This window comes from Nyctibius grandis, chromosome 11 (genome assembly GCF_013368605.1).
Source record: "Nyctibius grandis isolate bNycGra1 chromosome 11, bNycGra1.pri, whole genome shotgun sequence".
Taxonomy (NCBI): domain Eukaryota; kingdom Metazoa; phylum Chordata; class Aves; order Nyctibiiformes; family Nyctibiidae; genus Nyctibius; species Nyctibius grandis.
Window position 1 is genome coordinate 1,182,988 of NC_090668.1, and position 139,031 is coordinate 1,322,018.

The following is a 139,031-nucleotide window of genomic DNA, read 5'->3' on the forward strand; positions in this document are numbered from 1 at the left end:
GTTTGTCAGCACCTAAAGAAGACGACCGAAGAAGATGAGTAACAGGCAATACTAATTTGGCATGTTCCACCCCTCCCAAGCTAAGATAATTTACTTCTGCAATGATGTTTTGAGCTCTGCACTCCAAGAAGAGGCAGTAAATACAGTTTTATGGCTTTTGACACTGTTCCATATGGTACGTGAACTGAGCCTGGATTACTCCTCTCCCAAACAGAGATGGAACCTGGATATTTCTGCAGGCAAATCTCCACCGTATTGTCTGTTCCTGAAAAATCCCTCTTTCCTCAAATGTTGTGTTTCTCTTGGGACTTCGCTCTCTCAAATGTCAGCATTTGGGGACACAACTCAGTACAACCATGGTGGACACGGGCTTTGTATCTACTGTCTAGGGCTTGGCCAAAGTCTTTGGGGTCACGTGGCACCCAGGTGGCCCACAAAGACTTTTTTGTTCTTGTGTTGTTTTCCTTTTTCAGTTCAAAGTACCTGAAGCCCTGAGAAGGCTGTCAGAGCCTCCCCGAGTGGTTTATTTTTAGCACAGCATCAAGAGCACACTCTGTGCCCTCGGGCATGCCGTTAGGTGATGCGACGACACTTGAAAATATAAAACTCCCCCTTTTCAACAGCTCTTAAACCTGCCCAGACTTTCTAGTGGCTTAATTCAGTCCTTGTGATCGTATTTCATTTGATGGGATTTTATTTGATGTTTCATTTTCGAGACGTTGCTCCCCATGTAAGTATTTATCGAGTCCCTCAACCCCCCCTCTCTAAAGAGCTGAAGTCCTGCAAGCTCTTGCCCTAAAGGCTTTGATCGAGTCCCGTGGCGCTCGGATGATCCCAGCGGCGACTTTGGCTCCGCAATCGCTGACCGCGTGAAACGAGAGCCCCTGATTATTTTCCCAGCCGGCGTTCCCGAGGAGCGCTCTCGCAGCATCGCAGCCCCTCGCTTATGAAACTCTCTGCGTGTGCAGGCGGGAGGCGTTTCATCCGGAGCTGGAACACATCAGCCAAGCAGAATTTCCTTTGCGCTGCAGATAAGCAGATTCTGGCGATAGAGAGGCCCTGCTCACACAGACACCGGCCTTCCAGCTTTCAGCGCAGCCTCCGGGGCCGACGGGGAAGGAAGTATTTAATATTGTGAACACAGGACATATAGAGAAAACCAATGCTTCAAGATGCATCACCCTCAAACACACGCCCTGAGCTGTTAACCCGCTGCTGCCGAGGGTGAGCATCCCCAAAGGAGCCTCGGACACGCGCAGCGAGGCTGAAGGTTTTCTGAGCCCGCGCAGTATTTGGTAAAAATTCCTCAGGAATCGGCAACAAAGAGTCAACTCATTGTTCAGGAAACCTTGATCAGCCGTGGAGAAAGCTGATCACGGGCTTGAGCGTATTGAAAAATCGAGTCGTCTTTGTGAACAACCTGAATGGTCAGATTACAGAAAGTAAATTCCTGCAAAAAAACCAATTCCAGCCTCTTCACTGAACGCTGCAGAACTCAGCTTGCTTGGCGTTGAGTTGTGAAACATGTCAGGGCATGCACAAGAACACTGCTTAGAAATTGCAGCTCTTTTCAGCATCAGCAGAATTAAAAAATATAAGAGTCTCCACTTTCAGAGAGGAAACAGAAGCAGCACGCTGCGATGTCCAAATACTATCAAAAAGAATAGTGGGATAACAAAGATGTGGACAAAACTAGTAGAAGTTCTTAGGCAGACTGAAGGAAAATCTTAGAAAAATTGATAACAAATCAAGCACAGTAATAACAAACCAAGTATTTCTGGAAAAGCAACGGAGAAGCATTTCCTAATTTCATGGAGACCCACCTGTGCTCCAGTGACGAGCACCAATGAAGAGCAGAGGAACCGAGGCACAATGTTACACCCTGGTCACAGATGACATAAACGCACGGATTAGAGTCAGCAGAGGAAAAAAAGTGTGAGTCAGGGGACGCCCTCCTGGTTTCTAGGGAATGACTGTGAAAAAGCCTCGTCTCAGGGCCACCTGCCAGATTAGCTGGTGACACGGCAGAGTGTCCAGTCACAGAGACTTGGTCCAAGGGTACCCGGCCAAAGAGAGGAAGAGCAGGACAATGACCTGCTCTTCAAAGGCCTTGAATCGCAAGGTCATGCTGCGTCCAGGAGTTACTGGTGGGACAGGAGCTCTTCAGCCCGGCTGGCTCCTGCCGCAGCCCGGAGGCTGCGCAGAGCCTCCCCGATGGCGTGTCCGTGTCACCCCAAGCAGTGCTCACAGAGGGACACCCGCATCTTCATCCCCTGCCAGCCCAGTGGAAGGTGGCACAGGAGATGGTCTGCCCAGAGCTTCCAGGAGCTGCCTCCAGATGGTGCTCCAGCCAGTTGGCTGGGTCTTTAAAAGCCTTGGCATGCATTACAGATGGCTTTTCTGTGCAGATCTTTGCTGAATAGTAACAAACGAGGATGGACCAGGCTTGGTCCTTGCAGGGAGCCCTCAGCTGCCCCTGCCACGCCGTTCCTCCCTTTGAAAGGCTCATCGCTTCCAGCTCATGGACTGGAAGCCCCCGAGCGGCTGCCGGGAACGAGTCACAAAGAAAGTCCCATAGGAAAGGAGAACTATGGATTCGTAACCTTGACCACTCTGGGTAGGAAAAGTTTGTTTGTCCAGCTTGCTTTATAAATAACCCAGAAAGCAGCAGCTTTGCTTTTTTTTAATGCCTCACAGCATGCAAAATACCCCAACGCGATAAGACCAAGGAGCAGGAGTTGTGACTCTGACATGGGAGTGCTGTGGGCACGGCACTGAGGACCTTCCTGTTCCCTCTGGCCCCTGGATCTTGCCAAAGTAGATCCTCCATCCATTCTGTGTTTTGCAGTACTGCAGAGAGAAACATCAGCAGCGTCCTCGTGCTGCGCCTCGATATTGCTGTGCTGCATCTTGGGTGACAAAAAGGGTTAAAAAGGAACTGGAGCAATTTTGTGGAGAATGGGAAGAGTTGAGGTCAAAGAGCAAAATGTTAATGGAAGGGTTCACGCAGGGGAACTTCGGAGACGCCACACAGGTAACTCCAAGGAGAAACTGAAACCCTGAGAGGAAAATTAACTCTATGTGGGCAAGGTTCACACTCGGCTAGCAAGCATCGCAACCCTGCGAGCCTTAGTCACGAGAGAAGCATTGAACACAGAGAACTTCGCAAAGTACGTGGAAAAAGAGAAAAAGTGGAGGGCAAATAGAAACCCTGTGCTTAGCACTTCAGGGATGTTAAGCCTGTTTCTCCCATTGCAAGCAGCTCTCTCCTGGGTAGCTTTGCCTCCCCTAAATCTGATTTGCAGAATACTAAGGACTCAAATCTTTAAAACTAGATACTTCCCTTACCCAACCCACTCTTCCTTCAGCCCTTATCTGCCCTTACCTGTCTCCACTAGGTCACTTTAAAAGTCCCAGACACTTCCTTCCTTTGTTTGTCTTGGCCAGAAAGGGAAATGTCTTGTGTGTCAAAGGTTTAGTGCAAATTCCTGTCCCAGCTCTTTAGTACCTCTGGCCTCAGTAAATAAAACTTCTTCTCCTGACTGAGGATTTGCATGATCAATCAGACGCTCTCTCCCCATTCTCCTTCTCCTACTTGCACACAGGATTGAGATGGAAGCGACACAACAACAAGGGGTTAAATCCCTACTGGCTGGTGTAAACTGGAGACTGGAAGAGAAGTTCTGTATTTCAGACGCATTTGCACAGAGCTGGAGTTTCTCAAGGTCTGTGCCACTGTCCCGGCTCTCCAAGGGCCTGGCTGAGATGGATGAAGAGCAGCTGGCAGTAAATGAGCCCTGAAGAAGTGGTGGTTGATAGGGAAAATATGAGCTATTCATGGTCAGATTTCAACCTGTGAATAATCAAAATCGGTCCCTCTCAGGGAGCATTGGGTCCACCAGGACCTCACAGAGACCTCTCCCAAGAGCCTTCCCTTCTGGACTTAGAGACTCAAAGCAGGACACGGGGGTCCTGGCTGGAGATGTGGGCAGGAGGCACAGCCTTTGTGAGCTCTGCCTGGGCTGCAGCACCCTTTCCTAGGGCCCATGGGAGGGACTGACAGTTCTGTCATCCTGGAAGAGCGGAAAATGTGGTGAGCCTGAGGCGTGTTCTGAAGAGAGATGCTGGTCTCCCATTTTCATCCCAGACCTTTGCCTGGGTTTCGCTGAAAAGAAGAAGAGACCCCTCCCTGGGGTGAGCAGTTAAGTGGTGGCAGGTGCAGAACAAGAGCATCAGGTCGAGTTTGAAGCTCTCCAAGCCTTGGCAGGGAGGGGTGAGTTGGCTAGCCACAAGCCCATCGCGCAGGCAGCACTTCGGTTGGAAGCTCCTTCCTTTGCAGATGAAGACCTTGATCTCAGCTCCCCCCTCTTCTCCTTCTCACCGAATCAGCCCTGTGCGGTCGCTCGAGAGCAGCGCACCTGAACTGCGGCGTGCCCGGTGTCAGCAGCTGCTGAAACCACAGCTCGAATGAAGCCAGCCTTCCTCTCCCTTGCTCAAGAGAAGGCTGTGCTGCGTGAAAACAAAACCGAATTGGGCTGTTCTCACCCTAAACTCTCTTGGCAAACAGGAAGCTATGAGCAAGGGTGGAAGAGCAAGTCTACGGGCTCTTGGGTAGCACCAGGAACATACCCCAGACACCTCCGGCAGTGAAGTGGAAGAAATGCTTTCCAGGTACACACAAACACACATCTGGGTTTACCTGGCCAGCTGATACACTGACATCTGTACCCAAAACAGGGGACAAGTTGAGCACTTGCATTCCCCTCCCTGAGCTTTGCCTTCAGACGAGACGTTAAACTGATGCACCATCTGCCAGAGCAACAGTTCAGGTGCAAGCGGCTGCTGCCAGAGCTGCCGTTACAGCCAGGGAGAAACGCTGATGAAGAGCCAAGAGATTAGTGGCCAGCAATGAGGCTCCTCCATGCCAGCACCACACTAGCTGCTGTCTTCAGAGCAAGTCGTCCTCCCTTGGAGAGGGAAGGTCTTTCCTCCCCCACAATGCTCTTTCCACCTCTGAACTCCTCCAGGAAAGTGGAATAAGCCCATCTAGGAGGGATGGCCCCCTTGTCATGCCTTGGGCTAAGGTGGTTCAGGCTTAAGCCTGTGAGGCTCCCTTATTGCTTGCCACAGGAGACAGGGATTGTCTGTCTGTACGTGGATGGAAAGACGACAGGAGCATGTGCCCTGGGAAACGTGTCCCAGTCAGATAAAAGCTGGTTTGCAGTGAGGTACACTTGACTGTGGAAGTACCTGCCCAGGGAAGGTCTAGAGGGGAAAACAATCGGTTTAAATAAATTGATATTAAGTAGTACAAATGCCTAAGGAAACGCACCCAGCAAAAGCCAGGCAGGTTACGCTTCTGTAAAAATGCCAGCCCTGATTTAAGAGCAGGATCTGTCCAAACTAAATACACCTACAGCTCCCGCAGGCTTCTCTGCACGTGTGCACCGAGAAGCAACTTTCCTATGCCTGAGTCTGGAAATTCAGAGCCCTGGATGCCATTACAAGCATTTCTTTTTAATCGTTAGGTGTTTCTCAGGCTGATGCAGAGGCCAAAGGGAAGCTTCTGTGTGCAGACCTCTCATGCAGCATCATCTTGCCTGGTGTACACCTCTGGCAGCTCCGGGATGAACCACGATGAGGAACAGCAGCATCTTCTGCTGATCTATTCCAAGAGGCCGCTGGCTCGTGGGAGTGCAGGAAGAGGACAGCGGTCTCAGCAAGGCACCTCCACATTCCTCCGCCTCTGCTTTTTCATCCTGGTCCTCTCCTTAGCGCCTGGGTTCCCCCTTAGGTACGTGTATGTGCACAGCTTTTCATTAGAGGTATGCAGGGAATCAATAGTGGAGCCCCCTTGATTCAGCACCTGCCTGTTCTTGACATTTCATCTGTCTGCAGCGATGAGGATCTCTCAGGAAGGCACAGCAAGAGATCGTTGATGGCAATATGAGAGCAAAGAGCCATTTTTGTAGGTCTTCCTGCTGAGTCCACCCTGGAGATGCTCCTGCCACCAGAGCCAGGGGCCACCACGGGACACGGGGGGGATGATGGATTAGAAAAGTGGCTGTGAAATTTCTCATACATTTCCTGCAAGTTTTGAAGTCAGGCCTCCCTGTATGACATCTCATCCCTCCTCTTCACAGCTGCTTCTCATTTCCCAGCCATAGTCTTCCTGTTTTGCTGGGTTTTTTGGGTTTTTTTTTTTTCCTTAATTTTTTTGGAAGGTGGGGGGCTGTGCTTAGCAGCTGCACACAATTCTCCCCTGGCCATGCCTGCTCCCATCACTATATATAGCCTCAGACAGGCCAAACAAATGGAGCAGGGCTGGGGTTAATAATCACAAAATGGAGTTCAGCTGTCTCTGAACTGTGATTTACTGGGCCTGAGGCCAGGCGAGTTCCTCCTCACGCCTTTGCTGTGGAGTCGTCCACAAGGGACCAGCCTTTTCAAAAGGGGAAAAATTATTTGAAAAGCCTTTTTGCTAGCTGAAACTTGAGAAGATGTGAAAGGATGCAGGCAGGTCTGCTGTTGGATGATGTCTCCAGGGAGATGCTGGTATGACGTGGAGGGGCATCACGCGTGCTGATGTGCAACCATCTCCATCCTTAGAAGCTTGGAGCTAGGAGAATGGGTGAGTTTAACCTGGCCCTTGTTCTTCACTGGGGCTTGTGGTGGCTCAGCAGTTGCTAATGGAGGCACAGTGTGAGGAACACTGTTGGTAGAGTTGCTCTCAGTCAATAAGTGCATCTTAGTGGGAAGGTCTGCCCTGGGGTTAGAGGTGTGAGGGTCTATCAGAGTGTGTCCCCTGCCCATTTCATGTCAGGTGTCCAGAATGTTCTTGGTGTTGGATATCTTGCCTGTTTGCCACATGGACAGAGACTGGGTACAGCCGTCCCCTTTCCTGAGGGGTTTTAGCCCCACTGGTGTCCCCTGTGGTGCTCTGTGCTGTGCAGGGGTACCGAGACCCCCGGGGTGACCTGCCTGGGGGGCTCCTCTCTGTTCCCTGCACAACCACAATATTGATGTGAAGAACCTGCAGGGCGTAGCTGGGCTCAGATGACTTTGTGTGCTAATTGTTAGCAAACAGGTTGAGCCAGGCTGCTGTGCTCATTTCAGAGCCTAAAATGAGGGCCAGAGTATGCGGGCAGGATTCAGGGAGCATCCTGTGGGTCTCAGACACCCCAATCCTGCCCCTTGGCTCTGCTGAGCATCCCCCCAGGGTCTCCCCTGCGGAGGCTGTAGGGAGGCCAGAGTGCCACACGTGTGGCATCGCCACCTTCCCTCCAGACAGGGGGCACCCAGCACCCTGTGCCATGCTCTCCCAAGCGACCGCTCTCGTACACCCTGGTCCTCAACAGCTCGGAGTATTTTTAGCCTCTGTGCCTTGCAGACATAACTCTTCTCCTCCTGAAGAAACAAACCTGCTCGTTCCCTGCCTTCTATGGAGAGACGCGGCTCCAGGCAGCTCTCCTCCCCCTACCACCACGCAGGGCTCAGGAAGGGGACTGCCAATGTCAGGTACAGCCTGGGAGGAGGCATCCCAGGCTTAACCAGGACCATCATCCGCAGAAAAGAGGGATAGCACAGAACAGGCCAAAGTAGCTCCTCCAGAGCTATTTCATTCCTGTTCGTTCACGTTTGCAGAAAGCTTGAGGCTGCCTGTGCATGGGCACAGCATCTTCTGGCCGTGTCCTGGAACACCATTCCCACATGGTGTGAGCATTCTCCCTGTACATCTTTACGTTCCTCTGTGCTAGCCTACAGTTCCCCTGAAATTTTGACTTTCTTCCTCTCCATGTGCACCCTTAAATGCAGCCGGGTGTACCCACAAGGCAGCTCTATGAATAGCAAATAAGTGCTTGTGGACTACGTGAAGGTTTCCCTTTGAGAGAGCTGTGTACATAGCTAGGGATTTCAGGAGCCCACTGGAATGCAGGGAGGGTTGTTTTTTTCACGATAAAGCCTTGAAGAAGTGCTGTTGGAAAATGCCAGCACAGATCAGAGAGCTGGGGCTTAGCATTTGCACAACTGTGGAAGTTCAAAGGAGCTAGGCACATGCTTTCCTTCAGGAGATGGGTCATGGCATGGTTTCTGAAAGCCCTGCTCCATCCCTGCTCTGCATTCCCACCTCCAAGTCTACTGGGTGCCACTTTCCAGCTCCTACATCATGAACGCATCACCCATATTCACAGTAAGCGGGTGTCTATGTGTGCTCACAGCCCCCATGCATGCACACGTACCACAGCTAGTCTACCCCAAAAGTTCTGTATGGCCCCTGTTTCCTCCTGCTCTCCTTGACTGCCCATGTTCTTCTTTCAGGGCAGGACTGACCCTTCCAGGAGACTCCAGCTGCTCCAGTGCCAAAGCAGCCATGTGCACCTCAGGTCCTCAGACAAGGGTCCTTCCAACCAGAAGCTGTGGGAAATGCTCCCTCTGACTGCTGGGGTGCAGACGTGCACAAAATCCTTCTCTCTTGCCCAGCTGACTGTCTGTCTGGTCTGCAGGGTAGTGCTCAGTGTTTGCCTTTGGCCTCAGGTGCCTCTGACAGAGACAGAAGTTATTGTGGATGGCCATCCCAAACCCTTCAGACACACCTCCCACCATGAAAACCTTCAGGAACCTCCTTAGATCCGCCATCATAACCACTTCTAGTGCTTTAGCTGCCACACAACGTCTTTTTGGATTCTCCAGTTGGTACAACATGAGCTTTCCTGGCTGGTCTCCTCCACCTTTGAAACACAAAGATTTTAATCTTTCACCCTCTTCGTTCCTCCTGGGAGACTTTGGTCAGTCGTCTTAATTAGACAGGATTGCCTCACTTCCTTAGATATGGAAATGTCCCTTTGTTAAACAAGGCAGTATCTCTTATCTCTGCCTGGCCTTTAAACAACTCTGCTTTTGGCAACTCATTCTGTGTCCTTACATCTAACATGCAAATGATGCAAATATCCAACTAGGTAAAAGTTTGTAACTCATTATAAACTTGGCTCAGACCAGGAGTGACCCTGTTTGAGGGCACTTAATTCTGCAGGGCTGATTGCCAGGCTCTCTCCTAAGCGTACCTTTGCCACAACCATTTCCTTTCCCCTCAGATCTTTCCCCATGATCTTTATTTTTCCTTTTTTTCCTCTTTCAGGACATCAGGTTCTTTTATGTGAGAACAGAGTCAGAAAAACCCCAAGAACAGTTTTTTACCTGTGGGGCTTCTCCAGGACAGGAGTGCCTGGGACACCCCAGGATGTGACTTGTCATTTGGGGGAGAAAGCAGCCCTCGATCACGCCTTTCTGCAGCCTGATGGATCCCTCCCAGCCCCCTTTTAGAGGTGAGAGAAGGACCAAGGACCACCATGCTCCCTCTTTTCTACTGACACTGTTCCAGTTGGCATTAAAGGATAATTTGTGCTTGGGCTGGAAACAGTCAGGACAGGTTGACTACGATTCCCCAGTCCAGGAGTGGGGCAGGGAGCCCTAACTCCACTCTTGGGGGAATTTATGTGCTCTCTGCACAAAGCAGGGCAACTTCAGCAGAAGAGGTGAAGTCCATCCCTTTGCAAGGCTCCTGGGAGGATTCTCCTGGCTGATGGAGATTTTCCTTCCCTCAGACAGAGGCAAAACCTGAAGCCAGGCCTCTTGCATTAGGCCAACTGCTGTTATTGAAAGGGACACTTGGGGTGGCAGCGGGTGAGGCAGGAAGAGTGTCACTGTCTTCCTCCTGGAGCCGAACCCTGAAGACAAGGTCCTTCAGAAGGGTGAAGGCTACAAGCCTTGGAAATGGTTTGGGGCTGGGAATCCCAGGTGGAAGGAGCCACCTCCTGGAAAGACTAAGGCTTGCAAGCACTGAAGAACACTCCCTTAGCTTCTCCCCTGCTTTCCTTCTTGCACTCATCATCCTTGAAACAATTTCCAGGAGTTAAAGCCAGGCGCAGTCAAACAAGACAAGACACTGGTTTTGGTGGTGATTTAATGTAATTTAAAAAGTGTTCCTTGTTAGGCTGTGAAATTATTGAGGTAAAAAATGAGAAGCTTGATGTGTACAAATCCAGAGCAGATGCTTCTGGAAAACACTATAGACATTAAGCCCAGGAGCTGGTTGTCTTGATGAAAGTTCCTATCTTGGGACAAACCTGAGGACTCTCAGGTGAGGAAATGGTGCTTTTTCTGACACCAAAATCTCAAAGCCTGTGTCTGAAGTCGTGCTTCAGCAGCTGAGGTCTATCCCTAGCTGTGCCCTCGGATGTCTGTACCATTTAATTTCCCTCCAGCCCTCCGTTTCCCACCTGCTCTATCAGACTGACTGTTTCCCTTGGTCTCTCCTTAACAGTGCAATTTCCCTTTCCATTCCGGACAGGGAGCGCTGGGTCGATGCCACCCTCGCAGCGGGGCAGCAGTGCCCAACCACGTAACCCTGAGTGAGGCATAGATGGGAAAACCCAAAGGAAGAAGAGCCGATTTCTCTGCCGGTGACACTTTCTCCCAGCCAACAAACCAAAGTTTTATTAGCTAAACCCTCTTGGATGCCGCATTCCAGCTCGCTAACATTTCGGTAACACATTGCAAACGTTTGACTCATAGAAACTTGGAAGGCTGGAGCCGGGGGAGGGGGAAGAGCGTCACATTCCCATTCCCGGGCAGGGTTTGGTTGTTGGATATTTTTTTTTTTTAAAAAAGAACTGAAACTTCTCTCTGTTTAACGAAAAAAATAGTGTTTGAGCCTGACGGCTTTCACCGGCTCGCATTGTGTTTGGGAGCGAGGGGCTGGGGGAGGAGGGCTTGTGCTGCCAAGGGAGGAACCGGGGCAGCTGAACTCGCTTTTCTTCTGCAAGGTTTTTTTTTTTTTTCTTTCTCCCTCTGTGTTCCCAGGACAGGGTTGGCTTTCTAGGTTTGATAAAGCATTTCCTTCCATTGTCATTCTATACGGCCTCTGGGCCCTTCTCTCAGTCCCTCCCCTTTCGCCGTCCCCTCTCTTTCTCTCTCTCTCTTCCTGAACTTTAGTGAATCTTGAGATATAAAGAAAGCAGCTGCCTCCCTTAAGCACATCTTGAACAATGAGACCTCATCTCCAAGGGCTTTAACTCCTCTGGATGCAAGGACAAAGCCAGGGTGAGTAGCCTGCTAGTAACTCTGCGGGTCACCGCATCCGCAAGCGCGGCCGTTCCCGGTGGGTGCTCGGTCCGTCCCACAGCGCCGGGGTCCCCTCTCTGCTCTCGGGCTGTGGAAGTATCATCTGGCACAGGAGCAGATGCTGGAAGCGTTAAAACTCTCAAGACCCAACCAGCACCGCCTGAGACAGCACTGATGCTGTCCCCACCAGCCACACGCGCTGGAGAAGGCTTTGCCACCCAGCTCTGTGCCTGGATTTGGGTCACCCGCTGGCTCCCTTCCTTGTGAGACGGGGCAAAACCCAACTCTCAGCAAGGCGGGAGGAATCCTGATGTTTTCAGGCAAAGAAAAACAAATATGATGCAATCGAGCGTGACTCGGAGCAGGGCTGCGGGAGGGAGAGCTTCCCTGCAGCTTTGGGGCTGTGCGATCTGGGGTGATGCTGGAAGAGGAGCTTGGAAAAGCAGCGGGTGGGAGACACGTCTGCGCCCCCGGGGCGCTGGTTTCGGAGGCGAGGGCTGCGTCGTGCGGACGCTGCAGACCTTCCTGCCGGTGTCTGTGGCGTTTCTGCTCTCTGCCTTCAGCAGCCTCGCAGGAATTTTCCAGTCTGTTTTAAATGGCGAAGTAAGGGATGGGCTGGAGCGCAGGGGAACTTCTGCTCCGTGCAGGGGATCGGCGACTCGTAGGGAGCGTGGCCGGCGGGGCTCGCTGCGGTCTGTGCTGGGGACTGCGGAGAGCAGGCAGAGGCGCAGCGTGTGGTGGTGTTGTAAAGAGCATTAAACTGGAGTCTAGTTTTGCCCGAGTGATCAGCTTAAATTGTTTCATGCACAAAAAGCAGGCGGCCAAATACAGGACGTCTCAGCAGCGTGTGATATAGGTTAATTAAGGGAATTAGGGACAAGTGACGAAGCTGCTGCCTAAGATGCAGCTTCTAACATGGGGTCCCAGCCTTACCCTCCCAGGGAACTGCAACTGATTCCCATGGGAAACGGTGATGGACAGGAAGGCCCATCCCAGATAAATCTTTAAATCTTCCCAGGGGATCACGTGCCGCAAAAAAGCACATTGTGAACCTGCCAGCTCCTCCTCCAGAGCAGCTTCCCAGGACACTTGCTCGGCTTAATGTGCACCAAACCAGCTCTGCGCTCCCGGCGCTTCCCTACTGCTCCTGGCAGCCCTTTGCAAACAGCCAAACTACCCTCATCTCGTGAACCCTCCTTCCAAGGTGTTTGCATTCCCTGAGCTCTCGCGTGCTCGGATGTGCTCCCTGGTGTAGCAGTCCCTCTCTCTGCCTCCGCTGTTGACGCAAACTTATTTTGCTTGCAGTGCCTCGGTGACAGTGGGAACAAAGGAGCAGGGGCTGTGACTCTGAAGGGTGTCTGAGGTCAAAAAAGTCCCCTCACACTTGTGTCGACTCTCTATTTGCTGAATAACTTGCAACATGTTCCCTACCTTCATGTTACTCAGGGTAATTGAGGGGAAAATGATGTGCAGAGTAAGTAGAGGTGATGCCTGTGGGCTGCGTAGCGGTGCGGGAACCTGTGGTAAAATATGGGCTGAGGACAGTGGTACCAGATGGACTTTGGCAAATGGGAAATGCCACGTGCTTAAGAGAAATGTTGCTGCGTTGTGGCGTGTTGCTCGGCAGGCTGGTAACCACCGGAGCTTGAAAAAGCAGAGGGGAAACTGGTGAGACGCAGCAGTAGCTGCTTCTGGGAAGGAAGGTGCTCCAGCAGTCCCACCACTTTTCTCATCTCTCAGCTGCCCCTTTGCTTCTGCCCTTGAACTTGTGTGATTACAGCGTGGTTAAACCGGGCCCTAAGGGTTTATTTTTAACCTCCGTTGCTCGACGTGAGCTCAGTGATCTGGTGAACGATACGACGCCACAAGCGATAGTAGCGCTGCCGCCGAGAGGGGCCGTGAACTGCGACGTGCTGGGGGGATCGAATGGCCTTGGTGGGATGTCCTTAAGGTGTCGCTGCCAAAGACACTGTGAAGTGGAATGGAATGACTCCTGGGTTGAGGAGTTGATTGCATGCAACTAAATACTCCAGGGAGGATCAGAGCCCATTAGCGTAAGGGAAGTGGTCACAAGTCACGTTCACCTTAAATCCCATTGACGGAGTTGAAGGAGTTGGTTAAATTGGGCTTTACGGTAGCAGAATGAGGGAAGCGAAATGAGCATCTTCAGACTTGATGTTGAGCAGATCTCAGGTCTGTGGCAGGAGGAAACCTCCAAAGCCGTTGTGCTACTGCCTGGGACCGGCGTTTTTCCAGCAGGAGCTGACATGTGTTAATATAAATGTAGATGAAACCTTCAGATTTAATGGAGCTTTTCAGAACCATAATTGTGTTCCCTTGATTTTCAGGCAGAGATGAGAACTTTACTGCTGTTTCTGCCTCTGAAAGTCTTCCCCACCTCTGTGCCCACAGTCCCCTCCATAGCAGCCTCCAGGAGCTCATCTGTGCTCTTGGCACTTACACAATGAGGAAATTGGCCGCTGTTTCCATATTAGTGATCAACTTTCCAGGGATGTTGCATGTATTTTCCAGCAAGGGATGGAACAGCATCAGCAACCCTTTCATCCACCCGGCCAGGGCTGCAATTCTGCAGTAGGAAGGATCAGACTTTGTTTAAAAAGACTTGGACGAGAGCGTTCAGAGTGCCCCAGTGTCACACCAGCAGGCAAGTGGGCAGACTGGGCAAAGGTGGGAGGGACTGGTGGGATGTCGGTGCTGCTCTGTAGGCACTTGTCCCACTTGATGGAGCTCTTTGTGTCTTGATGGACTATCAGAGATTTTGGTATTCACTGTCCTGGTTTTATGGCCCCATTCCTTTGGTGAGGCTGAGCCTGGGGTCACTTAGTGGGGGCTGTCGCACAGGGAAGGGAAAATGGGACAAAGCGCCTGGAAATGGCCCCCTGGAACTGTTGGTAAACTGGGATTGAGGCGATGCGATGTGTATGACCACCCTCATGGTGCACAGGGGTAGGAAGTGACGGGTACCCAGCTGTGACCTTATTTCCAGTGACTCTTCCCCTCGGTATCTCTCCTGGGCAGACGCAGCCATGCGTTGCTTGCGTCATCAGGAAGATGCACTTTAAATATGTATTAATTGGGCTTGGTTAATTCACCAGGAAGTTTACTTTAAAAGCCAATAAAACCAGTGAGCAGCTGGAATGCCAGGAAACAAGTAAACTTTTTTTTCCCCCCTTGAACGAATCAGGCAGGTGAGGCAAAAAAATCTTGCCTGAGCTGCAAGCATTTAGCAACCTTGTGGTGGCTGCACCTGAGGGTTATAATATCACCAGACAAACTGCTAGATAATAAGGTTTTGTGTGGTGGCCACACAGGACGACCCTTGTGGCCACACACATTCCCCCATCCTTGAAATTTGCTGTCCAAGCCCATTGCGTGGCTATCGGTGGCTCTGGAATAGTTATTCCATCAGCCCGTAGTCAGATTATTTTGCTGCTGCCTTGGCGTCCTTTGAATGCAAAATGCACTAAAGAAAAAAAAACCCTTGTGCTTTGCTTTGTGCCGTGTCTGGCAGATGCGTGTGGGTCTGTAAAACCCATCCCGAGCTTTGGAGGAGGGTGGGATAGGAGGAGATGGAGCCTCTCTCCAGGTCACCAGTGATGCTGCAACCCTGGGCTACCCGTCTGTGGCTTGGGCTGGTCCCCGGCAGGCTGGCAGACAGGTAACGCTGCGGTTCAGCCTCCTGTAGCCCTTTTTTCACGCCAGCCTGCTCCTCCCTGGTAACTGCTCGCCGTCCTTTGTTCTTGAACCATATTTCTCACCATGTCGTCCAGCGCGCTCAGCGAGACGGAGCAAAGCGCTCCCTTTCAAACCCAAAGTCCCAGGACAACCCCGGCCTTTTTGTTTCTTTTTTTTCCGTGCTCGCTTTCATGCTGGGAGAGCAGTTTTTCCAGCCAGCCTGGCTTTGGCAAAGCCCAGAGCGCTGGACATGTGCAGAATGAGCAATGCCGGAGCTTTGGGGCTCAGCCTGGAAGACCCTGGGCTGGCTGGGTGGACACCAGGCTGGAGGACCCGTAAGCAGGCAGGTGGTCTCACAGGGGAGGAAAGGGCTCGTTTTGGGAACAGAGATGGCTTTGAAGGGAATATGGGCTTTCCAGAGATGGATTTTTGGGTTGGAGGCATCCTGAGGCTCTGGGTTTGAAGCAAAACTGTCATCTCCTCTGTGTCTTTGTGCCTGTGCTTTGAATCTGGTAAACGGGATGTGTTCGGTGTTGGTCATTGATTTGGTGAGACCCAGACCCTATAACTCGCTTGATAAATACTGCAGCAGCGTCTGCTTCTCCCGGCACAGAGGCTGACCTGGGTGCTGCCAGGACAGGGAGGACTTGGCTGTTGGATCCTGCTGACCTTTCAGATCAATCTATTCCCTGGGATTTATGCAGACAAAAGGTTTTCAGTAAGATGGAAAAACATTGCGAGATTCCTGGGCACTTCACAGCCCTCAGCATCCTCTGGCCCCTTTATGGAGGTGAAACCCTGAAATTATGAGAGGCTCAAGATCATATTGCTGTGCGACTCCTAGGAATGAGTTATGGTCCAGGGACTACAAACCCTGCTCTGCTCAGAGGTAGTAAGAAAGGATCCCTCTTCCCATTTCCTGAATTCAAGGTATTTAAGGCAAGTGAATCTGCATTAGAACAACAACAAAACCTCTTGGTAGCAGATCAGAAAGGAAACGTTCCTATACATGAAACTAAATCTCAAACCAAAACCGAGACAAGCAAAGTAGAGACCAGACACAGGGACCTGGCTCAAAGCCATACGAAGTCACGGGTGGCTGAGATGCGGCTGGGGCAGGATGAAGGTGCTGTCTGCCAGCGTAGGGATTTAAACAGCCCCGAGGCTGTGGGAGGTGAGGTTGGCTCCCATCTCCTGCCGAGGGTCAGAAGGCACCAAGCCACCACTGCTGTCCTTGTGCAAACGCTTCTCAAACTCTTCTTCAGAGCCATAAGGCTGGAGCAGAAGTTGGTATTTTGCTGAAGTTGGGATTCCTGCCCCACCTGCAGCACCGGGCGCTGGGGACGCGTGGGGCCGAGCTCGGACATGGCTCTGACTGTCAGCAGTGGTCCCTCACCAAACCCAATGGTTGGGGACGTTGCTGGAGGCCACCTCTTCCACTTCCCGGGGGCGGCTGGGTCCTGGGCTGGCAGCACCCACCCAGGGACCCAGGTTGCCTGATCCCTCCTGCACACGCAGCGCGAGCAGCGTCGCTGCGCGGGGAAGAGGACGAGGGCGCTTTTCAAGGTTACAAGCCTCTTATTTTTGGACACGTTTCCCTCCTGCTGGAGCCGACCCAGGCTGTGAGCTGTTGAAGTTTTAGGTCCTTTGTTTGTTTAATCGAAGCGCTGTTTGTTTTTGATCGCGGGCGTTAGATAGGCGCTTCCTCCGCGGGCAGGAAGCAGTGATTTCCTGTGCCTGCGCTGGCCAGCTCTCCCCGCGCAGGAAACCTCGCTCTGCTGAGCGCTCACTTTTCGTGCAACTTTTTGGGAAGGTCTTTCGTGGTGGTGGTTTGTTTTCTCTTCTCTTTTTTTTCCCCCTCCCTCTGCAAGTGGTGCTGGGTCTCCATAGGAAGGATGCACAGAGACAGCCCGAAGTCAACGCGCGCTGGGCTGGGCACGTGGCATGATGCTGTTTGTTGAAAATGGTTCCATTTAGGCTGAAATCTTCTGGTGAGGTCCAAAACGCAGGGAAGGCGGTCGCTGGGCTGTGTTCCCACTGCCGCCAAGCCTCCTGCTAGTGCACATGTTTGGTGCATTGTCCTCGCGCTTTTGTGGACCCCGCTCAGTGCAGATCCGCATCCCCAAGCACCCGACTTCTTGGCAAGTCTTGCCCGTCTCTAACTGCTCTTTCATTGATGTGTGACTTGTAGAGAAATGTGTTTATTTGGGTTTTTTTGGTTTTGTTTTTGTTTTTTTTTTACGGGACACTATTTCATTTACTGTTGAGGAAGGTGTATTTGTAACGGGTCATTTAAATGACTTGCCCAGGATCATAAAGACTCAGCACATGAGCAAGAAGTTAAAACCAAGACCTGGATCAAATCTGCCAGGTTTGCCGGCTTACTTACTTGCTGTGCTAGAAGGACCTTTAGGCAGATGAATACTCTGAGGGTGCAGCAGGTGAAAACTTTATTACCAATTAAATGTGTGATAGATCGCTGTCCTCAGCCTCTGCCCACCGTGACTGCGATGGTTGGTGTTTCCCAGCTGCTCTGTAAGTGCCGGCAGCTCATTTCTTATCTCTGCAATACCCCGCCGGCCTCGTTCCCTCCTTGGCTACAACCATGTGTCCAGGTCAGTCCCATGAAGCATCAGAGAGGAGCCAGGGATGGGGTTAGAGCCGACTCTTCACACCTGCACAGGTGTTGCTGGGGTGGAAAAGTGATGCTGAGGCTTCAGCAGGTGGAACAGCGGTTCCTTGGCAGCTCCGCACACATGGGGAGGTTTTTACTCCGTGTGTTTATCCTCGTAGCATCTAGGAGCTATCCCAGACAGGGCTTCGCTGCAGCGCAGTGCCCAGAGGTGAAGATGTCAGATGTCAGATGCGGTGTCAGATGGCTCCAGCCACGGGAAGCCCGGACAGACAGACGGACACCGCTGCACGAGAGCTTTCCCACTGCCCCACGGCGACAGATGCCGACCGTCAGCGCCGCGCGCACTCGTCTGGCCAAGCTTTTAATTATTTTGCTGTCGTAAAGGGGCTCCCCTGCAGGGAGGGAATTTGTGATGGGAAGGAGAGCGGCTGTAGAAACAAAGCGGGGAGAGAAATTTCAGGGGAAGGGGGAGCAGGGCAGCTCAAAGCCTCGGCGGTGAAGGGTGGGGGGGATTAATCCTGCAAATTCCCTTGCATGGGAGAGAAGAGGGTTGGATGTTTTAGCCAGTGTTGTGCAAGAGCGGCTGGCCACGGCCGTTTGGCTGCAGGGGGAGGAAGGCTGGGGGGATGCACAGAGGGATGGGGGCTGGAGGGAGGAGAGGGCAGGATGGGCTCTGCTGCAGCCACTGAGCCGGCTCCAGCCTCCGTGCGCTTCGGCCACGGCTTGTGCTTGCGGCCATCCAAGGAAAACATCTCCCGAGCCACTCTCATGCAGCCCCAGCCCTCGGCGAGCGCATCCCCGCCATCGCAGCCTCCTCTCCTGCCCCGTTCCTGGAGAGCTCGCCATTCCCCAGGCCCCTTCCCATCATCGCAGGGCGGTGACATCACTGCCCGTTGCCATGGAAAAGCCAGGTTGTCCAAAACACGACCCCTTGGCCTCATCCCATGCGTGTCAGGAAATTAAGGGTTTATGGCACATCTCTGCAGTGGAGCAGAAACAGCCGGAGCAGGAACTGCAGCCGGGGACGGGCTCACAACCCACCCTCACCGTGGGCTGCCTGGTGGGTGACTCTCCGAGGGGGAATGGGGACCTATTTCATGGGGTTGTGGGGCTGATTTATGTCTCCTGAGTTATTTCTGGGCTGCTGAGCTTTCTGTCTTGGTCTGAAACACCGCGGAGGAGAGGTGACCTGAAGCATTTAAGCCAGTGCCTGGGGAGAGGGCAGCAAGTCTGTGTGAGGCTCCAAGCAGAGGCAGAAAATGAGAGCAAATGGTCCAGGGGGGCTCCTGGGTGGGTGGAGTGGTCGGAGGGGACCGAGCGCATCGCCCACCTGAGCTGCAGGCTCATGCTGTCATTGGAGGGGAGAAGAACAGAGGTGTTTGGGAGTCTTGGCCACAGAAATTTTCCTAAAGCCAGAAAAAACCTGTCCCAGAATTGATGATTACCAAAGACCTTGCAGACAGTGTGGGGGCTTTGGGAAGGAAACATCAGGGTTTGTCCCGCGGTAGGGACGGGACGCCGCTGCTCAAGGCAGCCTTTGTTCAGGCAGGAATTACAACCAGATTCTCTTCTCTCCTGCAACGGTTGGGAGTGGAGGTGTTTCCCCGAGGGAGAGCTGGAATTGTTACCCCTGGATCCTCCGAAACCTGGCCAGAGAAAGCACGAGGTGTCCTGCCCTGACCGCAAAGCCAGGCTGGATCCGCTCCCTCTGCGCAGAAGCAGCATAAAAAGCTCCCGTGAACACCTGAAGCAGCCGGTGGCTTTGCCAACCCCAGCTACAACTTCCCTTCCAACTTCACGGCAGGGCCAGCCTCCAGATCGTCACCGGGGCTCGGACGTGCGTCACCTCGGATGCAACAGCTCTGCAGAAGCTTGGGCTTTGACACACTTTGTCTTGCCCCTGCCCTTCCTGCTCTCGGTTTGGCTGGGAAACGAAAATGCTGCTTCTCTTGCTGTTTCCAGACAGAGCGGCTGAGCGTCTCCGGGCAGATGAGCTGTAACGTGGGAGTCCGGGACCCAAAGGGCCTCGAGGTTTTGCCATTTTGTGTTGCCGCATCCCAGCGGTGCGCACAGGCAGGCGTGTGTCTGCACACACAGGATGGAAAAAGCTGCGGCGTACACGGGCGCACGCCGTAAGTATATGGGAGTGAGTAACAAGAAGAAAATGACCCTCAAGCAGCAGCGTGGCCTGAATCTGGTTTCCACTCCCTAGCGCAAGCTCATCTCGAGCCTGGAGGCTTTTTCCAGCTCGCTTGCCCCTCTGCCGTGCTGCCCTCTTGAACTAGTCATAGAATGATAGAATGGTTTGGGTTGAAAGGACTTTAAATCCCATCTCGTTCCAACCCCCTGCCACGGGCAGGGACACCTTCCACCAGCCCAGGTTGCTCCAAGCCCCATCCAACCTGGCCTTGAACACTGCCAGGGAGGGGGCAGCCACAGCCTCTCTGGGCAACCTGGGCCAGGGTCTCACCACCCTCACAGCAAAGAATTTCTTCCTCATATCTCATCTCAATCTCCCTTCTTTCAGTTTAAAACCCTTCCCCCTCATCCCATCACTCCATGCCCTTGTCAAAAGCCCCTCTCCAGCTTTCCTGTAGCCCCTTCAGGTGCTGGAAGGTGCTAGAAGGTCTCCCTGGAGCCTTCTCTTCTCCAGGCTGAGCAGCCCCAGCTCTCTCAGCCTGTCTCCAGAGCAGAGGGGCTCCAGCCCTAGAAAACAGCAGGGCTGAGCTGGTTAAACAGCACGCTCACTCGGGGCATGCGCTGGAAAATAGAAAAATTGGAGTCTTTTGGTTTTGCATACCCCATCCGGGGGCACAGTGCCGGCACCGAGCATGGAAAGTGCCCGAGTGACTTGTTTTGGTCTCACTTCGCTTGGTAACTTGCCAATGCCACAGTCAAATTACCCCAGTAAACAACGGCACGAGCCAGCTCAGACTCAGAAACGGGGCTGGTGGTGACACAGCCCCGACCCGCCGGTGCCGGCTGACCCGTGCTGCAGGCTCCCCCCGACTCGCCGTGGGTGTTGCGGGGTTAAAAATAGACTCCAGATTTCGGTTGGTGAATGCGGAGGCAGGGAGCAGAGAGCTGTTTATCAATGCCAGGGTTTCCCCCGAGATGCTGAAATGAGTCAGATAAGAGACGGGCACAACCGTGCACATGCCCCGCTTCTGCGGTGCCGGCAACGCTGCTCCGCGCACGGGCCGTGCCGGGGAACTTTTTCCCCGTGCTGAGGTGCCCTGGCAGCCGCCGTCCCTGGGGGTGCTCGGTATGACTCACGTTCCTGCCACATTTAGACACTTTACAGCATCCTGCCCTCGGCCCCTTGAGAAAACGTCATTCTCTGCCTTTAATCCATCGCGCCGCAGCCATGAAAGAGTTATTTGCTAACCTGGCTCAATTCCTCCTCGTGTTTTGAGCTGGCCGAAGGGGTGGCAGGGCAGGAGGGAGCGGTGAGGATGGCAGCGAAGCTCGGGTGTCCTGAGTGGACCCACGTGGCTGCAAGGCACCAGCCTCCGCTGGCATCCCAACCGCCTGGGATGCAGCTGCACCTCGCAGGGCTGCGCAGGCGTCACCCCAACTTTTCTATCCCATGTTAAAATATCGCTTCTGATGTGGGGGTTGCATGAGATAAGCTCCATAATCTTGGATTTGAGAGAAGCGTGAGCGAGGATTTCGCTGTCCTGGAGGATCTCACTGTCCCTGTTCTCCAGGCAGCTGGGGTCCCACGTGCAGGGAGGTTTGCAGGGAGCAAAGTCCGTGGTCTGGAAATGCTGGGAGGGAGTCCCAGGTTCTTTCAGCTGAGCAAGCACGGGTAAGGTCTGGTTGTATGAACAAAACTACTGTTGCGAGGTGTTCTTGGGGTCCCAAATGTAAGAGGGTGGAAAATGGGGATAAACTGCTAACGGGATAGACAGAGCGCTTGGGACTGCTGTTGTATCGCCAATGTTTGGGAGGTTTACAGCAGCTGTAAAGGGAGGAGAGTGGGAGTGACCCAGGGCCATCACTGCTGTTTGAACCCATCCAACCCAGGTGCTTGGAGCCCGCTGGCACTACGTGGTGGGGAGGACGGACCGGCACCGCTGGGAACAGAAATGGTCCCTTTTCGGTGCCGCTTTTAGGATCTCTGTTGATGTGCATCATCCAGTGATGCCTGAATGTAAGGACATGGGACACCACCTTTGTGTCCCTTGCCTTTCCACCGTATCTTGATAGTTGTCAAGGCACCAGCCCATGGAGGTTTCTGGTGCTCCGGAGCCCTTTTCCCACGGTGACATTTTCAAAACCGGCAGCTGGGGGCCTCAAATTTACCCAAACCTCATTTTTCAGAGGGGGTGGCACAGGCAGCACGGAGCCTCTGAATAAACCTCGCCATGGAGGAGGTGCAGAGCCAAAACCCAGCGTGGGCAGCATCCCATGGGCAGCGTCCCAGGGGCAGCATCCCATGGGCAGCATCCCAAATGCCCCAGCCTCGTGCCAGCCGGGTCAATAGGCTTGGTAAGGGGTGGGCTGTGGGGACAGGTCCCTCGAGTTAATCAAGGGCACTTTTTCCTCGCTAATACCTCGCTCGCCTGCGCAGCAGCGGCTTCCTGTTTGACTCACACCTGACAGCCTCGCCGCATAACTCGGGGCCTCTCGCGCTTGCGAGCAACTGAATGGGGCTGTTTACAATTAGAGAACATGGGATTCCCAGAAAGAGCCTCAGACCGGACATCCTGAAGCGAAATACCCCAGGCGTCACCGGCTAAAAATAACCGTAGCAGAACAGTCACCAAACAAACAGCGCGTTAGCACGAGCCCCAGCGCCGGGCTCGCACGTATCCCATGGCACGGGGGGGAGCGGCAGGCGGAGGGGCACCCAAAGCACCACCTTCCCCTACCCCTGCAGGGTTTTTCTGCCATAACGTGGTGCTGCAAAGGCTGGTGGCTGCTACTTGCAGTGATTTCTCTTTGTTTCTGTTTTATTTAGTGGGAAGAGGGAGTAAGGCAAGGGTTAAAATAGAAATACAACAAGTTTCAGCCAGAAATGGCTGGTGGAAATCGGTTTAGCCCGCTGGTGGGCTGGGGGAAGCCCTGGAAGATGGGAAGAAGAGCAGGAACAGCCTCTGTGAGGATGGAGGCTTTGCTGGCTGGTGCTGGACCTGGGGCTGGTTTCCAGCGGCTGGGCTGGCACGTGTCACCGCGCCTGGCTCCTGGGGATGCTGAGCAGCCTCGAGGAGTGGGTGAGCTGCTGCTTTGCATCCGATGGCTGTACTGGGATCCCATCTCCCACTGGGACTCCCTGCTCAGGCTCACGGGGGTTTTTATAGCAAATGCTCCCAGCAGCCAGGGGGGACCAGCCCCGCGGCTCCACTCAGCTCGCTGTGGCTGGAGAAAATGGGGATGTGATGGTGGTGGGACCAACCGCAGCTTGCGCTGAGCTGCACGTCGTGGTGGCCCCAGCATGAAGCAGGGAGCTGCTGGCCTTGCACCTCTTCCCGGCTTGAGGAAGAGACAATGAGATGGATCAGAGCAAAAGGGATCACAAAGTCCCAACCCAACAGCCCTAGAGTCCACTCCACCTCTTTCTAACAGAGATTTCAGGAGATAGGAGCTCCTGTTAGAAGGCACTTACGCAATAGGTTGCTATGAGAGGAAGTTTCTCTTTAACCCCAGGCAGTTGGTGGTTGATTTATGTCCTACAGCTTTAGATTTTATAAGTTGCAGGGGTGTTGCATAAGAAGGTAATTTGACCTTATATTTCTTACAAACTTTTTCTGTTGGGGAACATCTATTCTTTTATCTGCCTCTCGCATGCCTGATACTGTGACGATATAAAGGGAAGGAAAAATATATGGCTCAGGTTATCTTACTCCTGAGAGTGAATCCTGAGTTTTCTCAGAGGAAGTGTTGGATTTGGGTCTTCCTGAGCTTTACCCAGGGGACTGGCCACTTTTCCTTGCTAGTTGTATCCCCCCCCAAAAATAACAGAGGCTCTGTTGTTGTGTGTGCTCTCAATGTCTCCTGCTCTTGTCATGTACCAAGTTATAGTTGGTGGCTTTTGCTCTTAAGCAATAAATACTGCAGTGGGGAATACTCCAGGAGCGGGGACGTGGGGAGTGGACTGCTGTGGACAATCTTGCACCATTGGACTCAATGATCTGAAAGGTCCTTTCCAACCAAAACGATTCTATGATTCTATGTTACTTAGTTCATGTAAATGTTGTCCCTGGACTTAATGGCCCTGGGGACCATTTGCAGTCCCACAGTCTTTCCTAGGTATGAGTTATCACTTAGTGGGAGTCAATTAATTTCAAGGCAGGGGAGACAGACGAGTTTTCTGCCTCATGGAAACTACACTTGGGCTCTCTCCTGATTTGCCATTTGCCTTTAACCTAAAATAAAAGTTATTTTGACTAAAAGCACACATTAGCAATTTGCGAACAGAAGGACAATTACAGGGAGAAAACTAATTTCCACCAGCATGGTGGGGGAAAGACACTGCAGCATTGTCTGAGCCGTGGTGTCCTTCCCAGGAGAAGAGCCCGGCCAGGTTCTCTGCCTCCAGCTCTTTCAAATGACGATTGTTTGTGAACTCGCCCTCTTGTTCTTTGCCTCCTTCTTGGAGGCTACGGCAGCAGCGATACCTCCAGGCCTTCCCATCGTCAGCCGCCCATGTCAAGAGCTTCATGTGCTCAGCAGAGGACCAGGCTCCTCCATCTGTTCTACGGGCTGCCCAGGGAGGTGGGGGAGTTACCATCCCTGGAGGTGTTCAAAAAACATCTAGATGTGGCGCTTCAGGACATGGTTTAGCGGGCATGGTGGCATTGGGTCGGTGGTTGGACTTGATTATCTTTTAGGTCTTTTCCAACCTTAACAATTCTATGATTCTGGGGGGCAATTCCTGCTACTGTTATAGACTCCCCGGTGCCCTTGAGCAAGCCCATCACGCTGGGGCATCGTCTCACCCTTCTTGCAGAGCCAGGGGGACAGCATCTCCTCTCTCATCCCATCTGTCTTAATTGGGACCGGCCCTTCGTTCGCGTGGGCGTCTGCTGCCATTGGGAAATCGGAGCTTTCGGTTGTAAATTCTCGAAGGGAGGGATTTTTTCCCTTCCTGGGTGAGTGTGGGTGGCTCCGAAGCTGCTCCAGTTTTAGTCTCCCTGCACCACCCAGATATAAAACTGAGCATCTTGCTGCATCTGCTCCCGGGATATTCATTGTCCGTGAATCCCCGGGTGACCGATTATGCCAGCAGGAGCGTTCATGGAAACAGGCCACTTTCTGCGACAACTCAAAGTGTTTGCAAAAGGCTGGTAAAGTCCCAAGAGCTTCTGGCAGCTTCATTTTATTTTGAAACCGGTTGGCCCCCAGCTGGGTGTGAGAGTAAAATGAAAGGATGCGAGATAAACCCACTTGTGCGAGAGAGCGAGCCGCTGCCCGAGGCAGCGCAGCATCAGCGGTCGTCATTCTGAAACCGAGCATGGAAACTGCGCCGAGAAGAAAGCTAGAGAGCAGGGCTCGGGCTCCTCGCCACACACGGTGCAGACCACACTAAAGAGCTGCTCTGCCTGGGGACCGTCACATGCGCTGGGGCAAAAGAGACGGAAACCTAAAGGGCAGGAGGCAGCTCTGACCGGGCAGATGAGCGCTGACAACAAAGGTACTCTCGTCCTCTCCGGGCTACTCTCGCCCAACCCATCTTTTGTGTTTAAATGTTTCTTTGGGCTTTCTTCGTCCTCTGCTCTCTGCTGAACGTCTCTGGCGTGTTGCTGTGTGGCTGCACGGGTGGTTTTAGGCATCCCTTGGCCTGAGCGGCTGGGGAGGATGAGGAGACGTGGAGGTGGAGGAGGCACGGAGAAGAGGAGGCTCCGATCGGTGTTAAAGCGTGTGGCTGCATCTTGTTTAGCACTGAGCGAGCTGCCAGCCTGCCCAGGAGCCTGGGTAGCGTTTGTCAGGAAACACAGTCAGTGTGTGCTGCGTTCGTAGCTCTGGCGCCTTGTGACCCAGAGCATACCCAAGAGCACGCAGGGGCTCAGGGATTTTTAGTCCAGTTGACCCATTTTTGCGTACTGTGTTATTCCTGGGTGCTCTTGCCTGGACAGCCCCAGGTCAGCACCTCCATCCCCTCAGCTGGTTCAGCCTCTTGTGTTTTAAGTAGCTGAGAGATGCTCTGATGGACAGGCCGTAGTAAAGTGCTTAATACAGAGGATCTCCTGGTGGACATCAGCCAGGAAGGGAGTGGCCAACAGGGCAGGTAGTTCTTGGTCATGTTCACCATCAGTTGCTCACCACCCAGCACGTGACAGTCTCCTAGCAGGTGGGGATAGCTCCCCTCCTTCAGGTGAGGAAGGCATCGCGTTGGGTGTAGCATGGTAGAAAGCAGCACTGGCTCTTGCGGGACACCAGAGCTCTCCAACTTCCAGGCTGGATGCTCGGTTACAGGTTTTCACTTTCAAAGCATGAAGTTCTCCTTGCTGCTCCTCAACACCCTCCTTGTGCACTGCGCTGTGGACGCCGTGTTGCTGTGTGACCCATGGCATGGATGGCTTTATCGGACATGAGCTAACCTGAGACTCTGGTTCTGTGGTGCTAAACCACGACGATAACACAATAGCTGCTGCATTTGCTTCCATTACATGAATGGATTATTCTCCATGCACCAGCAATCGCCTTGCAGAGCCCTGGCCTGGACCAAGTGACTGGAGCCAGGACATGGGGAGCATCTCTCTACTTTCTTCATCCCAAGACAAATATTACAGCTCTTCTCTTGCCACCCCCTGGTACTTCCTTGCTCTTTTTCTGTGTTTAGGTCGGGAAATTGCATCAAGGTAGAAATGTGCAGGTCGTGACACCATGGTTAGGAGGAGGGAAGCTGTGATGGAAGAACTTCTTGAGTTTCGTCCTACCTCAAAAGTGCTGAAACTGGTGTAACGCTGGGAATTTCCAGCTAAAACCAAGTGGTTTTGGTTCTCTGGGCTGTACAGAAAGCTGAGCACATGCTCAGGGTGCCCTAGATGTTTCAGAAACCAGGACACAAATTGCAAGAGCTGATGCTTTTAAAGTATCAGGACCCTTAAAGCTAAATCTCATGTTATATATGGCATCTGGTGTGTCTTTTGGATGGTTGACCTTGGCAGCACAGCAAGTGTGTTCCAAGCACCCTGTCTCCTGGCTTTGAGGGGGATAATGAGGAAGGAAGGAGAGGGAGAGGACACAGCAGTAAGGAAAATTGAGCCCTACACATGATGGGGTGTTGTTGAGAAGTGGGGAAGAAAGTGGAGGAACCTTGTAGACCTCATGCAGCAGGAGGGGTTTCAGTCCCAGGGTTCCTACAACCACTTCCAGGCCAAGAAAGCACCTTCAGGGCTGTTCTTCACAGCTGGAGATGGCACCACCTGACTGTGGTCAACAATTAGTGCAAATGAGAGTTAATTAGAGTCAGTTAACAAGGAGCAGGAGAGAGATGCAGCAGACCCTCTCCTCTTTCACCCACTCTTTCCTCTGTTGTTTTTCTCTTGTATTAAAGCTTCATCAGTTATGAGCTCTGGTTTGGGGTTGTCTTTGTTCCCCGCCTACAGCAGTGGGGCCGAATGTTCTTTGGAAGAGAGAGGGAAGGAGCTTGGTGAGAAAAGCAGCTAAAGATGCTTGCAAGGCAGGTGGCAAAGTGCCCCAAGGCACTGAGGATGCTCCAGGGTAATTGAAGACTTCAAGGAAAGCTGTGGGGACAAAATAAGCAGAAGAGAGCTGCTTAAAAATCCTTCTGTATCAGAGGCCATAAGCTTTTTTAACAGGCTGCATGTGAGTTATCAGACACCGGTGCAAACCCTTGGATAACAGCGCAGCCCTAGAAGGGCTGAAACTTTGGAAGGATATCAGTTTCAGGTAAGAACTCAAAAAAAGAGGCTCTTCTGTGGCATTTATAACAGTTTTGATTGTGCTGAGTCCAATGGGCAGTTCTGGAGGCCTCATGGACTCTGTAGTTCATGGCCAGGCTGTCAGAGCCAGGGTCCATCCTTGTGCCTTCAGGGGTGTGTTAGGCTTTGGAGGAGCCAAGCACGTGGATTTGATAGTGGGACTTCCCTGAAGGCGTGAATTCATCTCTCCTACCTTCAGGTATCTTCACCTGAGCATCACTTTAAAGTCACCAGAGGGGACCAGCTTTTCTAGGGGCTATTTTGGAGATGAACCATACCTGCTCTGCCCAGGGATTTCGCGTGTGGTTTTTCACCTGTGTGACTGATGTGGTGCCCACCTAAAGTTGCCCTCTGAGGTCAGTTTGGTTGTGTTTTCTATCAGCCTACCTCCAGCAAGCTGCTGGCTTCACATCAACATTTCCTTTTTCTAACTGGCTTGATGAGAAAATCACAACTGCCTGGGCCAGGTTGAGAAACTGCCATTTCTTTTTCAGCCATCGCTGCCAAGTTTAAGTAAACTCAGGTGGTTTCTGTGCCCAGGGTGGCTCTGAAGAGCTTTAAGTTGAGGTGCAACTGTCGCGTTTGCGCCCTGATAGTTAAAGATCTGCTTTATTTATCTGGAAGTTTTGGAGAGGAAAAGCCACTTGCAGAGCCCTGTGAGCCACCCCAACCCCTCTCTGCTGGGGGAACCCCTGGCCCCAGCCTTTCGCAGGGGGCACGTGGGTGACAGGGGCCAGGGGAGGGCAAGACCCGCAGCGGTGGCACCCCAAACCCTTCCCCGCTGGCTTTAACCACCGAGCAAGTCCGTACTTTAACCTCCAGAGCGCAGGATGCTCGGGTGGTCCCCAAAGCCACCCTGAGGGTAGGAGAAGAGCCACTGCTTTGCTGTAGGTGCAGGGCAGGCTGGCAGCGGGGACCCAGGGTGGGCTCTGGACCGGTGCCCGAGGCGGTCGTGCCATAACAGGGGGTTACAGCCCCTGATGCCCAGAGCGTGCCAGAGCCTTTTGTTCATTCTCCTGGTGTTTAGGAAAACACAGTTTTGCCGGCTATTATTTCTTTATCTGGATACAAACCCGCTGGGTATTTTAAAGGGAAATAAACAATTTCCAGTCACTCAGGTGGCGACATTTGCAAACTGCCATAAACTTATACAGCCCCTTTCTGTGAAAATGTTTGGCCTGAGCTTCTCTAATGAAAAGGGCAAGGAAGAGCAGGTAGCGGGCGACGTGTACATGTGATGGGCTATCGTGTGATTGCCACGTTGGAGTTGCTTTTAAGGATATATCAAAAAGGCAGAGGTCTGGAGAAACTCCCGTATAAGTCGGGCTGTGCTTTGCTTCACAGGGAACGTGCAGCGAGGAACCCACCAGGCTGTCCCTGTGCCTGCAAATCCCATCGGAGAGGCTTGAAATCAGAGGTGCAGGTTTGGCACCCGGCTATAACGGAGCTGACAAAGCCACTGAGTTATTGCATTTGCTGCCGGAGTCAGGAGAGGGCGCGTGGCGTGGGGCTGCGGACAGGGTTTGCTACAGAAACATTTAGTCAACTCGCAGGCTGTTTCAAAAGCTAAATTCGGAGCTGCTCCGGCTCCTTCCCCAGCCCATTGTTGTGGTTTTACAATCACATTTTCCTGTTTTTAAAACAAATGTTTTTCTCTCCCCCGGGGCTGTACGAAAGCCCCATGAGCGGCAGGGGAAGGTGCCACGGGGCTGCGCTGTGCCCGGGGGCTGCAGACCTGGAGCAAACCCACCCACCCACCACCATCGCACCCACCACCACCGCCCCTTCCCTCTCTCATTGCCATTCGCTTTGCGCAACACATGGCAGCGCTAACAGCAACGGGAGGGTCAAACAGGCAGGCAGAAGTGTGATTATTTCTTATTTTTAATTGTTTTCTTAAAGTCGACGGTTCCTCTTCGCTGCGCTGTGGTTTCACGCTCAGCAGCGGGACGGTGAAGGTATTTCTGTAGGTGTTATTCAAGGAGTGTCTATTTAAAACAGACCTCTGGGCTGCCAAGCAAATGTTATTGTTCAGTTAAAAGCACGGGCAGAGGATGGGGTTCGTGGGGAATCAGGTCGACTGGTGGCAGCCCCTGGAGGGCTTCTGCCCCTTTGGCTGTCTGATGGGTGCTGTGAGGTCTCTGAGGGTCCTCAGAGCCTGAGTCCCAGCTGAATCCGTACGAAGGGTGGACCCACCACGGCGTATGCAGAGGCGGGGCAAGACAAGGGCCTGGGGAGGAGAAAAAAATATTTATTGTATGAGTTCCTGTATGCAGAGAGTCTGCACGCTGCCAGCATTCTGCATTTAAATGTGAACAGTTTTACATTCACTGAATGGAAGTCAAGAAGTTTAAATGCTGAGCAGTAGCTCTGCCGAGCTGCTCCAGCCATGCCCAGTGTTTCCAGGCAGGATGCAACTGGGGCCAGAATTCATAGAATCATAGAACCACAGACTGGTTTGGGTTGGGAGGGACCTTAAAGCCCATCTCGTTCCAACCCCCCTGCCATGGGCAGGGACACCTTCCACCAGCCCAGGTTGCTCCAAGCCCCATCCAACTTGGCCTTGAACACTGCCAGGGAGGGGGCAGCCACAGCTTCTCTGGGCAACCTGGGCCAGGGTCTCACCACCCTCCCAGCAAAGAATTTCTCCCCAATATCTAAGAAATTCTTTATCTTTATTCTTTAGATATAGAAATATCTAAGAAATTGCGCTGGGAGTGGGCTAACGCTTGCCCAGTGTGGCCAGGACCTGCTCAGCCTCTGGTCTTGTGTGCCCAGGACACATCCTGAAGACCCAACCGATCGCCCACCGCTCGGTGTCTGTTCACTCAAAGCGCAGCTTGGCATCGCCTTTCCAGCCCAGCCGCGCGTTGCCCAACGCAGGGTGTGAGCTGCCGCTCTCGTATCGTACATCAGCAAATAAAAAAGGCATTAAGAGCGCTTGTGCCCGAGTCAGCAACTCGCCCACCTGCTTGCTGGGTCAGCCGGTCCCGCTGCTGCTGGCAGGCTTGACAGGTTGGCCTCAAAGCCTCCCAAGCATCCCGAATTCAATCCCCAGCGGGGAAGGAACGTGGAGGAAAAAAAGGAGAAAGTCTGTGATGGCAAGATCGGGGTTGGGAGGGATGCTTCAGTCCCTGCTTGTGCACCATGCAGGCTCCTCGCTGTGGCCAAGAGGTTTGCAGAGGGATGCCAGGTAGGGCCATGGAGAGCTCGCTGGTGTCACCGGCGCAAGGCTGGAGTTGGGACCAGCAAGAGGGAGGTTTTGAGAGAGGATCTGAGGCAAGGGAGCAGGTTTCCCTTCCAGTCACATCCCCAAACCTGCCAGTGCTGAGACGTGATGCTTCGGGTGCCGTGTTAGCTGTGGCCCCGCTCTGGTGTGATGGGGTTTGTGTGGATGCGGGGAGCATTCCCTCCCACGCAGCTCAGTGGGGTAGGTGATGTCTTGGTCTCTAGGTGGGAGATCAGGGCATGCTCGGAGAAGACGCTGTGTGCTGGAGCGTTGGCAGGAGATCTGCTGCTACTGAGTGAGAGTAAACAGTGATTTCCAGCATCTTATAATGAGGTTAAAGCATCCTACTGCCAGGCTGTGAGTTCCTGCTGCAGCCCAGGGAGGCCAAAATATATCTGAAATGAGCACAACCCCATTTCCCCCTGGAAAGCAGGAGAAACCTTCATTTTGTCATATTTTGTGAGGCCCACAGGTGACGTGGGAGGTCCAGACCATGCGCAGCCCGGGACCAGCCCTAAAGAGAGCGGAGCTTTGTGACTGCAGGACAGGCCGGTGGAGGAGCTGTGTTGGGAATGGAGAGTGTGCAGGTGGAGGGAGGAGGACACAGCTCAGCACAAAGCCAGGGCAGAGGGTGCTGGGCTGTCCCCGAGGCTGTGGGTCCCACCTGCGGCTCCGTGCACTCCCTGATGCTCACGCAGCCCGTGTTTTGCTCAGGTAATTACAGAGCCATGGCAATCAGTCCCAGCAGGGTGCTGCTGGCTGCTGGTCCCTAATTTTACCAGGTGATTTTTTTACCCTGTGATCGGCAGGATCCCCATGGTCGAACGCAGCCCTCCCGATGCCGGCAGCAGCCCAGTCACTGCCGCGCACCACCGTGGAGATCCCGGGCAGCTTTCTGTTCCCAGGGCTCCACTTAGGACAGCCCCGTGCCAGGAGAAAGCTGGCTGCAGCCCAGGTTCCCAGCGTGGCCCCATAAACCAGGGCGGGCCGGGGAGCTGAGCGAGCGTCACAGGACGCGCTCCTCCGGGGAGCATCGCTGAGCGAAACCGCAGTCACTCCTCACCTGCCACCACCTACGTGGCCTCTCGCTGTTCCAGACAGTCCCGCTCGCAGCAGGCGTGGGAAGGGTGGCACGGCAGCCCTGAGCTCGGGCAGGCAGGAGCTGGCGGCCGGCGCTCTCCGAGATGCCCCTGGGTGGGGGACGGAGGCTGGGAGAGCTGCTGGGAGCAGGGCTGCCCGTGCCCCCCGTGCCCAGGGGAGTACGCCCAGCCTCGTGGCTCCTGCAACTTGTGGGGCCAGGAGCGCACCCCCAGCCCTGGGGATGTTCCCAAGCTTATCCTCACTGGTTTGCTGCGTGACTTGGGAGCATGGTGTGATGGGTGGGAGCTAGAAAAGCACGCCCGGCTGCTCAGCAAAGGCTTTGGTTGGGAACCGCCAGCGTTGCCCACCCTCCGTCCCCCTCCCAGGCAGACCAAGACCTTCTTCTGGCTCTCCTCCACGCGGAGCATCAGGGCCGAGCCCGAGCGGGGATGCTGTGGGAAGCCTCCTTGCTTGCCCTGAGCCGGGCGCTGGGGAGCTCGGACGAGCCCGGGCAGCCTTGAGCGTCTTTGTCTCCTTCGCCGGCAGCCCGAGGGTTGCACAACGCGTGGGGGTGAAGCACCTTCATCTCCGCCGATCAAAACAGCACGTTTCTTTCCCAACCGGCCGCGGGTTCTGCACGTGTCCCCGCGCCCGGCCGCAGCGGAGCCCCAGCCTCGCTGGCGATGGTCTGTGAGGGAGGGGAGACTCGAGAAAGGGAAGCGGTGCCTTGCTTTCCAGGCTAAAAATACTGTTTGAGCTTCCAAAATAATCTTGATTGAATGATTCCAGGCTGCCGGCTCATTCGATTCCCTGATAACATCAGTCTGAGCTTGGGCCATGTGGATGGAGGGAGGTCTTGGGGGGGATCTTTTTGCTGTTGGAGGTGGGTTTTGTGCTTCGTGTGCAGGTAATTTCTGAATGGGGTTGTAACAGGAGAAGTGAGGCTTCTCCTTCTCCTTCTTTTTCAAAATGTGAACGTGAAAAAAATTCACAAATTTCAATGCTGAACACAAAGACCAGAAAAACTCTGGTTTTCCAGCCCGCCCTAAATCTGACCTTTTATTTGAGCTGTTATTTTGTAAGAGAAAAACACCAGCTTCCTCCAGGATGCCCTGGAGTAGGTTCCCATGGGTTGTACTGGAACGGGGAGCAGTGGGCAGGAATGAGGGGGCTGGCTGAGCTCAGGGGGCCCGACCCCTGCTTGCCCTTCCCAGTGTGTCTGAGCTTCTATGAAGGATGAACGTGAGGGAGTTTAGGGCACTGAAGAGGAGAAAGAGCTATATGGGGAGGATGAAACCCTTTTTCCATAAAAAAGCATAGAGCACGGTCCCCACCAATCACACCTTTGCCTGGCTCCACTGAGTAATATGCAAATTTATGCAGAGTGGTGCCTGCTGGGACTTAACGTTGTGAAGTTACTGACTGTTCTCGGAATGAGCTGTTAGTCATAAAAACATTGTCATGGCAATTTTGGTGTTGCTGAGGCTCTGGGAAGACGTCAGCGTCCCACCCCATGAGGCCGCCTGGGGCGAGGACAGAGCTGGTTGAAGTGCAGACCCCGGCCAGGCGGGTGATGCTCAGACGAGCCCTCGCAGCCCTGGCACGGCCGTGGGTCCACTTGGTGCCCACCAGTGGGGTCCCGGCTGCTCACCCACCCCGTATTCCTGCTTTCCCATTGCTTGTGCAGCCAGAGAGGCTTTGCACCTCGTTGCGTCCCTCTTGTCACCGCTTTGCTTTGCAGCGTGGTCCTCCCGCGGCCCCAAAGCACAGCTCAGGCGCACACGGACCCCCTTCCCGGGGTGGGTCTGAGCCTCCAGCAGCCCCCAGCCACACGCTGGCTTCTTCACCAGCCTGGGGAACAGCCAGCGCTTTTGCAGCTCATGAAATCAAGGACGTCAATGCTGCTTCCTCCGCTGGTCAGCTTCCTCCCCTGACACAGACGCTGAGGTTTCCCCATTATCTCCCCAGGCTTCAGTCTGGGATTCAATTGCAACCATCTTAAACGAGTAGCACTCCTGCTCCGGTGTTGTTTTCCAAACCAGAGAGGCGTTAAGCCTTAACCTCCGTGATTAGGAGTTAGTAAAAAAGCCTTTGTCCCCTCCCTCTGTCTTTGCTACGGACTGAACCTCTACCAGGTGCTGTTTGAGGCTCGTGCATCTCCTCAGATGAGCTTTTGCCAAGGGTTTCCAAGATGAAACTGTGGATAAATGAGCTTTTGAGGGTTTGGAAATGAAAGGGAAATCCAGGGCATAAATGAAAGGGAAAGAGAAAGCCCCAAAGGTGAGATTCACAGTGAGCGGCTGCTTTGAGCCTCCCAGCTTCAGAAAGCGCCGAAAATAACCGCTTGGTTACTGGGGCTTACAACTGGGTGCCAGCCTGTGTGCACGCATGCATGCTTGATATGTAACTTCCCATATTCTCTTCTGGTATGGTAAGAGCGAGCAAAATAGCTCAGCAAAAACACAGCCCCTGCCCACCCGTGTTTCGGTGTTTATCTCGCTGCATCTGCACCGATTGACCTCTGGAGATGCGGGATGCTGCAGCTGAGCGGCAGCTCCTCCAGCTCTCCTCACTCTGGGACGAGGCAGGGCTTTGCTCTGCATCTGAAGTGATTTCTTCTTTGGAAAAGAGAAGTGTAATTCAGTGGCCAGAGAATCCCCCGCACTTTGGATTTCCTGGAAGTGCAGCTGTCCTCTCGCAGAGGAGCTGCGGCCAAATAAGCGCCGTCGCAGGCTGCTCACCCCGCCGTCAGCGAGGAAATCCCGGGTGATACCGCCCTGCCTTTGAACGGGATTTGAAGTCCCTGACGCCACCTCCTTTACTCTGAATTTGGCTCCTTTTCTTTCTGTGAGGTGCTGGGTCCCCACCGTGCACCGCATGGGGATGCTACCGCTGTCCTGCCCCCAGCTCGTCCCCTCCTCACCCCGCTGTGTCCAGCTGCAACGGGAACTGGACAAGTTTGGCTTCTATTTGACAAATATTTGAACTATATTCCCACCTGCCCTGGGTCTTTCTAACCAGTCGGCTGAGGGATTGCTGGAACAAGCTGCTCACGGTCCCTCCTGTCAAAGTGAGTCTGCTCTATATAAAATAATACCGTGTTTATTGGGTATGAGACAATGCGTCTCCCTTCCCACCAGCACTCCAAGACACCTGCCTGTCCCAGGGTGGCTGTAGGACTGGTGCTTTAAAAAGAAAACACCACCCAGTCCCAAGGGGACGCAGAGGTGGGAGGTACCAAAGCCTGACCAGAGTGTCAAAACCCCGGGATGCCACATGTTGGGTGCTTGAAAGACAATCTAAGTATTCATGTGGATTTTAGAGCACCTGAAAATACTGCTCTGAAAAGGAGCGTTTGGCTCCACTTCAATTAAAAACCTGCTATGCTCTTTAAATTTAAGGCTGACTGTGATCTGCGTAATATTCTGGATTAACAGTATTTAATTTTCAAAGAGAATACACTTAAGACTAATATAAATAGCAGCAGAAAAGGGTGGCAAGCTCCATGGCTCCTCCCTGCTTGCACATCCCGTATCTTTCTGGAGCCACCCTTATTTTTACCAGCCGGATGCATCAAATCCAAACGATGTGGCCACTTGAAAGGACTTGTCGTTGGTGACCGAGTCCCAAGGAAATGGGCAGGAAACGGCACCAATCTGCCCAAGACAGCCCCGTGTTCTCAGCTCTGCGTCCTCTGCGCTGCCACACAGCTCTCGCTGCAGACTTTGCTGGATTTCAGATTTTGTAAGTAAATCCGCAGCGGGAGAGTCTTTTCCACAACTTAATTAAGTAAGTCTGGGCTCAGGGTCCAGCAGCGAGAGATTTTAAATGTGCAGTTCCGAGTTTTTCCTCTCTAAATGTGTCTATGACTGTAGCAAAGAGCAGCGTCCTGCCCGAGCCAGCAGGTTTGGGAAGCGAGATAAAAAGCTGCAGTAACGGCAGAGCTTCTTACCGAAGAGCTCTTGCTGCAAGAGGCGAGTTTCTTAAGTTCCTGCATGTAACCAACCTGGCCCTTATATTTTCTGTATCGGGGATTTATAGGCTGTAGCAAAGCTTCTCCTGCGGCTCACTGATCTCAGTGGGATCGGTTTGGTAGGACTGAACACGGTATGGTTGGTGAGGAGGAGATGTTGACCCTGCAGAGGTTAAATTCAGCGAGCACCTTACTGTGTGACTTTTCTATGATGTTAAAAAAAATAAGATGTTAAGGTTGAACCGAAATAGGCTGTATTTGAAGCAAGCATGTAAACTGTGGGTGCATCAGGCATCGCAGGAGGGGCACCGGGAAGGCAGTGGGTGCATCAGGCACCGCAGAAGGGGCACCGGGAAGGCGGTGGGTGCCTGGATGGCCATGGGAACAGCAGCAGCCGGGCACCACAGAGCACCCCACAGCAATGTGATGAGTGGCAGTGCCCGGACCCGGTGTAAGGCCAAGGCCACGGGGATCTCAGTGCACGGGAGGTGCTTTCTCAGCCCAGCTGTGCCACGGGCCCGGCCGAGGGGCTCTGCACGCCCAACCCAGGTTGTGGAGGACAGCTCAGGGAGCCTTTTTCTGGCTCAAGCTGGTGAATCCCGGGTCTGTCCAGAAGTGCAGGATCCCCAGGGTGGTCCCGGGTGCAGGATCCCCAGGGGTGTCCCGGGTGCAGGAGCCGCAGGGGGGTCCCGGGTGCAGGAGCCCCGGGCTGGTTCAAGAGATCGAGTGCCCGGGCTGGCTCTAAGCATTTGAACCCCGGCAGCTCCCGGGTGCCCGCACCCCGCGTTGCCCCACGCGTGCTCCCCGGATCCCCGCTGTGTGGACCCGTTCCGGCCCCGGGGGGCGATGCCGCCGGCGGGCGCGGTTCGCCCCGGCCCGGCCCGGGGGGGGGCGGTGGCGGCGGCGCCATTGGCCGCGGCGGCGGGGCGGTGCCGCCCGTAGACAACGCGCCGTAGGCCGGGCCGGGCCGGGCCGCTCCGCTCCTCTCCTCCCGCCCGGTTCCGGTGCGGCGGCGGCGCAGGTGGAGCCGAGCCGGCAGCCGAGCCCCGCGCCCGCCGCCCAGCGCGGCCCGGCCCGGCCGGGGGCCGCCCCCCCCGCTCCACCGCCGCCTCCTGAGCCCGCGGACGCTCCGGCCTCGCCTTTGTCCCCGCCTGGCCCCGCCGCCGGCCTCGGCCCGGCCCCTGCCCGAGGTAGGCACCGGAGCGGCGGCGGGGACCTTCCCACCGCGGGCTGGGGCGGGCGCGGGGCTGTCACCCCCGGGGTGGGTCAGAGGCCTCCCCCGGGCCGAACCCACCATCCCCGGGAGGGGTTCGAGGCCTCCCCCGGGCCGGATCCCCCATCCCCGGGGGGTTCAGGGCCTTCCCCTGGCCGAACTCCTCATCCCCACGCCGGAGGGGCCTCCCCTGGGCCAGGCCTGGCCCCATTGCCCCCCACACTCCCAGAGGGGAGATGCCTCCCCCTGGGGCAGCCCTGGCCGAGCCCCCTGAAGGCCTCTGCTCGCCCCCCTCCCCAGGCCTTGCACCCCCGGCTCCTCAAAGCCCCCTAGGGCTGGCGGGCTCCTGTGAAGGGGTGCCCTGAAGCGGGGCCCTGCGTTGCATGGGGGGCGATGAGCCCCCTCCGCAGCAGGGAGGCGGCTGGTCTGGATCAGGAGGGTCTCACTCCCCGGGGGTGCTGGAGCCCTGTGGTGCCCGCCTTGGGGTGCACAGCCTTCAGCCAGGGCTGGGCTGGGGGGGGGGGTGGTGGACCCCTCATTGATGGAGAGATGGGACGAGGCACCATGCGATGGCCTGGCACGCAGGTGGCCCCGGCCATGGTGGAGAGTCTGGGCTGGTGCCTGGGGAAGCATCAGGTGATGGTGGCTTGGGGAGCAGCTGATCCACCCCAGGAGGAGACAAGGAGATGGTGTCCCATGTGAATGTGTGCTGTAAGCCTGGACGAGCTGCCAGAGCCAAGGGAGAGACTTCAGGCTCATGAGTCCCCAACTCATTGGGTCGAACGAGGTCCGCAGACCAGCGGCTGCCTTCAAGAGCGGGTGTTTAGATATAGTAAACCTGAGCCTGTTGTTTGCTGGAGAGTTTTTGTTCCAGTCCTGTCTCCTTTCCCTTCTGAAGGCCAGCTGGCGCTTGCAGGAAGCGAGGCTTTAAGGGCAAAGGAGCGACGGCACTAACAGCTCTGCTGGGTTGTGTCCTCCTTGGGTGTATTTACTGAAATGGCATCTCTCTTTCTCTCTGAATACTTTGTTGAGAAAGGATGTGAGCAGCTGCCCTGGGAAAAGGGCTGTCGATACGCCGAGTAGCCCGGATCTGTCTGGAGACTGAGCATATGAGCCAATGCAGCCCACAGATCTGCGAGTCATCCAAGATTTACCCTTTGCTGGCAATCCCTGGGCTCCCAAAAAGCAGATCTTCCCACACCTTTTTCCATGGTAAAGGTATTATCCGGGGTTTGGGCACGTTACGAGGCTCTGCTGAGTAATGGGATGTCAGGAGGTTCCTGCAGAGGCGGTGGTGAGATGTGTGCGGGGCTGGACTTGGCTCAGTGGCGGGTGTGCAGGAGAGACGAGGTGTCACTTGTGGGAGAGGAAGGGAAGCAAATGGCCCGAGGATTTGGACTGTGCAGTAGTTTTTGCCCGACTGGATGATCTGTAAGTGGTTTCTGCCCTGTGTTTGTTCTAGCAGACGGTCAAAGTAGCACGCTCGGGGAGGATGGGGAGGGTGGGCCCCGCTCTCTGAGGGTCCGGATGCGATACCTCTGACCAGATGTTTGCAGAGCATTCGCAGCCTGGAAATCACAGCCTTTCTCAGGAGATCTCCAGCGTTTCCTGGTTTACAGCGAGGATCGGAGGATTTCAGCACTTCCTACTCGGCTGCCCGATGCGAGCAGGAAGTGGGAGCATGAAAATGGCAGCAAAAGTGCTTGCAGCGAGGCTGGGAGCTCAGCAGGCGTAAGCGCGTGGGATGGTAATGAGGTTAGACCTGTCCTGAACAGGGTCCTAAACCTTTTGGACGTGTCATTTGGGAACGGGCAAGTCACAATGTTGGGGCTGGTCTTTGCAGGCACATACCTTGTCCTGGGACAGCAGGAAGACAGAGGTGCTGCGCGAGCGCGTGTGGATGTGTCTTTTCCTGCAGTTTATTAAACGGCTTCGTTGAATCCTACTGGGGCTCAGCTGGGAACGTCCCCAGGGTGGGGTGAGGTTTGTGCTGGGTGCTGTCCGGTGCAGCTCTGATCTGGTCGAGGTGTTTCAATGTGACACAGTGTTATACCTGGAGTAGCAAAGTGATAAAACTTTGTGTCCTCATGAGATTGTGGGTCTGGATTTGTGTTGTGCCTCTGGCAGAGATGGGGAATCCAAGCCTGTGGTGCATGTCACGGCTCTGGCCCTGGTTGCTGTGCTCACGCTTCACTGGGCTGTGGATTGGAGTAAAGACCCAGGTTATATCTGGTGTTGGGAACAGAGGCGGGTTGCTTGAAGTCTTTTGAGGCAGGTGGCTCTAGGGGTGTGGGTGGCCACACCGATGGCTTTGGGATACATGGCGTAAGCCAAACAGTTCTCCTGCCGTGGGGCACTGGGATAGGAACAGCTCTTGGGAAGCTGAAAGCCAGTGCTGCAAAACTCGAACAGTTTAGAAACTGTTGAAGGAAAAATGAGGTTTGAAAATGTCAGTAGTAAGGAGACGTTGTGTATTTAGTCTGTGGCTCAGATTTTCAGGCTTTTTCCTGTTCAAATAGTGGGACGCAATGGGATACGTGCTTTTTAAGAGCGTCTGGGAGATCCTGCAATCATGTATTTAACAGCTGGGACCTCGGGGAGGGGAAAAAACCACACTCATGTGGTGGCAATGCTCCGAAACAAGGCAGCTCCTTCTGCCCCGTTGCCTGCCTCTCGCAGGGGAAGTGTGCGAGTCTCCTCTGCCGTCCCGGGTTCAAACAGCAAGACCTTAGTTTTTCTGATCTGATTTATTACCTTTTGATCTCCATCCAGCTACGGAGGGACAGCACAGCACAGGGTGGGTAGGTGAGTCAGTCCTGCGAGCTGCTGAGTCCTTCCCCATGTCTGTGTCTCATTACCTCGCTATGCTCCCCGAAGGCAGGAATGCATCCTTCCCCGGTTCAGGCTTTGCCGGCTCCCTCTGAGCAGCTTCTTTGCTGACTTTTGTGTCGTTGGTAAAATGGGGGAGATGACAGACGGCCAGAGAAGCGTGTCCTGGTCTTGCAGAGTTTGAACAGTCTGGTTGCAGCTGGGTGGGCTTGTGTCGGGCTTGAGCAGCCCTGTGTGACGGAGGCTGTGAGAGCCCCGCGCGGTTCAGCTCCCGGCTGGCACGGCTGGGCTCTCGTCTGCTGCTCTGACTGCGAGACTGCCCTAAAAATACTGCAGAAACCCCGGCTGCTTGCAGCCTGGCAGCCTCGCTGAACGGCTGGGATGTTTTCCTGCCTTTGTTGGTGCCTTGATGTATGTGGTTTGCTTCTGGCCACCCCGCTCCCACCTCTTCGGACATATACGTCTGCGGAATTGCTGTCCCTCGAAGAGTGGGGCTGGCTCTGAAGTGTCTTAGGGACAATTTTGTCACTGAAAGAAGGTCTGAGTTGGTACGTTTGATGTATGATGTGATGGTGTCGTGAAGCTTTCATGGGGATGTACAGCGTTCAGGAGGTGTGCGGGGGCTGGGGGGTGCGCTGTGAGTTGCTGATGCTGTTAACGTTTAGCAGAAAAACTTGGGTCTTGTTAAACCGAGCCGAGGAAGTTTAGGAGAGCAGTGCTGCCCTGCAGAATGTATGCGAAGGATTTGTTTTCTTTCTCTGCCTTGGAGAGCTCCGTCTTCCCTTGAAACTGTCTTCCAGATATAGCAGCAGTTGCTAACACTGAATGAATGCGTGCTGAATTTAGGCGGCTCTGAGGCCGCTGTGCGTCGTGCAGGATTCCATCGTTTGGGTTTGAGTTTAGCCAGAGCAAGCGAAGCTGGTATGCTTGGGTGGCATTGTCCCAGTTGTCAAACTATAAATAGCAAGCGGAGCCCAAGCGCTTGTTGAACTGACTTTGGAAATTTCCCAGACTCACCTTGGGGGAGGAATCCATGCCAAGGCACATCAGCCCTTGGCAGAGCAGGGCTGAAGGTGGTGAATGCTCAACATGATGCAGAAGTACCCGTAAGCGAGTCGATGAGGTGGCAGAGTTGGTGTGAGTGCCGTATATGTGTCACTGTGGTCCCTGTTGGGCAATGTCTGAGGATGCTGAGGAAAGAGCCTTGAGTCAGTGCTGTGCTGGCACCCAGAGAGGTCTTCAGCAGGGAGGGAATGTCCTCCGTGAGGATCTCCACGGAGGTGCTGACCCCAAGGAGGGGATGGAGCGAGATAGCGGCTATCTGTTATGCTTCAACACCTTAGCACATCCATCACGTGTATCTCTCTGTCTTCCTTCATCCTAAAAGTTTAGTCCATCCACGTTCAAGGCTAAGTGTGGTGGCTGGTGCTCTCTGTTGTCAGTGCAAGAATTATGAAGGTGTCTCTAAGGATGGAGTCTTCCTCGGTGGCTGGCTGGCTTGCCTTTTGCACTTCAGCACAATAACAAACCCCACGCTCGCTCCCAGGCGGATACGTTGGGCTTCATCCCGTGAGGTGTTGGTATCCAGGAGCAGGAACGCGTGCCAGCAGGAGAATTAGCTCTTCCACGGGGCTGCATTGCACAGTTGGATCAAAATACTGCTCACATCAGTGCAAAACAAACACTGCTGCTGGTCTGGCATGTGGTCACGCTCGCCCCGCAGCCTCTCTGCGCCGCAGTAAATGACGGTGTGTGCTTCAGGGGGCTGGAGGCTCTGTGCCGGGATGGTGGGTGCTAACGGTAGGGGACAGGAGGAAGGAGATACAGTAGTTGGGGGAAGAGCTGGAAACTGAGAGTATCTCGTGCTAGCTTCCACAAGAGACTCATTTCTTTTGATGGAGGAATTTTTTACACGTGCAGGGTGTCCCCATGCCTGGAGCATCCTCCCAGCGTTTACCTGGCGAGTGGGAGTCGCCGCGGGCCTTGCATGGCTCCCAGCTTTTGGCACTGTTACCCCATTGCCCTTCTGGGCTGTTTGTGCATCATGGTGTGTCACTTAGGATCAAAAAAGCTCGACTGGTTTACTGTAGCTATCCTAAAGCAATACCTCAAAACCGAGACCCAAACGTTTGCTTATTTTAGAAATGACTCAATTGATGTTATAAGGCATGAAATAAGCAGGTAGGGCTGCCCGGTGCGTTTGGGCTTCTTGACAAGATTGCTCTCGCCTGTACTGATTCACTGGGTCATGTTAGGTGATCCTGGGCTCTTTGTCCATCTGCTCACCCACCTCCTACTTTGCCTCTTTTATTCCCTCTCTCCACCTTCCCTTTTACTTGAGTACCCCCAGTTCTACCTCAGCTCCCTCTCTGCCTTCTTGGCCAGGACTGTGGTAGGCATTTACAGAAATAAAATAGGAAGGTGTCCTGATCCCGTTTGTGTTCAAGGATATCAGCCTATCACTTGGGTCATCTGCTTCTCCAAAAGCCAGCAGCGCATCCAAGGAGCATCTGGAGCATCCTGTGGTCCTGCAAGTGTCTTGGAGTTCAGCTCCACGGAGGGTGGAAGCCAGGCACCGGGGAGGAGTGGACTCCCTAATGCTGCAGGAAGGAGTTGGGACATGGTGCTGGGAGCGGTTCTCCGGGGGGTGTTCTTGAGATTTCACGGAAGGAGAATCTCTTACGCAAGGGAGGGGAAAACAGTGTCGGTGCTGAGGCTGGTTTTTCAAAAGCCGCCGTTGCGTAAGAGCGAAGCCTTGGGCAGCACAGCAAATGGGGAGAACGTCACTTCCTAGCAATCGCTCCAGACAAAGCGAGGATTGCTCTCTGAATTTCCTCCTTTATGCATATCCTAAACTTCAAGGCTTATGTAAATCCTCCAGGTTTGCTCATGGCTCGATGCACTTATGTTGCAGAGGATGCGTTTCCATACGTAGCCTGGGGGTGCAACTACCAAGTGAAAATAGTCTCTTCTGTTCCTGCTGTAGACGCTTTTCTTCATCTAGTTGCCTTTAGCAACACTTAAGAGGCTGGTGAAAGCACCTGCTTTCCAGTAGTATCTTCTAGTGGCTGTAGGGTGGGAGTATTCACAGCAGAGAGGCTGTCTTGGAGGGGGGAATGTGCCCCTGCTCCCTCCCTCCCCTTGACAGCCCAGAGCAGAGGAGAAGCACCGTCTCCCACTTCTCTTGCCTTGCTCAGACACAGGTTTTGCCATGTCCTTTCTGCCATCCGTGGGCTGACCCATGGTCCTCTGGCCTCACTGTCCTTGTCCCAGGGCTGAGGCAGGGACTGGCACAGGGCTCCTTGCTGTCCTAGGGATGTTGAGGATGGAGGGTTGACTATTTCTGCAGACACTCCAGACCACCTGGATGCAGGAGCTTCTGCTTCTCTTGGGGATCATCTCCTGGCTTCTGCTGAGCTCAGGATCATGCCTGCCTCCTTCTTTTCCTTCTTCCAAGACTGCACCAACACCTCGCTGTGGCAGTAGAAGGGTCCCCAAGTGAGGGTGTGGAGGTGCTGGTGGGCAGACTTGCGGTATGGTCCGTTTGCCTTGAAAATTGCTCCCACAGAGACCGAGCCTGAGAGCGGACGCGGTTCTCCATGGCTCAGGGATGCACTGAAGCCTGATGAAACTACCAGGCACTCGTCATCTGCCTGTGCTCTGCCCTCCTTCGTGGCCTCGCTGCTCCCCTCTGCGCTGGGGCCGAGACAGGCTGGATCCTCCTCGCCCTTGTTGGTAGCACTTCTGTCTCCGCAGCACAGTTGCAGAACGGAGCTGCCACCAGCCGGAGGTGGTGATGTCCCAGAAGAAGGGTTCCCCACGCAGGGGGACAGTCCCTGCCCCAGGGCCAGGGCGGTTGGGTTTTGTCTGGGTCCCTGCAGCCACGTGGCTGTCACCTGCTGGCACGGGGCGGGCAGAGAGGACAGCAGCGCTGGCTCACGCCACTGTAATAATTGAACTGCAGCGTTAAGCAGATCTGCGGCTTGTGATCTTTATTCAGAGCTCTCGGCCTCTTTGAAACCGTGGTTTAATACAGGCGGTTGGGCAGAGGCCTTAATAAGCAGTTGCTGTCTGGATGACGACTGGAATTGGAGGTGCCGCGTTCCCTCGGATGCCCTGTGTAAGTTTTGGAGGATGTTTTTATAACAGACTAAGCTGGTGGGTTTGGGGAATTCAATTATTTAGCACTGTGGACTCTGTCAGTCCCTGCTTCTGACTTACTCCTGTCCAAGAGACAGTAGAAAATATTATATTTAGGGTTTGAGTAAGCTGGCGTAGTATACTGGCATCACGAGTGTTTAAATACACATGCTGACGAGGTGGATGCTCTGTGAACTCTGCTGCAGGGACCAGTTTCAGTGAGTTTTGATTTCCAGAAACCGAAGCTTGTATGTTTGTTTTCCCAGTATCTAAGGGTTGAAATTAAATACGCTCTGAGTATTGCCATTTAAATTGCCTTACATTAATCTTAATGTTGGTTGCTAACCGAGACCAGATCTTTCCTAAACACATCTGGTGACTGGGCACGATCGCAACCCTTTCTTCTAAGGGTGTGCTACGCTGAAGAGCTGCGAAGGTCTGCTTGAGGTTAGAAAGCAAGACAAGGTTTGGGGTTTGTGTGTGCTCTGTCTGGTCACTTTGGTCGTGTCGGCTCCCGTTGAGGCTCGGCTTGGCTGTGGGCGCTTGGCCGCAGCAGGATCCCTGGCAGCCCGGCTCCGCGAAGGTGCCTGGGCAGGCTGGACCTGTGGCAACACGCTCTGCTCGATGTGGGCTGCGCGGCGGTGGTGTGGGCAGCGCGGGAGGCGGTTTGCTGGGGTTTTGCTGGATCCCAGGTGGAGAGAAGTGATGGCCACACTGGGCTGCTGCCCCTTGGGGTCTGACTGTGCAGTTCTTGGTGGGCTCAGCCGGTCCTGGGGATGCTCAGGGCACCGCGGGGCTGGTGCTGCGCCAGGGGACAACCCGCTTGGTGTCACGCTGCTGCCAACACAGACGCTGAAGCTTGGGTTTTGAGGAATGCGCTGGCAAAGCGGCGTGGGGATGGTCTTGGGGATTCGTCACAGCGTTTGCTTTGCCTCAAAAGCACACGCGGTGGCTCTACCTTCTGTTACCCAAAGCCTTCTCGGTGAGGTGAGAGTTGTTGTGCAGAGTTTCCTCTTTATATCCTCTTATGTCACGCTGCCCCGCCGGCTGAGCGCGCTCAAAATAGCTGCCAATCCCAGTAGGTTTCACTTCAAGGTCTCTATTCTTAGCTTGCTGGTTAGCTGAGCAAGCCGCGTTACTCAGTAGTCATGAGTTCAAGGACCGTAGGGTAAAGACGAGCAAACTTATGCCATGCCGGAGTTTTGTTTGCGTTTCATGGCAGCTTTGAAGGCACGGCTTGGGCAGAGCCCTACCCAGCAGCCTCCGACGTGCGCGCTCAGAAAGAGCCCCGTGTATGTGAGCATGAAATAAGGGTTGCCAGAGCTGGTGCGTACTCCGGAGGAGGCAGACGGCTCAGACGGGATGACTCAGTACACGAGAGTCTGTTAAGTGGCCTGTTGCATCCGACCCATCGACGAGCAGCCTTATCAGGTGCGTCTGACTGCTGCACTGGAGACCAGATACACGCGTGGCAGGAGTGAAGCAGAAGTGAATGTGGGATGCGGAGCGGTGGCTTCCCGGGAGCGGAACTAGCTGGATGTTCTCAAGAGATCTTCAGCCTCGGTGCAACAATCTGCCACGCTGGTGATGTTCAGCCCGTCCTGTAAGTGCTTTTCCCATCCTGGGGGGGATTTTTTCCTTCCATGCATGGCTGTGAGTCCTGACTAGTCGGGTGGTCTGGCTAAAGCTGTACACGGGAGCATCCTGCTGTGCGATACGTGGAGAATGGCTCACACGTGGGCTCGAACTGAAGCTCTGATCTGCATCTGATGGACGCAGCCATCGCTGGGGCAGGTTAAGGGCTTTGAGGTTTTGGTTGCCCTTGAGCAGGGTCCCAGCTCGGTGCCTACGTGGGAGCTTTCTGCAGCCTCGTAGCCACAGGAGGGGAGCAGGCAGCATCAGTCCCAGTTGTACCAGCAAGCACAGGACAGGCTCATCTGTTACCTGCTCGGCCGTTTCTGGCCGTTCCGTTGGGAACTCACCATTTACCTGCCAGCTCTTGCTCAGATCTGATGAAGGTGCTGCCGAGATGGCTGCAGAGGGACCCCTCGCTAGTCCTGCAGCAGCACTTAGCTATTTTTGAGAGTGTGTTTTGGAAGAGATCTTGTTTTCCAGACTTCATTTAAATTCCTTTAACTTTTTCAAACTGTTGTTGAAGCTGTCTGATGCCAGCTCTGCTGGGCTTAGGTGGTTTTCCACCCAGGAGTGGATCAGGCGCAGCGTGCTGGGGTTAGGGCACGGGCAGGAGCAGCATCCTGCACCCCAGGGATTTATGGCACAGGAGAAATGAGCCCATCCTGAGGGCAAAAGGTGCTGGCCATGGCTTTGTGTGCTGTGAGGAGGCTGAGGCTCTACGTGGGGTTGCTGGGGAGTGAGCGTTGTGTACTGAGCTCGCATCCTGCCTACGCTGCGGGTAACAGTCACGTGCAGATGAGGCCTTTGTCCTGGGCCTGACTGCTTTTTTTAAAATTTATTTTTAGGTGCTCTCTGGCTTCCTCTTCCTCCTGCGCTGCGCTGCACTCCCTCTTTCTAACTCCCTCTTCTAGGATTGCTTTTTGAACAACCAGTTCCTCCTTAAACCCGTTTTTGCAGGCCTTTGAGCTTGGGAGCTGGCCCAGTTTAGCATTAGCAGCTGCTGGCTCCTTCTGGGTAAGCAAGAACAAATAAAGGTTTACACTGAATGAATCATTTGAGCCTTATCTGTCATTCCGATTCGGGACAGCTGTACAACTGCTGCGTGGAGGCTGCCCGGAGGGCACAGAGGCTCCTCGGCGAAGAACTTCTCCTGACAGTGGCCGGAGCTTAATGGGTTTGTGCTGCTGATCCGTGCACTGCCTCAGTGAACTCTTCTGTGTGCCTCTTTGAGCTTTATCCCACGCTTGGTTACGAAGCACAACTCTGGACTAACTCCCTTTCCTTGAAGACCTGCTCCACGCTGGCTTTGCTGGAGGCTCCTGTGGAAATTCAGCCTTCGGGATGCTTTGAGTGGTTTGGTCACCACGTGAAAATGCAGACGCTGGCTGCAGAGCGTCGTGGTGGGACCCACATCGTGGTGGGACCCACATCGTGGTGGGACCCATGTAGTGGATAAGCTTTGAAGGCAGATGGTGCGTGGTTGGTGGGGAGCGAGCTGTTGGCATCCCCTCGGGCTCCCCACTTAAGCAAAGGGCCACGCTGGAGTGTCAACACGGCAGGAACCGTGGTGTGGCTTTGCTGGTTTAAGAGGCAGGATTTGTAGATAAGTAGCGTTAGTTGGTTTAATAACAGAAATGTGGGAGAAGGGCGGGGAGCAGCAGATAAGCCTTGGGCTCGTGCCTGAGAAGTTCTAATCTGACACTGAGGTGGGGAGTTGCACCAGAGCTAATATTTTGCTGAGATGAGCAGGACAGTTTTTTTTTCTCCCCTTCCCTCCTCCTCCTGCTGTCCTGTCTTCTGGCACTCTAGATTAGACTTGGTTTATCCTCTTTCTACGCGGAGAAGCACCCTGTCTAACCGTAATGAAGGTCTCGCCAACAGATCTGGCGTTGTTTAGTGGTTTGGAGGAAGTGCTGGCGTGGGGCAAGCCTTGCCCACCCTCCTGCAGCCCAGTTCTTCTCCCAGCTCACGTCCTCCGGTTGTCACAGCTCATCAGAAGAAGCAGCAAGCTCACACATGTGACACAGTGGTGGCAAACTCCTTGTAGCTTCTTGCAATTTCCCTTTTTTTTAAAAAAATTCTTCAGAGAATATGTGCTGCAGAGCCTGCCCATCTCTCCGCACACGCCGCAGGGAGGTTGGGCTCTGTGGCTGGATAAACCCTTTGCCTGTCGTGATGCTGGGAGCCACCGTGCTCTTGCAAACCGGAGGCGTTGGTGGAGCTGCCTCCGTGCGTTCGTAACCTGCCTTCCCAGTTTGCCTCATCCCACGCTCAAGGCCCTGTGTTGAGACCAAGAGAGGGACATGGTGGCTTCGGTCCTGTAAGGCGTTGAGGACAGGTTTGAGAGACAGAAGACCATCCTTTCCAGCAGCCCAGGCCCTGGAAGGTGAAGGTGGCTCTGCCTTTTGCACAGTAGCAGGGGCAAGCCTTGCTGTTGACTCAATAAGAAGAATTAGGGCATTAAAGCACACCCTGTCTCCTGAGCGCAAGGGCTCTTGGCACTTTGACTCCTCTCTAGAAGGGCTGCAGGCTGGCCCGCTTCAGAGCTGGGCTTGTAGCTCCTGCGGAGTGTACTGAGGTGTATGGCGGTTCGTGGGTTGTCAGCAAGGTCTTCTCCTGCCTTGGTGGTGACTTCCGTAGGGCTCCCTGGAGCTGAGCTTGCTCTGCAGCGGTGATGGCCAAGGCTCTTTGAATGCTTGGAAGGTGATTTCAGCACTAAGGTAAGGTCCTGGGTGAGGAACCAAACAGGTGCTTGTAACAGTGGCGGCAGAATAAGGTTGTGTCGTGCCAGAAGCTGTTTCCCTCGTTCCACGTGAGCTCTTTCCTGCAAACCCCGATGGATAAGCTACATCCCTTTCTTCTCTGGGCTTGGAGGCACCCAGCCGAGCCTGGGACCTGGCCTGCAAGCTGCAGTAGGGTGGGGAGATGCAGGGCTGCATATTTTGCGTTGAGGAGAATAACCCAAAGACCCTTTCCACCTTAAAGACAGAACTGTGAAGGAGGTCTGCGGGATGCTGAGATGGGACAGCCACGCTGTGCATGGTGAGCTTGGCTGTTATCTGTGTCTTCCTCTGGTGTGGAGGTGGCACATCAAGCTCGGTCATTGGCAGGATGCTCTTCCATGCTTCAGTTTCCAGCACAGTAGTGAGGCTATGGATGGCCAGACCCAGGGACTCGGTGGGAGAGGGGTGTTGAAAGTGGGGTAGGGAGGCAAACCTCGCTGTTGTGAACACAAAGACTGGTTCCCAAGACATGGGAGGTCTTGCTCTGAGCCCGAAGAGCTGTGGTGTGGAGGAGCAAAGCACAAAGGTGGCACCGAGGTGCCGGAGAAGGGAAAGCTGGGAGGGGGGGGACACAGAAGTGCCGACCCCTCAACCAACGCAGTTTTCTTTTTAAAACTGAATTTTTCAGCCTTTCTGAAAGCTTCCGATGCGTTAAGCTGGCTCTGTAACCCTCCCGTCAGGCCCAGGCTGGGGCAGCTGGGGGCCAAGCCCATGGATCCTTCACAGGGAGGATTTCTGAGGGACACCCCCAGCTCACCGCCACGAGCCTCTATCGATTACCAGTTAACTTCTGGTCTCCTTGCCCGTGTCAGGCAGACTCCGAGTGCCCCAGTGCAAACAGGGCTGGTACAACCCTCACAAAGCTGGGGCTGGAACCTGCTTTTCTAGTATGACAGACCAGGGCTCAGCCACTCTGCCTCTTTAAAGCGAGTGTACTCAAGAGAGGGTTTGGCTTTTCTGCCTATAACTAATTTTTTAGCCATTAGGTAGACGGGGCGAAAGTCCCTGCTGCGTGTGTCCAGGCAGCTCGTTGCGGAGCTCTTGGAGGTGGTTTGTGTTGTGACGCCTCGTCTTGTGCGGTGGGTCCATCCCCACCGAGCACTGGATGCGACGGGCGTCCACGGATGCTGAATCCCCCCTTCCTCGTCGGCTGGATGCTCCATAAAGGGAACAGGAATAATTCACCTGGATTAAATCACAAGTATTCTCTCTCCTTCCATCTTCAAGGCTCTGCCATCGTAAACAGCTGCTTACTGGAGTAGGTGAGTGGAGGCAGCGCAGTCCTGCCAAGCCCTCGTGTCCACAAATGACTAAATCCTGCCTGAAAAGTCAAAGTATGAAAACATTATTTTTTGGTTTTGGCTGAGCCTCGTGGCTCGCTGGGATCGAGCCATCTTGGCCGCCCGGCGGGATAGCAGAGCCGCTCCTCTGGATGCTGGCTGGGGCTCTGCCCACCTTGCAGCTGGCGGAGGAGGGTGGAGGGAGGCTGGTGCGGACGTGTCGGGGGGCGTGGGGTGCGGGGGGGTGCCTGGGGGCTCGGACCAGCCCTACAGCCGGGGGAGCTGCTAGCAGCACTCTTGCAAAAATCCTTGTGCCCGTTGGCAAAGTGTGTTGGTGGGCGGGCGGTGCTGCGGCTGCGAGCCCTCGCAGCTCATAAATAACCGTGGGGGCTGAAGAGCCGGGCCGGTGTCTCGTAGAGGAGCTGTCGTGCCAGCCCCTGTGCAAACGCAGCACCTGGCCTGCTTTTTTTTAGCTTTTACGATGGCTTTTCTCTCGTGTGTGCGTCCACGGCGGGGGCCTGCGTGCAGCTGGGGTTCCTGCGTGCGGCCCCCGCTTGCTCGCTGCTCCGACACCCCGTGTTGGGACGTGGCTGGTCTGTGTTGGGACATGCTTGCAGGCAGCCCTGCCTGCCTGGGACTGGGTCAGGAGCCTCGTTGAACCCTGCGGTGGGTCTGTCATCCTGTCACAGCTTGGCTGATCGACTGCTATCGGTCCCTGGGGAATAGGGGGATGTGAGATGAGAGACGCTGATGGTTAATAGGGCGCTAACCCTGTTTAGGTCTGCGACAGGAGAGCTCTGAGCAGCTCCGTGCTGCTCTTTGTGCATTTTGATGTCTGTTTAATATACACTGGAGTAGGAGCTTAAGAGGGTGGAGAGCAGTCTGGTGGTAGCCCCGTCGAACTGGGCGTCCTGGCGTGCTCCTGGGAGCCCGAGACATGCAGCGTGTCTCGCCTCTGCGGCACAGGCTGCTGCGAGAGCAGGTGCCTGCAAACTCAGAGGTGCTGCGTGTTGCATTGCTGACAGAAGGACAGATTCCTTCTCCGAACAGTGCAGCAGCTCGTGGCCTGCTTGGTCCGATCGCATCTGTGCTGCGTTTGGAGCGCAAGCAGTGGTGACCCAGGCAATGCGTAAGCCACTGTGCATCCCTGTCCCGACTTGCTTGTGCTTCCAGCTCCCCAGGCTTTCCCAAGTGTTATCCCTCTTCTCTTCCACCCAGAACAGCCCTTGCAGAGCTGGGTTTCCCAGCTGGCCAGCAGAGATAACGTAAAATGGGTGTCTGCTCTCCTCCTCTGTAAGCTCCAGACCTTAGAGATGGTGCGTGGGGCCAGTTGCTTCTGCAAGCGAGACTTGGTACCTACAGGAGCCTGCATTCCTCCTGTCTGTCTGGGGCTGGAGGGTCAGAGCTGAGTGGGTTTGGGAGCTGAGGAGCCTGTGGTGTGGGAGGTGAGGAGTCATGATAGGGAGAGGAGGGTAGGGGTGGTAGGGAGGTGGCAGTGGCAAGGGGATGTCCAGCCCAGGGAAGAGGTAGGTGATGTGTTGTTTGCTCTAACACAACTGACTTGCTCGTAGCATCATCTGATGTGACTCATAACTGGAGGACAGTGGTGCTTTTTCAAACCTCTTTAACTCGGCCAAATTTATAATCAAACTTTCCTTCAAAAGAGGTTGGGAGCCATGCTCTGGGTTGGCCATTTGCAGCGGGAGAGGACAAGTGTGCCCATGCATCGAAAGGGCAAGCTCGAAGCCAGACAGTGTGCCAGCTGGTCAGAGGTGGTGGTGGGAAGGAACCATCCCTTTGTGTCTCATCTTGCTTGCTCCACAGGCATGGCTTGCAGGCATTCAGGCATGTGGGCAGTCTGGGGTTGCTGCTGGTGGAGACAGAGGTAGAACGTGCCTTCAAAGGCTGTATCTGCTCGGTCTGGGTCAAGCAGAGCAGCAGCAGGCCTGTGATGCTACGCTGGGTGCTCCTCTGCTCCCAGTGGCTCTTGGTGTCCATTCCCTGCCTCCACAAAAGAAGCCCCTCTCCCAAGAGCAGCCTCCACCACTGCTTGCAGGACCTGACGCTTCTGAAAGACTCTGCAGTGTCTGGATGAGGATAAGGGTAGAATTTAAGGCAAAAAATTAGGAGATGATAGAGATGGAGCCTGGATAACGCTCATTTAGAGTTTCAACTCCCATCTGCAGCCTCCCTGGGCTCTCGGGGGAAGCTGACCTGATTCCCAGCTCGCTGGGATCTCCCAGCTCGTGCCCACTGGCAGGGTCAGCGCCTCACTGGATCTATGGGGGGTTTGTGCATATGGATCCCCGGTTCTTGATCTGTCTTCTGCATTCACGGCAGCGCGATTCCCAGGTACGTGGAGCCGCCGACACGCCGCATCTTCCTGCGGTAGGACAGAGCCTGGCAGCCGAGACACCCCTTCTGCGTGGCCAGGCTCAGTGGTGAGACGCTGGTATGCGAGATGTAAACTCAATACCAAAGTTTAGATTACAGCCCTGTGAAAAACATCAGCTCCCCTAAATGGAGCCCAGATGGTGGCGGAAGCTGTGCAACGCATCGAAGCCGAGGGCCAGGAATTGCAGGAACCGTGTGAGCGAAGGGACCAGGGCTGTGGGGGAGGGAGAGGAAGGGAGGTAGGGTTACAGCTCATGTAGGCTGCAAGGCCACTGCCGGCTGCATCAAGGGTCAATTCCTAAACCAGGCTGGTTAATCCACCTCGCCCCCCCCTTCAAAAACCACTCTGGACGACGAATGTCTCCCGAGTTGCATCACTGTAAATGCAGCGTTTCCAAAGCTGAGGTTTCCCACAGCCCACGGCAGCTGAACTTGAGAGCGTACGAGTCCAAGGGCTCTTGGGCAAATTAGAGGAGACCGGGTAGTTCTGGGGCAACGAATACTCAAGCTGTGTTCGCTCGGGAGCTCTGCCAGAAGAGGAGTTTCCCAGCTTCCTTGTTTCAGCAGGTTCAGAGGCACTGAGCCCAGGGAGAGGGTCGAGTGTGCGCGGGGAGCCTGGAGACGGAGCCGTGTCTTGGGTAAGACGAGCACCGCTGCGCGCCCCAGCAGCCAGGCGATTGCAAGGGCGAGCGCAGGCTGCGGGAGCCTGACCGTGACTCAATATCCTGGTGTTGTGAAAAAAGCAAACGTCCCCGGGCACTGCCGAGAGCGCTGTCTGGGAGGCTCGGAGCCGTCCTTCCCCTCGCTGTGCCGTCCTTCCCCTCGCTGTGCCGCAGGAGCCGCCGCGGCAGCTCGTTCTGGGTGTTTTGGAAAGGCACGGAGCGATTGAGAAGCGTTCGGGGGGACCACAGAGCACGTCTGGTAGGGCTGGACCCTGTGAAGCCAAGTGTGTGCACAGGAGACTGAGATGGAGGTCTCCAAATGATGCTGCGGTGACGTGGCAGCAAGTTATTCCCTTCCCAGGACGGGTGATGGCCTTGGACTGCAGCAGGCAGACCTCCTTTCTGGTCCAGTGGGGAGGATGTGCTGGGAGGTTTCTCTGGAGGGTTTGGCCACGTTAGATGAACGTTAGGAATGGCTGAGTTAGTTGTCCTCTCTGTGAACTGGAGAGCTGGGGTGAGATGGTAAGAGATAAGGTGGTTACGTAGAAATTTGGGCTCTTCCTGAGGTCGTTCTGTCAAGAGAAGTTGTAGGGAGACCCCAAACATGTCCAGATGGGATCAGCGCTCCTCAGTCAGGACCCCACCATCCTGCTTGGGTGGTGAAAAAGGGACTGGGGCTGAGCTAGGGAGAGGGCAGGAGGGTTGGAGAGGAGCAGGAGCTCTCCTGCGGGCCCCAGCACCGCTGCTGGCAGCCAGGGAGCCGAGGCCGGCGCAGGTACCAAGCCATGGGGCCTGCAGGTAAGCTCACCCACGCAGCATTTGCCTCGGAGGAAGGCCCACATCCCTCGAGATAACAGTGTGTGCAGGAGCAACACACCCCTCCCCTCAGAGATAAGTTTGTGTGCAGACACGGCTTGGAGATAAGCACCCAGGAAGGCAAACATCCAAGTTGTACACCAGTACGGACAGGGAGCACCTGCAAACGCCCGCTGTGCCTGGCCTGGGGTGACACAGCGGAGCCAGGCGGGTCTTTGGCACTCGCTGGACCAGCGCCGGACCTGGTTTTGTGCTGGAAAACCATGTGTAGGGCTGTGCTGTACCCCAAAATCTGGAGATGCTCAGGGAGGAGTCTGGTGTCATCTGTGGGTTGAGCTGGCTGCAGCTCTCAGAGGTGCTCAGAGCATCTTTCTGCTCAGCCCCCGAAGTGCTGTTACATCCCGGGGTTTTGCGTGCGTGGAGGATGCTGTGGGCTTTAGGCTGTGAATTCAGTTCTCAGGTTGTCTCCATGTGCAATGCAGAGCCTTAAAAAGTTCCTTCAACTCACAGGAGGGGGTTTTGGTAAACTCCTCGTGTCTCGGAGAAGTTGTGAAATTGTCACCAATGAAACCGTCGCTGGCGTGGCCTCGCCGCAGTGGGAATGCTCCGGGGGGGATTTCAACACGCGTTTAGGGGACGCTGCATTCTGCCGCCTGCAAAGGGAGCTGAGCCGGTCGTCTGGGCTCCGCTTAGGTCCAGGGGAGAGCAGAGCCGTGCAGCCCACAGAGCTGCCACTTGCTTCTTGAGGGTGGCCTGCATCGGGTTTAACTCCTCTGGTTTTAGGTGTCTGCAGTGCTGGCGTTTACAGCTGAGCCTGAACGCCGTGTTGCTGCGCTCTGGGCAGGCAGGAGAGCTGCTGGGGCAGACAAACCGCACGGCTTCAGGATGGCCATGCCGGGATTATTGCTGGTGTCTCTGCCGCCAGCTCAGACATCTGCACTGAAATGTCGACGCTGGCGGATGAATCACAGCTGTAGCTGGTGGATTTGGATCTTCCCCTGAAGTCGGACTCCAGAGTTTTTATTTTTCAGGACTGGCTGGGAAATAGTTTGGGCACCGTCACGTATATCCCAGCTGAGATAAGGGGGGCTGGGGAGTTCTGGTGACAGCCAGCTCTGCGTGTGCTGCCTGCAGAGGCCATTCCTGCAATATTCTGAATCTCTCAATGGAAGTTTAGTGGCAAAATGACTACTGAGACCATGAAAAACTATGGTTTGGTGCAAGTTGTGCAGTTTTAGGAGGAAGGGAACTAAGAGACCGACAGCTGTTGCAGTGTGTGACTTGTGAAATGCAATGGTGCAAGTGGACAACTGCGGTTTATGGGACAACCTGAAGGACAAGCTCGTGGGTGTCACTACCCCTCTGCTCATCTCCGATATGGTTGGGAGTATTTCATGAGCAGACTTAGAAATGCTGAACAGTTGCAGGTAAAGGCACTGCAGAAAGAGACCCCTGATGCCCCCAGCCTGCCATGCTCGTTGTAGGGGCTCTTGAGATGTGCTTTGGCACTTCTGTCACACCACGCGGTTGCTCTGATTAAAATAAATACCAATAGTGGGTTGTAACCAAGCAGGGGGTGGTGGTTCTGTGTCTCGTCTGTCACTGAGAGGCCTTGCTGCAATGCACCCCCAATTCTGGGGCAAGCAGCAGCCTGAGGAGCCCTGTACTGACAGGTAGGAGCCTTGCAGAGAGTCGGGGAGCTGGGCATCAGCTCTGTGCTTCTTATCTTTGTTTGTAAATACTGCAGGTGAATGTTAACCTTCCTGGGGAGGATAAACTGGTCTGTACTGGTGGTCTGGAGCTGCAAAGTGCTCCTGATGTGGATGCAGCCGAGCAGTAAAGATGTGCCTGCAGCTTGTCTCTACTGGGCATCCTTTCCCTCTGTCTCCCTACGCATGTGGACTTCTTGCTGGTTTTGCTAGTAGAGGTTTATTTGTCGTGGATCAACAGCATCCATATCTGTGAGCAGGAACTGAGCTGTCAGGAGAGGGATGATGCTGGTCCCACTCAGGTGCCATGGTGGCTGTGCTGGAGTCCTCAAAAATACCTGAACAGGGTTGAAGGTTCCACTGAGTCTGTGCTTCTTGAGTGATGCCAAGAAGCATCAAGTAGGAGTAAGGAGATGTCATTGCCTCTGTAGCTCATGACTCTTTGAGAGGTCTTAATGCTGTGTCCAGAACTGTCCTGGCTGCTTCAGAAAGGGCAGTGACTCAACGGAAAAGACGAAACTACAAAAATGTAGGATCTGCCTTGCAGGGAGAGATGATGATGAAGCTCAGACTGGTTATCTCAGCAAAGGAGACTCAAGGCATCAGCCCCTTTTGCCGATGGACCAAAACAATGATGTGTTGGAGGCCGAGGTCAGCTTGTGGTTTCTGTGTTGGCCCTGTCCATCTTATGTGAACAATCCCAGCAATGCCACATCTGATCTCTTCTTGTGTCAAATCACAGCAGAAGGGAGTCCCCGGGGAAACGTCTGGAGTCTGCTCCTTCCCTGGCCAAAGATCTACAAGTCTCGTTTGCGGTTCCTGTCAGTTTTATTGGCTGCCTTTTTTGTTTGTGTTTTGAGGTGTGGATTTTTAACAGTGATGATGACAAACCCTTGAAAGATCTGTCAAGATGAAGGAACTGGGAGGATTTTTATTTTTTTTTTTCCTTGGTGGGACCTTGCTGTCAGGGTTGGATGTCTTGTTGGGTCTAGCTTACTCATGAGTAACTGTGCTGGTTGGGTGGAGGTTCTCTCTGTCTTCTGCAGGAGCCCAGACTGGATGACAGCCTGTGACGGCGATGGGAACAAGTGATACCGCTTGGCCGCTTCTCTGCTGGAGAGGTTGGGATGCTGGCACGGAGAGGCCGTTTCACACCACGGGGACGTGTCTGGGACAATGTGCCAAGCGAGCGAAGAAGGTGGAGGGTGTGTCTGAGGAGAAGGCTGGGAGGGGTGCAGGGTGTAGGATGGGGTGCTGGCACATCTGGAGGTGGGACAGAGAAACTTGCAGAAGGATTTGTGGGCTGGGCCTGGTTTGAGCTTGGGTGTGTGCTGTATCTGCACAAATCGGCATGTCCTCCCTTCTGCCGTCTTATCTTCTGGCTCCATGGAGGAGGCCTCCTGACAGTGCTGCCTGCTGGAGAAGATCCTTGCAAAACCCCACAACTTGCCCCTCTGTCCATGTGGCTTCCATGTCCATCTCCTTGCAGCAGCTCTTGTGCATTCCTGACCCTGGGAACGAGAGATGGGACTTTGCCAGAGCTCACCCACCTACCGACCAGTCCCAGTTCAGAAGAGAGGTTCCCAGTTACGTGCCGCTGGTTGCTTTTCCAACATATTAGCATACAGATCTCCCACTCGGAGAGATAGGGATAACCCAAATAAAGATCTCACAGCAGGCTGTGGGATGAGCAAAGCTCCGTAAGTGGCATCTCATTGCAAAACCTGGTGGGTTTATTTTGTCAGAATATCTAAATTAAAGGCTCTGGCTTACGTGACTTTGGGGCGAGGGTTGGGTCACGGGTGAATAGTTTCCAGCAGATTTGTGTTCTAGGAAGCCATTTGACACGTTGTCCTCAAGAATCTCAACTGAAGAGTGGGCTGAAATTGCCATGGCTGGAAGGTGGCTGATGTGGGAAGGAGGAGACCTGGGTGAGAGCAGCGAGCAGCACCGTACGGTCCCGAGCAGGGGACGGTGGTGTCTTAGTGAGAGGTGGCATCTGCAGCTCCTTCATGTCTAGAAATTCTTATTTCACTGAATAAGAAAGGGCTTAGGAACTTTATAGCAGGGAATAAAAATCCCAACCCAAAGGTCTGGCTGGGAGTTGTGGCTTTTGTGCAGAAAAAAGAGCTCCGTGAGGCAAAGACTAAGGAGGGAATTGGATTTGGGGCTGGGGTCGGGGGATTTAAGGCTGGAGCAGGGCAGGGGGGTTGCGGGAAGGGTTTGTGCAGCTCAGACCTGTCTGTGCTGCTGGGTGCACCCGCTGCTGGGTCAGGCTTGGGCTCTGGCAGGGCTTTGCTGAAGGGGGAGGCCAAACAGCTGGGAGAGGAGATGGAGCTGGCAGAAATCAGGCCTGCAGGAGCTGATTTATCTGGGAAGATTAAAAATACTTTTTATCTAGCTGAAATCATGGCCTCTGTCTAGGCTGTGCTTGCTCGCTCTGAGCTCCAGATCCCTGCTGCTCGCTGTAGGAGAGTCTCCTGCTGCACCTCTGCCAAATCAGGCATTTACCCAGGCGCTGCTCCACGTCTGTCCGCAGCAGAGCCGGGGATCGGCGCAAGCAGCCGCAGCTGGTCCCTCCTGCCCGTTTGGGTGCTCTGACCCACATGTGGAGGCTTGCCGGAGCCGAGCGAGCTGCCTGCTCTCTCAGCCTGGCGCTGGGCTCGCAGCTTGCCCTTTTTTTTTTTCTCTCCAGCAGCAGCCACATGCCCTTTCCACAGCCCACATGGTTTTTCTTGGGTTGCGGGAGCCCTGGCAGCAGGATATCAGAGGAGACTTCCCTGCCAGGGCTCTCAGGGTGGATAGACCAGCTTTTCTCCTTCCCTTATCACCTTAAGCTTCTGGAGTGGGGAAGCCGCTGCACAGCTGTGGAGCCCTGGAAGAGCTTTTTCGTTTTGGCAGCAAAGGGAGAACATCAAGAGTTGCGATGGCTGCAGAGGGACCACCAAAGAGAGCATGGGAGGTTGGCAGCCAACACGGCTGAGCAGAGAAATGGCAAACTGATGTTGAAACTCCTGGAAGGGGGAGAGTTGTTGCTGTAGAGGAGGGGGGGGAATAATGTGGAAGCGCAGGAATGGGTTGCCACTAGATGGAGCGAATGGTCTTATGGGGATTTATCTTCAGCCTCTGGCAAGTTCAGTCCAGGGCCTTTGCGGTGGGAGCAGGTTGTTTCTTCCTCAAACTTGTGGGCTTGACTTTGGGGAGCTGGGTGGAGCTGGCCATCAGCGTCTTCGCCAGTGCTGCCGGGGTGTGCGCAATGTGGTCGTCAAGGCTGTTGGACACAGAGCAGAAGAGTCTGGGGGTGTTTAGCCTGGAGAAGAGGAGGCTCAGAGGTGACCTTATTGCAGTCTACAACTACCTGAAAGGAGGTTGTAGCAGAGTGGGAGTCGGCCTCTCCTCCCAGGCAACTAGTGACAGGACAAGAGGACACAGCCTTAAGCTTCGCCAGGGGAGGGTCAGGTTGGACATTAGGAAGCATTTCTTCTCAGCAAGGGTCATTAGACACTGGACGGGGCTGCCCAGGGAGGTGGTGGAGTCCCCATCTCTGGAGGGGTTTAAGACAAGCCTGGCCATGGCACTTAGTGCCCTGGTCTAGTTGCCATGGTGGTGTCAGGGCCATGGTTGGACTCGATGATCCCAGAGGGCTCTTCCAACCTCATTGATCCTGTGAATTCTGTGAAAACCTTGGGCCGTCCCTCTCCGGTGCCGGCTGGGAGCGTGAGGAATCCCTGCAGCAGCAGCAGCTCCCCGGTGATGCAAGCGCTGGCGCAGCGGCCCCGCGGGGTGAGCCGCAGCCCTCGTCCCACCGCCTGCGCACCAGGGGAGGGGTGAGCTACAGCAACAAAAATGCGCCCTTCCACTTGGGTGACTGCTCCCAGTTAGAGATGAAAACATTTGTTCCTGAAATTGGAGTCATTCCTGGGATTGCAACACCCAGGCTGTGTTTCCAATTAATCTGCTGAAGTCGTCACGCGTTTCCAAGCGCATCGGCTCGGCGGAGAGAAGCCTGGCGCTGCCTTCGCGCCGAGGTGCCAGCTGGGATGCGCACGGTGTTAAATGAGGAGAGAAGGGCCGTGGCACGCTGGCCCACCGGCACCTGGCACGGGATGGCGACGGGGCACCGGGCAGCTCCGGTACGGCGGTGGGGGGGACGTGGCAGAGGGCAGAGCAGCCTCCTCCAGGGAATGAAAAACGCTTGAAATAGTTGTTGAATTACTGTCGGGTTTTTCCTGCCTGGTTTCCTTCTGTTTCTGGGTGTGTGTTTTGTTTTGGGGAGAAGAGGAGGGGGGTGATGTGAGTTACGCTCGGTCTGTTCGCTGCGGCTGCAGGAGCGTATTTACGGCCTCGCTGCCTCAGTGGTGACGAGCGGGAGGCGTTTGTCGTGTGGTGGGGATGGTGGTGGCGTGACCGCTCAACCCCCGAGGCTGGTTGGTTTGGGAGTTGGGCGATCCCCGAAGTGATGCCCGCGGTGCCACGTGTGGGTCGGTGTCTGGGTGCCCGCCGGGTCCGGAGCGCGGTGGCCAGCAGAGCTGGCTTGGCGTTGGATGGTGCCGGATCCAACCATTGCCCTGACACCACCATGTCAACTAGACCATGGCACTAAGTGCCACGTGGGTGCTGGTGGGGCGTCTCCATCTTGGGCACCTCTCCAGGGAGCTGCTGGAAGGACAGACATCCCCGTGCCGATGGGTTTTTTCTCTCCTAGGGCTGCTTTTGCAGAAGCCAGGGTTCCCGCCTGGAGCTGGAAGTGACCCGGCACATTCCTCTCATCTCTCGTGTGATTTTCTGAGAAACGAAATTGGACGTAGAGCCTGGTCCCAGCTGGGTGGGAGCGGTCCAGTGCGTTAGCACAAACGCTCATGGAAAGGCCGAGCTTGCGTGGAAACCTTCCCTTTCCAAGAATGAGGTTCAGGCTGAGGCCCCCCTCCCTCCAGAGCCAGCAGGGATGACGGTCGGGAGCGGGGAAGGGGGGACAGGGACGCTCAGAAGGTCTCCTGCCACCGAGGTCACTGGTGGCTTTTCCCTTTAGGGGGAAGCATGGGAATGGCTTTTGGAGAAGGAGCCTGGAAACTGCTTTTGCCTGTTGGGAACCAGGGACGGAGAGTGCGGCTGCCTCCGGCTCCCTGCGCTGCGCAGCCCCTCTCCCCGCACCGTGGGGACGGTGTCAGCAGCTTTCGTGCAGCAACGCCTCGTTTAGAGCTGGAAAGCGTTAAGTGAGGACGGTGACAAGACCCCTCCCAAATTGGATCGCGCTCGCTTTCCCATCTGCGAGGGCAGCACCGGGGCAGCGTGTTCTGCTGGGGGAGTGTCGTGCGCGCCCTGCTCGGAGGCCAGCGCAGGCAGGCGGCCGGCGGCAGATGCGTAAAAGCCTGAAAAAAAAAAAAAACAAACCCCAGGGAAGCGAGGAGAGGAGGGGAAGGCAAGTTTACCACTGGTGTTTAATGCCGCAGTGCGTCAATATAACGAATACTCTTAAGGATGTCGCGCTCGCTTCCCAAGTTATTTGCTCCAGAAATAGAGCTTTCCTATGTGTCTGCGTTAGAATGAGTCTCTGTTGCACAGATTTCTAGCAGCGAGGATGTAATCTTTCTATATTTGCTTGGAGGACAATAATACTGATGCTTTCTATTTTTAACACATCAGCGGGGCAGAAATGCACTCGGGAACCTTGAGGGAGCAGAGCAGCTCTGCTCGCGGTGCCGCTCCGGGAGCGATGCCAGCAGCTCAGCGAGCAGCCCAGGCTTCAAGAGTGCCTGGCCCCGCTTTTCGGCAGGTAAAGAGGCCGGTGGGCACAGGGCTCGTCTCCCCGCTCCGCTGGGCTCAGCGGGTGTCAGGGTCGCAGGGCTGGGCGGTGGTGGGGAGGAGCGGGGATGTGTGGCATCGTCCTTCCTTCTCTCCCTCCTGTTTCTTTCCCTGCTGTGGCCCTTTGAGGCTGCAGAAACAGTGGGGAGCGCTGGAGGGTTGGTGGGTCCGGCTGTGGTGCCAACTCAGTGATGCTTGTTTGGGTGGTGCCAGTCCTGAAATCCCAGCTCAGGTCTTAAAAGCATCTCAAACTTTTTATGTATATATTTTTTTTTTGAAGAAAAACAGTTTCTGTCACCACCTTGATCACGAAAAAGAGCTGCAAGCGATAACCTGCAAAGCTCTCCAAAACGGAAGGTGAATAACAAAACTGGCACCGACTTCATGTTTGGGGACTGATTCATAACTTGGAGTGGTTCTGCCCTGGCCGGGGCCTCCTGCCACCCTCGTCTGCCCGAGCTGCCGTCAGCAGCTCTCCTCCCCAGGACAGGCCTGCGTTGGGCCTTGCAGGGTTTGCTGGCTGCTGACGTGCGTGCTGGAGGAGCCTGGACACATGCACCTCCCATTTGGAGGAGAAAATAGGAATTTAGGGTGGAACTTGCTCCCTGGGGGCTTTGTTTCACCCTCCGGGCTGGGTCCAGAGAACGTGCCTTCTCTTGTCTTGTTGGTTGGTTGTTTTTTTCCATGCAGTGGAAAATCCCACCGGTCTCAGCAGTGGATTTTATCATGGTGTTCACGCCTGTTGCAAAGACTCTGGTTTCCAGTCCCTCTGTGGGACCACGCACGGAGATCACCGTGGTGGCTACTAGCAGGTTTGGGATTAAAGCCAAGACCTGCCTGTTGTTCCTGGGGGTCCCGGGTGCCAGTGGAGCCTGTGCCTGCAGCCGCCCCTCCTGCACAGCAGGTTTGCATTTCGGGGCTGGTCCTTTGGGGCAAAGGGGCCACTCTGGTTTTGCCGTCCCGGGCGTGCAGCTGCGCGGGGCTCAGCCCCCGGCTGGGACAATGGCAGGAAGCCGGGAGCCGCACGCAGCTCCTTGCCACTGGCCAGGCACCGCGTCCTCGCCGTGCCGGGGCTGCCTCCACCGCCGCTCCTCCCTTGCTATTTCCATCGCATTGTCCGGAGGAGAGGAAGGATGTTTCCAGCCTTCTTCCTTTTTGCCTCAAAGGGATGTGGGGTGGGTGGGGAGGGGAGAGGATTTTTCGCGCTGGCAGTTGTGCAATAAGCACAATTACTGCTTTTCGAAGCGCCGTCCCACTCCGCCCAGGTCAAGGGGCTGATGCATCTTGGTTTGAGACATCCCCGAGGTCTCCCCTCCTCTGCGCGGTCTTGGCGGTGGCCATGCGTCTCGTCCTGTGTCCTCGCTGGCAGCCGGCGGGCTCAGGCACATCCTCCTGTGCGAGGCAGGGGCTCGGAGCTCCGTTGGAGGAGATGCTTCTACAACGTGGCTTTTAGTGGACACGCAGACGTGGCCGGACTCGTGGTGCTCAGCGATGCCGGGGGAGATGCTGCTGCCTCCGCATCCCTTATTCCCAGCAGTGGGGTGAGGCTGTCCTGAGGTTGCTGGCGCTCAACGGAAGGTATTTTGGGACAGCAAAGTGTGATCCTAATGTTATAAACGCCCTGAGCGCCGTGTCGCAGCGGGGATGGATGTGTGGAGGTGTCGTGGGGGGGCTGCAGGGGGTGGGAGGATAATCCCTGGCCCCTTGGCCAGGATGGTTTCAGGTGCCTCTGAAAGCATTACAAGTGTGCAGTGGGGAAAGGGAATGGGGAAGGTCACCTCTTGCTTTGTGATGGAGAAATATGGCCATGAAAGGGGGTTCTGGCTTTTTGGGGGATGTTTTTAGTTCTTTATCTTGTGGACAGGGCTCTGATGATGACAAAGAAAAGCTGCAAAGTCCTTCCTGTGTTTTTGCACTGACTGCTCTGACTGCTGTGGCTGTGCAAAGTCAAGGCTCCTCGCTGTGCCGGAGGAGGCCGGGCTCCCTCGTGCCAGGAAGTGAAAGCAGAATTAATTAAGATGGGAAATGATCTTAATTTGTTCTGGCTCAATCCCTTTAGCACCAGTAAACCCCAAACACTCGAAGCAAAGGTCTTGGTCAGAGTGCGGCCGCACCTCTCCCGTCGTTCAGAGCTGGGGAAATTGCCTGTGACACATCTCTGAGGGTTTGACTGTATGGCACAGTTTTACCAGTTTTACTGGGGTCATTGTCGCTTCCTGGTAGCAGCCAAACTGGGAAAACCCCATCTCTCACTGAACTGGATCCCAGCTCAGCTGGGATCACCCCTGGACAGCCAGAAGGGTCCAGATGTAACTCTCGCGTGTGCTGGCGTTGGGTCTGTCCTGGGACAGCCCCAAGACTTACCAGCGCTGCTGATTTTTCCAGTGGGGAGCAGAAAGCTCTGAGGATCCCTCCTGGCTTTTTTTTCTTTGCTTGTCCCACGTGGATCGGGATGCAGCACGGCTGGTTTGTCCCCCTCGAAGAGCATCTGCCGTGCGTGGTACCATCACATGCCATTCCCAGGGACACCCTCCATACCCTGCTTTGGACCTGCTGAACATCTCTGACAAAGCCCAGGGTCGGGGCCAGCCCGTGTAACCTGCCAGGAGTACCGGGAGCTCCCGGATTTCGCTGCTGACAGGAGGTGTCTGGCAGTGCCAGGGTGATGGAGCAATGCCTTGGCCGCCATCGGAGCCAGCTCTTTGCATTAGCAAAAAACACGAATGATCTGCAGGCTTGTAAAAGTACTGGTGGTCCCTGGGGGGTTGGGGGAGCGACCTCGCCTGCGTGTCCTTGGTGGTTTAAGCCTTCCTGACGCGTTGGCCACGTGTGTCCCGTTGCGTGTGTTGGCGTTGGCTGCCCTGCGGTGGGTACACGAGGGAGGAGAGGTGGCGTGGAAGGAGGAGGAGGTGGGCAGTTCGGTTGTCTCCTTCCTCCTCCCGTGGTTTTGTGGTGGTAGGGAGGCTCTGAGCGTGGAGGACGCAGCAGAGCAGCAATTCGCCTGTAAACCAGCTTGGAGATGATGCTGGAGGAGCTGCTGCAAGAAAATATCACTTCAGGCTGAGGCAGTTTTTCCCCATTTTTTAAAAAATAAGAGCAAGCTGGGGTGTAAGCTCCGTTATGGTCTGTCTTATTGCATGTTTGCAGAGCAGAGAGGGTCTTGTGTTCCCCTCTGGCAGGTGCCACGGCGGAGGGAGTTGGAGCGGGCACGCATGGGAGCAGGAGCAGCGCCGGCATCGTGGACCGGCCTCTCTGCTCTGCTGTGGCTTTTGCTTCCCCGACAAAGACCTTGGCGTTTCCACCTGCCGCTGCACGGGGCCTGGGTGCCAACCACCTGCCCGAGCCCACGCAAAGCCTCCCTGTTTATTTTGTCTAAAAGCAATATCCCCCAAAGCGGGATGGTGCTGGGCGGAAGGGGGGGAAATACCCACTCTGGCTTAATTGCATTTAATGAGCCTGATGGGGCTGGCTGCCAGCAAGCCGAGGGCTGTGCCAAGGCTCGTCCTTGCCCGTGAGAACTGCCGGGGTGTGGTGCGTGGCCGCGCCTGGCTTTGCAACCGCCGGGAGAGGAGATCTGAGAGCTCCCGCCGTCCCTCGCCGCAGTCGCTGCGCCGCTCGCCCCGTGCCATCGGCCCAGCCCGCGTTGCGGGGCTGAGCTCTGCGGACGCCTCGACCCCCAAGGAGTCGGAGGGACACGATGACGTCTGTAGGTGAGTGTGCCAGAGGGGTGGGAAATGTCCCTTGCAGGTATTACAGAGGCCTTGGAAAGGTGGGGCTGTGTTAGAGGCGCCTTGAGCATCCTTTGGTTGGGAGCTGGGTCCGGTTCAGCTCCACAGCGTGCACCCAGCCAGGTGCTGGTGCTTGTTTGATCATAAAGTGAGTTTTGGGGTCCTGGATGGGGCCGTGGTTTTGCTGAGTTGACACCAGCTCTGACCTTGAGAGGTGCCGAGGGCTCCAATCCCAACACGTGCAGCAGTTCCTCAGGGTCTGAGGTTAACGCTGCTGCGCTGGGCTCGCCGGGGGTTGGTTGATTTGTTTATTTTCCTTTTTCCCCCCCCGTGCCTGAGCGGCTCAGCAGCAGGATTAACCCTGCTTTCTGGGTTAAACACCCTGGGCAGTGTTGCTACATGAGCGAGGAGCGCACACACCCCACCGCACCCTCCGTCCCCGCTTTGACTGCCTCGGGGCACCCGCGTTCTGCAGCAGTCAGCTGGGAGCCGGCCTGCCTCCTCCTCCGAGGTTTCTCCCTGCTCTTCACTCTTGCTTTTCCCCTCGCAGGCTCCGGCTGCGTGTAGGACGCTGGGTCCTCCTTGCGTTTCTTCACCGCCGGCTCTCCCAGAGACCCAGAAATGCTGCCTGATGACTTGGCCGTGCCGTTTCTCGTAGCTTTTCCAGCCCAGGTGCCATTCCCCAGTTTCAGCATCGTGGATCTCTTCCCAGCATCTCCCCCAGCTGCTTGCGTGCACCAGCACTAACCCAGATTTACCCCCAGGGCGGCTGTCACCGGCGTCCCCATGGTGTGGCAGAAGGGCTTGTTGGATCCAGGCGCATTTCAGCCTCCTCTGCGTTAAGGATTTGACGCCTGCGCCTTGCCCAGCCGCACAGATGCCAACTTTGAACCCAAGGCCGGGCTTTCCTAGTGCCCAGGTATGGGAGGCAGTGCCAGGCAACCCCACAGCGAAGGGTACCAGAAGCGTATTTGTGCAGGAAACTGAAAAATGTTGCGGCTTCCTTCCTCTGACATAAATAGCTCAGGCCCTAAAACCCGAGTCTCGGCTCTGCGCGCTGGTGATCTCCAGCGCGGGCTGGAGGGGACGCTGATGGGGCAGGCGGTGCTCGGGGACCGCCACGCGCTGTCCCCTGGCCTCGCAGGGCAAAGCTGGGTGTCCCCAGCTGTGGAAGCCTCCTTGCTCGAACACCTGATGGTCAGCACTGGAGCAAGGCTTGGGTGAGCAGTCGGTGGATCCCCACGGGGGATTTCTTTTGTGCCTCTTTCCCTGGGATGCGCCTTATTCCCACAGAGCTGGGGCTGCCCGTGTTCCTCCCAGCTCCTTGTTCCTCTGCTCCCTGCATTGGGCTTGAGTTTGTTTTGTTTTTTTTTTTTATTTTCTTTTCATGACCGAATCTGCCTTCCAGCCCAGCCTTGGACCTCAGCCAGCGTTTGCCAAAGGGATTTCCTTCTCCGCAGCACGCAGAGAGGCTCCAATTAATGGGCAGGTCCCCTTGAGTAGTCACTTGCTGAGAGTGGGTATTGTGGGAGTCCAGGCGTTTTGTCTCAGCACTTCCAGATCAAGCAAGACACCGCTTCAGAGCCCTGAGCTTTTCCCCGAGGGCTTATGAGTCAAGCTGGGCTCTTGCTGTTGCACACAGCAATTAAAAAGAAATAAATAGGTTGAGCTGTAGCGCTGGTGACAGCAGCCCCCGTGCAGCGGTGACCCTTCGAGGCGAAGCAGGTTGGAGGTTTGAGCCGAGGGGATGGAGGCGTTGCCCCGTGCCGACCCCTCGAGGTGCTCCGGTGCTCCCAGCAGCGGGTTCGTGCGTGCAGGGGGTGACAGCAGCGAGGACCCCTCTGCGGGCAGCAGCGTGGTGCAGGGCAGAGGTGCTGAGGAGCCTGTCGACGCGCTGTGCAAACCGGTCGGGAACGCTCTCCTCCGCTTACGCGAGCGGCTGGTAACTGGGGAGAGGTTTGTATAATCGTTTGATCTCTCCTCTGCTTCCCTTGGCACGGCGGCCGCATCCTCTCGTGCTGATGTAATCAAACCCGGTGCGGGAGGACGAGGCGTCCTGCGCCCAGAGGGTGCTCGCTGGCTTCCCGGGAGCGCTTGGCTGCGTCCCCGGGGCTGCTGCGGGGCTCTGCCCCTGTTGGCATCTCCCTGCTTGGAGAGCAGGGACCTGGAGGAGCTCGTCTTGGCAGAACTGGTGTCAAAGCCTCTCTCCAAAGAAGATCTGTGCTGGCTGTGAGGAGGGAGGTGATGCTGTGCGGCCAGGTGAGGGTGGTCAGAGGGGAAGGAATCCAGCGGGGTGGGCTGCTCTATGGGGGACGTTTCCCTTCTGGGAGGGGAGGGCTTTTCCTGAATCTCAGGAGTTTCCGTGGGCAGAAGCTGCCTACGCTGTTCTGGGGAGCACGAGGCACCATCAGGCAACCTTGGCTTTCCTTCGACAGAGCCCTTTGGTCATGAATCTCCCTCTGTTTCGGAGGAAGTGGCAGTTGTTGCGAGGTTTCCTGGGGATACCTCGCACTCCTCCACACAGCATCCTCCCCCGAGGCCCTCGTGCTGCTGTTTGGGATGGGGTTTATGACCGGTGCGGGTGGGAGGATGCAACTGCTGGCAGGAAATGACTGCCAGAGGTTTCCAGCTGTGCCAGAGCCGTGGTGGGGATGGAGCCCACTTGCTGTCCCTCCAGTCCTGCGTCCTGGCTGCGGTTGCAGGAGATGAGCTCTTTGGTCCCACCTTGCACCTCGTGCTGCCCACTCTCAAACTGTGTGGCGTGGGGACACGGTCCTTCTGTAAATAACCCAGTAAAAACACTATTTATTTACTTATTTGCTTTAGACATGCACAAGCACGTGTACACCTGCCTGCGTAGGCACGGCTGGTGGTGCTGTATGTCGGGCTGGGACAGAGGAGGAGCCGGCAGGGACAGGGATGCTCCCACTGGGATCAGAAGCAGCTGTTTGTGAAACCACAACCGTGACGTGATCCTGCCTGTGCCCAGCTCCTCCTGGGGCTTAGTGCCTACCTGTCCCTGTGACCAAACGATGGCAAATTTAGACTCGAAACCGATCGCCGGGTTTTGCCTCTGCGCGTTCGTAGTTGGGTGCTTTGAAGGCTTTAAAGACTCATCCCTGGGTGAGGGGCGGCATCCAGGGAGCTCAGCCCCTGGCACGTTGCTCCAGCTCCTCTGCGAGCTGTAAAGTTGTTTGGTGGTTTAAGTACCACCTGCAGTGGAGTTTAGGTCCAGTATTAAGGTTTGAGGCTTTGGGGTGCTGTAGCACGATGCACACTTACCTTGGGATGCTCTTGACCAGCTTTGCCCTCCAGCAGAACGCTTCCGAGGCCGATCTGAACCCGTGGATTTGAGAGCACGTGGAAAACCTGCCTCGAAACGGGCACCTCAGCACACCTGCGTGGACCTGCTCACCCCACCGACCGCACGGGCACCCGTATTTCCACTGCGAGTGCAGCTGGACCGCTTCCATCACTGTTTTATTTAGTCCTGAGTTGTTCACTAAACCTCTTCCTTGAGCAGTGGGTCCTGCCCTCTGCTCTGTGCGGATGCTGCAGGAACGTCCAGCGTAGTCCCGTAGCGCTGATGAACCTGGACAGGAACGCTGATACTGGGGTGGGGGATGAAACACAGAGCGTTAAAAATAGCAGCAGATCCAGGTAAAAAAGCTTTTTTTTACTCAGTGTGCCTGTGGCGCAGGCTGGCCTCAGCGCACAGCGAGATTTTTTGGGTCCCGGAGTCATGAGTTTCAAAATGTAACTAAGCACATTTGTGGGGAGAAAATTCCAGGGAGGGCTATTAAATTGTCTGACTCAAAGGTCACGAGCCGCAAATAACCGGCGAGAGTAATCAGGGGAAGTATCTCGCCCTGATCCGCTTCCCGAGGCCCGATGGGGATCTCGTTTGCAGGCTCGAACAGGGATTTTTTTTTCTGATTTATGTGCTTGAAATACCTAAATAATGCGCTTCGCTCGCAGGTGGATGTGTGGAGCCTGGGTGGTTTCAGGTGTGTTGCTTTTAATCCTGGTTCATGACTTTGGTTGCGGAAGGGGGTTTGCGATGCACGTGCGGCTTTGCCAAACTTTAATCATCGTCTGTCTCAAGTTTTTTTTTTTCTGGAAACTTTCTGCAGAAGAAAGTTTGCAAGAATCAGAGTAGAAAAATATGGTTTTACCCATGTGGAAAAACTCTCGGGGGCTTTTCATAGAGAAGCATCAGCCTCTTCTTGTTTTGGAGCAGGAATTTGCTGTCTGGTAGGGGGGAGAGGGATCCACCCACATCTGGCCAATTCATAAAGCCCTTGAAACTCCCAGTTAACGTGCTCCATAAAGAGTTATCAGAATTTGGCACCCGCCTGCTCCAAACATTACATCTTCCCTGAGCATCATCTGTTCTCTTATGGCTCACGCGGGACGCTGCGTACGGCCTCTCCGCTCGGGGACAGCTGCGGCGGCGCAGGGCTTTCCCCGGAGCTGCCATCCCCGGAGCTGCGCCGCAGCCGCCCCGTGCTCCCCCGGCAGCCGCCCGCCGAGGCGAGGGAGGAGGAAAATGCCCCAAACGCTGCGATTTTGCGGGGTCCTGCGAGGAAGCCCCCCGGGGACGCGCAAGCAGATGGAGGTAGGGGGAGCAGGGGGGTGCGTGGAGCTCTGGCTTGGGGTTCCCGCTGTACCCCGAGAGCTGCGAGACCCGACGGCAGCGCCTGTGTCCCCACTCCTGGTGTAACCAGACAGAGATACTGGGGTGATGCTGGTTTTGTCATTTTTTTTGCTTGTCTTTGAGGGGAGCGTAGCATTTGGTCCCGTAATTAAAACCTAGCACCTTGGTGTGTGCAGCCCGGGGGCCAGGGCGAGGTTACGCGAGGTACCCCGGCTCCGGGATTTCCTATTTCTCGAGTTCTGGCTTTGTGATCTTAATGTTATTTCAACATAGTCCTTTTTTTCGTGTGGTTTCTTATTTAAGTGTTTTTAATTTGAACAAATCCCCTCCAGCTAATTTTTGTTACTTGTGCGTGGCTCTGGAGAAGACCTTTTTCCTTTTATTAAAGAGGAATGTTTTTAATCACACGCATTCTTCAACCCGGCTGAACTCTGACCCTTTCACAGCTAATCAACATAAGATGGGAAACGTTTTTTTTTTTTTAAAAAAACCCCTGTCTTTAAAGCTCTTTGCCGTGTGGGATCACCGGGCTGGAGGCAGGGGAAGGCGTAGCTGGTTTGCTCCTTGATCATCTGCTTGCCCTGCTTTGTTTGCATCTTGCTTTATTTCCCTCTTATGTAAGGGCAGCTCTTTGCTGACGGCTGAGCTTGCCTCTTTGGAAAAAAAAAATCAAAAAAAATCAGGAAATGCCAAAGCAAATGCTTTTTTGGGGAGGGTGTCTGTCTGTCTGAGAGCAGCCGCATGAGTAGTGATTTTCCCTTTGGGGAGCCGGTGACACCAGCACCCGCCGGGTTACCCCTGGGAAACGTGCTGCCACCACCTTCCACCCTGGCCAAAAGTTTCACAGGAGCCCGAGAGGCGTTTGGCTGTTGGCAAAGCGAGGCGCCCGTGGCCGTGGGCACGCGTGCCCCGGGTCCCTGCCCACCGTGCCGGCAAGCGCGCGGGCTCTTGGAGCGCTTCAGCCTGGAAAATGCTGGTAACCCACGCCGGGTTGTCGAGCACAGAGCTTGCATTCATGCTCGTACCACGCCAAAGGCTTTCCCAGGGCACGCCGGAGCTCCTCGTGCTGTGTTGCAATCTCCCCTTCCCGCGGAGGAAAGGTCCAGATGCGGGGTGGTTCGTGCGATGGGCTCCCAGCCCTGGGTAGTCTCCTCTGTGCTCAGTTCTCCTCGGCTTCCTCCCGGCACGCTGGTGTCGCGGCGTGTTTTCCTCCCTGTGACCTGCCTGGGGACGAGGCAGCAAGTGATCCCTGCAGCTGCCTTCACCCTGGCCAGGAGAGGGGCTGGTGCTGCCTTGCTGCGCACCACAAATATCTCCTGGGTTGTTTGAGCTGAGCGGATCAGCTTTGTAATTAATGATTTATTTAGCAGAAGCGGGGAGGAGAGGGAGGAGGCACCGTGTAAAGGGGCATTTGCAAAGCTGTTTGCCCTGCGGGTGCTGTGCCAGTCCCACCGTGCTGCTGGTGACATGGGGGCTGCTGGTGACACGGGGGACTGCTGAGCCCCTGCCAGCCCCAGCACTTGTGTGAAGATGCGCTTGCCCCCAGCGCTCGCCTTCCCATGCGAACGTTCTCGTGAACTAAAAATAATTTGCAAAAATGTTGGCAGCCGGGAGAGGAGCCTGTCCCAGAAACCTTCCGCCTCTTCCCTGGGTGGGTGCTCCCAGCTCGCTTCTCCCTGCCCTGGCACTCGGCCCCGCTCCTGGCCGTGGGGGTGAGGAGGATGATGGATTCGGCCCCCTGAGGCTGCACAGGGCCGGTGGAGCATCCCAGTCCAAGCCCGTGCATCCCGGTTTCAGCCTGTGCACCCCAGTCCCAGCCCCTCCGTGGCCACGTGTTGTGGTGCTGGTGGCTTACGAGGGTCCATTAGGAACCAGTAGGACGTGGGCTGGGTTGGAGAAGGGGGCAGACCCCCCAGGAGCCGCTATGGGGCCGTGCTTTTGGCCTTCCTCGGGTGAGGGGAAGAGGAGGAGCTGCTGGGCCTGGCTGCCTGCCCCCTGAATCATGTGTGAGCATCGGAGGCTGCCGGGGAGGGGAGTTGTTTACTGTAACTCTTGGCGGAGGTCCCAGCATGAAACCCCAAATGAATTCAAGCTGCAGCGGGAGGTCACGGCTGAAACAAACAGCTCCCAGGGCAGGAAGGGCTTTGCGAAGGGGTCCGGAGCTGCTGGAGCCCGGGCTGGAGCAGGAGGGACGCAGGGCATCCCTGGGGAGCTGCCACACGCAGGTGCCACGTGCCGGAGGGGTCCCAGTGTGGGGACAGCGCCGAGGGTCCTGCGCAGGGGCTGGGCTGCGCTCCCAGCGCCACTGCCCCTGGCCAGTCCTCGCCCCTCGCCGTCCTGGCACTCGGCATGTGAAGCGTCGTGTCTCTAAGCTCTGGAAAAGCGCCCTGAGTTTTGTGGCTTCAGCCCGGGCCGGTGCAAAGCTGTAAGGTTGGGGCTCTGCGCAGGCTGGGACGCCCGTGTCACCCTGGGGCACTTCAGGCCGGTCCGTGCTCCCGCGGTGCCTTGTTTTCATCCCATCCTCCCTCTCTCCCACCTCCTGAAAATGTTGCTAAAACGTCCCCAGCTGAGCAGGGCCCGGCGTGAACAGGGTGCTCCCTGCGCCATCGCTGTGCAGAGCTGGGGGTTCGTGGGAGGAGGAGGAGGGTCTGCGCAGCCTCTGCCACCGGCTCGGCCCTGGCTCCGGTGCCTCTTGGCCCTGGGGATGCTCGACAGCCTTTTTCCTGGCTCTGGGTGAGCGGTGAGGAGTTGTTTTTCTGGCTGCTGGCCGCTCGCCTGCCCGGCCTCCCTCTCCCCCAGCACACGCGTTCCCTCCCACTTCTCCTCTTCCGCTGCTGCTTCGGAGTTTGTTTTTAAAAAGACTAAAACAAATGAGGTAGAGAGATTCCCAGAGACCCCGCCAGTGCCTTGCCCCTCGGCTGTGTGCCACTGGCCGTGCCTCCCCCTCCATCCCCGGAGGGCTGTAGTACCCTCGCCTGCATCTGCTGCTGCCGCCAAGACCTTCTCGCCCCTTTTTGCCCCAGGAAGGTGGTGGAGGGGCAGCATCAGGCCTGAGGATGCTGCTGATGGGGAGGTGAGAACAAGACTGCTGCTGCTGTGGGTTCTCAGCAGAGGAAGGCTGGGACAGCTCTTCTCTGGGTGCCATCAGCTCCGAGGATGGGGGCTGTGGCTTGGTGGGCTGGTCCCTTCCTCCTCATACCCCCACTTTCTCCTCCGAACGATGCTTCTGCCTGTAAGTGGCCCTTCTCAGTGGCTCAACGCTGAGCCCGATGGCTGTGGTCCCCCGGCAGCCCTGCTGCATTTCCCAGCTCCTGCCCCTTGGTGGTATACAGCAGGATGGTGACATTTGGCCGGAGGGACCGAGGGATGGCTGAGCTTCAGCAAGTCCCTGCACATAGACAGCGTCACGTGGCGGGGAGTCGGCTCGGCTGGGAGCTCTCAGAAGTCCCCGTTTCCCATCCTGAGGTTTGCTCGTTACAGTCTGTCCTTGTCTGGCTGCCAGCAGCCCGTCACGCCGGGTAGCACTACGCACACCGTGCCGCTGCCTTCCTCCCACCGAGCATCCCCCAGGGGCTTGGCCAGCGCCCGTCCCTCTGGCATCCTCCTCCTCCTCACTGGGAGGTGGGAACACACGTGAGCTGAGAAGCAGGAGGTGACAGCCCAGCTTATCGCTTGCATCCTTCAAAATCACCGATGTTTAGCAAGAGCCGAGGCCCTGTGGGGATTGCCGGAGCTGGGAGGTTTCTGGAGCGGGAGGCAGGTTTGGCCTCCCAGCGCGCTGGTACTGGCACCGTGCTGCAAGGAGACGGGACCGAGCGCTGCAGCCTCTCGGGTAGCGCTGGGATGGATTGTCAGCCCCACGGAGGACGTTGGCCTGTTTGGGAGCCCTGGCTTCATGCAGGTGTTGAAGGGCACATCCTTGGGGTCTTCTTGCTTGGGGTAACTTCACTTGGACTCTTGTTCGCTCACAAAAATGCAGCTGAAACGTGCTCATCTGCTTTTGCTGGGCCTGACCCTCAAAGGGGGCTGCAGGGCTCATACTGCCCACCTCCTGGCATCACACCGTGCCCAGCCCCGAGGCCTTGGTGATAACGGGGCAGAGGAGCTCAGCGGCTTTCAGGCTGCGGCTGTTAATCTTCCTCCACCTCCGTATCACGCCGGTTATGGTGGGGCAGGCAGGGTGCAGCAATTAGAGCCAATTAGCCAGAGACAAATTAAATGCCAGGCAGTTATCAGCGAGAGGGAACAAGATAAACCCTGCGATGGGGTTTCCTGGGAGCATCAGGTCCTTCTCCATCGTGGGCTGCGGTCGGGGACATTTCTGTCCTGGAGAACTGAGCTGGTTTGCCCTCGGCCAGAGGGATTTTGGAGCCAGAGCTGGTTTCAGCAGGGCCCGGGTGCGTGCCTGTGGTTATTAACGCTCCCTGTGCCCTCCTTGGGTGAACACGCTCGTGTCCCTGTGCCTTGCAGGGAGGTGCAGGCCGGGCCAGGGTGGGAGGTTGCCAGGTTTCCCCCTGGAAGAGCCGGGTAGATGCTGCGTTACAGGGCAGGAGCTTGCAGAGATTTCTCCCGTCAGCACAAGCTCCCCAATGCCGTTGAGGCTGAGGTTTGAACGGCGCAGGGTGTGGTCCTCTGTCTATAAAATAACATTTGCATTTGTTTTTTTTTTTTAATTGAACCTGCTTTTGGAAAACAATTAACACTCAGGCTGCTTGTGTGCCTCGAGTCCTGCAAGAGCATCCCCCTTGCAGCATCTTTTCATGCTGAATTTCCACCTGCCTCTTCCCAGCTCCCCCCGTGCCGCGATGCCCGTGGCGAAGTGCGAAGCTGCGTTTGGTTTGCAGGACACCGCGGGTCATTAGCCATTGGAAGGGGCTGCCCAGGGAGGTGGTGGAGTCACCATCTCTGGAGGGGTTTAAGACAAGACTGGACATGGCACTTAGTGCCCTGGTCTAGTTGACATGGTGGTGTCAGAGGAAGAGACCTTGATGATCCCAGAGGTCTCTTCCAACCTGATTCATTCTGGTGTCAGGGAGAGATGCCTGCAGCACCCTGGAGACTCTCCAAGGGGGTTTGATGTACAGGATCTTTTGCCCAGATGATGGAGGAGGCTGTTGCAAGCAGTCGATGGGGCGTGACAAGCCCTTCTCACTGCAGGGCACGTTCCTCGCGGTGCCCACCTGGGCGTTGGGGTACACCCAGGCCCCGTCCTGATGCTTTCCCTACCTAATGGGGTGGTCTGAGCCGCACAGGGACTGAGCTGTGCCCCGTTTTGTGTCTTGACAGCTGCTGTGAACCCGTGCACCTCCCCGCGGGTGCCCCAGACCGTCCCCATGGACCTGCGCATCGGGCAGCGCGTCGTCAAGCCCGGCTCCGACACCACCTTGCTGGCCCTGAAGCACACGCAGCAGCTGCAGCACCAGCTCTTCCTCGCCAGCCTGCACCAGCAGCAAGTGGAGCAGCTCGCCCACCAGCACGTGAGGGTACGGGCACCCCGGGGTGCAGGGGAGGGGAGACCTGCACCCGCTTTCGGTAGCGGCTGGGTGAGGACTGGGCGCTTTGAAGAATTCATTTTGCCCCCCAAGCACGTAGCTCATGGTGTCGTGTGTGTGTGCCAGCAGTGCCCTGCATTAGGGCTGGCTTTATCCACCTCTGGGAGGAATTAAGAAGAAGAGGCTGGAAATCCCAACCCCAAAATAACCTTCCCAAGTGAATTCCTTCTTTCCCCTGAGCTGGAGAGTCTGTAGTGCTTTTTAGCCAGCCTGGAGACCTCGCTGACACAAGGAGGACGGTGAGGGAGTCAGGTGGGGGGTTTTGCGTCTTATTTTCAGGCCAAATCTCAGTCCTGCCAAGGCCAGCGGGAGGGCTGGGGCCTCCTGGGATGTGCGAAGCGGGGAAGTGTTTTCAGCCGCATTCCATGTGCGCTGAGCGAGGAGCCAGAGCGACTGGACAGGATGCCTGGTGTCTGCGATCTGCCACTCCGCTTGGCCACCGCTGGTTCTCTGCCCTAAAGGCACGGCTTTACTCGCTTCACCAGCTAATTTGCTTTTCTGGGAAGTCTTCACTGAAATTCTCTGGTGTCACCCGGAATAGCACCCCTGCCCTGCACAGCCTCTGCTGCCAGGCTCTGCATTGTCACAAAATTACAGCCAGATTTAGCTCGAATGGTTCCTCTGGAGGCCCCCGCTGAGAGCAGGACCAGCTGCCGAGGTAGGGCAGGTTGCTGAGGGCCACGTCCAGGCGAGCTGTGACCGTCCCTGAGCACAGAGATCATCCCCTGCGTGTCCCGGGGCTGCACCACACTCGTGGCAGCAATCCATTCCACACACCCTTTGGGTGCTGGAAGATGCAGTTGCACCCCCTCTCCTCCCCACCCAACAAGCCCAGCCTCATCTGTGTCTCTCACATCCCATGTGCTCTGCCCCTGAGCACCAGCCCCACTCTTGGTGACTGGCACAGGCTCACTGGTCCCAGTAACCTTGTCTGGGAGCCCTGGGGGAAATCACGCTGAGGCTTTCGGGGAGAGGCTGAGCATCAGCTTGGTCCACACCAAGAGGGTTTGAGATGCTGCTGCTGCCACGACTGTTGGGTCCTTGGAGGTATTTGTGATACTGTCTGACCTCCCTGTGAGATGGGATCGTCTCTGAAAACCTCAGCTCTGGAAAACACCGAGATCCAAACTTTTAAGACTATTATAATAGGGTTTTTTTCCCTTTTTTCCTCTTTTTAGTCAACTGTGATTTGTACTTTTTGTTGTATTACAACATGCCTTAGGTACAGATATGTCAAAACACCATGAAAAGCAGTGAGTTGAAACAGCCTGGTTTGAATTTTACGATGTCCCTGGGGAGAGCATCTCTGGAGACCAAGATGTGTCCGGTTCACTGTGATGAAACCACTTAACACGTTCTTGTCAGCCAGGGCTGCCCGTTGGGTTTCCAAAAATGACACAACAGACCGTTTCAGACACGCTCTGTGACCCTGTCGTCGTGCCTTGGGCTTGGGGAGGGGGTAAGAAGGCTTTGGGCTGCGTTGGGCGAGGCTGGGCTCTCCTGGTGCTGATGTCCTTCTCCTCTCGCAGGTGACCATGGAGTCCCCGCACCGTGAAGCTGAGCCTGGGCAGCAGGAGCAGGAGCTGCGGCAGATCCTCAACAAGGACAAAAGCAAGCGAAGTAAGAGCCTCCGCGTGTGCTGGCACGCATCACCGGGTGCCACAGCTCTGCCCGAGGAGCCGTGCCCCCAAAACCTGGGGAGGGAGATTGGAGTGGCTTTTAGAAGGGGGCTCAGCAGCTGGTTCTGCCCTTACCCACACCAAACTCTGCCTTCTCTTGGTCTAAGGGCGTGTGATAGCGTCCACATCACTGGGCGTCTCTATCCTGTGCATCCAGCTGAGCCATCCTGTGCCTGCCTGGGGCCAAGGGGACAGCGTGGTGTCCGTGGGGATGCCCGGTCCTGCTGAGCAGTGATGCCAGCGAGTTGCACTTAGCAGCTGGCAGGAGATTTTTTTTGGGACTCCCTGGCCTGGCTGGTGTTTGTCCTTCATGTCCTTCCTAGCGATGCCAACCAGGTGGTCACAGTAGATCTCTGTGCTGGCACTGCATTGTCCCCTACGGGCACTGACAAGCTGACTGCCTGTGACTGCCCGGTGCGCTGGGCAGGGCGTGAATTTACCTCCTGAACTTGCCAGCCCCAGGCTGGAGCACGCGTGGCAGTGGGGACAGGCTCGTGGTTCCCCCCATGCTGGGCAGAAGCGTTCTCACACCCCGTCGGGCTGTGATCTCCCTGCGCCATCTAGTGCCAGTGGCTGCGGGGAGCTCACGTTTGGGTGCGCAGAGCCCTGTGTCACCACCCAAAGCTGCAGCTGCAGCTGTGGGAGAGCTGAGGGTGGGGCAGGGATACTTCCCTGACCGTCTGGGAAGCTCCGGTGGTCCCAGCTAACCTTTCTGTGAGCCAACCTTGACCTGAGAATGGCACCAAGCATCTCCACAGGGTTTTGTTGGTGTCTGTGTGCTTGTAGGGGGTTCTCCAGCCATCCTGGCGTTCCTTGTGTAGCCATGGGGAGCTGTGGGGCCACGCTCCTGCCTGCAGGGGTCCTTTAAAGTGTTCTGTGTCAGCTCTCAGCCCTGTGTGGTCACTGCTGGTCTCTCTGCAGGTGCTGTGGCCAGCACAGTGGTGAAGCAGAAGCTGGCTGAGGTCATCCTGAAGAAGCAGCAGGCAGCTTTGGAGAGGACTAGCAACCCTAACCCTTCAGCCATGCCGTACAGGTACAACAAGGGCATCCTCTGGCCTGCCCCAAGCAGGACATCTGCTCAGGACCTGGAAATGGTGGCTGTTTATCTTGGGCAGGATCTTGCCATTATCTTCTGCTTCCTGGTTTTTAGAGATATTGTTTAGTCTGTTGGGGTGAGGTAGCTTGGTTCTGTGTTAAGTGCTTGCAGGAGAGCGATGAAGCTCCCACATTATTTTCTCTGACCTTGTTGGACTTTGATGGCTTGTCCCACTCCTGACCCAAAACAAGTGCTGTCTGGCTTCTTGTCTTTTGTCCCAAAACAAGACAAAACCAGCAGCTGGATCCCATCTATAGGTGCCTGTGATAGTGGACAGGACAAGCCTTTTTGGCCACGGGCAGAAGAACTAGCACACACCCAGGAAGGGCAATGCCCCATGGCCACCCTTGTGTTGGAGGGTGTAAGTGTTGGTGGCACGTGGCTGCCAACTGGGAAACGTCTCTGACAAGGTGGCTTCTCCCCGTAGGTCTCTGGAGCCTCTGGATCCCGAGGGCCCTTCCCCTCCTGTGCTCAGCACCTTCCTGCCCCCTGTCCCCAGCACTTCTCTTGACCCCCCAGAACATTTTCCACTGCGGAAGACAGGTAAGGCCTTGGGGACGATGCCATCTCTCTCCCGCTGTGATACCCTCGCAGCCCTCTTGGATGGCTGGAGCCGAGCAGCGGGGTGGCCTGGCCCCACCAAGCCGGTCCAGCTTTGCCCCCGTCGGCAGTGGGGCCGGGACTAACGGCCGTGTCTGCTCGCAGCCTCTGAGCCCAACCTGAAGGTGCGGTGCAAGCCCAGGAAGTGCCTCGACCGCCGCAAGAACCCCCTGACGCGGAAGGAGAGTGCTCCCCCCTCGCTGAAGAGACGCCCGCCCGAGGCGATCGGTGAGGGCTTCACTGCACGGTGATGCCTCGGGGGGGTTGGAGAGACCTTGGGGCCAGGCTGGAGCAGCTATGGTCTGCCCAGGATCCATGGGGGGGATCGGAGAGGGAAGGCGTGTCTCTGGGGCTCGGCGCCTTGCCAGTGCCCTCCTTGGGGGACACACTTGGGGCACAGCCCATGGAGGGAGCTCCCCGCCATGGTGGTGCAGGGGTAGATGAATGAGGGAAGGACATGGCTGCAGCTGTACCATGCTGCGTTTCGGGCCCGTGATGGACCCACAAGGCTGGAAGGGTCCAAGGCGCTGAGCAAAGGCAGCTGTTGGAGGGAGGGAGGGCTATGAAGGGCTGGGGCTGTGCAGCCCTTCTCTGGGTGCTTGTGCCCATCACCCCCGTTTCTCTTCCTTGTGCAGACTCCTCCCCGAGCAGCAGCAGCACCCCCGTGTCCGGCTGCAGCTCTCCCAACGACAGCCTCCCCGCCGAGCACGGAGCCCTCCCCGCCGCCTCCAGCATGGCCCATGAGGTGAGCTCTGGTGGCCTCGCAGCCAGAGGTCTTGGGGCTTCCTGACCCCAGGGTTGGGTGCCCTGATCCCCCGCTCCCATCCTAGGCTCAGGTGAAGGTAGCATCCCCCCACCAGGGACCCCCACCCTGAACCCCACTGCCCAGGAGCTGCCCTTAGCCCTGCTCTCCCTGCACAGGGGGATCTTCTGCCCGGCCCAGCGCTGCTCCCAACTCACTGCCCTCCTTCGCAGTGGGCGTTTCTTGTCTCTTAGTGTATATGCTGTCCCCATGGGTCCCTGATGCCCCTGGCCCTGGCCCCCCCAGGCAGCTGGGGCTCAGCCATCCTCTTCGGCTGCCCGTACCCGAGCTGCTTGTCCCACGCTGAGCTCTGCCGCTGCTGGAGCAGGAGACTAATGGATTGTGTTTGGTGCAGACGCCCCTGGCCCAGCGCCTGATGATGCAGGAGAGCTCCCTGGCCCAGTTTGCCCTGCAGAGTGCAGCCTCCCTTCCGGCCATCACACTGGGATTGCCGGCTACCACTAGCGCCAGGGTAGGTAGCCAGGTTGTAGGTAGCCCCAGAACTGGGCAGAGGGTCCCTGTGGGGCAGGGGAAGCCCTGGGGTGCCTGGGGTGAGTATTCTGGCTCTGGCTTCGAGTATTCACAGGCGCTGCCCGTGGGCACGGTGGGGGTACGCCGTCCCCTCCCTGTGCTGTGTCCCGGCGGGTCGCTAACCCAGCCCTCCTCCTCTCTGCAGGGAGAGGCAGATCGCCGCCCCCTCTCCAGCCTGGCACACCGGGTGCCCGTGCTCAACGGACCTGTCCTCGCGGGCACACACTCGCCCATGTTCATACCAGCTGGCTTGGAGCAGCACGAGGCTGGGAGCCCCTTATCCCCTCGGCTCCAGCCTGTCATTATCCTCGAGCCCTCGGTCACCCACACTCCGCTGGTGGCAGGTAAGTGTCGAGCTCGGTGACAGATGGGGACAGGCAGGTTTTGTGGGTGCCAGGAAAGCCCAGTGGCCTTGATTTTTCCATTACTTTTCTGTGAGCTGAGGCTGAGGAATGGAATGTCCTTGCTGTGGATGAAGGCAGAGTTCTGCACACACCACGGCCTTGATGGTGCAGAAGGAGCCTTCGCTTTGGCTCTCCCCTCCAGCTGCCCCTGGCCCTGCACGAGCTGGGCTGGTGTGGAGCTCTTCACCTTTCCTGCAGCCCAGACCCCCCTCTCCAAGGGGTCTTTCCTGCCCCTTCCTAGGCTCTTGTGCCAGCAGATTTCACTACAGACCCTGCGTTGAGCAGGGCAGCTCAGACCTCTTGGCTGTGCCTCTAGCTGCCCTCTTCCCCCCAGCCCCTCTGGGTAATGCGCTCTCCTTGTAGCACAAGGAGAACTGGCTCCTTTGTGCTGGTTCCTGGCTCCATCTCTCCCTGCCCTGTGATACCTGCAGTGCAGGAAGCTTCTCCCGTTGAGGATGAAGTTGAGGGGGGATTGAGGTGATTAAGGTCAGCCAGATCCTGTCCCCAGACCGTTGTGGGCTGTGTGATGCCAAGGTGATGGGGACAGAAGGAGGAGAGCCATGAAGACACAGCCCCTCCATCCTAGCCAGCCAGACTTTGGGCCCCAGGGCTGAATCAGTGGCATTTTCTGGGCTGTCTGGATAGTGTGTGTGGGTATGGATGGCACCACTGCTTGCCATGGTGTGGGCTCACAGCCCTGCAGTGTCATGTCTGCCCAGTGGACGAGGCCCCCCCTCACCTCTCCTTCGTCTCCCCTCCAGTGCCAGGTCTGGGAACAGTCCCCTTCTCCTTCGCCCCCTCACTCATCTCTGCAGAGCGCCTGTCGCTCCCGGGCCACCATAAACCGCTGGGCAGGACCCGCTCGGAGCCCCTGCCCCAGAACCCCAAGGCCATCCAGCAGCAGCTGGTGTACCAGCAGCATCACACCCAGTTCCTGGAGAGGCTCAAGCAGCAGACGCATCTGGGCAAGGTAAGTCACAGCGGCCCAGCCTGGGGGTGCAGGAGGCACAGGGAGAAAGGTGCTGGAAGGGTGCAAGGTGGCATCCCATCCTGCGGGGTGGCAAGTACCGGGTGTCCAGGGCCAGGCGTGCAAGATGCCGCCTTGCCCAGGCTCGTAGCAGCAGGCTGAGGGCACCTGCTCACCTTCCTTGGCTCCCACATCCCTCATGCTCCTACCCTGAGGTGCCCTGCCACCCCCTCGACCTCCTCAGCCTGGCCTGTCCCCTGCCACCTCTCTGTGCTCATCTGTCACCTCTCCGTCTGCAGCGTATGGCTAAATCCAGCGAGAAGCCCCGTCTGCGGCAGATCCCCTCCTCAGAGGACATGGAGGCCGAGGGGACACTCCCGGAGGCCGAGGCCGAGGGCAGCGACGCGGCGAGGGCACACGTGGAGCCCACGCGGCCGGGGAGCAGCGCGAAGGAGCCCGAGAGGACGCAGAAGATGATGCAGCCTCAAGAGGAGCTTGTCCTGCAGCAGGTACCCACGGGCTGGCAGGGATGGGAGAGCCCTGGGGAGGGCTCTGGGCTGCCAGCCTGAAGCAGCCCTCTCCCTTCTGGGCACAAGGAGCCCGTGGGGCAAAGGGACGATGGCTTCTCCGGCTGTCTCAAGCTGCGTGGAGCCCTTGGGGTGGTTTGAAGCCTTCGTAACAGGCTCAGCAGTGGGCTGTAAGAGGTGGAGTTCCTAGCCTTGTCCCTCCCTCTGGTTGTGGCTTAATTGCTTTGAGCATTAGAATCCCAGACTGGTTTGGGTTGGAACGGAGCTTAAAGCGTCTTGTTCCAACCCCCTGCCACGGGCAGGGACACCTTCCACCAGCCCAGGTTGCTCCAAGCCCCATCCAACCTGGCCTTAGTCCTGTGCAGGCAGCGTGCAGAGATCCCTGCCCTGCAATTTGGAGCAGTTCTTTTCTCCATCCCTTGGTGTCTCCCGTTTGAGGCTTTGCACAAACCCAGCAAAGCCGGTAGCACCCTGACCCTGGGACAATTCAGATGGGACCCGGAGAGCCACCTCCATAAAGGGGTGCTGTGTGGGTAAGGACACAGGCACCTCATCTGTACCTCCCTCGAGCCCGGGGCAGTTTGCTGGGACAGGGAGCAGAGCTGCAGCCACCCGTGGTGTCACCAGGGCTGGCTGTGGTTCCCAGGGCGCTGGACATCACCCTCCAAATGGCTTTGCCTTGCGGCGGGGCTGCCAGCGCTGCGGGGCTGAGCCAGCAGAGAGCAGCAGATGCTCGAGACGTGTCCCAGCTCCGCAAACCATCTCCGAGCCCCCTCCCTGGGCATGGAGGGGGCTGTCACATCCAGACCCTGGGAGGGTGCGCAGTGCAGGGTGACACTGCTCTCACCACCCTGGCACCTTGCTCCGACGCCGTCCTCACCGCAGCCTCTCTCCTTCAGGCTTATCTCTGGGATTCCTACCAGCGCGTGCAGCAGCAGCTCCTCAAGCGGCAGCCCTTGGCCGACTCCCCCATGGTCCCCACCATCCATGCGGGGCACAGGCCCCTCTCCAGGGCCCAGTCTTCTCCTGCCACCGCCACCGTCTCCCTTCCTGCCCAGGACACGGCCTCCAAGACGCTCTCCCTGCCTGTGCAGGAGCAGCCAGCCAAGCCGCACTTCACCACAGGTATGGCCTGGCCCCTGCATGGGGCTGGCACAGCTGGGGCTGGGGACAAGAGCTGGAGGGGAGGCGGGGATGCCCAGGGGCAGCTTAGCATCAGTCATGGTCACTCCTAGACTCATAAATGCTTGGGAGTGCTCTGGCTGGCTGCAGAAAGAGCAGAGCAAGCCGTGAGGGTCCCCTTCTCCTTATCTAAGGTGGCTTTTCCAAGCAGGACTTGCCTCTCTAGCCCCTCAGCTGCCATCCTGGTCCAGCAGTGCTGGTGAGGGACCGGTTCAGCTCTCTTACATATCCAAGGCAGGATTTGCTTTGAGCATCTTTGGACAGAGGCTCCCGTGGCCTGAGGGAGGTGTTTCAGTCAAACCAAACAGTTAAGGGTGTTTAGAGTCCCAGGCAGCCCCTGAAAAGGAGCTGAATTAGGGTCAGGACCATCGAGGCCTGGGTGTCCAGTCCGGTCTTGGGACAGCAGCTCTCCTTGCACATCACAGGGCTGGTTTACGACTCGGTGATGCTCAAACACCAGTGCTCCTGCGGCGACAACAGCAACCACCCAGAGCACGCGGGCAGGATCCAGAGCATCTGGTCCCGTCTGCAGGAGAGAGGGCTGCGCAGCCAGTGCGAGGTGGGTGTGAGCGCGGGGTGGGAGCCAGACGCCTGTCCGGGAGGGGGATGCTGGTACGAGCAGATCTCATGCTAATGGTGTGATAGGGGATCCTGCTCCCACCTCTGTCCCCTTTGCTCCCAGATCTTCGCAGCCTGTTTGCCACCATTACCCAGAGGGCTTGGGCTTGTCCGTGGCTGGCAGTGCCAAGGTGGAGCATGCTGGTCTGGCCGTCTCCAGCTTGGGATGGCAGCAGCAGCCTGCTCTGCTGGAGGGTGGGCGTAGGGAGAATCAATCACAGAATGGTTTTGGTTGGGAAGGACCTTTAAGATCATCAAGTCCAACCGTTACCCCAGCACTGCCCAGCCCACCACTAACCCATGGCCCTCAGCACCACATCTACACGGCTTTTAAATCCCCCCAGGGATGGGGACTCCACCACTGCCCTGGGCAGCCTATGCCAGTGCTTGACAACCCTTTCAGTGAGGAAATTGTCCCTCGTCTCCAATCTAAACCTCCCCTGGGGCAACTTGAGGCCGTTTCCTCTCGTCCCATCGCTTGTTACCTGGGAGAAGAGACCGACCCCCCTCGCTACACCCTCCTTTCAGGCAGTTGTAGAGAGCGAGAAGGTCTCCCCTCAGCCTCCTTTTCTCCAGGCTAAACACCCCCAGGTCCCTCAGGTGCTCCTCATCACACTTGTGCTCTAGACCCTTCAGTTCCAGTCTGTTAGAAACCTTGTGCTAGTCTAGCTGGGCTGAGTGGTCCTTGCAGGGCTTGGTGGTTGTAGGCAGGTGGTGCTGGTGTTTCCTGCCTGATCCCTGCCTGCACATGACCGGGTTGCTCTAGCTCCAGTCCCATGCAAGAAGCACAAGCCCTGCAGCTGCCCCCCCAGCTGCGGTGACACGAGGTGTGGCTGTGCTGGGACACCAGGACGTGCCACCAGTACGTGGGTGGGAGAGCCTGCATCTCCCACCCGGAGCACCTCGGTCACAACCCCTGTCTAACCGCAGTGTCTGCGGGGACGCAAGGCCACCCTGGAAGAGCTGCAGTGTGTCCATACCGAGCGCCACGTCTTCCTCTACGGCACCAACCCCCTCAACCGCCTGAAACTGGACAACGGGAAGCTGGCAGGTGAGCCCACGTCCACACCGCTCCCTCGGGCAGCCGTGCCCGCGCCTTCTGCCTGTCCCTGCCCGCACTGGGTCTCGGAGCACCTTTGGGGACCACACCAGGCAGCTCCCCTGGGGGCTGATCCCGCTTCTGGCCGAGCAGCCAGGCCAAACCTCCCTCCTCGGTACCCCTGTGCTGTGCACACAGTCCCCCACCATCCCCTGGTTTCTCAGCTCTGAAGTCTTCTCCGTCCCCTCTCTCTGCAGGGATCCTGTCGCAGCGGATGTTCGTCATGCTGCCCTGCGGAGGGGTGGGGGTAAGTGCTCGAGCTCTGCTCTGGCCGGTTTTGGACGGGGTTGTTCCTTTCTTCTGTCCCCAGTGAGGGACTCTTTGTGGGCTTGAGTGGAGGGGAAGCTCCCGAAGCCTTTGGGCTGCCAAGGTTGGGTAGGCTCAGGTGGGAGCACGCCATCTGTGGGCGAGATGTCATTGTCTCAGAGCTTCCCCCTGTCCTCGGGATGGTCCCAAGCATCCCACCCTTGAAAGGGGACCCTTGATGCCTTCTTACTGAAACCAAAAGCCCCTCACAGCCCTTTCTGAGAGCCCGGGGCGTTCGAAGGGAGCAAGCTGGTGGGATGGCTGAGGGAAGCCGTAAGCCGTGGTCTCCATTGAGGCGGGGGAGCAGTGTCATGGGGACAGCAGCTTGCCCCTTCTCTCCAGACACTTCTGTGGCCTCTCCTTTCACAGCCTGCCTGGTTTCTCTCCATTCATTGCGTTCTCCTCTCTTCCTCTCCCCCCCGTCTCTGTCCTTCTCTCTCTCTCTTTCAGGAAGGGTCTCACTCCATGCCTTCCTGCTGCCTCTTCTGGTTCTTCTCCTCTCCTTGCCCCCGCTGCTGGGCACCAGCTCTTGTCAGCCCCGTTTGCATCTGCTTTCCCCGCTCTGCCTCCCCCTCCCTGCCCTCCTCTCGCCCGTGCCCCGAAGGCGGGGGGCTGGAGCTGCCCCTCTCCCTGGGCAGAGGGGACCCTTTGAGTTGCACACATGGAGTTGATCAGAAGAGACTTGAGTTTTCCGGCTCTGGCTCGGCCCTTGACGTGATCCTGATCAAACCAAGATGTTTGGTTAAACAATAAAATAAGATAAAGAAGGTAACGAGCGTTTTCTCAGTCACTCCTTCCAGCCCCCCGGGTGCAGGGTGAGGTGCTCCATGCGGGGCTCGGCTGGGGGCTGGGGCTGCCAGCAAGTGGAGGAGCTGCCGGCCTGGCCAGCAGCACCAGGGAGCCGCTGCCGAGCTGGGGAGCTTGCCCCATTGCGTGCGAGGTGGTCCAGCTCCACGGTGCCCAGCCCTTCAGCCTGTGTGGCACTTCAACCCCCGGCCCCGAGCGGGGTGGCTGGCAGAGCGCATGGGTCCTGCGGCCGAGATCTCCACGGGTGCCATGTCCCTGTCTGACCGATGCCCTTGCTTCCAGGTGGACAGTGATACCATCTGGAACGAGCTGCATTCCTCCAACGCTGCCCGCTGGGCCGCGGGCAGCGTCACTGAGCTGGCCTTCAAGGTGGCCACCCGGGAGCTGAAGGTAGGGTGGCTTCATGTGGAGCTCCCAGAGCTGGGCATTGCCCTAGGGCTGGGCAGGAGCGGGGCGATGGGGTCTCGCCAGCCAGCACCGGGTGCTCCCAGCCCAGTGCTGCTGTGGGCTGTCCCTGTACGGCAGGACTGGCCAGCTGGGGTGTGGAGGTGGTGCTGGGGGCAGCAGCTCTGATCACCTCGCCTTTCTTTTGTCCCCAGAACGGCTTCGCTGTGGTGCGGCCACCCGGACATCACGCGGATCCTTCCACTGCCATGTGAGGGCCCCTTCCCAAACCGCAGGGCTTTGGGCTGACGCGTGGGAAGCCCCAAAAACCAGCTCTTTGGCTCAAAATCACTGGTTGCTCCAGACTAACTTCCCCTGGGACCCATCTGTATCCAGGCTGGGGGGAGAGGGGAGGGTGAGCCCACCCTTTGGGGAGCTCATGGGGCAGGAGGGGAGGGTGCTCAGGAAGGGTCCCAGGGCGTTAACCGGCTCCGACTCCCTCTTTGCAGGGGATTCTGCTTCTTTAACTCGGTGGCCATTGCTGCCAGGCAGCTGCAGCAGAAAGGGAAACTCAGCAAGATCCTCATTGTGGACTGGGTAAGTCCCCTCTGTCCCTCAGCGTGTCCCTGCTCCTCCCCAAGATGTCCCTAGGAGTGAGTGTCTGCACCTCCTCCCAGCTCTGGTTTGGAGAGAGAGCAGCAAAACCTCCTCTGTGGGGGACCAGCTGCAGGAGCGGGGCTGGGAACCCCCCAGCGTGTCAGGATGGGGGAGCAGGAGCAGATCCTGGGGATCACAGAATCACTGAGGTTGGAAGAGCCCTCTGGGCTCATCGAGTCCAACCATTGCCCTGACACCACCATGTCAACTAGACCAGGGCACTAAGTGCCATGTCCAGTCTTGTCTTAAACCCCTCCAGAGATGGTGACTCCACCACCTCCCTGGGCAGCCCCTTCCAATGTCTAATGACCCTTGCTGAGAAGAAATGCTTCCTAATGTCCAACCTGACCCTCCCCTGGCCAAGCTTGAGGCTGTGTCCTCTTGTCCTGTCGCTGGTTGCCTGGGAGAAGAGGCCGACTCCCACCCCGCTCCAACCTCCCTCCAGGTAGTTGTAGACTGCACTAAGGTCACCTCTGAGCCTCCTCTTCTCCAAGAGAGACCCAGCCCTGGGGCAGGGTAGAGATCCAGCTGCTTTTAGCTCCATCAGGCTATTAGACTACCCTCGAGGCTGAAAAAAAGAGCACTTTCCCAATCTCTCTCCCCCTCCAGGATGTTCACCACGGCAACGGGACTCAGCAGATCTTCTACAGAGACCCTGACGTTCTCTACATCTCTTTACATCGTCACGACGACGGCAACTTCTTCCCCGGTAGCGGCGCCGCTGACGAGGTAAAAAGCACGGGCAAGGCTGTGAGGTCTGTGTGGCTCTGCTCTGGGGATGGCAGTGCTGGTGGCAGAGGTGACAGCCAGGAGAACAGGGCACTGCTGGGGGTGAACTGGTTTTGTGTCAGTGCCTTGGGTGCCCGGCAGCACTGGAGCCTGCTTGGGGCACTGCCCCAGCGTCCCCACGGGCCACAGCCCTTCACTGCTGTCCTCACTCTCTCACAGGTTGGTGCTGGCCCCGGCGAGGGATTTAATGTCAACGTAGCCTGGACTGGAGGCCTCGACCCCCCCATGGGTGACCCTGAGTATCTGGCTGCTTTCAGGTACCGTTCCTTGCATCTCTGCTCGTCTCCTCCTTCCCTCTGTGTCAGGCTGAGCCAGCACTTAACCCCTCGTGCTTGTTTTTTCCCCGCGCAGGACGGTGGTGATGCCAATTGCACACGAATTCTCCCCCGATGTGGTGCTGGTGTCAGCCGGCTTCGATGCAGCTGATGGCCACCCGCCACCCCTGGGTGGCTACAAAGTCTCTGCTAAATGTAAGGAGGTGGAAGCAGCACTGGGCAGGCTGTTACCCTCTGCCCACCCCGGCTGGGACCACGGCGGAGGGTTGGCAGCTCTCCAGGGAGCCGGGGAAGGTCTCTGGGGTTGTACCAGCCTGGCATTGAGGGCCAGGGCCCCGGGGTTGTGGGCAGGGAGGTTGACAGCCGCCACTTGGGCTTTCCCCCTCCAGGCTTTGGCTACATGACGAAGCAGCTGATGAGCCTGGCCGGCGGAGCCGTCGTCCTCGCGCTAGAAGGTGGCCATGACCTCACGGCCATCTGCGATGCGTCCGAGGCCTGCGTGTCAGCCTTGCTGGGCAACGAGGTGAGAGCTGGGGGGCAGCGGGTGGTGGCTGTGGGGCTGTGCTGATGCTGCGAGCCGAGCCCTGGGCACAGCTCCCTCCTGGTGACCTCCCTGTGTCTTTCTTCGGCAGCTGGACCCTCTCCCAGAAGAAAGCATGAGGCAGAAACCAAACCCCAACGCCGTGCGCTCCTTGGAAACGGTGATCCAGGTCCAGAGTGAGTGTCCCGGGGCCGGGGGCTCAGTTAGGTAGCGTGGAAGAGCCACGTGTTGGCATTTCCCCCCCTTTCTGGTAAACCCCATGACCTCCAAGGGGACATTTGGAATAAAAACCCCCAGTGGATCCCTCCATCATCATCATCATCATCCTCATGGGAGGGTGATGCCCCACGCGTGCACTCACTGCAAGGGAAGCCCAGAGACCTGGGGCACCCCTGTCCCAGCCCGTCCTGATTTTGCTTCTCCCACAGGTAAATACTGGGTGGCCGTGCAGCGTTTTGCCTCCAAGCTGGGCTGCTCCTTCCTGGAGGCGCAGCACCACGAGGCAGAAGAGGTGGAGACGGTCACAGCCTTGGCCTCCCTCTCGGTGGCCGTCATGGTGGAGAAGAGGTGATGCTCTTAATTGATCCTGGGAGATGTGGGTGCCCCTCACTCCCTGTGTGCTCGGGTCCGAGCCTGGCCGTCACGGGGGTGGCAGCAGAGAAGGGCCATGTCCCACAGCCAGATGAGCTCCTGGAAGGTCAGGACAGTGCTGGGTTTAAGCAGGTCTTGGGCTGTGGGAGACAGAAATTACAACCATCCTCCCCACTGAGAGCTCTGATCCTGCTGCCCTCACATCCCGGCAGGTTTGGCCCCAGCAGTCAGCAGCAGTGGGTGGTGGGGTGAGGTCCTGTGTCCACGTGGGCAGGACCTTGACTGGCTTCTGGGCGATTCATCCCAAACAAGATGAAACCGAGACCAAATCCTCTCTCCTTCTGTGGAGGCTGGAGATGTGGGGGTTCATCACCTCCTTTCTGCAGGGTCCCCACCTGCCCCACCACCCTTCCTCATCCTCACCAGGACTTGGCCAGAGTCTTGTAGGTCTTGGTGGAGTGGGAAGCACTGGGAGGCTTGTTGTGTGGATGCTGGACTTGTCAGAAGGCCCCTCGGTGCTGAGAGGGACGCGTTGTGTCACACAGGTCTCCTCCACAGCCCGTGTGTCGTATTTCTCCATTTCAGGCCACAAGACGAGCCGATGGAGGAAGAGGAGCCCATGAACCAGTGATAAGCAGTGATGTTCTCTACTTCCCTGCTTCAAGGATGTGGCTGGACTCTCCCGAGCCCAGCGCTCGCTCTTCACTCCTGGCTTCCCGTTTGCCACGTCATCCTCACTCCCCGAGTCACGGTCCTGAAATGGCCCGGACCTTTGGCAGGTCTCCCAGAAGGATGCTCCTGCAGCCACCTGGAAGATGTCCTCCTGCTGGGGACCGATGGAAAACCACAACCTCCCTCTGCACGGCGTGGCCTTGCAAACCTAGACCGTGCCTGCAATCAGTCCCCAACCTTCGGGACCTGAAACCCCTCTGGGGACACGTGTGAGAGGCCCCCACCCCTCTGGCTGCGGTGGCGGCTGGACGCAGACCTGCCCTTCTCCTGGGATCTTCCTCACCCCTGGGGAAGGAGGTGAGTGTTGGGATGGACGTTGTGGCTGTGCTGCGGGGGGTCAGAGCTGCCTGCGGGACTGCACCAGAGCTCCCCTCCGCCCGGGCAGCCGTGCCTTTGAGCAGCAGCCCCGTGGGACAGGTTCTCCGTGTCTTCTCGTGGAGGCTTCCTGGCTCCTCTTCCTCTGGTAGAGCACAAGGCAGGAGCGAGCGTGACAGTGAGGTGGGGTGTGACCTCGAAGGGTCCGGAGAGCCGTGGATGATGTGCAAGGGCTGGAGTATCCGCAGTGCCCAGGACTGCACCCGTGGGACCTCCTAACCACTAACCAGAGCTGGACCCTCTGGCGCCGGGGCTCTGATTTGCACTATATACAAGTGACGTGTGCTAATGTGAACCTGACGTACTCTTCTTTCCGTGGGAATTTCGGGAACAAACACCTCTTGTGGGGACGTTACCAAGGTGCCTTGAGCCCTTTCCAGCAACCCGCTGGCCTGAGGATCCGTATCGGTGTGGACCCCTAAAGCAGGGGCAGCCCAGCTGTCTTCCAGTCACCCCCAGAGCCCACCCTGCACCCTGATGGGCTCCTCTTCTCCAGCTGAGATCACATCAAGTCCTGTCACCCTCTGCTTGGTGCCCAGCGATGCCCAAATCCCCAGCAGGGCAGCACCTGTCTCTGTCCAGGCTCTCTTGGGGTGGCAGAGGCAGGGTCAGGCCCCCCCAAAATGAGGTGTCCATCTCGATTTGCCTTCTTCCCATCTCGTACTGCAACAGGACATCGTGTGGCTCCTCACCCCGAGAACCTTCCCTGTGTCCCCGTGGGTTGTCCCACAAGGACAGGTCCCTGCTGGGGTGTCACGGTGCTGGGCTGCAGCGGGGTTTGGGGACAGCTGGGCTGGGGTGCAGGGGGGTGGACGGGACATGGAGACCTGGCTGAGCTCGGAAGGGGGCCAGGTCCGTCTGCAGGCACGGGGAGGAGATTTTTGTAAAAAAAAAAGAAATAACAAAGAAGGAGAAAGGTAAAAAAAAAAGGGCCTTGGAAGAATAAAACATTTCTGTGTCTCAGACTGCCCCGAGCTGGGGTCCCGCAGCGCCGGCCGGGGGCATGGGGACCGGGGAGGGCGTCACGGTGTGGTGGGACAGCTTGAGCAGCAAGAGGTTAAAAAGCCCCCCAGACCCTCTCGCTGCCTTCTGCAGAGCGTGGGGCGGGGGATGCTGTGGGGTGGGGGGAGGGACCCGCTGCTCCTCCAGCCTTGGGGCACTCGGGTGTTTCTGGTGTCCCTGAGCCCAGGCTGGTGCTGCCACCCCTTCCCTACCTCTGTGCCACCCACCGCAGCCCCTTCCCTCTGCTCCGTCCCCTCGGCTGAGCCAGGCACCCTGCAGCCCCCGTGCCACGGCTCCCCCTGTGCCACCACCTCTCCCACGGGCTGCCTCAGTTTCCCTTTCCTGCTCAGTCCCAACCTCAGCCCCGTTTCTCCCCATGTGTCCTGGCTGGACTCGTGTTGGGCAGGAGCAGAGCAGGTCCCGGGCGCTCCTCGCCTCCGAGGAAGCCCAAAGCTCAATGTGGAAGGAGAGTTTGTGCCCCAGTTTCCACCAGCAGAAAGCTGTGGGTGCAACGGGGTGAGCTCAGCTGTGGGAGCTGTTACTGCCTTAAAGCGGAGGAAATGCCCCAAACAAGTGGCCTCTTGCCTCACTTTTAAACTTCTTCAGCGTTCAACGTTTCCAGGTTTCCTCTGGGTCTATCAGGGCAAGAGACCAAAGGGAAAAAAAGCTGCGATTAATTAAGCTCATGAATTCAGGGGCTGGCCCTTCCCAGCCTGGCAGAGACCTTCATGAGCATCACCCAGCCTCTGGGCCGGGATGGGTGGCCCAGGAATCCTTCGTCCTGGGCACCCCAAGCTGGAGCTGAAGCTCTGGGCAGCCCCTCTGCGATCGCTGCGTCACCCCGGTGGTGCCCAAGGGCCAACCGGGTGCTCGTGGTTTCAACCCCGAAGATGGGGCCAAGCAACGCCGGGGCGAGGCATGGGCACGGTTTTTGTCTTGCAGAGTCGTGTTCTTGCTTGGAAGGGTTCCCCCTCCCTGTGGGGTGGCACCTCCTCACCCCCAGGTCCCCCCCCAAACACCCATTTCAGGGGCATCTGCTGAGCGTGGAGGCTGGAGGAGGTCCCGAGGTTCTGCCGTGGTGATGCTGAAGTGGCGTCATGGGCGTCAGGTGGGTGCGTGGCTGCCCGGGTGCTCCCACTGCTTCTCTGGGTGGGATGGAGGGAGGGACCTCGGCGAGGTCCCATCTGCCTGCTTTCAGCAGCTGAACATCAGGCCGAGGAGTCCCACCGTGGAGCCCATGGGGGACATCTCCGGCTCCAGGGAGGAGCCCCCCTCAGCAGCCACCCCCGACAAGCGCGCCCCATCCCACTGCCGGTGGAGGACAAACCGGGGTCCCCAAACGTCCCTCGCCCCTCCCAGCTGACGGGACGGGCTGTTGGCGTGGCCAGAAGAGCCACGTGGCGTCACGGCCACCCACGCCAGGGCTGGGGGGATGCCCAGGGGTGGCCATCCCTCGGGGACAGGGTTATTGGGTGGGTTTTTCCCCAACACTCATGAAGGTGCCGAGGGCCAGGACATCTCCACGTCCATCCCTCCTTCCCCCAAACACTTTTTCCCCCCAAAACTTTGTGTCTTTGGTAACAGCCCCCATGACCACGACTGTGAGCACTGAAAAACCCCAAGGCCTTGGCTCAAATTCTTGTCCTTAGGGCTGTTTTGCTTGTTTAAAAATAACTCAATATAAGGATTTTTAAATAAAAACTCAACAAAATGTTACTTTTAAAATAATTTTTAAAAGATACTTTACCCTTTTTTTAAAAATCAGGGTTGGAAGCCTGAGTCTCCACTTCACAAAGAGGTATTTCCCCTTTATTTTCAAAGCACATTGTATTTTTTTGAAAGAAAATTTATATTTCTAAAGGCACTTTCATTTTTTCACGTGTAAAATACTTCCTCTGACGCAGTTAACGAACGCAACCCTATTTTTAAAGGAATTTTTATTTTTTTTAAGTACATTCAGATCTTTTGAAAGGCTGCCATCAGCTCCCCGGAGCAGGGAATCCACTTGTGGTGTACATAAAAATTGAGGATGACAGAGAAGGTGGTAGGAGCTTTGCTGTCGCGTCCCGTTGGATTCTCTGCTGGGTAATAAAGCACCATCACTAATTAATTGACCCTCTGCTCTTGAGCGCTTCTCTGCGACCTGGATTATTTTGGCTTATGTGCTTGTTGCAGCCCCAATTACAGGGACTTTTTTTTTCCTCCTTTCTCTGCTATAACGAGCAAAAATCCCTGATTCTCTTTTGCCCAATTTAATCAAATCCCAGCGCTGCCAGAGGGCGCGGGGCTGTGCCACCCATTTCCTTAGGAAACACGAGGCTTCGACCCTGGAAAATTCCCCCTGGACTTTATTGGGATCGGCCAGAAACCCCAACCCCCCCCTCCATCACCCCCCACCATCTCTGCATCCCCCCAACTCATTCTCACCCCCAAAAGAGCCTGAACCCCCACCCCAAGCGCTCCCCAAAGTCCCCCGTTCCCGCGGGCAGAGGTGGAACAGCTCCAGCCCAATTTTTCCGATAATTTCAGAGAAATCGGGTTGTTCCCACAGAGCGGGTGATCCTGAGGCACGTCCGTGGGGTACGAGGGAGCGGAGGGCGGCAGGAGCCTCGGGGGTTGCTGAGGGGTTCAGCAGCCCCCCTAAAATCTGCTCTGGGCACTCCAGCCTCGGCCAAACCCTTGGATGCTGCGTTTTCGAAGCAGCGAGGATGAGGCCAGCGAGGAACAGGACAAGCCCTTCCCATCGTCCTGCCCGGTCCTGGGTGCAAGCAGCGGGGGGATGCGGGGGGCACGGACCCCACTGAGCTGGGGACAGCAGCTTCCCTGCAGGCTCGGGCAGCAGGCGGCTGGTACCGGAGAGAACTCGACTATTTCTTAACCATAAGTCAAAAAAAAATAAATTACACCCTAAAGAGTTTCATACACAGCATCGTTCCAAGCAAAACCGCCTGGGTCCTGGTCTGGGTCCTGGTTTGGGTCCCTCTGCCCCAGCCCCGGGGTCTGGAGGGGGTCAGAGCAGCCCCTCGCGCTGGGGCTGGTGGGGTGGGACGGGGCTCGTGCTCTCCTGCTGCCGGGTTTCGGGTGCTGGAGGAGAGCAGGGTGGCTGGGTCTGGGTGCCCGGGCGCTGGCGAGCTGCTGCTTGGTTCCATCGAGGCGTGAGACCTAAAGGGAGACAGGCAGGGTCAGTCCCGCTGCCAAGTCACCGAGGGTTTGGCTCGGGGCTTCCCAAAACCACCCCAAACCCGGCGCTGGGCTGGGAAGAGCCGCGCTCGGTCGCTGGCTCCGGAGCCTTCGTGCTTTGCATTCGCAGACTCCCCCGTAGGCGCGAGGGTTTGCGTGGGACGTGCTGGGAACGGCCCCACACCTGAGACAGGCACCATGAGGGTTTAAAAAAAGAAAAAAATCCCAGTTTTTTACCCCAAATATGCTTCTCGGGGAGCACAGAGAGATGGAAAGCAGCCGAACGGCTCACGGCTCCTTCCCTCCCCTCCGCGGGGAGGACTGGTGTTATCCCACGATGAGCTGTTCCCTCGCCAGCCCGGGGGATGACAGGCTGTCCCCAGGGTGGGTGACACCGGAGGGGACCCCGCGACGCCGGAGGGGACCCCGCGGAGCCGCCGGGCGCCTCCAGCCGACGCCAGCCTGGAGCCAGGGGCCATGGGGCCGTTGACCCGGACCTTGGGCACTGGGAAATGGCTCCTGCAAGGGCTGGGCAGGATTAGGAACGGCTCCAGCAGGTCTCGAGGGACCGGGCATGGGGGGCGAGGGGATTTTGTTGGTGCTGGTACTCTCTGGGCTCCCTCCCCATCGCCCCCAGGGCTCTGGTTTTACTTCATCCCCCCGCCCCAGCTTTGCCTCCTGCTTTTCTAATCCTTCCTTGTGCAATAGCTCAGACCTTTAACTCTCCGGAGAGGAGCCTGGAGAGGAATAAATCAAACCCTCCAGTAATTCAGCCCCAGGCAGGGCTGAGGCAATGCAGACGGAGCCGGGGGGCTGCTGGGGGCAGCCCCTGCCCACCCTCTGTGGGCAGCGCTGCCCTCGGGGCTCACAGACGGGACAGAGCCTGCAGTAGAGAGAGAAAAAAATCCCCGAAGCCTGATGTGTCCCATCGCTGAGCCTTGGGGACTGCGTCCGAACGGGCTGTGATGGGCACTGGGCACATGCCTGGTGGCACAGGGATGTCCTGGGCTGCGGGAATCGCAGGCACGAGCATCTCAACCCAGCCCCTGGAAACCTTAATATTTATCTCGCAGCCACATCCCAAGCCAACAAGGTCTGACGCCAAATAACGCGCTCACGGAGTGGCTTTGAAGGCTGTCGAGGGCTGCGGGAGCCTCCCGAGGAGCCCAGCCCTGCGCCGAGTGTGCAGAGCTCGGGGACGGACGGTCACGGGGCTGGTGGGGACCAGAGCACGAAGCTGGGGAGCTCTGCGAGCCCATCCTCACCGCCCCGGCTGCCGACCGCCCTCCCCTCCCTCCGCTGCCATAACACCCTCGTCCCCGTTCAGGTACAGCCCTATAAAAGGAAATTAAATGCGAAGCCCGTCTCGGTAACACATCTCCTTCGTTCCCCCTCACCTCCCAGGTGCATCTCCGTGACATTCAGCGATGAAATACGGGCTCATTTCCAAGGCTTTCCTCGGGGCTCCTCGCGGGGGCCGTAAACCCGCAGACATTGTCGTGCTCGCGAGGGCTGATGCTGTAATTTTATCTCTATTTTAATTTTAACTAAACCTGAGCAGTGCTGGGAGCCTGCAGTCCTGCGAGGGAGAGAAGCCTGGTCCCCTGGGCAGGGTCGGTGTTGGGTTCTTTAATAGGAAAGTGGAAATTTTGGCTGGAAAAAGGCTTTTCTAACAGTGACATTAGCACAGCCCCAGTCACCCTTTGACATGACCTTGTGCTTGATGCTCTCGTGCCAAAGGACCTGGGGAGGGATGGAAGGACAGCCTGCGGCTCTCCCCGCTCCGGGTTGGCTCCAGGACACCGAGGTGATGCCACCCCTTGCTCCTACCCAGCCATCGGGGCGTCCCCCAGCACCACATGGGCTGGTTGAGCTCAGCCTGAGCATCCCCAGCCCCATCGGCTCCTGCAGCCTTACCCGGAGTGTGAGGTCAGCCCTGGGGTTTTGGGGGATGTCCCACACCCCTCATCTACGGCAGCTCCTCCCGCCCCAGGGCACCAAAGCCGGAGCCTTCAAGGCACCACACGTGTCTTCTTCTACCTGCCCATCCTGCAGCCACCGTGGCAAATGCCTCTGCGCTGGTGGGGGCTGACAGCAGCCTTTGGAGGAGACTTCTGGCCTCTAAACCTGCTCCACGCCAGAGCAAGGGGTAAATCCCCTGCCCGAGCGCATGGCTGGGAGCTTGGCATATGGCTGGGGTGTAACACAGCCCTTGGCCCCCCGTGGACAAAGGAAAATCACCCCGACATGGATTTCCCAGAGTCTGGGCAACTCCTCATCCCTTCTGGGAACACAAACCAAAAGCGAAGGCGAGGTGGTTCCCAGCTCCTCACCCCCCTGGACCTGGCTGAGGAGGAGCCCAGTGCCTGGGCTGGCTCTAACCCAGGACTAACCCAGGATGGGAAGGCAGCTCAGGCAGACGGGGCCGTGCCTTCGTGCCAGTCTGCGGAGGGACCTCGGCTTTAAATGTGTTTTCTGAGCAGATCTGAGTAGGGCAGGGAGCTCTCCCCAAGCTCCTTCCGTGGTGCTTTAATACTGTGCAATGAGACGTATTTATAAATAAAAGGAAATGAAACATCCACCCGACAAAGCAGACTCCAAGCAAGAGCAACAGTCCCCAAAGGGAAGATTTATCCAAGGTCTTTCAGGACAGACAATTAAGTGAGGGCAACGCGAGGAAGACAATAAATCCGAGGAGACAAATGAAGGGCAAGGAACGTCACCCCTTCCCGCTCCGCCAGCCTCTGCCCCCCCAGCAGTTGCAGCTCCCGGCCTCATTTTCTCCTCCAGCAGGAAAAGAAACCATTTTAATGCGCTGAAAAACCACGAGCTTGGGGGACTTCAAACGTTATTTTCCTCGCCTGAGGGCTCAGTCCCTCTTTCCCCGGCTGATGGCTCCTGGTTAACAAGGGCACATCCACATCCCAGCGATTCCAGCGCCCTTTGATATTTAATAGGCTGGGTTCCAGTGCAGCCCAGTACGTTGGCTGCTTTACATTATAAAATCCCAGTCCCACGGCAAGCGCTGGGGTAAATTACTTACGGGGGAGAGACACACGCAGCCTTTCCCCCCGCCAGCACCGCTTCCCCTGGGGCTGTTCCCTCTTTTTTTGCCCTTTGCTTGGCAAATCCTCCTCCCATCGCTTCCCTGCCCAGCCGGGAGCTGCTAATTGGGACCCGAATCCCGCTGCAGGTTGGCACAACGCAGGTTATTATCTATTCAGCTGAAGGATTCTTTGCCTCCAGGCAAGCGCCGGAGCCGCTTGGGATGAATATTAACCAGCGACGAGAAGTCCCGCGCTCGCAGGACACGAGGGGTTTTACAGGGAGGCTTTTTCATTTAGCGGAGGGTCTTTAGGATCGCTAAAGGGTCTTTAATTCCTCTATTTATGGGGACACAAGTCCTGCCAAGCACTCAGTCTCAATAAAAAGGTCTACACGTCAATGACGGGACGCAGAACCGCATCGTCAGCCCACACGCGCGCCCGGGAGCGGACCCCCGAGTCTGGGGGCGATGGGGAGGGCACTCAAAAACCCCACATGGCGAAAATGCTTCATTAAAGCTGGGCTTTAACGACCCGCACAGCTCGTCAGCACAACGCAATGCTGAAACTCTTAAAAATCATCTGCCAAAGGGACCCGAAGTCCTGCTGGGCTGTTCCCACCTCTCTTGCAGGAGCAGCCCCCGTCTTTGGGGAGCACGCACGGGGCACCCCACGTCCCCTGGGGCAGGATAACCCGGCTGTGGACTGCAAATTCACGGGGCTGCAGAAACGAGGGTGAGGGACGCTCTGGGGGGGGATATGGGCTTCTTGACTTCTCCAAGTGAGAACAAGGACCCCACGCTTCGCTGCTGGCTGTCCCGAAGGGGATGGTGTCCCCGGCTCACCCAGCCATGGCTAAAGGGCAGCAAGGACAGACCTTCCCACCCTTCTTTAAACAACCGGGTCTGCCCCAAATCATTGAGAGATCTACATGGGTTTAGAAAACTGATGGTTTTCCTGTGGGTTAGATGACATCTTAGCAAGGTTTGCAGGAAAACAAGAGTATAAATGTGGCATATTCTTAAACTAAATCCACCTGGGAGCTGAGGCACAGCCTTAAATGCAACATCCCTGGGAGCTGGTCAGCATCGTCTGCCAGCGCTTGCACCTACAGCTGCGGATCCGGCCTGAAATTCAGGGCTGTGACGTGGCAAAACCCAACGGCAGGAGGGTCAGCAGTGCTCACGGGGGGACACCGGCCATGGCAGAGGGTCCCCCAATGCCCAGGCATCACCTGGGCCACCTGGCAGGGATTTGCTGTGATTTATTTTGTCTCAGGAAGGCCCCTTCCCTCCCCGCTCCCTCTGGCCTTTCAAAACGTTAAGACCAGAGTGGAGAGAAGGGTTTTTTTTTTTGCACTGTGGCTTCCCCAGAGGACCCAGCGCTCCCGAACTGCCAGTGCCAGGGCGGACACAGGGCAGGGGTTAAGGAGTCAGTGCCCGAGGGAAACCATGAGCCCTGATCCTGTTTAGGGGACAACAGGGACTCTCGGGAGCTGGGCTGAGCTCCCATAAAGTGTCCCCGAAGTCCACAGCTTGGGAATGTCCCCTGGAGCTTTCTGCTCCTGCTCCCGGGCTGCGGGAAACGTTGGCGTGTCACTGACCCTTCCACTCCCGTTCCCTCATCCTCCCAGCCCCACCAGACCTAAAGCACTGAAAATAGGATGATTTTCCTATAGGATCCTATAGGATCCCCTCTCCCCTCAGCAGCTCGGCTGGCGATTGAGAGGCTGCTCGGATGGTGCTGAGCACATCAGACAAGGGGTGCGGTGCAAACCGCGCTGCCCCGGCATCCTCACCCGGTGTTTTATTCCCTGCAGTGTAGGACGCCCAGAGACACGACGGGATTATGGATCCCATCTCATCCGCAGCGCTCTAGGAGCAGGACGGGAGGGAGCTGGGTGCACTGGAGGCCCCAGGGCCACCTGACGCCTTCAGGGACCAGCCGCCGAGGACAAGGCTGGGCTCATCGCACGGCGGGGCCGAGAGCAGCCGATGGCTGCGGGGACTCGTGCGGGTTTGACACCTCGGTAACCCAGGCACATCCAGGAGGGTGTCTGCTGATTTATGCGCCCTCCCGGGTCACCGTGGGGGGATAAATCAGATTTTTAAGCCCTCGTTTTAAACCTTTCACTAGCCTGCCCCGGACCAGACCCCGCTAAATGAGATCAGCAGCTTTAGGGCTCCGCTGCTCGGCCCCCTGCGACGTGCTGCCGGCCCCGGTGAGGTTGGGAACCGCCACCTCCTCCGCCCGCCGGCGTCTGGGGTTCGTTAGAGCAAATCGCTCGCACGTGGAGCGTGAGGAGGGGGACGGCTGCCGGGCGCTTCCCCCCGCGCGACCGAGGATGCAGGAGCGAGGGGCGTGCGGAGGCGTCGGCCATACGTACCCCGGCTCAGTGGGATGCGGACATGGACCAAGCCCCTTCCATCCTCCACACGGAGAAGGCGTAGCTGAGCCGCTCGTGGGCCAGGTAGTTGCAGCTGGTGACCTTGTGGTCCAGCTCGTCGCTCTGCAGGACCTGGTACAAGAAGTCAATGTAGCGGGCGGCCAGCTTGAGGGTCTGGATCTTGCTCAGCTTGTCGGAGGGCAGCGTCGGGATGATCTTCCGCAGCTCGGCGAAGGCGTCGTTGAGCGACTGGGTCCGCTGGCGCTCCCGCACGTTGGCGATGACGCGCTGCGTGTGCGCGTCCTCGAAGGGCTGCGGGACGGGGCTGCGCTTGCTCCGCTTGCCCTGCGGCGACGGGGCGCCGCCGTCCTCCGCCGCCTTGCCCCCCTGGCCGCGCTTGCGGAGGCATTTCTTGTGCAGCCGCTCGCCTTCCTCCTCGCTGGTGACCAGGCTGCCTTCGGGGGAGTCTGGGCACATGCTTTCCTCTTTCATCTTCTTGGGTGAAGGGCTCTGGGGGGGGGGTCTCACGAGATGCGACGGCCACGGCACATGGGCAAGGTGGCCTGGAGAGGAGCCAGCGCCCGCTCAAGAGGTGCAGCCTGGAGCATCCACCCTTCAGCCTCCCCGGATTTCCCAAGCCTTGCGGAGCCCTCCAAGGAGCTCGGTTGGTTTTTCCTTTGGGCTACGGAGAGGAGGGCGTTCGGATAACTTTGGGGAATGGCTCTCGCTGATAGGGCGAGGAGGCCCGTGGGCGGACCAGGCGCAGACCAATGCAGCCGTGCGCCGTAATGCAAACATCAGTGGAGCTTATGGGTTCCAGATTTCCTCCCTCCCGCCTCCACCGACACCCCCAAGCCCTCCGGCACAGATGCTCCTGCCTGATGCCCAGATGTCAGGGGACGTTGCCTATGCTAACGTGAGCACCAGCCGTGGAGTCCAGCGGAGGCTTTTTTGGGGTTTAGTCTTTTATTTTTTTTCCTTTTTTAAGCCCAGTTGACTCTGCAAAAGCCAGCCAGAAATATTCATGCGTCCAGTTTGGAACAGGAGACTTTTACCTGTGAGATATTCAAGTGGAAATGCGGAGCAATGGGTATTTCAAGGAGAAATACAGGTATTCTCTGAATCCAAAGGAAGCAGCAACAGTGATGGGCATCCATACTGCTCTTAAGAAATGGCATAATGCAAGATGATCTTGAGTTTGCATCCATCCATCCCTCCATCCCTCCATCTCTCTTCCGCTGTCTACATTTCTGGCAGCCTACAATAGCCCTTATTATACAGAAGGAAGCCAATGCTCACCCACTGTCATAGTCCTCTCCAATAAATATGGCAGCTCTGGCAGACAGGGAGGGTGGGATAGGTCCAGCCCCTGTTCCTGGCTGGATCCACAGCTGGTTCAGCCCCTGATTTCCTTGGGAAATCAAGTGCTATGAGCACCACTGCTTCCTTACACCACTCCTGACCTTGCCTACAAATAAACCCACTTTCCCCTCCCTGCAGAAGTTCTGGGAGAGCTGCATCCTCTTTTAGCCAAGGTTGGAGGTCCAGATTCAGACTACCAAGGTGTAAAACATTTTGCACAGGTCCCTTATTAGTTTTCAACCCTCTGTTATCACACCAGTAGAAGCAGCACATGAAACTGGAGACCATTGGTGGGCCACCATCCTCCCACATCAGCCACCCGCTCCCAAAGATCTCTTACACCTCTGGGAACCCCTTTAACCTCCCATCTCCTTGCCTGTGCCCTCTCCAAGGTGTTCCTTCTCCAGTGTGTCTTGACCTCATCCAAGCTGTCTCTGCTCATCGTGCTCTCCTGGCATCACTCCCTGCTCTTGGTCATTGGGAACTCTCACCCTGAGTCTCTTTGGAGGGACACTGAAGTCCTGGCACGATGCTCCTTGGGGATATTGGGGTCCACCCCCAGCAGCGCTCCAGAATCCTTGCTAAAATCTTGCTTTGTTCTTCTGTCTTATAATGAGAGCACAAAAAGGGCATTATGGGAACAATAGAGTTTAAAATAGTGTCAGTAATTCATCAAAATAATTAAAATAATATCAATAAACCATAAATTGTTGAGTTGACATATGCCTGTATCTATCTGTACAGATATTTTTTAAATTAGCTCCTTTTTATAACACATCATAAAAAGTTTCCATATATAATATATTTTACTAACAGAAATATACGACCTACTCCAGAGTTCTCCTGCACTGATGAGCCTGCACCGTTGCTGCAGTGGGATCCCCCCCTACCCCCAGGCTGGCAGCGATGGGGACGCAGCAGCTCAGGCTGAGCATCACCAGGAGGCTGCGGGAGAAAGTCCTTCAGAAGGCAACGACCCTTTTTTTTTATTGTCTTGCTGCATGCAACAAATTAATATTCTCATCTTGTCAGTATTATCTTCATCCTGAATGACCTGTCCTGGTGTACTGCAGTCTTCTCTTGAACCTCTGGTCAAGAACCTCTGACCTGTTCCCTACAACCCAAGGAGCTGGTCTAGTTGACATGGTGGTGTCAGGGCCATGGTTGGACTTGATGATCCCAGAGGGCTCTTCCAACCTCATTGATTGATTCTGGGGTTCTGTGATTCTGAGGAGGAGGAGGAGGAAGAGGAGGAGAAGGAGGAGGAGGATGGCCTCTCCGCTCTTTGAGGTGGGGCTGAATAAGAGCAAGTGACTTGGCCAACTTTGCTCAAGCAAGCTACACCCATTTCTAGTAGAAAAAAACAATTCAAGCTCATCTACAAGATATTTCTTCAGAACATGCTCCACAGACCTGCCAGGCACCCGTGGCCTTGCTGACCAGGCACATCCCATCATCCATCAGCGCTCACAGCAAAACCCTTTCCAAGCCCTTTGCCTTCCTCATTACACCCACCCGGATGCTGCATTTTCACTTGCGATGCCGGCACCGCACGGGTGCTTTTCTCTATTTTAAGGAAATAAATAGGGTTTTTTTACATTTTTCCACAGGTTTTGCTTGAACATCCTTCATGTGGGGTGGGTGCCCAAGTGAAATGGCAGCCTCAAAGAACCACCTCGGCCCCTGTCCCAGGGAGACCTGAGCGATGCAGGACGATGATTTTGGATAGGAGAAGGCTTTGGCTCAGCCCCATCCTCCCTGCGCTCATCCCCACTGGCCAGGGATGGCCATGGCCACAGCTGGGAGCCAACAATGCTTGAAAAAACACCCAACATTGCTTAAAGAAGTAGAAGATGCTCAGAAACAAGTTGATGCCTGGCCGTGCCGGGATGGAGCCCGGTGATTCTTTGCTGTGAGGGTGGTGAGACCCTGGCCCAGGTTGCCCAGAGAAGCTGTGGCTGCCCCCTCCCTGGCAGTGTTCAAGGCCAGGTTGGATGGGGCTTGGAGCAACCTGGGCTGGTGGAAGGTGTCCCTGCCCGTGGCAGGGGGTTGGAATGAGATGGGCTTTAGGGTCCCTTCCAACCCAAACCAGTCTGTGGTTCTGTGATTCCATGACTTTGCTCCTTCCTCCTCACCGAAGCCGCGGTGCCAGCAAGGCATCGGCTCAACCCATTACTCACACACCCGCGTTGTCAAGACAGCGACTAATATCAGATGTTCATAACGCGGAAAGACAATAGATCAGAGGGGCCTGGGAAAGCGCGAGAAAACAAAGGGCGAGGGGAAAAAAAATATGCCAGGGAGGGCAGGATTGAGGCAGGAGCCAGGGTCCTCCGGTCCCGCGCTTGGAGGAGCTGGCTCAGCCCTGCCGAGGGCTCGGCGCTGCCAAGTGACACCAGCTGAGGCAGAGGCTTGGGCTGAATTTTTTTATTATTTTTTTTTTTTAAATTGTTTTCCTTTTTAAAAGAAAAAGTTTAATTTAATTTCGCTGGAGAATGGTTGTGGAGGAAGGCAGCGAAGCTGGGTATTGTTGCTGATATCCTTGAGCAAGAGCAATACAATGAGCTTTGATCTGCAGGAAGGATCAGCTAAACACCCCGAATGGCTCGAGAGGGCTTTTTTTTTTTAACCCAGATCTGGATGTTTTTGTGGCAAGAGTATTTTTCTCTTAAACATTTCAATTTGTTCTTTCGGTGAGTGGTTTTTTTTTTTGAGGAATATTAATACAAACTTTTCATGGAAAGGTCATGAGTCACCAAACTGGTTTCAATAACTTTGCTTTCCCAGCTAGCTGGGGGGTTCATAGCGCTGGTTTTGACAGATCAGTGAAAATTTCAGATCTTAAATATGTGGAAGAAAAAAAAAAAAAGCCTTGTGAGAAGCCACCAGATGGAAGATTTGAATTCCCACCATGTCCCAGCCCCTCTGCCCACCTCCCCTCCTGCTCGCGTCCATCTTTCCTGAGCAGCTTCTTTTTTGTTTGGGTAGGAAATGTCCCCAAAGGTGAAAAATAGAAAGCGAGGACACCACCACAGCACCCATGGGCAGGGAGTGAGGGAGCAGGGAGGGGTCCATCCCCTGGAAAAACAGGGCTGAGGCACACTGGTACCTTCAGAGAGGCTGTAGGACCCCAGATGGAAGCTCTTTTGTGGGGTGAAGGTGGAAGCCAAGGTTTCTTTAGGAAGAGGCTGAGGCATCTCCTCCAAACCACACCCTTTGGTGGGCTGAAAGCCCATCTTGGTCAGCCTGAGCCTGTTTTTATCTCTGATGATGATCTTCACCGGTCCTCAGTCCCGGATCTGTCTGACCCCCCTCTGCCATCTGCTTGGTTGCAAAACAAGCCAAGCCCTTCCACCACCACGGGTCTAAGGATGGTGGACAGGAGGTTGCTGCATCCTTGGGGTTTGGGAGGGGGAGGTTGAACCCGTGATTTTTCTTGTGTTGTGTGGCATAAACCAGGGCTGCATCTGCTGGAACAGCGTGAGGAGGAGTGGTCAAGAGAGCTGCCCTCAACCTGAACAGCCTCCACGGCTGCAACAGAATCCCAGAATCAATGAGGTTGGAAGAGCCCTCTGGGATCATCAAGTCCAACCATGGCCCTGACACCACCATGGCAACTAGACCAGGGCACTAAGTGCCATGTCCAGTCTTGTCTTAAACCCCTCCAGAGATGGTGACTCCACCACCTCCCTGGGCAGCCCCTTCCAATGGCTGATGACCCTTGCTGAGAAGAAATGCTTCCTAATGTCCAACCTGACCCTCCCCAACACCTTGCCCTTGGTGGGTAGAGCGGGGCTGGGACAGGACAGAGAGCAGAGGCTGGATGCAAACGCTGGTGTTGGGCCAGGGGAGCTGAGAAAGTGCCACCCCCAGCTCCACCCTGGGGTTTGCAGGCTGGTGAAGCTGCCGAGGGCTGGGGCTAACACGGTCCATGTGTGAGCCCGGTGCCGTCCATCGCATCGCTTTGATGGCCAAGGAGCTGATTACGCCTGCAAATAATTCCGGGTGCAAAAAATCAGAGGCTGAGCCTCGATGCAGAGGGGGGGTTGGGTTCCTTTGCAAGCTCCTTTGTTAGCGAGGACAAAAATAATCTCTATTTTATCCTGCGTGAAAAAAAAAAGGAGGATAATGCTAATAAATTGAGAACATTAAAGGGAGCCAGGAATAGCCGCTGCCCCGGGAGGCTGGGGAAGCGGCTTCGGTTTCGCAGGTTTTTCTAGTTATTGCGGCGTTCGAGTGGAAACATGTGTGGTGCGAATAAAAATGCGAAGCATCCTCTGCAGCGTGCTGTTGCCGCAGCAACCGCGGGGAGTATGGGCGAGGGGGCTCGTGCAGGGCTCTGGCTGTAAAAGGGAGCTCGAGCGCCGCGGGGTCCTTTGATCCGCGCGCCCGCGGCCCTGATTGATGGCCTCGCCATTCATTTCCTTGTCAAAGTGACATAATGTTCCTGGAACGCGCTGGACTTTTTAAGAACTAAAAGATGTTCCCCACCAAAACGCACCCCCCCCACACACACATCTCGTCCTTGAGTTTGGAGAGGGCAGAAGGGAATGGGGGTGGCTGATGGAGGTCTCTCCAGTGATGTTACTGGTGAGACTGGGCATGGGGTGCGGTGATTTTCCACCTCGTGTTGCCCCTGCCCTGGGAGTGGGGACGGGGCGGTGGGATGAGCCGCGGCACCGGGGCCGAGCGATGGAGGGACGCCCCGGTGCCGCCCACTGATGCCAACCACTGCCCCGTGCTGACGACCATCCTGTTCCAGTTAATTTCGACATGTGAAAGTGGGTTCCCCCCCCCCTTTCTTCCCCATCTGTTTCCATCTGGCCATCAAAGGAGCAAAACGCCATGTTCTGGGTCCCGCTGCCAAGAGCCTCCCCGCTCTCCCCGCCAGCCGAATAATTCCCACCGAAGCAGCCTCCAAGCCCGGGCTCGGGGGAAAGCTGAGCGTGGTGGGCTCGTGCCCAGGGCACAGCGGCCGAGCCGAGCCCTTCTCCAGCCACCACCGGTGGTGGAGCCCAAACCCTGCCTGTGACCGTGACCTTGCTCTGCCCTTGAATTTGCATCGGTCCCAGGCAGCGCTGGAGTGGATCAGCCTCCCCTTGGATCTGCTTTCCTGCTGATAGTAAAACATGAGCACAAGCAGTTGCTCTTCCTCTTTACTCCAGGTTTCTCCTCCAAAGGACCCATCCGCTTTGCACACCCCGTGCAATGGTGGTCCAGAGAAGGGCAACGAAGCTGGTGAAGAGTCTAGAGGGTATGTCCTACGGGGAACGGCTGAGGGAGCTGGGGGGGTTTAGCCTGGAGAAGAGGAGGCTCAGAGGTGACCTTAGTGCAGTCTACAACTACCTGAAGGGAGGTTGGAGCGGGGTGGGAGTCGGCCTCTTCTCCCAGGCAACCAGCGACAGGACAAGAGGACACAGCCTCAAGCTTCGCCAGGGGAGGGTCAGGTTGGACATTAGGAAGCATTTCTTCTCAGCAAGGGTCATTAGCCACTGGAAGGGGCTGCCCAGGGAGGTGGTGGAGTCACCATCTCTGGAGGGGTTTAAGACAAGACTGGACATGGCCCTTAGTGCCCTGGTCTAGTTGCCATGGTGGTGTCAGGGCCATGGTTGGACTCGATGGTCCCAGAGGGCTGATGGACAGGGCACTGCGATGCCACAGATGTGCTTGATGCATTCAAGGGGAAGGAAACGAGACGTGCTCTGAGCACGTTGCAGGCAAGGGCTTGACCAGGAACTCTGCATTTCATCCCAGTGCTTCCCAGTACCCAGCTGGACCTGGGCTAGCACCAGTAACGCAAGGATGAGAGGTCAGTGACTCACTGCGAGACAGAGCGAGGATCCCGACGGCTGTGGCGTGGGATCGGTCCATCACGCTGGTCATCAGCTCAGCTACTCCTGCGGTGAGTCACTCCCAGCCAGGAGATCCTACAGCCTCCAGTCCGGTCTGCGGGAAGGGAAACCAAAGGGTCACCTTCTGCTCCGAGGGAGTTTCATGGTTTAATCCTCTTTGAATGTGTAAATGCTGCCTAACCCCCCCTGCTCCAGGCCTGCTGCCCCACTGCAAAGGCATCCAAGCCTCCCCTTGCAGCTCTGAACCCCCAAAAAGCAGTTTCTAAAGTGTGGGAGCTCACGAGAGGAAATACAGTCACGTCTGTCTTTGCAAGCTGCACCCCTGGCCTCCACACCAGCCCATTTCTGTGTCTTCCTGGTCCTTAGGATGGCTCATCTGTGGGTCACCCTGTGCCCGTCCCTCTGCTTCAGGTTCAGATCTTCCAGCATCCAACTTCTGGACACCTCTTGCAGCTGTAACTCCATCTCCATACTATGTAGCCATCGACTCATCCATCCTTCACGTACCTTTTCCCTCTAGCTACCATGGCCATGGCCACGCACTTGGCCACCCCGCTACCATGCTGTCCCTCCCCTCTCCCCTACGCATGATCCTGAAATCCCAACAAAGCCACAGGTTGACTCCCCTGGTGCACTGAACCTCGTCTCTTGCTTTAAAAGGAACTTGATTGAGGCAAAGACGTGGTTTTGGTGTTTGGTTACCTCTCTCTGCGCAGAACTGGAGAGGCTCCAGTAAGTCAAAGCCGTGCTGACCTCCCTCTGCCCCATGCAGAGAGCCACGCGATCCAACGTCAGCTCAAGTATTTGTGGGAAAGCGAAGTTCAAGACTGCTGTTAGCAACAAGACAAACATTTCTGGTGGGTTTTGCTTAATCTGGGAGCACAAGAGCCTCTGGGCAAATCTGTGCACTAAGGTGTCAGAAGGGCAGAGGTTGAAGATGCCCCAGGGGGTCCCTGTCCAAGAACATCTTCCCCAGGTGGGAGGGGACGTTTCACTTGGTGTTACTCCTAAGCAGCACCCAAACGGTCTTGGTCCCTTGTGCCCCTGCAGGATAAGGCCACAGAAGTACGGAGCAGACAGACAGACAGACGATACCGATGAGGCACATCCCAGAAGAAGGCTGGAGTTATTTTGACGTGAGCAACTTGGTAAGCACTCAAAGCTGACTCAGTTTTCTGCGTCTCCTCCCTTCGAGCCGTGGGCCAAGCTGGAGCCATGCCAGCCCAAGGGATGGAGAAAAAAAGGGGTCTCAGAAAAGCCAACTTGCTGGGTCTTCCTCACGCAGCTCTGCAAACCACCAGCATCTTGGAGCGAGTCGGTAGCTCACGTTCACAGCCTGGTGGCTTCCCACGGCTCCCAGCAGAGTTATGAGCAACATCTTAGCACAGACTTGGGTGGGATGGGAGAGGACAGGATGGGTCCTCTCTCACCCCCAGCCTCTAGACCCATTAGCGTCACCCTCCATCACCATCACCCCGTGCCCTGGTCTGTTATCAACATCACAGAGGGCCAGAAAGAGGAGGAAGGACTCTGGAGAAGGGAGATGGAGTAGAGGGTGGTGGAGAGCTTGGACCCTTCCCCACAGAACTGGTGCTTTGCTGCCAGTGAGAACCAAACTCCATCTCTGCAACCTGTATAAAAGACCTTTGCTCTCCCCACAGCACAGTCTTGGGCAGAAAGCAGGCCCACCAAGCCCAAAGCCCCTCCAAAAGCCTGGTGAAGCAGGGGGTAACATCTCTGCCTCCATCCCAAAGAGCTCCAAGACGTTCTAAGCTGCCTGAGGAACAGACTTTACAGAAGTTCAGAACCACCAGGAGACCTGTGGGACCGACACGTCCCACAGTGCTCCAGCCTATGGATATCCCCAGCCCCTCGTGACCATCCAGGGTGAAGATGGTTTGTAGGGCTCCTCCTAAGGACCCTCCAGTTGCTCCATTTGGGCATCTCCCAAAGGGAACACCACTGTTCTCCCGTGCTGCTTTCCACCCTCTCCTCCCTCCCGGTCGTGGAGCTGACACCACTCCCAGCCCCAGCAGCACATGTGGGAGGACCCTGCAAGCCTTCAAAGCCCTGTCTGGGCAGAGACGAAAGGCCGGTTAAACTCCTGGCTGGAGATGAAAGGAAACTCTCCCCTCGGCGGCTGGAACGAGTTGCTGGGGCTTTGGAGTCGGGTTTGGGGCCCATTTCCTGAGCGCCATGGCAGGAGCTTGCGTTTGCAGAGGGACTTTGCTAACCAGCCACGGGGCTGCCGCGATGTCCCAGTGGTCCATGGCCCTTCAGCATGTCCCCGTCCTCAGGAGGACACCAGGCTCTGCAGGAGGGGCAGCCTGGATGCTCCAGCAGCTGAGGCCGGTGCTCCCATCCTCTGTGTCCCAGCACAGCCCAGCGGGACCCCACCGTCCCTCGGGGGTGACAAAGCCATGGGCAAGGATGGGCTGTCCAGCCAGGGCTGGCAGCAGGACAGGGGTGAGCAGAAAGGGGAGATGTTGGCTCCTGCACCGAGCAGGGTGCACAGCCCAGGGCTGAGGAGCGGCTGGCGGGGCGGAGGCGAGCGACAGATTTTACTCATTTTGGGAAAGGAAATTCTATTCCGATTAAACCCCGTTTGATCTCGATGGAGAAGGGGGGCAGGGTGTGGGCAGGATTGGGTTTCTCTCCGATTGTTGGGCTTTATTGGGCTAATGTATCAGCTCAAAGCTTCCCAGCAAGATTTAAAGGAGGGAAAGGCAAGGGCACGAGCTGCAAAATCTGGAGGTGACTTCAAGGGGGTTATTAAAAGAAGGGACGTGCTGCACAGCGCAGGGCAGCAAGGGGTCAAGCTGCTGGTCCAGGGCCACGTGGACACGTGGGCTGCAGAGCCAGGTGCCGTGGTACCCCCAAACGCCCTGGGGCTCTCCCCTCTCCTCTCACCATGTGCCGTGACAACTACATCCCGCTTCACCCACTCCCAAACCACTCATGGGTCCAAATTCAGTGATTTTGGCTAGGATAAAAGGTCAAGTGACGGACAACTGCAGCTGAGAAGACTTGGAGAGGTCAACCCGTGCATCCCTCTGTCCCCAGGATGGATGGGACGTGCCGCTGCCACGTCTGCCAATGCCCATCTGGTTTGTCCTGCTGAGGGGACCAGGCGGTCCACACCAGCAACCCGCTGCCCTCACTAATCCTTCCCAAGACCTAACCTACATCTGTGCTCTAGTTTAAGCCTATTACTTCTTTTCCCATCCAGACTTGACAAGCAGAGCAGATCATTCCTCTCCTCTGTAAATCAGCCCCCAAAGACCATGGCTGGGTCTTCTCTCAGAGGTTCCTTCTCCAAATCCAATTTGGAAAGGAGGAGGCGCATGGATTGGCCTGGTGGGCTTTGGGGTGCCCGTCCCATCCTCTGTGTGTCCCAAGCCAACGCCACTTGCCAGGCATGGGGCAGATAGGGGATAAATTGTCATTTTGGGGGGGTTGATGTTCAGCTTCGGAGCCCTCAGCTTCAGGACCTCGCTACCAACCCGTGAGATTTTTTTAAAATATAATTATTCCCAGAATAAATTCTCCCCCACGAGGCCTTTAAACCACTGAGCTGTGTCAAGGAGCTGCGAGGCCAAGAGACATGTCCTGGCACAGCGCTGGCTCAGCGAGATGTTTCCAGCCACGTCAGGCTTGAAGTAAACAGGATCTGGTGGAGGATCTCGCAGCCCAAGCGCTCGCAGGAGGAGGGGAAGGGCACCCGGTCCATCGCTTGCCTCTTTCCTTGCAGTCGTGTTTTAATCCGTGGGCTGTCCCAGGAGAGGACCAGAGCCCTCCAGCCAGCTCCAAACTGCAGAGCAACCTTGGTGGAGATGCCGGGACCATCTGACAACCTCTCTGCAAAGCTGTGGTTTGGCTCCTTTTGGCTGCACATCACCGCTCCCCATAAATCCTGTCTCAAAGGCTCTTCCTCGATACTCCGCTTCAGCCCGGCAATTTTCAGCCTCCTTGTTAAATATTGGAACCATATTGAACCATTTTACTCACTTGGTTGTTCTCCAAGCTGAAAGATGTCCTAAAAATAACTCTGCTCAGTTCTGTGTGTGATGCTCAGCCCCCCTCTCAGACCATGGCTGCCTCCCAGCTCCGTCTGCGCGGCGGTTGGCTTATCCCGACACTAAATCAGCTCAGTTGGGGACTTTTAATCCCACTGCTAATTTTTACCAAAACCCACCTCTGCCTGCTGGCTTGTGAGAAGCACAAGGCGGGACCATGAATTCCCTTGGGAAGAGCATCAGCCAGGCAGGACTTAACGCTGAAGATCACAGAATCACAGCATCAATGAGGTTGGAGGAGCCCTCTGGGATCATCGAGTCCAACCATTGCCCTGACACCACCAGGGCAACTAGACCAGGGCACTAAGTGCCATGTCCAGTCTTGTCTTAAACCCCTCCAGAGATGGTGACTCCACCACCTCCCTGGGCAGCCCCTTCCAGTGTCTAATGACCCTTGCTGAGAAGAAATGCTTCCCAATGTCCAACCTGACCTTCCCCTGGCAAAGCTTGAGGCTGTGTCCAAGATGATGAATTTCCAAGGTCCCCCCACCTTACCCCATCCACTGCAACCCTCTACCCATCACGTCCAGCGCTGTCCCGTGCCCAGGGCTACCCCACACCTCCAGCTCATCACTGTCGGCCTCATCCAGCAATGCCTCTGAAGCAGCCCTACCCCGACCTCCACCCAAAACCCCCCCATGCCTGCTCCATCTCGCCCCAGCCAGCGCACAAGGGCACGCAGCTCCCTCCTGCTCCGCTCAGGACGTTGCGTGCAAGGGCTGAAGTTATTAAAATGGTATTTGGGGGATTTTCTTTCTTTCTTTCTTTTTTTTTCCCTTTTTTACAAGCAACAGCCAGTAAACAAAGAGCAAATATGTGCTGAGTCGGCTCCCTCCTCGCAGGGCGGACTGGGGACTGCGCTCGCAGCAAACCCTGCTCTGCTCTGCAGGGCCAGTGCCACCAAGCATGGCCGAGGTCCCCCTTTCCTGGCAGCAAAGGCTCTAAAAAGGTCCCCTCTCCCTTCTTCTGCTCCGTGTTGCAGATGGATTCCCCTTCTCAGCACACACCTGCCAGGCAACGGGTCCTACAAGCACAGCTTTGGCCAAGTGGCAGGATGAGACCCAACGTGGCACCATCAAGCTGGTGGATGTCCCAGTGGGAACAGGGACCTCGAATCTGGGCAGTCTCCTTGAGGAGACTTTGACCCTCCTGCCTACACGGCTGCTCCCTCCCAGCCCCAGCCACGCTTGGGACCATCCATGGCCACCTCAAGGATGGCTGAAGCCCTCTTTGCCCCAGCTGCATGGAGCCCCAGGCTCTGCCCCATGGCTTGGAGCTGTTGGACACTCCTAAGCACAGCCCCAGCGCCCGCTTAGGGCACACACAGCCGAGATTTATGGACACCACACGCTGAGGACAGTGTCACCCCGGCCAGCGGGCACCGAGCGTCCTTCTCCACCCAAACCCACCTCTGAAGGCCCACGTTCAGCAGCTCCGGCGAGGCTCATCTGTGGAGCCCTCCACGTCTGGCGGGGCTCGAAGCCTTTGAAACGCCGCTTCCGTCCTCCCCACATCTTGAAAGCAGATTGCTAAAATGCAAAAAATCTGTTGTTTTTGTTAACGGTGCTTTGAATATCTTCAAGCGCTGCTCAGGCAGGAAGGTGGGATGGGGGCCACCGAGGCGGGCGAAAAACAGACCCTCTGGGTGCCCAGCCCCTGGCAGTGGGTCTCAGCAAGCTGGTGGTGTGACAGCGGGTAGAGCTGTGCTCCACGGTGGGTTCCTTCCATCACCGAAGGTCCTCTGCAAGCCCCAACACGCGTGTCAAACCCAGCAGATGCTGCCCGGGTTCTGCAGAGCTCCAGCACACGCTGCTGCACCTCTGACTGGGTGAAAACTGGGCGAAAACTGGGCAATTGCATGAAAAACGTCCTGTGGGATGGTAAAGCCTGGTCTAGCCTGAGAGCAGGGCTGGGATCGCCAAGGCTTTGGGGAGCTTGCAGGTAGAGAAGGGCTCTCGTGGCAGGATGATGGACTTGAGTCTGCCTGGGGGGTTGCTCTGGCCCTTCAGAGCCACGCAGGAGCTCTGCTCCCCTCGTACCCCAGCGCTGGAGGGACAAGGACGTAATTTGGGCTCAGGTGCTGCCCTGCCTGGTTTAGCCCAGGGGCTGGAAACCTTTCCCCAGGAGAGGAGAAGGCTTTTCCCCCCCTGACTGGGGCAGGCTAGGGCTGCTCTGCCCTTCTTTGGAGGGTGTCTGGCTCCACTGAGCTGCAAACCCCATCCCAGGGTGGGGGGAGACTGTCACTTGGGGGGAGACTGTCACTTGGGGGGCTCAGGTTCCCCCAGAGAAGGGAGATCCCTGCACCTCTGCCCCGCTTCGGCCCTTGCAGCCACCCTGAGCAGTGGTTTTTGTGGCCATGGACCCACCGAGAGAGGCAGCGGGACCGGAGATCGTGTGAGCCCAGCGCCCAGGAGCAGCGTTGGTGACGCCAGAGGGTCCCTACATCCCTGAGCACCCCAAGAGCCAGCCAGAGGCACTGCAGGACCACGCTGAGCTCCTCGGTGGCCTCCACACAGTCCCCAGCCTGGGGGACACCCTGGAGCGTGGTCACACAGTGCTGGACCTGCTGCGGCTCCGAGCTCAGCCCCTGGATGTGGCGCAGGGGACAGGGCTGGTGGGAGAAACCCCCTGGGAAGGGCTCATGTGGCGTCCCCCGGTGCGTGTGCCACGGGGCTGTCAGCCCTTGTCACCTCGCCGTCGATGGCAGAGACTCGGTGGCTCCTCAGCAGAACAAAACCAGCTGAGATTTCAGCATGAAGGAGCCGGGAATGGTGCCAGGAGCAACATCCCAGTGCTGAAGACCCCGGCGAGGGAAGGAAAACCCCAAAATCAGCCCGCAGTGGCTACCAGCCACAGCTCACCCCCCGCCAGACCCTCCTGTCACCCTGGGACGGGGCGTAGGTGTGACACGAGGACTTCTGCAGACCTCAGCCTCCAAGAAACGGGGGTCTTGGCAGGGACGGTGTGGTCACATCAGCAGGAGCTGGTGGTCCCCGAAGGGGTCCAGCCTTGTCCCCGCACTGCAACGCCAAGGAGACCCTCACCCGGACGTGTGTCCCCGTGGTGGGTGTCAGGGGGATGCAGGATCTTGCTCCTGGGGGCCCCAGCTCACCCTGCAGCCATGGCCGGGCCACTGCTGCCCTCCACCGGCCACTGCCCACCCTGCACCCATGGGTGCTCCCAGATGGGCTTGGAGGGGGCTCAGCATCCCCCCCCCACACTGCTGTGTGTGGGGCGGAGGGGACCCCTCCTACCCCTGTCCCCAGGAGGAGACCCCTCACCACTCACCCCAAAGCCCCCAGCGAAGCCGCTCCAGGTCCCTTCAGAGAAGGTGCTGCAGAGGATGAGGCTGAGCAAGCTCTGGCCAAGCTGCTGAGAGGGGAAGAGAAAAGCTGGAAGAGATCGGGACTGTCTCGTTCTAACAGCAAAAATAAAATCTGGAGGTCCCAGAGAGGGGGAAAAAAACACCAGCACCCTGTCCCCGGCGGTCAGCAGATGGTTTTTCACAGGAAGATGAAATATTCCCCCCCCCCAGCCTGTTTGGAAGCTGCAGCCAGGTTTGCCAAAGAGGTGGCCGAGTTCTGGCTGCTGCAGACACCATGCAACAACGTCATGTGCTCAAAAATTGCATTTTGGGACTCCAGCACGAAGGAAAGGGACTTCTAGGGGGAAAAAAAAAACACGTTAGGCATCGCTGCTTGTGGATCTAGAGCCCTGAAAAAGGTGCAAGGGACAGAGCACGACAGTTAAAAAATGCTGGGGCTCCACATCGCCCCAAAAGCAAAATGTTTTGTACAATTCACCCCCAGAGAGTGATGCTCCTGCACGTTGTCACCGAGGGAGGGAGACAGAATTTAACAACTTGATAAGGAAAAACACTCCAGACGCTGGTTTGGTGAGAAAGACGAGTGTATTTCTGCTCTTACTGTGGTGTCACACACAAGTTATAGTGTCGTTTAGTACAAGGAGACACTGGGATACACACACATGAACCCCACTGTGAATTACACACCCCACCGCAGGACCAAACCTTACACCGAGCGTGCAAAGGAAGCATAAACAATGTAAAAATATATTATATATTTACATACACGATTTTTTAAAAAGCTGAGATGCAAGTATAAATTCCGGAGCTAAAACACGTCAGGGGGTTTAGATTCAGTGAGCTGTTTGGAGGCAAATTTTTACACTCACAAAAATAAACTTTAAAAATCTCCGGGGTGAGCTGAGAGGACTTTGGGACACGAGGCCAAGGAGCCCCTGGTGAGCTGCGACGAGGTGCCCGCAGCGTGCAGAGAGGAGGGCTCTGATTTAGTGACAGATGGGGACAATGTTTTGCTGTAAGGCAGCAGCAGAGCTCCACCAGTCTGCCCAGTGTGGGGATTCCTGCAGCCCAGCACATCCCAGCCCCGTTATCGGAGCTGGAGCTTGCACGGGGAGTGTCGTGGTGGGGAAACGTGAGGGGAGAGGTGGGTTATGGAAACGACTGATGCTCAGACCACGTGCAGGCTCCACGGTGGGTGCCCTGGCGCTGGGCAGGGAAGCGAGATGAGCTGTTCCATCCCCTGCCGTGCTGGCAGCCCAGAAGGGAGATCTTATATTGAAAAGCCCGAGCGTTCATCTCGTAATTAAGCGCATTTCACACGCAGCCTTTGTCTGGGTTTAGTGGCTCCAGCAGGTCCCCTGGCAAAAGCTGGCTACAGCCTCCGTTTACAAGCTGACCCAAAGATGCTCCTCGATCCAGTTAAGTCACCCGAGGATCTTCCTACCCAAGAAACTGGGGATCAACAGATGTGGTCAAACACAAAAATCCCCTCACCAGCTCGAACGAGTAACTGTGGGCTTGACCTACTCATCTTCCAAAGCCAAACACAGACCAGTCGAGGTGGGGATGGAGCCTCCGAGGGCAGGGAGGGATTCAGACACAGCGAAGTCAGAATCTGCCACCCAAAACAGGACGTGCTGGTCAAGCCCAGCCGTTTCCAGCACACCAGCCCAGGAGTGCAGACCTGCCACCTCTGAACTCACTGCACCAGAGCCCAGCAGTTTATCTCTGCTTGCTGGAAGCTGACTCTGGATCCCTCCCCTATTTTTGAGTACCGTGGCTCCTCGCCTCTCTCATCCTGCTGACTGTGACAGGGAAGTCAAGCAAAGGAAACACAGTACTGCCTACAAGATGGGTTTTTTTAGAAGAATCATGCTCATGTTTCTCCAGACGTTCGGGTAGGGGAGCCTTTGCCCAGCACATCTTTCACTCAAATACCTGATTCTACATGCTACAAATCTGAGTGTTAAATATAGTATGAAGTTTCTTTTTTAAAATGAGCCTGGAGAGCAGCCAGACTCAGCGTTCTCCACCTCTGACAGAGCCTTGAGATGACTAGTGCTTCCCTGCTGCTGGCCTGTCCCTTGGGGCTTGTCCAGACCACAGGAGAGAGCTGACCTTGTGTACAGTGTGTAAGAAAATCTTGGAAGATGGGGGGTGCTGGCTGGAAGGTACGTAGGGACCTCCTGCCACACCAAAAGGCTTGTCTCTCCCTTTCTCTTCGAGGAGCAGAGCAGTGCAAGAGGAGCTGGCTTTCACACAGCACGTTCTTTGCTACACACACCCAGGGCCCCCACCTGAAGCCAAGCTGGTGACGCACTCAGGAGGACAAGACGTCGGGGTGCTGCATCCGTGAGCTATGAACCTACAGTTCCCAGAGAGCCCAGACCTTCCTCCCCAACTTGAAAGCTCCCCTGGACTTTGGGGCAATGCAAAGAGTGGGTCTAGGCCTGCTGTGGGTAAGCACATGGAGCCTTTCACCTCGCTACCACACACAGGGACTCCCAGGGAAGTTACAGAAAGACTAGACTGACGTTAGCCAAACTTTACACGGTTGAGTAAAAGCAATTAGGAAAAACCCCTACTGCAGACAGACAAACCAAGCAGCACTGGGTGGGTTCCTTCTCCGCCTCTCTGTTGCGTGTACCATGCCCTTGGGTGGCAATTCAAACATCCAGCACCTTCAGATAGGATTGAAGTCCAAGCGTTAGAAGTCACTGAGGATACTGATGTCTGCAAACTCATTCCTGTACCGGTACGCGTACAAACCGAGCAGGGAGGCCCATTTCAGGGAGATGAAACTCCAGACGCACGACAGGTAGTAACTCCTGGGATCAGTCAGGGCTAGGAGAGAAAAGGATACACACACATTGTAAAATCCCACTTATCCCTCATGCAGTCCCACCAGGAAGAACCCAACTCACCCCCCCAGCTCCTGGGAGCTTTTCAGCCTGCATCCATAAACCTGAAGAGGTCTTATCAGTGCCTTATTCCCAAGCTCTCTGGACTCAGATTGTAAAATTTCCTTCTCTCTAAAATACCTCCATTTCCCCCCAAAATTTTCCCCAAACCATTTTTTCCTCGTGTCTCCCAGAACAGAGGCGATGACAAATATTTGGTTTTCTTTTTACATTTGTATTTCTAACGCTTGTGTACGAGTATTTTCATACCCTTCAACTAGGCTGAAGCACTCGAATCTCCACAGGGAGCATATTTAGGCTGTGCAAAGGCGTTGAGGTGGGTTATGACCCCGGCACAGCTTGCCCACCACCACGAGTACAACCACCACAGGACTCTTAGTGGTTATCAGCCCAAATGCAGCCAGCAACAAACACAAACTGCTAAAAAAACAAACCCCAAACTTCCTCTCTCTGGTCTATCGCCAAGCAAATACTGGGAGGAATTACGTGACCCTCTCCTTTGACAATGTTCAATATTTTATAGCAGCACAGCTTTAAATGCTGACTAAGCTGAGAAGGCATTTTCACCCTGCTGACTTGTGTTTGGATTTCGAGATCCTCACCCACCTGCTTTATGAGTGCTGAAGAGACAATGGTTAAGAGCACTCCATTTGTCACAGAAATAAGTAAATTCCAGTTCCTATAGGAAATAATGCTGGAAAACGTGGACTGTCTGCCTGCAGCCCTGCAGACCAGGCCTGTCAAACATCAGAAGATGCCCCAGGGGAGTGGCACTCATCAGGCAGCGGAATTACTCTCGTGTCATCAAGATATCACAGCAGAAAAATGCAATGCGATGGCATTCTTGCAGCCCCTCTCCAAAAGTCTCTCAACACCTCTCAAGAGATATCAGGAGCACCCCCAGATTCACACCCCAGCTCTGCTTTGCAGGCTCTTCTGGTCCTTCACACCCAACCCCAGTAATCCCAGCATCGCCAGTCATTTCTCCCAGTTGCTTAGTGCGACGAAGTACTTACACTGGTGCTTGGTGATGGCCAGAACAAGGAATGTGCAGAATCCCACCACGGAGAGAGCTGAGAAGAGGATCCCGATGAAGAGGAAGAACCTCAGCCCTTTTAACCAGGTCCTCCAGTAATCCTGCACATACATCACATGCGTGATTAGGGCCCAGAGCGCCAGAACACCTGCTCGATCAGACAGCAAGGGCAATCAGTACCACTAATAAACATAAAGCTCATCAAAAACCCCCTACGAAATGCCAGGGAGCACTAATGCTTCATGGCCACGTCCCCCCCAGAGAGGGGAACAGCACAATAAACGGCTGCCTGTGCAGACATCGCTCCCCACCACCACCCCAGCCCCCCTGCTCCCACACAGGCTGGCAGGTACAGATCTTGATCCCAGGCTGGCACAGAAACTCTTCATTCATTGAGTGGATTCCGTGGAATAACTTGTTCATTTTCCTGTCTGGAATAGACCCATTATGCATACTCAGTGCAGTTTGATTTAATTCTCCATACAGCTTTCAGGATATTACAGGTAGCAAGCCAAGCACTTGGCAAGAACTAGGGCATCTTCTCACGAAGGCCAAGCAGCCCCTTTTACAGATGGAGATGACAACAAAGAGCACCACTACACAACCGCTGATTTTAGACACCTAAATCAAGATATTCTCAAATATAATCAAGATATTCTCAGAAGAGTGGTTAGAAAGCGGCCCGGCGGAAAGAGACCTGGGGGTGCTGATCGACAGCTGGCTGAATATGAGCCAGCAGCATGCCCAGGTGGCCAAGGTGGCCAATGGCATCCTGGCCTCTATGAGGACTAGCGTGGCCAGCCGGTCTAGGGAAGTGATCGTCCCTCTGTACCCGGCACTGGTGAGGCCGCACCTTGAATCCTGTGTCCAGTTCTGGGCCCCGCACTTCAAGAGAGATGTTGAGGGGTTGGAGCGAGTGCAGAGGAGGGCGACCAAGCTGGTGAAGGGTCTGGAGGGTCTGACCTGCGAGGAACGGCTGAGGGAGCTGGGGGGGTTTAGCCTGGAGAAGAGGAGGCTCAGAGGTGACCTTAGTGCAGTCTACAACTACCTGAAGGGAGGTTGTAGTGAAGTGGGAGTCGGCCTCTTCTCCCAGGCAACCAGCGCCAGGACAAGAGGACACAGCCTCAAGCTTGGCCAGGGGAGGTTCAGGTTGGACATCAGGAAGCATTTCTTCTCAGCAAGGGTCATTAGCCATTGGAAGGGGCTGCCCAGGGAGGTGGGGGAGTCACCATCTCTGGAGGGGTTTAAGAAAAGCCTGGACATGGCACTTAGTGCCCTGGTCTAGTTGCCATGGTGGTGTCAGGGCCATGGTTGGACTCGATGATCCCAGAGGGCTCTTCCAACCTCACTGATTCTGTGGTTCTATGATTCTATATACAGGATCTGTTCGGTACTCAGCGTTTCACATCACATCTTTTAGCTCCAACCTATCTCCAGTTACCTTCATAAAGACTGCAGTTACACAAATCCCCTCCAAACATTTCAAATGTTTCCAGTAAAGGGATGTAGAAGTTCAGCTCCCAGATGATTCATAGGTACAATTCCCACTTACAGCAAAGCACGCTCACTAAGTGTTTAAGGTGGCCTAAATCTAACTCTGTACTTTTGGATCTGGCCCAAAACGTCTGGATTACGCAACGAGACAAGTATCTGAGCACATACAGTTTATATGTATTTTTTTAAGAACAGCCAAATTCACTATGGCTTTCATAGGAACAGCAAAAGGCATTTCTCGGGCCTGAGGTGAGTAGCCCATAACCAAGTTTCCACTCCCTTGTCAAAAGGGAGGAAACAGGAGGGGGAAAAAGGGATTAAAGAGCCAAGCAACAGCTGTAAAGAGTTTCTGATATAGGGAAAAATGATGCATTCTTCCTTAATCTTGTTCTAAAAACTGCCACCTTTTCACCACACTTAAAAAATAAGAGACGCTCAGTATAAGAAATGTCCATTCAAATGCTTAAACCCTGTCAAAGTTTTTATAACCCACCAGGACAAGGTTGTCTGTCCTTCCCCGTTCGACAACCCCAGGTACAAGCAACATCAACTCCAGTCACAGCGAGCTGTTCCTCTGGTCAAGTCGCAGCGCTGAAGGATAGGACTGGATCTCCTTAAGCCCTTAACTCAGCCTATAGTTAGCTCCACTTCACAGACTTCAAACATTTGACTCATCTTGGCAAAGACCCCGGCGGCACTTCTGAAATGTGAACCTCCAGCGGTGCAACCAACTGGCTTGTATTTCTCCTTCGCTGCCGCCTCCTTCCCAGATTTTATTTTAAAGGCAACAGGGAAAAAATAATAATAATAAAAATAATAATAAAAAAAATGACAGCACTGCTAAAATACCAGGCTGCTTTATATGGTCTCCTGCAATAACACAGACCTCCCTCTGCGGCTACTTCTCAACATCAAAGGAAGCGAAAACCAGCCTTGCCCACTACAAGATAAACATTTTAATCCTAAGGAGAGCCACAAGCCTTGCCAGAGCTCGTTTGGATACGCTCATTATACACAAAGCTTCCCAAGGCTCAAAGGAACGTGGCACAGCGCAGAGGAAAACAACTGCAGCAAAACCCACCGAGGAGCACGGCCGAGAGGTGCTGCACAAACCCGCTGGGCTCGGCAGCTCCCAGGCACCTGCCAGCTCATTTCTAGCCAGTTTTCTGACCTCACTGGCCACGGGGACCACGGATGTACTGCAGGTGCACAGCAGATGAAGCTGAATACACACAAAGTCAGTTCCAGGCTAGACAGGAGAACCCTGGCAATGGTTTTTGGTCTCTTCAATGGCTTGGGATGGGGCAAAGCAAGTTAAAATACCCTCAATGGTGGCCCACAAAAGAGGTTGCTTGAAAAAGGACAACCTTAAAGAAAACAACCACATAAAAGTGAAAGCAAAAGCCCTCAGGGTGAGCTAAAAACCCAAGGGTACGGTGCTGATATCCAGGGCAGATGGAGCTCACAGACTTTTTATCACAGCAAACCGGAAAGGCAGAATCAGCCCATTACTTCATCTGGCTGGCTGAAGTGAGCAGGACCCGAGCAGGACCTGAGCAGGACCTGAGCAGGACCTGAGCAAGTTTTCTGGCTCCAGGCAGTCAGGATTTTAATTCTGAGACTCTCAAGTCAGCTACAGATACTGCTCTCCCATGACTGCTTCCCCACAGGCTACCACTACGCATGCGTGCCTGAGGTCACAAAGCTGGCAGAAGGTATTTTGGGGCTTTGCAAACGCAGGAGACCCTAACTGCGTTGGCAATGCTACTCAAAGAGCCTGCCACGGGATTTGGTGGGAAAGCCTATCACTCAGCTTGCTAAACAACCACTTCCTCAACTTCGTGTTACCTTTAAGCTTGTGCTCTAGCAAGTTCAACCCACATTTTTCTGTTAAAAAATGGGGAACTTGTGTTTTTCAGTCAGCAAAACCAGCTGCTTCCCCTCCATGTGCTGTGAGATGACTTGGCACAATTTATTTGAACTGCTGAGTCAAGCTGCTGGTGTTTCCACACCAAAACTGCTGCTGATGCTCCGAAAGGTCTCCGTGGGGAGAGCAGAGGCAGCGCGTGAGCTGTCACTTGATCTTCCCCCCATCGCCAAGCCTGACCCTGCGCCATCCCCTGACCCTAAAGCCTGACACAGCACTTGAAAGGAAGCTGTCTGGCAAACTGTTGTGTTCAGTTCATCCAGAGTAACCGCCTCACCCATGACTAAGCAAAAAAAACCTCCTGACAACTTCACCACGCGCTGAAGGACCCAGTTTGGTCACACGGTCGTTAAACACGGGGTATCCTTTTCCAGGCAGCTCAGCCAACATCATGTTCGTTACCACACAGAGGGGAAAGGAGTCTCCTCCAGCTCCAGCCGCACGCTTGCCTCCTCTCCCTTCCGCCCCTACAGCACTCAGATCCTTCGGTGAGGCTATCCAGCTTGCAGAGCAGTTGATTTTTCTTTTTTTTTTCTAAAATGGCAGAAAAACATCCCAACAAGTTAAATCAGCTCACAACAGTGTCTGAAAAACATCAACACTGGCGTAAAAACCACTGGCAGTATGTACTCAGGGCCAGGTAGGGAAAGGAGGACAGGAATTGCTTTGTCAATGGCTTAATCTGCCCACCCTGAGCTTGTGAGATCACACTCAGGCGGGCACCCGAACCCCACCAGTGCTGTTCAGAACCAGGGAACGGCCGCAGAAGCAAGCAAAAGCGTCCATCCAGATGTTGACAAACAGCTGGGAACAGGAGGGGCATCCCAAGTGGGACGGAGCTACGTAAGAGCAGGGCATGGCAAATCACTCCGAGGAAAATAAACAATTATTGCAGGGTATCGAGCTCAAGCAGGGTCTATTGCTGAATATAGTCATCACCAGCCAAATGGTTAAATCCATGAAAACAAGAACCTTTGCTAAAAAGCTTTCCTGAAGCTAACTGATTCTCAACAGAAGGCATTTAGCAGGGAAAAAAACACCACTTCTAACTAACTCCAGGGGAAAGTGTCCATGAACGCAGGAATGGAGCACTTGATTCATGTTTAATTCAACTGAAACTGGGTTCAGGAAAAGAAAAATCACCTCCTGTTCCCCAATATACATAAGCTAAGTGGTGAGAAGAACACATTAGTTATACTGATTTAGAGAAAAGACTTTCATTATCACACAGAGAAACGAAAACCATACTAATAATTTTTAATTAATGTGAAATCTCTCACTGTGTAGGCTTTGAGAGCAGAAGGTTTGCAGGTTTAACACAAACCCCTCAGCTGTATGTAGGTAACAAAAGAGCAGCTAGCTCATTCAGCTGTACAACCCAAACAGGTTTTACTGGCACAAGAAATAAAAGTTACGTCTCATTTAAAGTCTGGAACGATTAACTGCACGACCTCCAGGTTTTCGCCTCAAGCCATTCCCCCAAATCCCCTCCACAGCGGGATCACACCTCGCACAGAAGCAAAACCTGAACCTGCAGATGTAGCCCTGGAGCAGCAATCGTGGTTGTCAGCTCCAGTTACCTCCCCTGCTTCAAATAACACCAAAAAATCTTGCACCTCTTTCAGAGAAACATTTGTCTTGGTGGATTGACCCCACACACCACAGCTGGAAGAGGACACAGCCTCAAGCTTGGCCAGGGGAGGGTCAGGTTGGACATCAGGAAGCATTTCTTCTCAGCAAGGGTCATTAGCCATTGGAAGGGGCTGCCCAGGGAGGTGGTGGAGTCACCATCTCTGGAGGGGTTTAAGACAAGACTGGACATGGCCCTTAGTGCCCTGGTCTAGTTGCCATGGTGGTGTCAGGGCCATGGTTGGACTCGATGGTCCCAGAGGGCTCTTCCAACCTCAGTGATTCTGGGATTCTGTGAAAATAAGAGCTGCTCAATAAGACACAATCAAGGGATTTCCGATGCAGAGCAACGGGAAAGTCACCTCTAAATCAAAAACTAATTATCCCAAGTACACAAAGCTCCAGGAAAAGGAAACTGGCCGATCAAACAACCAGGAGTGCATCTGGAACAACAGCGACAGGTTTTTTTCAACAGAAGTTAACAGGTATTTTGACAAGAGAAATTCATATTTCAAATACAAAACCTCACAGCATACTTGGAACAAGTTGAAATAAATTCTAAAAGGCGAGTTCAAAAGCAGGCTCGCCCTCAGCCTGTAACCTGGTACAGAAACACACTAGTATCTAAATATTTTGATAAGCTCTTTCCAAAGTTTGGCATACTTCAGCTCAAGTGAAACAAAACTTTCCCTTTCTCCAAACAGATAAACACAAACTGACAAACAACAGGTTTCCTCAGCCCCCTGCTCATCACTGACCCATTCTTCGGTCCCAGCAAAACAAGTTGCATTGTTGGCGGGGAAGAACAGCCCAGCTGCCTTCCCCGAGGTCAGAGCAGCCAGAGGCCAAACGTGTCAGGCGGTGGGACAGCGTGTACGGCACTGATGGGCGTTAGAGTCTAGGAAAAAACAACAAATGTGCAACGGGGGCCAAAAAACCCACGCAAACACACACGCACAGAAGCTGTTCTGCAATGAGATTTCTTACCCCAGCCTGCTGAAGCTCAAAATGATGACGGCGGACAAAGGTGATGGCAAACAAAATAACAATAAAGACAAAAAATAATACTAAAAACTACTTGCATAGTCCTGGAAAATATGAAGCCTATGGTGAGCAATTAGGAGAGTTTTTGTCAGTGCTTACAAAGCCCTCAGTCATTTTCCATCTAAACAATCTTTTTACATGCTCTATTACTCCAGCTGCAGCATTCAAAACACCTTCTCTAAAAGGAGCCTCAGCTTTGCCAACCTCAATTCGTTTTGCCACATTTAATTTTTCAAAACTTTGCCCTGTCTGGTTGATTCCCAGGAAGGGTACGACGTTTTCTCCCGGGAGCTAAAGCCAAGCCAGCTCAGCCTCAGCTGGTTTTTAGAAGAGGTTAAAAATGGGTTTTCTTGAACAGCTCTTCTGCCAAAATAGCTGGGGATCAACACGGAAATATTTTAGGAAAACAGCTCTGGAAGGAAAGGAGCCTTTGGAGTATTCTAGTGAAAACTGGTTTTCCCTTGGCAAAATTGCCCTCTGGACACGTGCAATCGAGTGCTTCACTATTCCAGGGTGTTTCGGCTCAGGGGAAAGCAGAGAAGAAAAAACCTGGTGTTTCAGCGTGTTGTTCAGCCCCACGTCGGTCTGCTCGGCCGTCTTCAGAAGCAGGAAACAAGATTTACAGATTTCAGATGCTCTGTGCCTCTGCCATCCACGCTGCAGATGAAACCAACATCTTCCAGCACATCAGCAGCACTTATGAGGGACCCATCCTCTCCTCGCAACTTAATTAAATTATCATTAAGCATAAGCCTCGTGCAGCCTTCTCTGTGTTTTCTTTTAGGGTGCTTTCCCTCCCTTTTCTCCATTTTTAAGATGATGGACTAAAGCAGTCACGAGCTAAACCTTAATCGAACAAGATGGAGCATTTTATATGCAAATCCAAACATTTCAGAGTGTTTTACTCCCTAACTGCAACGCCTTTTGGCCATGCTATTCCAGCCCTGGATAGGGAACAAGCCCATTTGCATAAATTTATCTAATATATGCGGGTTAGATGAGTTATCAGAGCCTTCAGAGAACCACTGCTTTTGTATGCAACAGATCCTGTGCTCAGCATAAACCAGCTTCTACTCCTTTCACGCATCAGACATTTTTAAAGTGTCAGAAAAGCACATTTTGCGTTTCATCTCCTTTCCAGCTGCTTTAATATCTGGTCCACATTATATTCGCAAAGCACAAGCTCTATATTTTGCCAGAAATATCTGAGCAGCTTGGAAACAGCCAATAAAGTCTCTTTGAGGCAGGAGAAAAAACCCTCTTTTTAAATTTAATAGAAAGAGAGGGAAGATACATACACAAGAACATTAAAAGCCTCTCAGGAAAAGGCTGGATACATCCTGAAACCATTTAATTGCTTTCTTCTCTTCTAAACTGCCTCTGGCAGAATGCAAACATCAGAGTTGCTTCGAGATTCATGGCCTACTTAAAAAAAATATTAATTTAAGGCAGGGAGGGGAGAAGGTCAAACATACAAACAAGCAGTAAATTATAAAAGCCACTGTGCCGAGCTCAAAATTAAACAGCAAACCACCGGGACAGCCAGTATTAACTCAGGAATGACTTCGTGGGTCCTGTGATTAGTCGATTAAGTCGCTGTCCCTCGGGGTATCAGAAGCACTCGATGGGGTGTTTCTGCTTAAAACAAGGATATGATAGCACAAGGTCTGTACCTGAGTTAAGATGAGCCTAAAATTCCCCAGTATGCATGCCCAGAGGCATATTTTGAGGATTAGTGAGTTGGTTTTAGGCATCGTGGGGGGGGGTTATTATTATGAAAGCCAACCAGAAAGGTAGTTTGCTCCACACCTTAAATTACACATTTCTGGTTTCATAACTAGAGGTAATTGAGGGCTCTAGTTACACTCACCAGTATGTGGCAATTTTCTCTCCACAGATCTTTAATACTAGAACTTGGAGTAAATAAATACCTAAATCTTTACTTTAAATTACAGGAAATGTATCAGAGCAAGTGAAAGTCAGTTCAAGCAGCCGTGGAGGGCAGATTTCAATGCAAAACTTAGCAGGAAAGGTTCTCTAGAAGATAAGCAAAAGATAAATAAACTGATTACAAAGAGAAAGATATAGATTCCTAACGAGACAGGAATCAGGAGGACTTCTACAGAGAGGAAGTATATGGATAAACATCCTAAAACACATGACCCTGACAAAGTAAAGGCACGTCAACAAAAGAGGCAGCAGGCTGCGATCTGTCTCACCCACACAGGCAAGACAAAAGCAACGACAAACACACAGGAGGTGATGGGAAAACCAGAGAGATAGTTAGAACTAGATAAACATGCACAAACACACTCGCAGAGAAGGCTGGCGGGCAAAGCCTCGGCTTAATCAGAGGCATATTAACGAGGAACTGCTGCAAAGCTGCCAAATACACCAGCCTAAACAATTTTCTGCCCCCCACACACAGTGTCAGAGCTCCCAGCTACAACAGCCCGACCTGCAACTCCCTCTCAGGTGCTCAGATCACTTTTTGAAGCTTCTGAATGAAAAAAAAAGGCACATATGGGCCAAAAAAACCCAGTCAGTGCTGAAGACAGTGAACGCAGCCAGCCCAGCAAACACACCTCCAGCACTGGGTTTTCATGAGCTGCGTCACACGTTTGGGGGGAGAAGCTGGTTTTCTGCCCTGTGTTATCCTGTACAACACGCAGAAAGCTGCAGCAGGTTTAGGAGTAGACTAAAGGGCACAAAACAATGCCTGACAATTAACTTTGCAACATCTACACGGCGGAAAATTTCAGCAGCTCGCCCACTTCCCTTCCTGCCATTCTCTGCCAGTAGAAGTAAGTACTGGTTTGCATGTTACCATCAAAAAACGGATGATTTAATGAAATATGCCAGAAGCAAACCAAGTGAACGCCCTGCTTACCTGAAACTGAAGTACCCAGTGTCTAAGCATAACACAAACCTCCTACACACCATGATTTTTTCCTTAGAATGATCTTACTTCAGCAAGTAGCCTTGGCTTCAATGCACGGAAAAAAAAAGGCTTTTTTTAAATTTGTTACTCCTCCACGACTAAACAAGCAACCACTTCGCTCTCTACCCATGCAGGCTCCAATGAAACGTTGATTTGTAAAAGCTAGTAATGAACTGAGGGCACAACTTGCCTTTAACATTTGTCTGGCAGCAGAATGAATTTAAAAGGTCCTCCCTATAAGTGGTTATATTCTCACTCCTTCCTGGCCCCTCTATCATGGGGATAACGATGTTTGTGAGACAACACAACTACATATCCTCAGTTCAGGGGTCAGAGCCTAAAATAAAAGTCTCATCTTGAATATCTGGAGCATATTTCACCTATTGAGACATTGAGGGGGTACAAGAGCGAAGCAGAAGGGCAGGGAAAAGCAGCCATGAATTTAGCTGAGAGAAACCCCTTAAACCAGCTCTAACACCAAAACATACATTTCTTCCTCTGTTTCTCAGGCTTTGTGATCCTGCTGGGACTCTGCTTACACGTTTCAACAGATGTTTGAGAGCACACAAATTCACAGAGCCCAACCTAAAAAACGACCATTTCTTTGGTTTTGTTTCTTGCTTACCTTGCTCCTTGTTATCTTAACTAGCTTGAATTACTGGTAATTAACCAGCACCCAAACCACCTTCTCCCAGCAGACAATAATCTAAATAACTTCAGCACAGAAAGCACAGGCTGGTTCCTCTCTCTGCTTTCTCACCAAACTCCTTCTAGAATGTGGACTTGAAATCCCTCTGCAAACACAAAGACAGCACGTGCAGAATAAATTATTACTTGTTATTTTCTTGTGCGTTTCTGGGCTACAACACTCCAGTTTTCCTCGTGCCACCTCCTAAAGTGAAATAAACATGTTGGAATTGCTGAACTCCAGCTGGAATTAAAGCTTTTTGGAGGGAGAGGAAGCAGAGAGACAACCACAACCCTGAACCTCACAGCAAATCCCGGGCGGTGCATGGGAGCGAGGGGGCTGCTCACACACCAGAAATTAGGCAGATTCTTTACCAAGTTCAACTTCACTTTCTACTCCCCCTCCAGGCTTTCAGCCAGAGGAACCCTCGAGCTGCTGAGCTGACAAACCAAGGCAGGACTATGTTCTGCTCCAACCCAATCATTAACTAAGACCCACAACTAAATCTCACTGATTTCAGTGGACATCAAGACGCAGTTTACAGCTTCTGGCCTGTTAAAGCAGCTCAAACGCCTATTTCAGAGCGCCTGGCACAGATGCTTTCAGCAGGTATAAACGTCAGGGGGCTGGTGTCTTTCTTTCCTGAAAATACAGAGCACGTGTAAATAAGGTTGCCAGACCAAAAATTTACTGGGGAAATCAGCAAAGCTTTCAACTGTAAGTTTAAAAAGAAAAAATCTTCTTTTCAGTACAAGGCTGGCTTACTCCGACAGCCACACACAATTTAAGCCTCAAACTTTGCCAAGTCTTCCCTCCATAACATTGCAAGCTACACATCACTAAATTATTAATTATTATAAATATATTAACTAAAGCTATTCCACCACAAACAGCGAGTCTGCTAGACGTTGTTGTAAAAACCTTCTTGCGACCAAGACTAGAAAAATTCCGTCTTCACTAGTGAGGTTATAAAATACACAAATCAATTTTGTTTTTCCTAAGGGATGAGTATCAACAGATGCGGTTAATGCGTCCCACGCACCACGGTTTTGCATTTCAAGTTGCAAATACAGCCGGCCCCTGTGAGCTAAAGCCTCCCAAGAAGTTTTTATTAAAACTCACTCTCTTCAGAGCGCAACAAGTCCTTCCAGGAGGCCAGCAGCTCCTGGGCAGATGGGGAAAGCATCCCTGGGGAGCACAGCCCACCCAAGTCCCCAAATCATACACTGTTGTCATCAATTCCAGCCGCCACACAGAGCTTTTGTCCCCTCCAACGCCACAAGCCCAGTTTTGCCACCGACACTCCAAGAAAACCAACTATAAGGTGGGTAAGGGCACGGCCTGGCCTCAGCCCCCTCCCCACGCACTCACCCCCCGGCACCAACAGCCGCTTCGCTCCATTTTGAGGCCGTTTGGTGACTTTTGGCGAGGGAAGAGCAGCGCGGAGCCGGGCAGGGCCCCAGGGGAGGGCTCCGGGGTCCCCCCCACCCTCACGGGTGCTCACGGAGGGGTCCGTGCTCGCCCCCCGGGCAGCACTGCTCGCCCCCCCCTCAGCCCTGGGCCCACCCGCTCCACAGCCCGTCACCCCCACGGGAAAGCGCTGCGGCCTCACCCCCCCCCCCCCGCCTCCGCACCCACCGGCGGCCCCGCGGCGGGAGTTCCCTCAGGCCCCGGCCCCCCCCTCCCCGCCGCCCCCTCGTACCCGAGAGCCCCCCCGCCGCCGCCGTGGCGGGCTGCCGGAAGGCCGGCGCCAGGCTCCAGGTGAAGAAGGCCGAGAGGCCCATGAGGGCGCCGGCCGCCGCGTAGGCCAGGCGCAGGGCGAGCGCCCGGCTCACCGCCATCGGAGCGCTGCTGCGCCGCCGCCACGCCCCGCCCCGCCCCGCCCACCGGCGGGAGGCCACGCCCACCGCCCGGCCCAGGGCCCGCCCCGCGCCACAGCGCCCCCTGGCGGCCGGGAGGACCGAGGGGAGGCCCGGGGCGGGGACACAGGGGGACACGGAGGGGACACGGGGGGACACGGGAGGGCATGGGGGCGTGGGGACACGGGGGTGGGGACACGGGGGGACACGGGGGGACACGGAGGGCATGGGGACACGGGGGGACATGGGGGAGACATGGGGGGACACGGGAGGGCATGGGGGCGTGGGGACACGGGGGAGAGGGGAGGGCATGGGGGTGTGGGGACACGGGGGACACGGGAGGGCATGGGGGCGTGGGGACACGGGGGGACACGGGGGGGACATGGAGGGCGTGGGGACACGAGGGTGGGGACACGGGGGACACAGGAGGGCATGGGGGTGTGGGGACACGGGGGGACACGAGGGGGACACGGAGGGCGTGGGGACATGGGGTGGACATGGAGGGCGTGGGGACACGGGGGGACATGGGGGGCGTGCGGACACGGGGGTGGGGACACGGGGGACACGGGGAGGGCATGGAGGGCATGGGGACACGGGGGTGGGGACACAGAGGGCATGGGGAGCGTGGGGACACAGGGGGGACACAGAGGGCATGGGGGGCGTGGGGACACGGGGGGCACATGGAGGGCGTGGGGACACGGGGGTGGGGACACAGGGGACACGGGAGGGCATGAGGGGAGTGGGGACATGGGGGTGGGGACATGGGGGACACGGGAGGGCATGAAGGGCTTGGGGACACCGGGGGTGTAGAGAACACAGGTGGACATAGGGAAGTGGGGACACGGGAGTGGGGACATGGGGGACACGGGAGGACACAGGGGACGTGGAGGCGTGGGGGGTGAGGACACGGGGACACGGGGGACATAGAGGGTGCATGATGATGTGGGGACATGGGGGGGTGTGGGGACATGGAGGGACATGAGGGACATGGAGGCAGGGGGAGGCTGGGGTATGGGGACATGGGGGGGACACAAAAGAGACACGGTGTGGGGACATGGGGGTGGGGACACAGGGGCACATGCGACCACAGGGAGCATGGGGACATGGAGGGGACATGAGGGAGACATAGAGGGCATGAAGGGGAGACATGGAGGGGACAAGGGGGCATGGGTTTAGGAGGGGGACAGGAGGCAGGAGGACACGGGGACACTGGGAGATGGGGGGGACATGGAGGTGGAGACATTCCCTGCGCGACTTCTGCCTCCTCTCTCGGGGAGTTTTCCTTCTTCACCCAGCACCGTCCCGCTGGGTTGTGGGATTGTGGTTTGGGGACACAGAACCAAAGTGCTCAAATAGTTTGGGGGCTTCTCTCTTCTCTTTTTCTTTTTCCCCCCCTGTTTTTTTATTTTTTGAACCATTTTTTCACGTTCTGAGCTGCCAGCTCGGTTTGGCTGCGCTTAAACCCGGGGGGCAGAAACTTGCAGCGGGGGTGGAGACAAGAATGGGCTTTTTCCACCTATTTTGAATCAATTATTAATTGCACTTATGTAAGCGGCGCCTCGGCTGCCACTCAAGGCCGGCCGGGCCGGCCGCTCGGCCCAGACCCTGCCAACCCATTACTTGCTCTATTCCAGCTCATAATTTTTTTTTTCCTTAATTTTTCCGGGTTTAGTCTTGACCCAGATGATCTTTCCAGGCCTGGGTAGGTGCAGCTTGGCTGCTGTGACCGCACACATAGGAGTCCCTGCTCTAGATGGCAGCAGCCTCCTTCCCTTTCAGCCTGAGACATCCCTGAAACATTTCCCTTTCCTTCTTTTCATCCAGCGAGGTCTTCAAAACCACCAAGGATGGAGTTTGTCCCTATATCCCAGGTGAACCTCTGTGATGCTGTGAACCACCATGGAGAACCTGGCTCCATCTTCTCAATAACCTCCTTGTGAGTGCTCAAGGCTTCTGTTATGTGACCCCAAGACTTCTCCTTTCTTCAGGTCACACAAGCCGCATTTCCTCAGCTTCTCCTCATGGAGAAGCTCCAGCTTCCAACCATTCTCCAGCCTCCAACCGTCTTGGTGACCCTCCACTGAATTCACTCCAGTTCATTGACGTCTATCTTGTATTTGTGGCTCAAAACTGGTCACAGCATCCAGATGTGGTGCAACGAGCGCTGAGGCGAGGGGAACAAGTGACAAACGATCGGCGAACGTGAGGAGGATGTGGAGGATCCTCATTTCTTGGAGGATGTGATGATGAGGACAGTCACGGCATGTCTGCAAGCGTTGATGTTCATTGGGGCTGAGAGATGTGGCTGAGGATTCAGCTCCACCGGTTCAAGAGCAGGTCATGGGATCTGAGAGCGGAGAAAATGTTTATGCAGCGTGACCGACCCGTGAAGCCTTATCACATTCTTGGCTGAAGAATCGGAAAAATTCACGGGGGAGCTCACCGCAGGGCTCGGGGGAGAACCGGCGTCGCCCGGGCGGCACCGTGGGATGTTATTCCACGCACACCTCACGCCTGAGATGCTGGACGCGCATCCGTCACGGTCACTGGTGAAAACGTGGGTGACCTTGCAGCTCGTTTGGGTTCAGCGATGCCGAGTCTCAGGCTGACGCATCCCGGGGCTGAGCACAGTCCTCAAAGGCTCGGTGACATTAATCAGGTGCCCTTGGGGTGGGTGGCTGCAAAGATCTGCTTGTCCTGGGTGCCTTGGGCTGGGGGAGGGACATGCTGTTAGTGGGTTTTTAGTATAAAAGCCCCAAAACCTGCAAAAAAACCCTCTTCCCTGAGGCCTCCCGCAGCCATCGCGGGGATTCGGATGCTGCGTGCACGTACCTGAGAGCACAATAAGCTGCGTCAGCAAATGCCAGTCAGCTCTTCTGTGCCCAAACAGGTAAAATCAGCCCCATCTCAGTCCTCTCTGCCCAGACTCTTCCAACACCTGCTTTCCACCAATTACCCAGCAGAAATTTGGAGATGGCTTCTGGAGCGTCATCCCATCTCTGCTGAGTCTGCCCAAACTCCTGGTGCCAAAGACAAAAAGGTTTCGTGGAATAATTTTTTACAGGTAGAAAAACCTCTCCGAGCTGATCAGAAACAAGAAAGTCTGTTTTTCCAGGGACATCCCAACCCCAGGACATCGCCACCCTGGGACATCCCAGCCCTGGGACATCCCAACCCCAGGACATCCCAACCCTGGGACATCCCAACCCCAGGACATCCCAACCCTGGGACATCCCAGCCCTGGGACATCCCAACCTCAGGACATCCCCATCCTGGGACATCCCAACCCCGGGACATCCCAACCTCAGGACATCCCCACCCTGGGACATCCCAACCCCAGGACATTCCCACCCCAAGCAGCCATGGGTGGTCCTGCTCCGAGGGGTGCAAACCTCCACCAAACGAAGGTGGATGAGATGGAAATGAGCAAGCAGGGAAGGGAGGAGCACCCTCTTCAGACGCTGATACCGACGTTCCTGTTCAACAGCTCCGATTTGGGCTACTTGCATTTCTCAACCTAATGATGTTTTTTCACCCCCAGCCCCAAAACAGGCTCCCCGGCTCCTTGGCACTGCCCACAACAGCAGGCGACCCTGCATGGGATCTTCATTTTGCAGAGATTTGGACTTTGGCCCCTTTTCTCCACCACCAGGACCTGGTGGCCCGGTTGCCCAGAGCAGAATCTTTCTCCTGGTTATTGCTCTGTAAAGTCACAGCAACAGCTGGGAACCAGCCGGATTTACCGGATGAGGGATCGCCTTCCTCCTCCTCCCTCCGCCCCGCGCGCCGTAGGTGGGAAAGTGCCTGGATCAGGGAACAAAAGGAGGAAAATCGTTCGAGATGGGGGTAGCCCTGTTTGTTTTCAGAGCTGGAGACAGGCTGGTGTTTTATCCCGCTCATCTCTTGAGAATTTGTCCTTGAGGGTTTTTTTTTTTTCTGCTTTAAAGAAGCATTTTGTGTATGGGAATAACTGGGAAAAAATAATGATTTAGACCCCGTGAATTTTAAAGACTCAAAGGCAAAAGGAAGAAGGAAAAGTTGAGGAACCGAAGAGGTCCCAGCCCTTCCTGGTTCGAGGGAGGGGTTGCAAATGCTGCCTTAAAATGGCCCTTTGGGAAAAACTATTGTTTTTCCTTCTCCTCTCATTAATCCTTCCTTAAACCCCCCCCGCAGATACCTGCCAGTTCCTCACAGTCTCCATGGTCTCCCACCCGACTCTGTTCACCATGAAACCCACGGTGGTCTGCAATGGTGCTGGGTCTCGGGGATGTGGTCCTCCAGATGCCACCAAGTCGCCATGTCTCAGTGTCTCCCTGTCTCGGCTAGGGGTAGGGTCAGGGTTGGGTTTAGGGCCAGGGGTAGGATCAGGGTTGGGTTTAGGGCCAGGAGTAGGGTTAAGCTTGGGTTTAGGGCTAGGGGTATGGTTAGACTTAGGTTTGGGGCTAGAGGTAGGGTCAGGGTTGGGTTTAGGACTAGGGGTAGTGTTAGGGTTGAGTTTAGGGCTAGGGGTAGTGTTAGGGTTGGGCTTAGGGCTAGGGGTGGGGTCAGGGTTGGGTTTAGGGCTAGGGGCAGGGTTAGGGTTGGGCTTAGGGCTAAGGGTACGGTTAGCGTTGGGTTTAGGGCTAGGAGTAGGGTCAGGGTTGGGTTTGGGGCTAGAGGTAGGGTTAGGGTTGGGTTTAGGGCTAGGGGTAGGGTTAGGGTTGAGTTTAGGGCTAGGGGTAGGGTCAGGGTTGAGTTTAGGGCTAGGGGTACGGTTAGACTTAGGTTTGGGGCTAGAGGTACAGTCAGGATTGAGTTTAGGGCTAGGGCTAGGGTTAGGGTTGAGTTTAGGGCTAGGGTTAGGGTTGGGTTTAAGGCTGGATTTGGCTCAGCAGACCCCCTTTCCCCCCTGTGCCGGGCCATCACACACCCCACAGCTCCACAGACCCTCCCTGTGTCGCCCTGGCACCCGCCCGCCTGCCAAACCCAACGCAGCCAAGGGCTTCGCTTCGTCTTGCTTCTCCCAAGCGAAATCTGCTGCTTCCAGACCAGCCGTATGACTGAAGTGCTCCTGATTGCGAGATCCTCGGTCTGCGAAGGGAGGGGAAAGCCACGTTATCTGGAGGGCTGGCGATAAGCCCTTGCTGGAGTCAGCTCGGAAGCGTTCCCAGCTCTTCAGAGGCACAAATCTGGGAATCATGTTTCAGGAAGAATTGGAAGCAGCAAATTGGGTATGGAAATACCTGGAGAACAAGATGCATCACGTTCCCAAAATGATAATTAAAGGAGTATCAGATGCAACCGCCTGGGAGGCTGGAATCTCCCTTCCTGCAAGAGCAGCATCACTCCCCCAGCAGCATATTCCTGCTCAAGTTAATCCAGTCGATGACCCTAAAATCATTAATATGGCCGTAGTTATGGCTAAACTACAGCTAAAATAACACCTAGAGCTGTTTTCTTTCCAACAAAAAAAAAGCAGACGATAGCTTGTGTTAATTCAAGAATAGCTGCTAATTCCGTACCAATTAGGAGATAAAATGCAAAGTGGAACTGCTTATTAAATTACAAATCACGCCGACTAAATCCGAAGATTATTTAACGCCGAGTATTCCAGTAAGACACTCGCAAAACTGCGTTGGAATAATAATGTCACTGTGGAAGTAGTATTAATCAAAGTAATGAAAATATAAATTAGGAAAGGCTCAGCCAATAAAAAGGAAATATATATAGTTTGAGGAAAAGAAATACATAAAGTAGCTGCGTTAAAGAATAAACCAACGTGCTCAGAGCGCGGTAATTTAGAGCCGTTTTTCCCCAGAATCGTGTTTTCAACGCTGATTTGTTATCTTGTCCTGGTAAGAGATGATAAATATAAAAGATTTCTTCTACAACCATCTGCCATCGGGAACACAAAGAGTTCGGCCATTTCTTCTGGAGTTTTTTTCTGGGCAAAGGCACTAGACCCTACAAGTAATTTCACGAAACGACACCAAAACAGGCAGCGGAGTGGAAATACCAGCGTAAAATTAATTATCAGCATCATGCCTTGGGTATAGGTTGCAGGAGGGGAGGCAGGGTTTGGGGTTTTGCTGCCCAAGGTACCTATGGGTCCTCTTTAGGATGTCCCCAGGGTCATTAACAGCCCTGGGGTTATTAATGACCCTGGAGTTATTAATGGCCCCCGTGCATCTCGCCATCTCCGATGCTCCATCAGCGTTGACATGGTGGTGTCAGGGCAATGGTTGGACTCGATGATCCCAGAGATCTCTTCCAACCTGGTTGATTATTGATTGATTGATTGATTGATTCCTCGAACAACCCAACGCTCGCAGCTCCGTGTCCCACCTGCCAAAGCCCCTTCGGGATTTCACCTGCTGGGCACGGAGGCAACCGAACGCCTGAGTTTGCAAAGAGGCTGAAACAGCAGCTGGGGAAACTTGTGCCCATCGTTTCGGGGCGAGGGAGAGATGAGAGATCGATGAGGTGTGACCCGTTTGCGAGCACATCACCAAAACACTCGCAATCGAATCATCTGGGGAGTAGCATCACCCTCTGTGACTCAATGAGCAGCTCTGGGGCTGTGTCCTGGCCCCTAAGAGCTGCAGAATTAATTTCTCTCCATCAGCCGGCACAAAGCCGCGTCCGAAAGGCGAGGACACGGGGTCCTGCCACCCCGTATGTGCTTGGGGACAGCAGGAGGGAGCACAGCGGCTCCTCATCGGCTGACCAGGGGATGGGGCAGGACGCGGGGATGGAGGAGACATGCAGCACAGTCAGGAAACCTCACCTAAACCTCTGATTTTTTTCATCCAGGAGTTTATTTCCCACCCTCACACACCAACTGCTGAACCCAGACCCGCAGCGTGGGCACCGCGCAGCTCCCTGCCCATCGCCCCGCTCCCGCAAACACCCGGACCCCGAGAGCCGCCCGCCGGGCTGGCCCCGCTCCCCCCCACCCAGCAGGGTCCCCTGGGAGCTGCCAGGGACCCTGTCCTCGGTGGGAAAGGCCAGCCCCGGAGCTATAACGGGCACCAGCCTGGCAGCTCCCGGGCTTTATTCAGCCTGACACGGTGCGTTCGCTGCTTTTCCCACAGAGAGCCAGGGCTGGCTCGCCGCGTTCCTGGAATGCTATTTCATCCCCAATTTGATTTATGAAAGAACCTGGAGTTGGAGGGGGGCTTTAAATTGGCCTCATAGATCTTGCTGGCACAGGGCTGGGAAAACACCCTGGAAAATGCCGGGAGAGGCTTTTGGGGTGGGCTGGAGGGGCCTGAGCTGTCCCCACTGAAGGAGCAGCCCCCAGTGCCATCACGGCAGGAGGCTCAGTGGGGATCCCCGGCCTCGGCAGAGCTGCACCCCAGCCCCATGGCAGCACCCCCCAATCTTTCCTCCTGCCCGTTGCTTTCTCCCCATCCTCCCAGACCTCAGCATCACCCCATCACCTCAATCCTCAGCATCACCCCATCCTCCCAGTCCCCAGCATCACTCCATCACCTCAATCTTCAGCATCGCCCCATCCTCCCGGTCCCCAGCTTCACCCCATCCTCCCAGTCCCCAGCATCACCCCCCGACAGACTATTTCTGCCGCCACCTTTATTTACGCTCAGCTATTTAAAGCTTCAGTGTCTGGCAACGTCTGGGCACTCGCCCTGGGAATGCCGAGTCCCTCAACCAGGGCGACAGCCCCAAACCACGGCCGCTGCCCCCAGCCCCGCTGCCGGCTCCACCACCGAGGGACGGGGCTTTGCAGATCGGTAACCGGGGCCATGGTGAGCCCCGGGGAGCAAACACCAGCCTTGCCTGTCACCCTGCAAGCCCTGCTCTGATTTACAGCCCCTGGGAAGGGGCCGGGAAGGGTTTCCCAGTCCCGTTGATGGGGTTTATTGGAAGATGCTGAGTGGGGAGCGCTGGCTGCAGCTCCCAGACCTCAGGAAGCTTCTCAACTCCCAGGGAACAGGCTGGAGACGGCTCCGGGTGGCTGCCGCCGCGGTCCCTCGGTGATCGGGGGCGGTGGGTGCGTGTCAGAGCAGCCCTGAAATTAGTGATTTGTGCTAATGAACAACGGGGAGGTGACGGGCAGCAGCAAGCCCTTGGCTCCGGCGTGGCAAGGAGGGACCCAGCCCACAGTGAATCGCAGGGTGACAGGAGGTGGCAAAGCAACACTAAATCTTTTGTGCCCTGAACTACACGTAAAAATAGGAATTATTTATAGTTTAGCCAAAATAGGGGCAATAACAGCTGTTCTTGTGAATTATCCGAGTCCTGAAACACAGATCAAAGCCGGGAGGGTTTTGCTAAGGGATGTGCATCGCTCCCAGCCCGTGCCACCGATGAGGTCCAAGGGGTCAAACAGCCTTTTGCCCCAGCCCCAGCAGCACCAGTTTCACTGGGAATGCTCCCGGAGCAGCAGCTGGAAACCCTCCCTCTGCAAAGTCACCCGGCTCCAGCCCGTCCCAGGAGCCGAACACGCTCCGCACGAAAGGCGCGTTTCCAAGAGCCCGGCCCGCCCGCTCCGGGAGATTAATTATTATTCAAGTGCAGATAAAACGAGCAAGTTAAATACAGCGATAAGGAGTTGGATAAAGCGGAGCTGCTGTGTTTGCGTTTCACGGCGAGGCAGGAGCTCGCTGCTCGGAGCTCCCCAGGCTGGTGCAGCTGGTGGGAACCGTGTGCCCGCGGCTGGAGCTGGTGACCCCGCACACCGGCTGGGCACACGGCAGCAATCCTCTGGCATTCCTTTAGGGTTTGCACCTCAAAAAGCTGCAGGGAAAGCGCAGGGGCGCAGCGGCAGCCGGGGATGGTGGGTGCTGGGTGTCTCCACGCCTGGCAGAGGGGTCCCAGTGCTGCTCTGGAGAGCTCTGCCATGGGGTGAGCTACATCCCACACAGCTCAGGGGTACCCCGTGCTGGCTCGCCGAGGGTACATCAGACGGCAGTGTTGCGTGACGCTCTCACACCCCATCCCTAAAGCATCGTACTGGTCCAGTAAAGACAGGACGCTGGGCTGGATGGAGCCAGCTCAGGGTTTCCACACCTGCCCGTGATGGGATGCTAGCACCTGATTTCCCGAGGGATTCAGACCTCCAGCAACACCCACGGTGGCTGGAGGATTGCTGCCCCAGCTCCCCACGCACCGTCCCGCTTCCCGCACGAGCGGGGCCGCTCCACTCCATTCCCTGCCAGCGCAGCTGCCCCAACCGTGATCTTGGAGAGTTTTCTAAACTCTGCTGGGGCTGGGAGCTGTTCCCAGGAATGCGGGGTGGGAGAAAGCAAGGAGACGGTGGTGAATGGGCAGGGAGAGTGCTTTGGTGAGGGTGGTGGGGCACCCTTCATCGCGGAGTCTAAACTGGGATGGGATGGGGTGGAGTGGGATGGGATGGGATGAATGGGATGGGGTGGGGTGAGATGGGATGGATGGGGTGGGATGGGATGGGGTGGGATGGATGGGGTGGGATGGGAGGTGATGGAATGGATGGGATGGGATGGATGGGATGGGGT

The 139,031-nt window shown here is 55.6% G+C and overlaps 3 protein-coding genes across 12 annotated transcripts; 1 reads left to right on the forward strand and 2 right to left on the reverse strand.

Moving 5' to 3' along the window:
* Nucleotides 1–10,788: 10,788 nt before the first annotated feature.
* Nucleotides 10,789–90,754, forward strand: HDAC7 (histone deacetylase 7). 10 transcript variants are annotated; one of them, XM_068409774.1, is made up of 25 exons: nucleotides 10,789–11,100; nucleotides 74,562–74,758; nucleotides 76,357–76,447; nucleotides 77,428–77,539; nucleotides 78,030–78,145; nucleotides 78,308–78,430; nucleotides 78,838–78,947; nucleotides 79,360–79,476; nucleotides 79,681–79,879; nucleotides 80,701–80,909; nucleotides 81,206–81,415; nucleotides 82,333–82,558; nucleotides 83,041–83,174; nucleotides 84,164–84,284; nucleotides 84,530–84,579; nucleotides 85,728–85,835; nucleotides 86,045–86,100; nucleotides 86,339–86,426; nucleotides 87,096–87,215; nucleotides 87,435–87,532; nucleotides 87,627–87,745; nucleotides 87,940–88,073; nucleotides 88,183–88,267; nucleotides 88,520–88,658; nucleotides 89,268–90,754. In XM_068409774.1, the coding sequence occupies exons 1-25, from the start codon at nucleotides 11,082–11,084 to the stop codon at nucleotides 89,311–89,313; spliced, it is 3,027 nt and encodes a 1,008-aa protein (XP_068265875.1). In that variant the 5' UTR covers nucleotides 10,789–11,081; the 3' UTR covers nucleotides 89,314–90,754. The 10 variants fall into 10 exon arrangements, with proteins under 10 accessions (XP_068265875.1, XP_068265882.1, XP_068265885.1 ...); XM_068409778.1 differs by lacking the exon at nucleotides 10,789–11,100 and adding an exon at nucleotides 36,745–36,817; XM_068409775.1 differs by lacking the exon at nucleotides 10,789–11,100 and adding an exon at nucleotides 44,944–45,412.
* Nucleotides 90,755–99,407: 8,653 nt separating this feature from the next.
* On the reverse strand, nucleotides 99,408–99,893 carry LOC137668377 (twist-related protein 2-like). Its single transcript, XM_068409819.1, has one exon. It carries the CDS (start codon nucleotides 99,891–99,893, stop codon nucleotides 99,408–99,410), a length of 486 nt encoding a protein of 161 aa, XP_068265920.1.
* A 14,689-nt stretch (nucleotides 99,894–114,582) lies between these two features.
* Nucleotides 114,583–129,555, reverse strand: SLC48A1 (solute carrier family 48 member 1). The gene is made up of 3 exons (XM_068409820.1): nucleotides 129,399–129,555; nucleotides 117,954–118,121; nucleotides 114,583–116,860 (listed from the first exon to the last, which is right to left on the reverse strand). Exons 1-3 carry the CDS (start codon nucleotides 129,535–129,537, stop codon nucleotides 116,724–116,726), a joined length of 444 nt encoding a protein of 147 aa, XP_068265921.1. The 5' UTR covers nucleotides 129,538–129,555; the 3' UTR covers nucleotides 114,583–116,723.
* Between the last annotated feature and the right edge of the window lie 9,476 nt (nucleotides 129,556–139,031).

Coding starts and splice junctions, on each gene's coding strand:
- HDAC7 (XM_068409774.1), top strand. Junction 77,540..78,029: donor CCTTCAGCCATGCCGTACAG/GTACAACAAGGG, acceptor TTCTCCCCGTAG/GTCTCTGGAGCCTCTGGATC. Junction 88,659..89,267: donor GCCGTCATGGTGGAGAAGAG/GTGATGCTCTTA, acceptor TCTCCATTTCAG/GCCACAAGACGAGCCGATGG.
- LOC137668377 (XM_068409819.1), bottom strand. CDS start 99,893: ATGAAAGAGGAAAGCATGTGCCCAGACTCCCCCGAAGGCAGCCTGGTC.
- SLC48A1 (XM_068409820.1), bottom strand. CDS start 129,537: ATGGCGGTGAGCCGGGCGCTCGCCCTGCGCCTGGCCTACGCGGCGGCC. Junction 118,122..129,398: donor GGCGGCGGGGGGGCTCTCGG/GTACGAGGGGGC, acceptor CTGATCGAGCAG/GTGTTCTGGCGCTCTGGGCC. Junction 116,861..117,953: donor GGCCATCACCAAGCACCAGT/GTAAGTACTTCG, acceptor TTTCTCTCCTAG/CCCTGACTGATCCCAGGAGT.